Genomic DNA, 105,862 nt, shown 5'->3' on the forward strand with positions numbered 1-105,862 from the left:
ATTGCTGAAGCAAAAGCGAACTAACAAAAGAAAAGTCTGCGTGCGGTGCAGGAACTACCCTTCCATTTAATTCGTTTTCTAAGGTCTTCTATTGTATAAGTTCATTGGGTACAGGTTGCCGCCGCTAGAAGTTAAGCAACGAGAAATAACCTATTCACTTGGAGTTAAACTTGAACGTACTGTGGATCATTGATTCATGACTGCAATGAATGAAGGAATTAATAAATCCAGCGATACCTTAACGGGACACTGACCTACCGACTTTCTGTAACTGACCGTCGATTTAACACGAGACGCACTTGAGAGCTCCAGGCAGCAGTTTTGTCTGGGACGTTCTACCTTAGGAGCCATTTACAATTTAAATTTCCGGCTGGTGAAAGGTCAACTGTGATGGCTCTCGCGACGTGGCAGCCTAATGCCGCCCCGAGAGAGCAGTAAAATCTCTAGGTTAAAGAGCCCGGGTGACAGATTTCGATGCGCTGCTATAAACTGTAAGGCGTGGTGATGCAGTGGATGATATTATGAGGTCTGGATGAGATCTGATACGAATATGCATAGATGCTTTGAGTATGGGTGCGCGCTGAGACGCAAGCTATCGACTACAGTCATCGACTTTGCAGTCGTAAAACACCCTGATTCTTATTCCCTTTGCTCACTATCTGATTGAAATATGATTGCAAATTAGTTTAAGTTCTTTTCATGTAGCCTGCTGATAGCTCGTAGAGTGTTGCACAATGTTTTTATATAATGTTATAGTGATGTTCTGGGGTAAAGTACGTTGGTGACGAATGAATTTCCCCGTCAGGAGCTGAACGTAACTGGCCAGTTCGCGCTCGTGGACAACTTGACCGCCAGTCAGCTGTACGGATTCACCGTGGTGGCTGTCAACGAGTACGGTACTTCTTTGCCCAGCTCTATCATCACTATCAACGTCACCGACCAGCACGGTAAGTACCAAGTACCGGGTACTTCGCTCTACCAACCATCGACATAATAGTGAAACTCATAGCTCTTCCGCTAATGCATAATTCTAGCGTGGTAAATTGCTGTGGAATTGCAATTAGTTATGTTTGTTTCGAAAGTTGTGGAGTATGGCTACTGCCTCTAGAATTTCAGAACAGTTTTTGCCTTATTGTCCATTATGATTGCCATCCCAGCTCGCTATAATGAGCAGAAACTTTAAAAAATGAACACCACCCTCGAATATTGACTCCCACTCTCCAAACTCCGCGTTGAAAGCCTTCCTTACTGACTCTCAACTGCAATCTGACCGCATCTCTGCCAGAGAACCCCGTATCATATTGTTCCTCAATCGTCTCTGGCCGTCCCTCGATGACACGACCGGCGGATCCAAGCAACCATCAGTCACGTTTTTACGGAGTCGCCAGCCATTCTGGCGTGGTCAGCAGCCTTCGACGACTCTCCCGAGCTCTTTCTTAACCTCCTACTCTCTCTGTCGATGGTCTGAGTTATGTTGCTACTTCTAGGGTTTGATATATGCAATTTTTTCTTATGATGAAATACATATACAATTTCTCGTCTGCCCGTCTTTGCTCATCTATCTGACGTTCTCCCTACTCTTCTGTATCTGTATCTTTATCTGTATATGTATCTGTATCTGTATCTGTATCTGTATCTGTATCTGTACCTGTACCTGTACCTGTACCTGTACATGTATCTGTATCTGTATCTCTCTCTCTCTCTCTCTCTCTCTCTCTCTCTCTCTCTCTCTCTCTCTCTCTCTCTCTCTCTCTCTCTCTCTCTCTCTCTCTCTCTCTCTCTCTCTCTCTCTCTCTCTCTCTCTCTCTCTCTCTCTCTCTCTCTCTCTCTCTCTCTCTCTCTCTCTCTCTCTCTCTCTCTCTCTCTCTCTCTCTCTCTCTCTCCCTCTGTCTCCCCCTCTCTCTCTCAGGTCGATTATTTCTCCATCCTCCTCTCTTCATTATACCGCGCCCCTCTCTTTGTCTTCCCGCTCCTTCCCATTATATTCTCATTTCTTGCATCTAGTTAGATGCTAATCACCTGCATTTCTCCTTCTCCCGCTCATCCCATTCCTTTTCAGCATGATTACACCCAACACTAATGCGTCACCCTTGGCAAAGGCAAATTAGCTGTCTGGGTGGAGTGCCAGCACAGAAACACAAAAATCCTATTCCATCCCGTTCATTCACTGTGGCTCGTTTCTCACTGGTTTCGCTCCTCAACCCTCGTGCTTGCAAAATGTTTGTTATGAAGCCTGGTTGAGTGGTAGGTATTCCTTTATTCTGCAATTGTAAATATGGTGCCGTGATAAAAACGCGGAAATGTTAAGCGCTAAAATTGCTGCTTTTTTGTCAATTTATTACTTTTGCTTATCTACGTTCTGAAAGGCAGTAGGGAATGTGCTGATGTCAACCTCTTCAAAGGTCAAATCTCTTCCACGTATTTTTAATAAATACGTCTGTTCTTGGCAATTTATTTGTTATGGACGAAAAGCTTGTGTTTTTTCTAACAAAATGCATGCAGCATGATGTCATTAACACACGTTCTGTCCTTCCCTCAGGTGACGTCATGCAGAAGGCGGTGACGTCACACCCTCACAGTCTGAGTGTATCTGAGCTGTCGGCGACTCAACTCACTGTCAGCTGGGCGCCGCCCGTCATCTCACACCCCACCGAGCGACTCAGATACAGGTGAGATGCAGTGAGATACAATTAGATACAGTGGGATTCAGCTTAAATGTAGGTAAGATACAGTGAGATACAGTAAGATATTACTCAGATAGAGGTGAAATATGACTCAGGTATAGGTGAGATACAGTGAGATACAGCGAGATAAGGCTCAGGTATACAAGTGTGTTAGATACATCATTTTTCGGTGACATTGTTCGTTATGTTTAAAATGCGCTGAGATAAAAAGCATATTAGAAGATAACTTCCTGACTTTCAGTCTACTGCTCGCGAGAGGCTCCTTTTTCATCGTCTATGTCTTGCTACTTGTTACCCGCAGCTATTCTATATTTTCATAGGCCTAGTATAATCTCGTCTTCTCAGAAACGCCTAAGAAAGCCTAAGAAACGTCTCTTTGTCTTTCGCAGCCAAGCCTTATCAAGCTGACGAAAGTTTGCGAAAAGATTTGCCACGTACTAAAGCCGCGTAATTGTCCTATAACTTTTGTTAATTACGTGCCAAAACCATGGCTGAACGCAAATGACCTCATCTGGGCCAATTTGCTGGCCAGGGTAGCCACGTGGGGTGGCGGAAACTTTGGGACGGGAAAGGGTGGGTAAATCAAATTGGCAGCCACGCACACTTCCCTCGGGGATCGCTGGCTTCTGGAGCTCATGGTTCGTTAGCTGGAAATGAGATCGTTGGTAAGGCGTAGAGGGATCTGGTGTTGGCCTGGTATAGTGTAACACGAAAGGAAGCCCTACGCTGCAGGATTTTTTTTGCCATCATTGCCGTCTCTTTTTATTTCTTCCTCCATATCTACCTTCTACAAACTGAACGGTTTCAATGATGCGATGCTACATTGGAAGCACCCTTGCGCACCTACTTAGCAAGCATTGTGGTGGACGGTACCTGCTACATTTCTACTCTACAGGGTGTCCTACCGGCATAGGCGTAGGAACGTTTTCGAAAGTGGGGGGGCCAGGGTCCCAGAGGTCCAAAACCTAACCTACCCCCAAAATCCGATTTCTCCTCGGATTTCGGCCACTTTGTTTTCGCAAACATGCTCAGAGGTAAAAAAAAAAATCGAGACAAAAAAAAAGAAAAAAAAATGGTTGAAATTTCAGGGAGTCTCCCGTCCATAAACTCAAACTGATGGACACGTTCCCCTGTCCTCCGCAGCCGTCGGCACCCATGCAAATTCCAGAGGCATCCAGCAACTTTTTCATTACGAGCAAGCGTGAAACGTGCAAAGCGAGTCTTTTCAATATACCTATAAAAATCAGCATGAACGGCCCAGCTAGGCTCAGCCAGGCCTATAACGTTTTTAAGAGGTTTTATATCAGCGACCACCTGCAACTGGGCTGATTGACTATCACTTATCAGAGGCCGGTGTGGGACTTTTAGACGGTCTGGGCCTTCAGAGGCCAGTTTAACCCTCCACGGCCCGGTCCTATAGGTTTTCTACATACGCGCTGGCCGAGGGGGCGGGGGGCGGGTACGACCCCCCTCGCCGTTTCGCCCCAGGTGGAGCTAGCGCGTCGCGGTAAAACGAGCGTGTGCGCCGTTACGAGACGCAGAGATCGATACCCGATTTTATGGTCCTAGGTCAACCGGTGACCTCTGACACCGTTCCGTGCTTATCCTCAGGATACTGAAATCCTTCTCCTCCACACCGCAACCCCCTCCGGGCTGGACAGGCAACTTTATCTCATGCGGGCTGCTCCCTTGGAGCGGCACCGCTGCTCCCGAGGGAGCGCACCCCGTAGCCGGGTGCAGTGAGTGCCTTGGGGCTGGGTGGCCTGTCCTCTGGACGGGCTCAGCCCCGGCGACTCACTAGGGTGCCTGCCCAGACCAATGTCTCCCCCTATATCCTATCATCCTTCCGGCTCTGAAATGGTCTCATTGGACCGAAAGGGCCTAACCCAACAAAACAAACAAAAACCGGTGACCTCTGAGGTCAGGTCAAGTGCGTCAAGGCACGGTTCCGTTTTTGGTGAATAACTTCGCAAAAAATGGCCGCAGAGCCGCGATTTGGCCAGCATCGTGTTCGCCTCTCTCAGGCGCGTCGAATGATATACTTTTTGTTTGGGTGAGGTAAACTTAGGGTGTTGATCTCGGGTCACGGTCAGGTCGGCGTCCCCAGGTCACGAAATTGGTCGAAGGAGGTCATGTCGCATATCATTCGATTCGGCAGGTCTTCTTGAGTCCATAGGTGGCTTTCCCGACTCGCTAGCTCAATTTGATCGGTACCTAGTTATTGACGAAAAACTAATAAGACCCTTATAACTTCATAAATGACGTCGCGCAAGGTCAACATTGCAAAAGTGACGCATCGAACCTTGCAAGGAGTGCATGAAATCACGATTCGGTGTGCTTGAGATAGTTGGAGTTCGATCGTTCCCGGCGCCAGAAAAAGTTTTCAGTTTATCCTCATTGACTTATACCTAATGGTGAGGTCACGAAAATGACCTGACCTCATATGAACTTTAGGAAAAATCCGAGATATACATTATACAAGTTGAGAGACTCCTATTGGATACTAGGTCCTCCAAGGTTCATTTCCCTGTGAAATCTCCTCTGGCAGTGAGGGCGTTGCGAAGTTGCGACATCTGAAGACCGTGCAGAGGTTCACTTATGACCACATGGGTCAGTGACCTGATCTGACTCGAAAATGCGGTTGGTGTCAAAAGATCCCGTTTGATTCAAAGGTCAGGTATGCCAAGCTTCAGCTCTCTATCGCCGGCGTGTTCGGAGCTATCGCGAAAAAAACTAAGGAGGGGCGGCACCCGCCCCCCCCCCCGGCCGGCGAGGGTTAAGGCCCTCAGAGACCAATACAGGGCCTTCAAAGGGCAGGATGAGACCTTAAGATGCCGACTTGGACCATCAGAGGCTAATGTGGGTCCTTACAGGCCAGTATGGGCCCTCAGAGGTCAGTGTGGGACCCTAAAATGCCGGCATGGGCCTGTGTTGGACCCCAGAGGCCAGCAGAAGACCCTCAAAAACCAAGATGGGCCTCAGAGGCCAGCATCGGGTCTTCAGAATCCAGTGCAAGGCCCTCAGAGACTAATGCGTGTCCTTACAGGCCAGCATGGGCCCTTAGAGGTCAGTGTGGGGCCGTAACAGACCGGCATGGGCGGGACTTGGAACCTAGAGACCAGCGGAGGGCCCTCATAGGCCAAGGTGGGCCCTCAGAGGCCGATGCGGACCCTTGGAGACCGGCATCGGAACTCCGGAATCCAGTGCGGGGCCCTTAGAGGTCAATGTGGGACCCTAAAATTCCGGCATGGGCCGGTGTTGGAACCCAGAGACCAGCAGAAGGCCCTCAAAAACCAAGATGGGCCTCAGAGGCCGGCATCAGGTCTTCAGAATCCCGTGCAAAACCTCATAGGCTAATGTGGGTCCTTACAGGTCAGCATGGGCCCTTAGAGGTCAGTGTGGGGCCCTAAAAGACCGGCATAGGCCGGCGTTGGACCCCTCAGGCCAAGGTGGACCCTCAGAGGCCGATGCGGACCCTTAGAGGCCGGCATCGGGTCTTCAGAATTCAGTGCGAGGCCCTCAAAGGCACCTAAAGGCTAGTCTTGGGACCCCAGAGACAGAAATGAGGCCACCAGAGGCCGGTGTGAGGCCCTCAGACGCCGGCTGGGCCCTTGAGGCCGGTTTAGGGGCCCTCAAATGAGGTCAATGTGGGTTCTCAGCGGTCAATGTGGTCGCTTGACCGCCACTGAAGGGCCCTCCGAGATCAGTGTAGGACCCTCAAAGACTGATTTGGGAGCTGTTAATAGCTAGCGTGGGATTCTTGAGTCTCGTGACAATCGAATAAGGGCCAGAGCCCCATACGCCCATGGGGGCCCATTGGTTGTTGGGGGGGGGGGGCAAATGATATGATGGCCCCTGATTAGCCTTTGGAGGGGGAAGGGCATGGCCCTGATCCCCTCTGCGACCGCCACTGCACTGAAAGTGGAAGGGGGAGGGGCAGAAACAGACATTGCTGGCCCCCAGCCTGTTTGAACCGAGGCTGAGGCACGGTCACCCTGGCCCCCAGCTAGAACGCCTTTGACGAACTATGCCGACCCCAAGCAGATAAGGTCAAGCGTTGGTCGTTTGTAAACGCATTCTCCTGCACCGTGCTAGTATTGTCTTAGTATTGCCTATACCTTTTTAGTGCTCGCTGTCCCGCGCCTCGTATTCAACAAAATGCTGTCACCAGGACTCACAGTCTTGTCTCTGATATGGTTTCCTTCATTGAGTGAAGGAAATTGCGGTCAATAACGCTGTAGAAACAAAAAGGAATCCTCATTAAAGGGCAAGCTGAATAGTTGTCAAGTTACCGGGTGGTAGGTTAGGTACAGACAGACACTTAAGTCAGCAAAAAGTGGGGGGGCCAGTTAACATTGCTGGCCCCCCCACCTCCGAAAGTGGGGGGGCCATGGCCCCCCCGGCCCCCCCTGTTCCTACGCCTATGCCTACCGGGGTCCGAGGCGGGCTAAGACCGTGTCTAGTGTAGTGTTGAGTTGTCTAAGTGAAGGTAGCTTCGCAAACTGACCCCGTCTACCCTACAGGGTGTCCTACCGCCATCCGAAGCGCGTTATAGCAATGTGTAGTCTCTGAGACCGATCCCCTTCCACCCCACAGGGTGTCCTACCGCGGTCCGAACGCCACAGAGTACACCAACGTCACCACGGCGGCGCTGCTGCTCAAGCTGGTCAAACTGACGCCCAACTCTCAGTACAGGTGAGATAGATGGAGGATCAGCTGAGGAACGTGATGTACTTGAAACATTATAGAGTTCAGTGACTTGAAATAAAGGTCCAACCTGTGGATTATATGACGCGTACAGAAATGGAGGGTAGATAACTTCTTCATAGTACTTGATACGGTGCCGTAACGTAAAAATGTACATATGTGCGGACAATATAAAAATTAACGTATCGATGACATTGGTTCAGATGTTTTAGCTGTTCATTCGGTTATATTTCATTGTCTTTGTTGGGTACACAATGAAACTTCTGTGACATTTTCAGAATGTTGACGTGCACTTTTCAGTATGTAACTATGTTCCTCGATCCGTTTCAGTGTGTTTTGTCCGGTATGCTTCAGACTGTTTGTCCTGCCCGTCTGAGAATGTTTCACCGATGCGTTTCAGTGTTTTTGTGACTGCGCTGAGCGGATTGGGTGAGAGCCGACCGTCAGAAACTCTACAGATGTGGACCAGCCCTGCATATCCTGCCTACGTCGAGGTATGAGTCACCTGACTAAGCTGTCTACATGGAGATGAGGAAGCTTGTTCATTACTAGGTTAAATGGGATAAAGTTCGTAAGCCTCATTTTCGTGAAGAAACAGCTCTTTGGCTAAATAGCCATTCCTGAATTGAAAATATTCACTACAATTCTTCTTACCAGACTGCTCCACATGCTTCTTGTTACATGCCCGGTTTTTCGGTCTATTTGCGATGCATTTTCCATACCAATATGTCCCATACCATTAGCGTTTTTCCTTGAGCACACATCCCTGTGAGTATAACAGAAACATTTATTCCGATAAAACTCTCTCATGAGCTACGTTACCTAAGCTGGGTAAAATCCCGGTATAGTATACCTCCATCGTCCAAGTCGAGATATGAGCTGCTTTGACCCAGAAGTCGCTTTGATGTGCTCTTAGTCGATTCCCTATTTATAACCAAAACGGTCAATCCCCTGTCGTACTCCGGCTTTGTTCTTAGCCTATACCCCTAGCCCTGTCCAAAGCCTCAGCCTGCCTGTTTAACACTCCCCGTGTAATTTGTGGCCAAATAAGCCGCTCTGGCTGGCTCAGACGGGTCATGAACAACTAATGAGTGTTGTAGTCAGGCGCGGCACGCGTCAGAAACTTGAGAATAGACTGTGGTCTGGGGTCGGGAGAGCGGGTTAAAATGAGGTGCAAATTGTCGATGAACTGCGCGAGTATGGTCATGAAGGGTCTGTAATTGGTTTCCGAGGGACGGATTCAGCGTTTGTCTTGGTTTATTTGAGATAAAAATGCTCGTGTAATGATCCGATTTAAAGCTAAGGGGTGAGTTGTCCGCTCTAAGGGGCGGACAGCCGTGCTGGAATGGTAACATAGATAATTATTATAAGCCACGCTTCGAAGTCGATCGATCGCTGTGTATTCGTTTACGATCGCTCAACTACGAAGTGTGGCTTATGCTAATTATTAATGCGAATTTATTAGTGCATTTTTTTCAAAGATATCATAATGTTCTCACCCCTTGCATAAATGAGTGATCTTCATATAGCGCAATTAACCCGGCAGTTGCTGGGGTATTTCGCCACCCACCGTTTGCTGGGGGGGGGGGCGTTAAACGCCCCCAGCCGATAACTCGAGAACCAATAGGCGCAGCGAAACGCACGAGGCGGCAAACGAAAGAACGCGACGAGACGCTTCAGATGAGTACTTTAAAGTTGAATTTCGAGGTCACAGGTCGGGTCAAGGTCAGGTCAAATACCTGAAATCGGGCTTTCAGTAGCATGGATTTCAGGACTTCGCAATGGGCGGTTCTCGTGATAAACTCTGTCAAAACGGTGCACAATCCATCATATAAGGTCTACAAGAGTGTCAGCTCCATGTAGGGGTCAGTCAGGCATAGGTCAGGGTCAAGGTCAGGTCAACCGGGTAGGCACATATCCCCGAAAATCAAAACTGATATTCGCAGCCTGTGACACATGTTTTATGGGTAATTTGGGGCGTAGAACACGATGGTGACATTCATTTTGTCATATGTGTACGTGTTTGGCTCAAAAAGTTCAATTTAAGAAATGTATGTATCATGGTCGTGAAGTAGTCACGAGAAATCGCCAAGATTCAGTTCAAGATTTTGGAAAATTCGGATCGATAATCAATAATCGAAGATAGCCATTTGATTGTTCATGGTATTGGCAGTCTAATGGCGTTTACGGCATGTCTGTATGTCTATTCTGTGATTTTATATCATTTTTTGAACACATGCCGTTTTTGGTCGAAAACTCAGAAATCATGACGTCACTAAAACTTCGATATCTCAAAAATTTTCCGACGGATTTTTTTGAAACTTTGTCACAATACACTTCAATCAATTCCCTACAGGTACCCAAAATTTGGCGCGCCTGCGGCGCGCCGTTTTTATGCTATGGCCCGGCGAAAAAAGTGGGGGCGTTTAACGCCCCCCCCCAGCAACTCGCGGGTTAAAGGCAGAATAGTTACATTAATATGAAACCTTTGACGGTTCACAAGGCAATGGCAATCTATCCTACAGAAATGATCTCAAACAATGTAGTAGGACTTCCATTATGGAAAACATGCCCCAACCTCAAACTGCTGCGGTTGTTTTTTCAATAAAAAACACAATTCTAACGAATAGTGTTTGTCTATTTCAAACAATCTGCGGTTGCAAGTTCAATCAGACATTTTCGGTCCGCTACTTTTGACACTATTTTGGTGTATTCGCGTCTATTTGTGTCACAATTCGTGTCCGATTTTCGTGTATTTCGTGTCACATATTCGTATATTTCGACTGTCGCCACCTGACCCCATGTGATGTCTTCCCCCAGCTGCCTACGATCCACCCCACGGACATGGTGAAGGAGGGAGGCAGTATGACCGTACTGTGTATCGCCATGGCGGCCCCCGAGCCCACGGTGGCTCTCTACATCAACGGGAGGCACGTGACTGAGGTGAGACTAGTGGAGAGAGGAGAGAGGGAGGGGTGAGTGCGTGAGTGAGTGAGTGAGTGAGTGAGTGAGTGAGTGAGTGAGTGAGTGAGTGATTGATTGAGTGAGTGAGTGAGTGAGTGAGTGAGTGAGTGAGTGAGTGAGTGAGTGAGTGAGTGAGTGAGTGAGTGAGTGAGAAAGAGAGAGAGAGAGAGAGAGAGAGAGAGAGAGAGAGAGAGAGAGAGAGAGAGAGAGAGAGAGAGAGAGAGAGAGAGAGAGAGAGAGAGAGAGAGAGAGAGCAGCGAGGCTCTCCAGCATTGCGAATTATTAGAATTATGATCTCAGCTCAAACAATGCCTTTGTTTTCAACTTTCCAATAACACTGTTATTGCCTTACACTGCATTGTAAACAACTCGGCTTATAACCCCTCTCAGAACATTAATTCATCGTCTTTCTACTCGGTTATAAATCCCCAACTACTTTGTTACCCCATTTGCTCCAAGTTAGTGAGTTGTTGTGTCGAATTGGACCAGGCCTCGCTAATCTAGCGGTCTGGTATCATGTTTATTCACATCTCGGTTGGGTTGTTTTCCGTGTGTTACAAAGTTCCCGGCTCATAATTTGGACTGAGTAGTAGCGAAATTGTGTGAATATGAAGCGAAGTTGGACGAGATAAATTAACAGCTGTTTGTAACGATATGAATAATCCAAATGTCTCGAATTGACTGAATAATGAATTTAGTGATAATCTCAGCCATAAATAACATTAATCATGCTATCATAGATAACGTGAATCAGTGAATTCATGTTATCTACATATGATGCTAACTATGCCTCGCTCTTTCTTGATGTGTTATTCATCACTTATCGAAACATCACTTCTCTCAATATCATCACATCAACCCCCCCTCCCCCGTCTGTCCAACAGGGTCGCACGCGGCACCTCGTGACGACAATTCGTAACGTGACCCGTGACATGAGCCAGGTGACGTGTTATGCCGATAACGGGTACGGCACTCCGATGCAGTCGACTCGACACATTATCATCAGCCGTGAGTAATCGCTGTAGAAATGTGAATACCGTAAATTACACGTGTTAAACCGTTACTGGTTATTGGCTACTGGTTTTTCGTGAGCTAATTCAAAAGTGTAATTGATATGCATTGCAATGAGATACAAGCTTACAACTAAGGGACTTTGGAGGAAATCTGTTGCAATATTTTCGTCATTTTGGCGTTGGCCGATAAGCTTCATGGAAAAAAGAACACTTTCAGTTCTTCTGACCTCGGTTATGACCGTTTTCAGGTCGTCCGATGATCCGCTCCCGTCCCACCTACGTGGCCAAGGAGGGCAGCAGTGTGACCCTGCGCTGTAAGGTGGACGCCAGTCCCGAGCCACAGATGGTGTTCTTCAGGGATCCATCTCAGCGCCAGGCAGTCATTGACGGAGGAAACTATGTCATCACTCTCAGCTCGGGACAGACGGTACGAGGAGTTAAGAGGTGTTAGCTAGGTCAAGACTCAAGTGTGTAAGATTGATTGTAAGACGGATTTATGTGGTTACTGGTCATTGACGGAGGAAACTATATCATCACTCTCAGCTCGGGACAGACGGTACGGAGGAGTTAGGAGGTGTTAGCTAAGTCAAAAGTGCAGAAAGGACAGATGAGGAGCTTAGGCTTCCAGGGAACGGTTTGTGTAGTAAGACTATATGGGTCACTCTCTGCAGAGAGACTATACACTAGTAGCCGGTGATCCAATTACATATATTAACTACTTTGTTTAGTACTATTCCTAAGTGAAGACATCTAAACTCATCAGACTCCCAGTGATATTTCTTCCCACAAAAGCCATTGTTTCTGTTGATCATTGTTTGAATGGCCTATCCGTCCATTGATTTATAGGGCAAGAGTTTTGCTTAATAATTCCACTCGATACTTAATGGTTTAGTATGGCGACACCCCAAAGACCCCGGCTTAACCCTCGCCCTGGCAGGGCATTTTTCATAACACGGCCTGGCAGGGGGGGGTCGATGCGACCCCCCCCTCGCGATTGGCTCCTATGGCACCTAGAAACACCAAATATGGTAGGTAGGTGGGCCCCCTGGAGTTCTCGCCCCTGTGCAAATTTCGTTGCTCTAGGTCAATATTTAGGGGGGTTTTGGGGGGTATAAATGTAAAAATTTCGCGAAAAACAGGTCAAAAGTTTTTCGCTTATAACTTTTGGTCTAATTAAGATAGAGCAAAAAGAAAAGCACCAGTGAACTCAGCACGTCAAGGCGCGTCGAATGATATACTTTTTAGCTTGCTTAAGTGCACCTTAAGTTTTTCTTAAATTTTAAGTAAACTTAAATTTATAAATTAAGTTCAAGTTAACCAAATTGCATCATATCGCATATCATTCGATTTGGCTGATCACCAGGAACACAATGATACCATTTTTTTAAGCTCTAGCATCATTATGTGCCAAGTTATTGGCAAAAGCGTCATTTGACCTCAGTTGACCTCATTTGACCTGACCCATGGATAAGTACACCAAACAAAGAAGCACCAAGTGACCTGCTGTTAAGTACTGTGGTTTCAAAGCACAAAAGTGATAGAACGAAGCGGATATCTCCAGTATTTTCCGAATTTAGTATTTTCCTATAGGCTTAACCCTCGCATGTGTAGGGGGGGGGGGGTCGGATGGACCCCCCCATGGTTTTTCGCGAATAACTCGCGTAAAAAGCGGCCGATCGCGACGAAACTTTCAGTACCCTCGCATTGATCAATTTTACACCTACCCTGAAAATTTCATGACCCTGACCCAAATGACCTTTGACCTGTGACCTCTTTTCCGAGACCATGTTTGGCCGGAATCGCGATTTCGCGTATGTCGGCTCGCACTAGCCGCGTGTTTGCAAGCTTTTCGTGGTTTCAAACGTTCAAACATGTGATTTGATGTTACTCCCGTGTGTGTCAAGGTCACCTGAAGGTCAGGTCAGGTCATTGACCTTTGGTGACCTCGGGTGACCTCGGGTCACTTTTTCGAGTTTTACATGTTTCTAGGCTAGTTTTTGGAGCTGAATTCGAATTTAGCAACCATTTGAACATTTACGAAGTAGTTTTGGTGACTTCGTAACATGTTACGAAGCTGTCAGAGGCGGTTGACACGTACTACGAATACCCGTCACGACGCCTACTGGTTGACCTGACCTGACCTGACCCGACCTGGTCTAAATGCTTCAAGACATCATCTGTGATCAAAACTAACACGATATTCGAGATCAGCACCCCGAAAAACCCCTTAGCAGCCACACTTTACGACTTTCTAACAGGTCCCGATTTTCCCGACTTTGGGTCATTGACCTGACCTGGAAGGTCAACCAATGACCTAGGACCTTAAAATTGGGTATCATCGGCTTCCTCTCGTCACGGGCAACACGCTCGTTTTTTCCGCGAAGCTCTAGCTCGATCAGGGGCCAAACGGCAAGGGGGGGGGGTCCAACCGACCCCCCCCCTACACATTAGAAGCTGGCAAACGCCGCACACATGCGAGGGTTAACATTACGACGTAATGACCTCTAACTGACCTCAGGTCAGTGACCTCAAAAAGCCCGAACTATATGTTATACAAATCGGTGAACTTAGCACATCCTGAAAGTTTGAAGGAAATCAGTGCAAAACTGTGAGTTGGACAGGTGGAAAAAGAAAATTGAAATTTGACCATGACCTTGTACTGGTTTTTCTGACCTGGTGACCTGACCCAAGGTCACCCGGACCTGAAATTTTCAGGTCATATGTAAAAAGGTTGCCCCATAGGCTGTGCCAAATTTGGCGGCGCTGCGCGCCGCCGTTTTTACGCTATCTTCGAAAAACCTTAGGGGGGGTCGCATCGACCCCCCCCTGCCAGGGCGAGGGTTAAGCCCACCCTTTGCGACGCGGCGGAGGCCTTCCTTATTCCAGCCTTACGTAAGCCTCCTTTCCAACGCCACCGTAATAGGATGACTTCGGAAGTGATTTCGAGACCCTTCAAAGACAAGATGTCTGCAGGGCTCGTTTTATACGAGACTTTGACGGGTTGCGAGACTCATATGCGGCCCCGTGTGTTGAAACTTTGGTACTGCCTAGCAAACAAAGCTCTTTGAGGAAGTGCGCGTCAAAGAACGTAATGTGAGAAGTTGGCGACCACTTTGTTTGAGAGTCGGGACCAACAGCTTTTTGATGATGACCTAGATTTCATCCAGTCCAGCGATGTGTGGAAGGCTTAGTGCACTAATAAATGTACTGAATGATGCACACTACTATGTTACTCATAAATCAAAGGCAAGTCTTATGTGATAAACGTGTGATAGCCAAGGATTTCAACTATTGTAATGTGCATCTAATGTATCCAACCATTTCATTCTATGTATCTGAGAGTATAAACTCTGAACGGCAAGTAACCTAGTCGAGTCTGCTCTTGGTTGTCGAAGTCCGTCCTGACGCTGTTGACGCTATCAACAGGAGGGAGACCACACCATGGAGTTGATGATCAAGCAGGTGACGGCGGAGGACTTCGGCAACTTCTACTGCCACGCCGAGAACGTGTTTGGTGGTATGACCAAGCTGGTCACGCTCACCCAACAGAAGGTAAGAAGTTTTGGAGTGGAGTTTGGGGTCGTGATTGTGAATAGGTAACGCTTTATATGAATGCTATGGACACTGGATATGCATACCCGAAACAAGTTACATGTTTCAGCTGTCTTCCGTTGTCGATGTTTGACGGAAGTTTGACTCAAAGAGGAACGGTGTTTGAGTGCTCAAAGACGTTTTTATTGTTACAGACGTGTAATAATTTAGTCACAGGCGTGATGCTGGTTACATATTTGTAGGTAGAAATATAGTCGTTGAGGCAGTGTTGAAGTGATCTTTTCTCAACTAACCCCTACATCTCGCCACCCCCAGGAGGCGCCCAAACTGTACAACCTCGGCGTCACCGAATGCTGTCGCCGACTCAACGTCAGCACGCAGTGTCAGCGCGCATGCGCATTTGACGTCGATCTGGACGCGGTGCTGGCCATGCCAGAGTGTGCCAGAGAGATGGGAAAACTGATGACGTGTGCGGCAGGTGAGTGACGTCATAAGTAACGTTTTTGAGAGGCGTTGCTTTGGTTAGTCATTATACTTATGAGCAATTTGCTGTACGCCGTGCAACCGTTACGAACATCAACAGGCAGTCTGGTTACAATACAGTCCTTAAATACGCAACAGTTGAAATGAAAATAGTTGCGTCCACGACTGAAAAAGATGCGATCAGCTTTTAAATTAAAATTTAATCAGCTTATGCGGTGTTTTTGGCAACTTTGGGATAAGGCTAGTGAACTCAATAGGGAAATCGCCCGCAGAAAGTACATTGATCGAATAAAAATTGATGCAAACGTCTTTAGATTCCCGCGACCACCCATGCCCAGCTCTGATCACATTCTGTGTCCCCTCCCACCCACAGATGGCTCTGATCACCGGCGCTGCTGTGCCAATAAGATCGTGCCTACTCGGTGTCTGGACTGGTGTCGGGGCGAGCCGGTGGCCGCTGTTCAGGAGTGCTCAATAGGATACGCCAAGGAGATCGTCGACTGCTTCGAGGAGGGAAAAGGTACGGGTTGGCGTCAATGAGTTTATGGGATTTGAGCGGTTATGTTTTAAACTCATGGTCTGCAGTAATCCTGATGGGAAGATATGAAACGACAAACGTATGAGATTGTCACTTGGTCACATGATCAGACTGAAAGGGCCTAACCCAACCCAATAAACAAATTGTTACTTGTATCCATTGATGACTATTGGCAATGTTTTAAGTGGAGTTTTGTGCCTAAAACATTTTTTTTTTCATCTGCTTGCGTCGACAAGTTATTTCAATGCAAGTGAAGCAGCCATGATTTTGTTGATCGTTTCGTGGATTATGTACAAAGCTCTGTGGACTAGGAAATGTGAATGACCTTACTTGTATGAGACGTTTAAGGAAAAGAGCTGATAGTCTCCGCCTTCACGTGCCGCCATTCTTTACTCCAATGACGTCATAATAACGTCTCGTGACGTGTGTTTCAGCCGTGCTGCCGGGCCCTCCTCTCAATGTCCGTGTGGAATCGGTCAGCAGTAACGCCGTCCGTGTCCGCTGGGACGAGCCCGACAAGAACGCAGACAAAGTCGAGGTCTACAGGTGAGGCTGGGCAGGATATGAACCAAGAATGGGAGTTTGCCTGATATGTGTTTCATAGGGTCTGTTCCAGTCGCACTTCCTAACACCTCTAAACTCCTCCAAGAGGAAGATAGAGGAGGTTGGAGCAGGGCCCTCCTTGGCTTTGTAGGGGCTAGAGCTGCCATTGGAACAGGGAAGCAATCTTGGAGGAGTTTAGAGGTGTTAGGAAGTGCGACTGGAAGAGACCCATAGTTTTCACAGATTTCGATGATGCGTAGGCCTAAATGACAACAACGATCTGCGCTTTTTTTGGTGGGCTATTTTAAGAACGCTTTTTCGCTGTGATTTTTATGCCTCAGGGCTGATCTAAACTATGAACCTGTCAAATTGTGGCTGCTTTTGAGGAACGATAAAATGGAACCGTTGTTAAAAGTAATAGAAGCTGCCCTGTCGCTCTACCCTACAGGCTACACCTCCGGCCTCGTTTTCCCTACCGTTTACCCTACACCTCCCCCGTTTGCCCTACCGTAGGGTATACTGGCGCGCCCCGGATGACAAGATCTCGTCGCGCAACGACACGCGCTCGACATCGCTGCGAATCAGCGGCCTGCGAGCCGGTGTGGAGTACGAGTGCGCGGTGAAGTCGGGAAACCACTACGGATCGAGTCAACTCACCACGCCGATCATGTTTGTCCCCGGCAGGATATTTGTGTCCTCGGAGAGCACCGATGAAAGTGAGTAGGGGATGCATGTGTACCTATGGCAGATTTTTACCCCTATGTATGTTTTTAATACCCTATAGCGGGAGGCTTAATCGTGCGAGGAAGATAATTTCTGCCTTACGTGCAATCAGTCTTGAAAGTACCTTGCATCATTGCGGTGGATCCAATAAGCCCAACTGAGGAGGGCTTGATGGATCCACCGCACTGATGCCCAGTACTTTCAAGACTGACTGTACTGGCCGATTACAGTATATGGTACTAAATCACTGGATGTACAAATCCAATACTTCTTGACTTATAGGTATGTAATTGCGCATTAGCATAGAACATACAGGACATTTTATTCCACTTAGTGGTGCTTCACTTTTTCTGCTCCAAAATCATTCTATAAAGCATTTATTGGTTAAATAGCCTAGTTCAAGTTAAAGGCTCATCCATCCTCCAGTAAATAAATTACTATCACAAATCGATTCATTCGTATTTGATTGTCTGACTTTTCCCATTCACCTTTCACCACCCCATCTATTTACCCCCCACGCCGTGGTGCATAACCCGCCGATTTTTCCCCTACAGACTACTACATCGGCACTGGCACCGTGCTGGCGGTGGTGATAATCCTCGTCCTGGTGCTGGCCGTGATGATGGTCGGAGCCGTACTCTATCGTAGAAAGAGGAGGAAGGCCGGAGCCGCCGACCGCGTCAGCTTCGAAAACCCCAGCTACCTCCGGGAAATGAACCTGGAGAACCTTCAGGTGAGGTATTAAGAACCCTAGCTAGAGTCGCGGCTTCGAGAACCCCAGCTACCCCCGGGAAATGAACCTGGAGAACCTCCAGAGTCCAGTTAGGAATCACAGCTAGAGATTTCAGGGTCCCAGCTTCATACGGGAGATGAACCTGAAGAACCTTCAAGACGGAGCACTTCGTTCAATCCGTTGTAAATTGAAATGCATACATTTTTTTCAGGTAACTGTAAATTTGTGTAGGTACATCGAATCCAGTTTTCTTCTCATTCTAACCCACTTCCACTTTTCTTTTACAGAACACATCGGAATCGTCATTCTCGGGCGGCCTGAACGGAACACACGGCTTCCACTCTAACGGCGACCCGGTAACTCTTAGTGTCAACAGTCACCGCCAGACGCCGCCACAGTCGAACGGCGGCAGCCAATCAGCGTCGCCGGCGCGATTTGTCGCCCTCCGCAACGGGCTGGGATTGGTGGCCAAAAAGGCGGGATTCAAACAGTTCGAGAACGAGCAGTGATTGGTGGACGAGTGATGACGCTCGGTGGTTTGACGAGGACAGCTCCACAAATGCCTGTGATTGGCTGCCACGTTTTGGGGAGGACGCTGATTGGTGGGCGAGGACACGCTGGGCGTGGCTTGATAAAAACGGTGGTGCGTTGACAATAGAAACAGTGAGTGTGATGAGCGTTGTCATATCTATGAAATGCGAGTACGTTTGTGTGACATACTGATGAAGTTTTGAATGGTGTCTTTACGAACAATATTGGTGACTGCGTCGAAGAACGATATACTCAATAGTTAACCATACATCACCATCAGGTAAATGTCAATGAGCGCTTAAATAGCTCTGTCTTATTAAGATGGGTGCCGCGTTAGGAAGAGGTTAATGGTCACGTGCATACTAATATGGTGTCGAAAATAACATCGAAAGGTGACTTAGCATCACAAAAGTTGACTCAATTACCGTTTATTCTGATCTGTGACCAGAACGAATATGAAAGTAAGGATCTAAAGAAACTGTAACATATGGTGACAGTTGAATCTGCTTCTGGGCCTCCTTAGCTCTTATTACTCAAAAATTCCGTGTTTTCCTTAAATGCATGTGATTTAGGGGTCATTTGGCGCATTCAGCTTTCACTATCATGTTTAAATGAGTGACACATGGGATTTGTCATTGATTTTTCATGCTGCATGACTAGGATTTGATGCATTTAACTATAAGGCCTCAGTATTGCTTGTTGCAAACATGTTCTGTGATTTGAATACGTTATTCTCAATGTCAAAACATGATAATTCCGATAATCGGTATTCTACCATGTTGGGGGCATCATATCTTCGGTGGCTGGAAGGAGCAGCCGAAACTCGAAGTCCGTTGTTTTTGGTTGTCAAAGTCGTTTATAGTTGGTTGTCCATTGACAGTCCATGCCTCAGACTCTAGCCTTTCTTGTGCTCGCTTCCTGCCACTTACCGTGACCCCTAGTTGTTGAACTCCTTAATTTATCGGCGAATGTTGCACGTTGTTACCGTGCCTCGCCAGGGATGTACCACATAGATGGTACAAGGGCATTATAGGGCAATTACACATAGACTGGTGAACACATCACACCGATGATATTCGCAGTAGCACAATTCACTCGAGTATGAATGACGTATAAGTGCTAAGTGGTGTTTATAAGGTACTTGACTGATATGCGAAGTGTGTTGTATTCGAGTACTTTGTATTCGAGTGTTCTATAAACCTGTCTGATATGGGTTGAGAGGTCGCATGTGAGTAAATTGATAGTGATTGTTACAATTAGATTTAGTGAAATGAGCGAACACAACTTCTTGATTTTCCTTGGCATTCGAATCTCCGTACACTGCCATTTCCAGTGAAGGACCTAGGAGCCCAATAGATTGGCAGATGAACAAAGTTTGGTTTCACACAGCGTTTTTATAACCCTATGAACAACTAGTTACAATTGCTAAAATGGACCCATGACACACACAAAAAAGCAACTCGACATCCACTTTTATAACACGATAGACTACCATGTTAGACGGCTAGATTCGTGCGTGCGAACTGCGAATGTTTGTAAGTTGTGTATGAATGTCGAAGTGTTTGCACACAGTTGTTACACGGACGATGTTTGAGTGCTCACTGGCGTGTATTTAGTCACATGTAACGTGCCCTCATCGTGTAATATACGTCATGGGGCACCCGAGTCGCTGTTTCAATTCAGAAAAGAACAGATCAGAAGTGATGTTGTCGTGTGATTTGTACGCGTCGGAGGACTGGAAAACTGTTATTATTATTGAACAGAAGTTTGAGAGTGATTTGAAAGTAACCGAGAAAGCCGAACAAATTTTGCACAAATTGTGAAAGATATTGATGTAGAAGAGCTTTAGCATGAGCGGGCGCTAAGTTAAAAAAAAAAAAACGTGGCGTTGCGTATAGCACACTAAAACCAACGGTAATATTTATTGCATAGTAATATCGAGCGCGTAGACAAAACTATAAGGCACTTATTCACTAATGGTCGTACCCCTAGGCAACGACCAGGCATCGACTAGGCACTGACTAGGCACCGACTATGTACTGACTAGGCACTGAGCATCAACTTATCGGGCATGTCACATGACACTGTTTTTACTGCAGTATAGCTGTGACAATGCAGCGCATTCGAGTCCAATAGTAGGTCAACCAAATAATGGATTTGACACCATTTGAGTTCTTTTCTTCAAACCAGATGTTGTGTAGATACCTTCCTTGCTCTTCTCTCAAATTTAGCGTTTTAAAGTAGCTTTCTTGTTCTCGAACGTATTGGTAACGCTCCAGTTCAGAAAGAATACTGCTGACTGCTAAGTTGGCTTTTGGGCTGTTGCTTATGGGAATAAACGCTCAACCAAATCACTTTCATCCATTTGTCACGAAGAAAAAAAGAACCAAGTGATTGCAGTGACCAGCGAAATACAGTCTTTCGTAGACGGTATTGAATTTATCCGTCGGATAGCAAGCACAAGAGCCTGAGCGCGTTGAAGATGTCTTCGTTATCTGTTTTTAAACACAGTCCTATCTACCCCCGGGCGGTGTGGGTGACCTGAACAGCTTCCTGGCCCTCCACCCAGGCCTCTGGCGCGCCTCTGACCGAGAGGCTCTCTCCGTTACCGGAGTGGAGGGACAACTTCTGACCGGCGCTGGTGGTGCAGCTGCGGCTGCTCCGGCGACCTCGGCTTCATGGCCAACCGCCCCCGTCTCCGCTTGTGACCCTACCGCCGCTGGCACCACCGCCGCGGCCGCCCCACCCTCCTCCGCCCCCGGCATCACCTGTCCCGCATTCACTGCCATACTCTGTCTGATTAACGCCCCAATCGCTGAACCCTTCCTCTTCTTTGCGTGCCTCAGCCGCAGGAAATGTGCGACTCGTGATCCTGCTGACTTTGATGTTGAAGGAGGTGCTACCGGGGCTGGTGAGATCGGTGGTATCGATGCAGCTGAGCCAGAAGGTGCTTCCACTCGAGCTGATGGAGGTGCGTCCAGTCTTGCCTCTTCAACGCTAACATCACTGAAGTCACTCCCACAGCTAATGTCGCTGTGGCGGACGGAGGCCTCGTTAATTGTTCCTGTGCTCTTACTGTGAGCCAGACCTGCAGCTCTGCTTCCTGTTCTTCGTCGAGGAGGTCGCTGAGGGCTTTCAGCACCGAAAGGAAAAGGACCTCCAGCAGAGTCGGCGTCTGCTTCACCTCCAGAAGCTGAAGGGCGCGATGACCAGGTGGCGCCAAAGAACTGATCTCTGGCTCGACGGAGTCTCTCGGCTCGAGCGGTTGGAGTGGGACTTCGTCCCTCGGAACCAAACCGAGCGGCCTCGAACGCCGAGTCGAATGAAGAGTCGAGAGAGGAGTCGACACCGGTGGGCGTGGTCACACTCAGCGACGTCACAGATGACGTCACGCAGTGTGAGAATGGTGGGAACGGCGACGTGGCTCCTGGAGAGATTGGCGCTGAAGAAGGGGTGGATGGCGTGACTGGGTGACCTCCGGAGCTCACCCTAGTTCTCAGAGACACCGGAGAGCTAGTCAAATGCGGCACTTGACTAGAAATCGGCGGCAGAGGACTCCATCGCGGGGGACGTCCCGCAAGGCCACGCGGTTCCGCGCCTCTGACGGCGAGTGAAGGACTCAAACCACCAGGACTTCCGCTAGGAGGTTCCGGTTGCAACACGGCACCTCCGCTCGCCGAGCGCGCCTGCGCTATGAGATTTGAATCGTGGTGTGCTTCGTCCTCGTCATTATCATCTCTTGAAGACAGCATGACAAGACCGTCTGACAGGCTCTTCTGCAACTGCAAAGCAACGTTGCTTGTGTCCGCGTGAGGACGATGGATGTCCCTTCGTGGTAGGACTGGTGTTGAGGTTTCCGGAGAGTCTGAGATGTTGTTGAACTTCTCAATCATTCCCCGGATGTTCTGTGAGGATCCTGCAAGAGTCAGAACGCTGCGTTTTGATTGCTCGGAAGGTTGCGGGGTGTAATGATGATGATGTTCTTCGGTCGCTGTTGTTGTTTTGGCTTCGACGTCGGGAACATGAAGCTCGGTGGTAGATTTGATGACAGGATGCAAAGCTTTACTGTCGTCCTTCTTCAAAGGGTCTTCGCTTTTTAGTTGAGTGGCGACACTCTCTGAAGGTGATATGTCTTGAGGCGTGTTTGGGCCTTTTACAGACTCTGAGCGATATATTTCAGGCTCAGTCTTCAGCATACGATTCGCTTCACTTTGTGCTACATCAACGTCATGCGAAGACTGGACATGAACCTTGACTTTGTCACATTCTGCCTCTTCGGTTGTTTTTGCCTCTTGCTCGACTTGATCAGGTTCTGGTCTAATGGTGCCTCCTTGTGATGCCATGTTCACCCTTCCAGGGATCTGGCTTTCCACATAACCACTCCCATTGTCAACCTTCTGGATAGTGGTGACATTATGCGTACTCGCTTCATCACGATCACTCAGAATCTTGCTAGGACCCGTCTTTGCTTCGCTGTCATTATGAGTCGCAGCTTCGTCACCAGCTGCACCAGCTTTCCTTTCGCCACCATCACCAGCATCACCAGTAGCACGAGCTGCAACAGCAGCCGCGACTGGTTCAAGCACCAGTGGAACCTCAGCACCTCCCTTCGCGACGTCCTCTTCACTGCCTTCCACGCTAGGTGTTGACTCTTGTGATGTCACCGAAAGACTAGCCTGCAATGGTGGTCGTTCATTCGACGTCACCTCCAGCCTCAGGGGAAGTGGACTTGCGGTAGGAGTAGGAGTTGTGCTGGACAGACGATCAGCTACCTCATCTACTGGGTGAAGTGAGAGACTCATCCCTTCTCGAGAAGTCACATGAGCACCTTCTCGTTGTACTGTCAACTGCGGTGGTGCATTTTCTGACTCACGTGATGACAAATTGACGCCTTCGCGTTGTGTTGGAGACCGTGATGGTTCGTTTGCAGACTCACGTGACGTTACATTGACGCCACGTGGTGTTGAAGTCGATGGTGTATCCACCTGATCCCGAACATGAACCTGAAGTTTCCCGTGATCCACAGAATACACAGTTCTCTGCGCAGAAACAATCACAGGAGCTGAGGTGGCGGGCGGCAGGCTAGAGAGATACCTCGTATCCACAGTGGGAATTTCAAAAGTTCTTGTGGCGCCGGCGGTGAACAGACGGTCCTCCGAAGCAGAAGACAGCGCCTGGGAGACCCGCGGACCCTGGGAGTCTGTGGAGTCCCACTCAGCCCCGTGCTCGGATCGAGAGTCGGTGGCGTTACCGTCGTCCTCTTCCTCCTCGATGAAGTGTTCGGGGTGCTCAGCCATCTGGGGACATTGAACATCAGTTCAGTAAAGTGTCGCAAAATTCTGTGGACTGTAGAAGTTCGAATCATTTTCTAACTTTAACCCGCGCCCCGTTGGGCTCTGCCGAGCAACGCGCCCGGTTGGGGGGGGGGGCCATTTTGGCCCCCCCCTAAGATCTCGAGAACCACGCAACATAGCGACAAGCGGTAAACGGCGTTGGATAGCCCCAACGGGGAACTACCTTGTGACCCAATTTTATTGACCTAGGTCAAACCGATGACGTCACAGGTCAGGTCAAAGGTCCAATTTTCACCGTTTACAGGCACTTCAAGAAATGCGTTGTAAAATCGAGTAAAATGCATTTCATTGAAAATCATCGATGGGGAAATGTTCTTCAAACACATATTTTGCAATTTGAGGTCACTGATACCAGGTCAGGTCACAGAGGTCAGGTCACGGGGGGGTCACAATATGAAAGTGTCGTGTGATACACGTTTTATGGTCCATTTTACATGACAAATGCGATTATATGGGTCAGGCAGCCTTTGGGGCCAGCTTAGATCACGTTTTGGTCAGGGTCAGGTCAAGGTCAGGTCAAGGTCAGGTCAAATTAGGTCAAATTTCAAAGTTAATATTTTTGCATAAAATGGGTATCGAATCGATGCAGCTCGTCACGGGGAGTTCAATGGTGGTCTTTGTTTTGCCGTACGAGGTCTAGAATTGCTAAAAATTGAGTTCAAAAATTTGACGTCATCATTTTTGAACAGTTTTTTCGCTATAACTTGGCCAAAAAACGAGATATCGATCTGAAATTTGGTATGTATATAGAAGAGCGCTGGGACTATCACATATATTCCGGTTTTTTTCGAAATTCGGAAAATTTTTGGATTTTTTCAAAGTTTTTCTAAAAAAATCAATTTTTTGATTTTTTTGGGTCAAAAACCAAAAATTTTGAAAATCCGAGATAGCAGTTTTGTAGCGCCGACTTTTGTCTACTAGACCATATAAAGAACTTTGAAATTGCTTGATAACTGTAGATTTGGTGAGCGTTTCAAGATTGCATGTTTTTTGCTCATTTTTGCTCGAACATGACCTCAGTTTGACCTCAATAACTCCTGACCTAAGGTGACCTAAGACTTGAAATTTGGTGTGAAGGTGTCAAATTGATGCCCGGGAAGGTACTGAAAATTTGGCGGCGCTGCGCGCCGCCGTTTTCTTGCTATTCAGGAAAAACCACAGGGGGGGGGCCAAAATGGCCCCCCCCCCAACGGGGCGAGGGTTAAACCTAAAGCCCACAGAACTACATTTCATTCGGGGCTGAGTGGGCATAATTGAGCCAAAGCAAAATAAGATTATCATTACAAAACCCTACAAAACAGCCAAAATACAAGCAAGACAGCGTAGTAGCGAAATAGCCTACATTCCGATCACAGATCACAATCGATGAAAATGAAGGTCGTCATATTTTCAATGCTAAAAATATACCTTTATTTCTTTTAGCATAATAAGTACCTACATCTAGTAAAGACAACAACTTCCTCACCTGAAACAGTTTGGGCTCATCGACGTCCTCGGAGGAGGGTATACTCGAGGACCGACTCCGGTACGAGGACGGTGTGGAAATGACGTCATCGGAACTCTTTCGCCGCCGGTCCAGGGCGTACTGCGCCTCCACAGACTCCAGTTCACGCTGCATCTCCTGCAGGACAGATAATGACGTCATGAGATCAATAAACCACATTGTGCGCAAATAATGGTGAATTTGATCGCTTGCATGGTTGCTTTCCCTACTGGGTTGGGCCTCGGTTACCCAAGAGGGTAGAGGGACAAACAGCTGGCTGGCTGCCACCGATTGTCTGGTGGGTTGGATAGCTGTCAGCGCGGAACAGAGATTATGATTCTTGATGATGGTATGGTTCTAATCATACGAAGGTGTCGTTGTGCAGAGGCTACGGTCAATGTGCCTTTTAACGACACGACTGACGGTTACCACTGACACAGTTTTGATTACTGCTGATAGATGGCGATAGGAGTAAACGCCTGTAGGTAGACTGTACCGCAAAGCATCTTATCGCCGGTATTGAGCGCTACATATACGATATATGGATTATAATGCCGGAACGCTGCCCATCTGAATAATTTTGAGCATATATCGTGCTTTAACATATGCTCAGACATTTTACAAACCTTGAGCGTTTGATCGTAGGACGTGTAGAGATCGCGTTTGTTCCTCCATTTAGCCACAGCTCCGAGATCTTCAACAGAAGATCGCGAGGAAGAACATTGCGACGCCAGCATCTCCTCGTCTGAAAAAAAAATATTCCGCTAGATATAAGCATTGACGTACTTGATCACGTATTGAGAAGCTACTAACTTCCTAATTATACGCAGGTTTGAAGGCCTCGAGGGCGAGGGCGACACGACAACATTTAGGAGACTACTGTTTGCTGAAATTGGTCAGCGCTTGTTCACAAATGACAAATTCAGTAATAACTGTTCAAAAGAAATTTGCATCGAATACAACGACGTTACCAATAACATAAAATGGTTACAAAAAGAAAACAACGCAGGATTTGTTTACATGTCCCTTCAAAACGCCAATGAAACTGTTCAGGTCCACTAGCGGTCCTGCGATCCGTCTAACCAGTAGGTATGCTCAGTAGTCAGTACTGACCGGGACTGGTGGGGCAGAGATCATCAGCAGTAGATGTGGGCTCGCTGACTCCGCACTCGTGACTCAGCTGGTCACGGTCTTCGTCTGTCTCCTGAAACTGGCCCGAGATCGTGAAATGTACACACAATCGTGAGTCGTGAGTCATACTCGTGAATCAGCTGATCACTGCCATCTTCCGTCTTCTAAAACTTAGCCGCGCTCGTGTAATTTTCAAACTCAACGCGTATTTATAAAAACGATTAAGTCTGAGCTGCTTCACGATGAAGTTGTCGCATAAAGTAGTAGCTCTTACAGCAGTGGAGTAAGGATCACGGAAGAGGTTGCCGCATCTTTTCTGGCAAAACGGCAATTTGTATGGTTTTGGCATTACGTTCAACGATCCGGTCACAAAATGACTACCCGCCAGCTTTACTTAGCCGCCAGCTTAGCTTAGTGATTACAAAAACAAACCGGTCTGGACGTTAGATCGATTGCATTTAAATCGTTGCGGTAAACCGATACCGTACGAATCGGGAACCGCTGTGTTAGACCATTCTCACCTGCCGGTTTTTCTGCTGAGACGGCAGATGGAAGGTGAAACTGATGGGTTCCTCTGGATTGAAGTCGTCCCCTTCACCCAGCTCCTCCATTGGAGGACTCATACTCAGCGGAGGACTGTGAGGGGACGCTGGAAAACAAGAAAAACAAGTCATCTATCTGATTATGAGGCACGCCTCTAAAAAGATGTCGCCGAGTGAAAGTTGGTGTGGTTCGTAATTGGTACACGTAGCCTTGATCGTGAGTCGTGACAAAAATCAGCAAGCTTTGAAAGAACGTTGTTGTCACCATCATGGCTCTTGCAACGATTTTTTCGTTATTTATCATCGCTACGAACTTCCATTGCAGGTTTTTATTTGTATCGTCAGAGGTTTCATATCTGATTGGTAAAATTTAAATTAGCCTGTACCTCGAGCGGTGCAGAGAAGCAGCATCTCCCTCTGCAGCTCCTCCACTTTCTTGCTCAGCTGACTGGGCAGTGTCGACCAATCAGCGGCCTGCCAGGCCGGCTTGTCGTCACCTCTCAGCCAATCAGGAGGCGTCTCCGTGTTCCGTGACCAACTTCTGCTGTGGTGACCTTGAGAATAGGACCGCGTTGGTCGTTTGCCCTGTCGTGGCCCGAGAGCCTTCTCAAGTCGCTTGGCCTGGAAGTGGACAGCACAATCAATGAGGGATAGTAAATAGCATGTAAAGATGCGTGGGCTCTTTCAGTCAAATGCTACAATTCGATGGACCTTTCATAAAAATGCAACCACTTGGCTATAAGAAAGTAGAAACCGCACAACGACAGTGTAAATCTGTCTTTTTCTACAGCCATGATAATTCTTCAAAAATAAATGCATAAAAGTCCCCACCTGCGATAGGAGATCGGTGCTGATAGCTTGTAGCTTGTCCACCGTTTTCTTATCGATCTGTTTTCTGCGAGCACCAGGAGAAGGCAGGAGAAGCCCCTCCGCTGCGTCCACCTGAAGCGCTTCTGTGGTGGCAGAGGCTTCTTCTGGAGCATCTGCAAATAATGATGGATAAGTCAAACGCGTTCCTGGCATAAACACCCAATTATCGCACCTTGAGGTCACATGGTTTCGGGATCTATGTCTTCGTGGGTGAGTTGGGCAAATTAACACACTTCGAGGCTAGCGAAATGCATTTTCGTGTTCGAAGAACTAGCATAGCGCTCATTCACCGATCAATTATACCATAGACTTGTCTAGATACTATATAAGATACCGTAATCACTAGTCTGATTATTGGATATGACCAAGAGTATCAGCTCTTACCTTTGGTGTCGTGCGCCTGTTCGCTAGCGACGTCTATGGAGGATCCAGCGGCGTGTAGTTTCCTCATATTGCCCACCAGATGTCGGGCCAGGTCCGCCTGCTGGTCGCTGTGGTGCTGAAGCGAAGCCTGAAAGAACGCCGCCAATAAGTACACTTATCTCCAATTATTATACTCAACAAATGCTGAAAGACTGTACGACGCTCTTAGCTGAACTTTTACAAATACACTTCCCTAAAACATTCCAAAGGCAACATTCTGAAGCGCTTTGACTCTGTCCTACCGGGACAAGCCTGTTCCAACGGGATGCATTCTACCATTGTCACACACCTACGATTGGTCCCACTAGAATAATGTATGTCCATTACTCTTAACCCATTATCCATTCCGTATCCGTGAAATAATCTAAACAGACCGGACAGTCATCACCCAACAACACGGAGCTTTTCGTTTACCTGAATCTGTTCCCGCTCCTCCTGAAGTCGAGCCCCGGTGCCCTGGAGCTCATTACACCGCTGCTGTAGATTCTCCAGCATCTGGAGGTTGTTTTCTACTAGTTCTTCCTCCGCCTTCAGTCCGTCACCTGCAGGAAACATTGAAGCAAGCAAACAAACAAATATTTAGTAAGCTTGCACCAATGAGACGAAAGAAAGCGCAACAGCCGTCCGTGGTCAATTGTGAGTTGCAAAAACGTCCGATTTGCGATTTTTTAGCGCTCTCATCTCTCAACAGAGTGAATGGGATTCGCGTTTGATTGAATTTTTCCGTCCGCTTCAGATGACTCGATGCGTGGGAAATGTAGCGGGGTCCTTACATCACATAAACAGCATTTATCTGTTACCGTAGCGTGCATGTCTGGGATCAGCAAACAACCAATTCGAAACGCGTACAAGAGTTGATAAACATGCATCGTTTTACATTGTTATTGGAAGGGATAATCGAGTTCCTCGATGCAGATCATAATGCAATTGAAGCAGTGACGTACTTTACCACTGTTAGCACTGATAAATGGTGTAAACGCACCTTCTTTGGTCTGAGTCTTCTTTGTTTTCTCGTTCCGAAGTTTCTCTGAAAAGGATTTAAAATATGTAAAACGGCAGACATTGATAAGACATTAAACAATCGTAACTGTTGAGTTTTTTTCTTAACGTCGCTGTATCACTCGACAGGCCTCGCCTCACTAGGTAATCGTATCCGACCTTTCAGCGATAGTTATAAATAATATTTTAAAGAAAAATGACACGACAACGGCAAAACAACAAAAAGGAGTCATTACGCCCATAAACGAAGATTGACCCTCGATGTAGGCCATTAAAACAGATGTAATATTTATGTTTGTTACCTAGTTCCTGGCGGTGTTCCTCCTGAATCTGAATCATGTTCTGGCCAATTTCTTCCAGCTTCTCCTCCAGGCAGCTGGAACACAGTTCGCCAGCTTAAAAGTGTGCACTGAAGAGTGGCCCGACAGGCGACAAAACTACATTTATTGTTCAAATATACCGCAAAATTACTACTGTCAAAATTACTAAAGCAACGATTCACGCCCTGTGTCTTTTAGACGATTTTCCCATAAAATCGAACAGCATAATACTACCGAAACCAAAAGATTAACCAACAATTAATCAGCCTCACCGGCAAACGTCCTCCTTCTGCTTCAGCTTGTCCAGGATGGAGATGTTGACATCCAACAGGCCCGAGTAGGAGCCCCCGGCCTGCTGCGGGTCGTGCCCCGCGGCTATCTCAGGCACCTCGTATGTCACCAGAAGGTCCTCTCGGGGCCGGTACCGGCCAGGAAGCTCACTGTCACTGTGGAAGTATGTTTTTTAGGAAACAGCTTAGTCATGTGCTCTTATCTACTGAAAATAACTGGTGATGGAGGCAGTCCTATTCACGAAAAAGTGTTGCGAAGATTATACCTATTCAAGAATGGGAAGATGAAATGATAGCAATTTTCTTATGATCAGAGGTAAAGTTCATTCCATTCCATAGCTTTGTGAAACACGGTCGGTGCGAACTGGCGCAATTAGGTTTAAAAAGACATAAATTCAAATCACTGGCAAAAACATAGTCCAATTATATTTTCTTAGCGCTTTTTCGAATTTTCTCACTTCCTGATCATGTGTGCCAAAATTCACCCACCTGCCGCTGGAGTCAATCAGTCTCGTCACTTCGTCGGGGGCGTAGCTGTAGACGGGTTCCTGGGCCTGCACCGGTGGAATGTCCTCCAGAGGAGCAGCTACCACCTCCTCCACGTCCACCAGCACTGCGCATGCGCCGCAGTCAGCTGAGCGGTCAGTTGGCGGCCGGTCCGCCGCGTCCGAACGCAGGTCCGGCTCCGAACACGCCTTCGTAGAATCTGACAGAAAACAAATCATGGATTGGGTGAGCTTTGTGTAAGTAAGGCCAAGATTTTCAGCAATTAGAATCATAAGACCTTTTAACTTAACCAAATTAAAACAAATTTATGCTAAGTGGACCAATGTCAGTAACTAGGATGGTCAAAACAAAGAGGAAAATTCACAAGAAGACAAGACAAAAAAAAACATATCCTATTATCCCGCACCTGCATAATCCTGACATCGCTACCAAGACCTAACAACGAAGGTATTACGAGATCGCCTCGTAATCATTTGCTTTAACCCTATTCCTGGCGGGCTCCGCCGGGACAAGAAACTGGCGGGGGGGGGGCGATTCGGCCCCCCTTCAGATCTCAAAAACTACACATCGCAGCGACAAACGGTAAACGGCATCGGATACGCACGGTCAAGATCTACAATTTTTACTAAGGTCATTTTCAGGTCAGGTCAAAGATGACGTCACAGGGGTCGAAAAAGTCAAAATGGCGGCGCTAGATATGGAGAGAGTTTTTCTCGAATAACTTTCGAATTAGTCAAGATAGGAACAAACTAAGGGCATCATCGTGATCCTCTCGTCAATCCGCATCGAATGATATATATATATATATATATATATATATATATATATATATATATATATATATATATATATATATATATATATATATATATATATATATATATATATATATATATATATATATATATATATATATATATATATATATATATATATATATATATATATATATATATATATGAGAATCAGCAGGTCTGCATTATATATATATATATGTATATATATATATACATATATATATGTATATATATATATACATATATATATCCATCCATCCCAGCCAGACCGCGTTTCTGAGTAGTGTCGACCTACACACTCAGTTCAGCTACCAGCAACTCCTGCCAGAAGCAGTGGCAGTAGTCTGTGCCCCCTCGTACGGGGCCAATAAGTGGCTCCGTCTGACTGGAGACGGAATGAAAATCGTGGCGGACTGTCCGTTCCGGGGCTTCCACAGCCACGTCAGCAGAGGCAAGTTATTCGGTCCAGCCCTCAGCATCATCTTTGTGGACACCAGTGTAACCACCATCGACATGAGGAGTTCTGGCGACCTACCGTCCCCGCTGATGCCGCCAGCAGATGGGATCCAGCTGGATCATGCTACACCCGGCCAGGAACCAAACCAGACCGCGCCCCCAGCAGCTGCGCCAGTATCCGAAACGGGCCAACGGGACGCCAAGGGAGTTGGAACGTGTGATATCACCGCGACCGAGCAAGATGCCATGCGACCCCGGTATGACGCGGCTCCTGCTGGGACGGTTAACTCCTTCAGCCGGCTACGCCGCCTGGCAGTGAAACTTGAAAAATACAAGTCACACAGAGACTTTTTGGAGACCTGTACGGCTGACGGGTTAATACCTCGTGGCTTCCGTTTGACCTGGAAATGCCACTTTGACGACCAGAACGAGGAGGTGGAAAGAACATTGGAGAAGGCGTCACAAGAACTGGTGAGGATCAGCGCGGAAGTGGCTGCAGCCAGGGTCACCCATCTCGAAGGCGAGTACCAGACTCTGTCTGAGCAGGTGGGTGCCAACGCAACAAGAGATGAGCAGGCCCATAGTGCGGTCATAGTGCAGAAGGACGTCCAGCGGACCAAGGACTTCACCACCAGGACGAAGAAACGGAAGCTGGACAGGCTGCGTCCAAACCAGCGGTCCCGGACGGCAGGGGATGGGCCAGGGCAGACACCTAGACCGCCTGAACCCGTGGGAGTCGTCAACCTCTCCTCCAGACAACTGACGCCGACGGAGCTGGCCCTACTGACGCGCGGCCTGTCATTCGTGCCCTCACGGAAGCAGACGGTCGCTCAGCTGACTGCCGAACTCAAGGAATGGGAACGGCTGATGCGACTGCGTGAGTTCTGGCACAACAGCAATGACAACCAGCCGAGGGAAGCAAACGACACGGAGGACGCGGCGTACAAAAAGGCGAAGTGGGTCCCGCCAAAGGGCAGGGATCCATGGCTGGACTTATACTTGGAAGAAGTGACGACCAGCGTATTAAGGGAGACAAGATCACGTGGCATCGGGAACCTATCAGCTGACGAAGAGGAAGCCCTCTCCGGCCTGATCAAGGACGACGACATCGTTATCCGGCCAGCGGATAAGGGCTCGAGCGTCACCATCATGAACACTGCTGATTATATCGATAAGCTCAATCGCGAGATGGCTGACGCTAGCACGTACAGGCCCGTCAATGAAGACAACACGACCGCCATCAACAAGAAGGTCATGAAGCTGGCATCGGAGCTCTATCAGCAGGGCTACATCGGACGGCACCAGAAGGCCTACTTGGCCCCACCGAACCCGCGACCCGGCCGACTCCAGGGGAATCCCAAACTGCATAAGCCCGGCGCCCCGCTGAGGGTTATCGTCAGCGGGGTAGGCCACGCCACCGAGCGGGTCGCGGAGGCGGCAGAGGAGCAACTGCGCACGCACGTGGAGAACCAACCGTCGTTCATCAAGGACACCAGCGATTTTATCAACAAGCTACAGAAGGTGCCGCAGCCGGTGACTGATCAGTACGGTCACATCCCTCTCCTCTTCTGCATGGACGTGAAAAAACTATACCCCAGTGTTCCCAGAGGTGAGGGGATCGAGGCCTGCAGGCGCGCGTTGCGGGACAGGTGTGACCCCGCCATACCGAGTGAAAAGGTGATTGAAATGATCGAACTGGTGCTGGACAACAACAACTTTAACCTCTCCTCGGACAAACATTTCGTCCAGACTGACGGCACGGCCATAGGCTCCAGATTGGGTAAAAACTATGCGTGCACCTATATGGGCGTATGGGAGGAGACATTACTAAGGGATGCGACGTTTAAACCCTCTGTGTACTTCCGCTTCATAGATGATATATTTGGAGTATGGTTACACGGTGAGGAGGAGTTGTATGAGTTCCACCGCCGCGCCAACAACATCCACCCCAAAATTGATGTTGACCTGCGTGTCTCGCGATCCGAGATAGAATTCCTAGACGTGATGGTTAAGTTAGGCACAGATGGCTACATTGAAACAGACATGTTTGAGAAACCCACTGATTCCAAATCCTACCTGCACTTTAGCTCGGATCACCCCTCCCACATGAAAAAGGAAATACCCTACGGCTTGGGTCTTCGCATGAAGAGGATCTGTACCAGGGAGGATGATTACAGGAAGCACAGGGGTAATCTAAAGGGGAGACTTCTGGAGAGAGGCTACCCGGGTTCTCTAGTCGAAAAGGAGCTTAGTAAGGTCGATAAGGTCAAAAGGGACACAATTCTAACCAGTAGAAAGAACAGAGATGTACAACAGAGAGTACCACTAGCCCTCACTTACTCCCGCTACCTTCCCAACATGACAGCCATTCTTAAAAGCAAGCGGCATCTCCTGCACCGCTCTGAGAGGATGGCTAGCATTTTTCCCTCTGACCCAATGGTAGCGTACAAACGAGGCAAAAATCTAGAAGACATACTGGTGCATGGTAAGACTAGGCGGGTGATATCTGGCGAAGGCGAGCGCAAAGTCCAAAACTGTGGTAAGAGTTGTGTCATTTGTAAGCGGACATATGCGAATGGGGAGTTAGTGCAGGGACCGAGACATGGGTGTGTCACCACTTATGACCGAACGATTGGGTGTAGGAGTGTAAATGTGATATATGGGATATGGTGCAATGTGTGTCGATGTGTGTGCTATGTGGGTGAGACGGGCGGCTGTCTGTACACTCGCATCCAGAACCACCTGTCGTCGATAAGGGCCAGTAATCCTGCTGTGTCCCTCCCGGTTCGGCTCCACTTTCTTGCCCCGGGACATAGTATAGATGATGTGTGGGTCGTCGGGCTAGAAAGAGTGTGGAGCCAAGATGTCGAGTACAGGCGGTCAAGAGAGAAGCGGTGGATGAATCTGCTGGGAACGCAAGGCGGAAAGGAGGGAATGAACAAGCGCTACGGATGAACGGGTGTCGGCTGGCGACGAGTTAGACTGACCCGCAGGGCACAGCCGTCAGGCGGCACAGCCTACCACAAAATCTTAAATTAAAATGTCTTCACAAAATTTGGAACAGCAACGCGGCCGGAGGGATCTGGTGATTATGGAATAGGCGTGTATGTCATCGTGTGTAAATTTGAGTCGTTTTCGTTTGGTAGGAGACCGCGTAGTACGTATATTGTCTGAATTTCCTGTTCTGTTTTAATGCGTACATTTTATTGGACGTGCACGAATATGTTTATCACGCTCATGTTGATATGTGCGCCACGTATGTGTTGTGTTGTGCGGCGAAACGATGAGGCCATTTATTCTGACGAAGATAATAATACTTATCGAAACGTCTGAAGCTTTTTCTTATATATATATATATATATGTTGACCTCGAAAGGTCAAGGTCAAAGGTTGACCTCAGGTCACGTGACCTCGAGGTCATCATGTATATCATTCGATGCGTCTTGACAAGCTGAACACAATGAGACCATCCACGTGTCTGTATCTTGTTCCTGTACGGAGTTATTGGCCAAAAACCTTTGGTGACCTTTGATGACGTCACATGACCTCACAGCTGCCCAACAGCAAAACAGACCTCAAGGTAGTGAAGGTTGATCGTATATGAAGTCATGTATGGTATATGGGGCCATTCCGACCCGTTTTAGTGGTAAAAACAGGGAGTTGATTTTTCCCCCATTGACTTATAATGGGGAGGTCGCGAAACTGACCTGACCTTAGGTCACCGATATCAAAATTCCGAAATATACAAATTGCACATACTGGTACCCTAACTAAAGCCTGAAGAGAAGAAATTGATCGGTCAAAAACTCTAGCTCTGGCGTGATTGCAAACTTTTCTGAGGTAGGGTCACCAAACCGCCTCTGGTGACCTGACCTGAGGTCAGATCAACTCAAAATTTTCAGACATGTTGCGTAGAAGTCTTTTAGGAAAAGTCAGAAAATTTGAGCTTCCTAGCTCAACGCGTTTGGGAGAAATAACCAAAAAACCTCAGGGGGGGCTCCTGAGGCCCCCCCCCCCGCCAGGAATAGGGTTAACCCGCGCCCCACTGGGGTCTGTGTATAACACGCCCTACTGGGGGGGGGGGGGGCTATTCATAGCCCCCCCTCCTAACTCCGAAACTACTGGGCCGATCGTCAAAATTCAAACGGCGTCTGATAGCCCCGGAAAAAACTGTCGAGCGAAACCTAATTTCATTGACCTCAAGGTCACCGATGACGTCACAGGTCAGGTCAAAGTAAAAATTATCAGCATTTTGGCTTGTTCACATTTTGGGCTCTGGCCGCCGTCTTACAAGTCAGATCATGCTCATTTTTGGTTTCCACACTCGTGAACAGATGCTTTAGATACCTTGAGGGTACCAAACTTGTACTTTGATTTTCAGGTCAGGGTCAGGTCATCACAGGTCACGGAAATATTATATCATGCGTCGGTCACGTGACACATGTTTTATGGTCCATTTAGGCCATAGATTTCGAATTTGATGTCGTCTGTGTCATTTGAGGTCATTTTGAGTCGAATTTAGCTTAGGTCAGGTCACTTTCAGGTCAAAAAAGGTCAAATTTTGAAGTTAAAATTTTTCAACAAAAAAGGTGTCTATTGGATGCAGTTTGAGCTCAGGAACACGATGGTGCCATTTATATTGGTGTACGATGTCAAATACGTACTGAAAAATTGATTTGAAAAATTAATAATTGTGAATTTTTTGCAATAATGCGTATAACTTGGCCATTTTTGAAGATATTTAGCTAAAACTTGCTAGAGTTAGTCATTATCATGCGTTCTGTCACATATATTCCGGTTTTTTTCGAAAAGTCAAAAACTTTTGGAAAAAAATATAAAAATATAAATTTTGAATATTATTATATAAAATTTTCAAAATTTTCAAAATTTTGAAAATCCGAGATAGCAGTTTGATAGCGCGGTCAATTCTGAGTCCTTTCATGCAAAGAAATTGGATCTAGCTTAAAAACTGAGCTCTTGGGAGCGATTGCCGTGCTTCAATGTTTTGCGTCGAAATCGGACGAACATGACGTCACTCTGACGTCATTTCCGGCCGACCTTTGGTAGCTACGAAGTTCAAATTTTGACACAAGGTGTCAAATTGATGCAGCCGAAGGTACTGAAAGTTTGGCGTCGATTCGTCAAGCGGTTTGGAAGTTATTGCGGAAAAACGGGAGGGGGGGCTATAAATAGCCCCCCCCCCAGTGGGGCGCGGGTTAAGATAGAATTGTCAGGCTGCTGCAATTTATAAAAAAAAAAGAACAGATGCAAATTTCTTCAACTGCTATTCAAATTTTACTAAAATCGCCGGTATGCAAAACACTGCTTTGAAGTTTGAACGAACCACGGTATACACGGTGTAGCGCCGTGCGTTGCTAAGAGCGGGAGGTAGGTAGGCTGCACCGCAGCGCACTAGAGCGCGCGGCACAGCCTAACTTTCAGTGAAAGGAAAGAAATACCGCAGAGGCACGTGTAAGAAGTAATCTTGCGTGTAAGTACCAAGTCTGCGCTCAACTGAAGCACCTGAATGCTTTCACACTTCCCCAGTTACCTTGTCCTGATAAACATCTTATCACCTACGGTTAAACACGTGTAAACAAAGTTAAACAGTCAAACGGAGTTAGGCTAAACAGCCCACCAAGTGCCTCGATTTAGCTGTGAGCGCTAACCTTGACCCTGAGAACTGCCCCTCGCACTGCCAAGAGGGTACAACACCTGACCTTCGTCAGTTCGTCAGTGTCAGTTAGTTATCCGTGCTACCCTGAATTACAATAGAACTGCACTGACCTAACATATGCCTCATACACCTCTGATTGTGCCACGACAATCCGCAAATTTGACCTCAAAAGCACCACCAAACCCTCCAATATATTAGCATAGCCGTCTAAGGATCGAATCCCGATCTTCATAAGCGGCACTTTGTGTTCAGAGAGTGTCTCCCTGACCTCAGACTTCAAAGAAGAGAGTTCCCTGACCTCCGACTCAAAGTTTCAAGAGTTCCAGCCTGTGACTTCTGAGTCCCTCCCTGACCTCTGTAGCCCCTCTCTAACCTCCAAGGGTACCGTCGAGTCCTCCAGCCGTTTTGTCCTCTGATGATTGTCGGCTGTGTTGACCCAGAGCTGATGACGTCAGCTCGGCGAGACTCCCCTCCGACTTACACCTGTGGTCATGAAAGCATAGCAAATGCAGAGTGAACAAAAAAAAAAAAATAAGAAGAAAAATCGAGAACATGAATTATGATATAAAAACGTGCCTCTTTCACACTTGCGAATGCACGCCAACAAGTAACTAACAAGACTGGATTGCACTTCACGGGCTGGGTTGTTCAGTGATCTGCTCTTCTATTTACTTTTACCTAGGTATTTATCGGTATTTCTTCTATTTTAAGTTTCGACGGACGCATATTTCTTTTTTTTAAGGACACATTCATTTTGTGACTTTACCTGACCATGCGCCCTGCGTCCTGTTCAGCCAGCTCATGGGGACGGTAGTTGGGAGCCAGAAGAGCAATCGTTGATGACTCCGAATCGGGTGGGATTCCTGGCAACGAAACGTCAAAGATCGTCGGTGATTTTGAATTATTAGTGCATCAATTTATTCATAATGTGGTTGACATGCTCACCACAAACCGGCCTGCTGACTGTTTTGCTCATGCGTTGTAACTTTCGGTCGTTTTATAACGCTGCTCTTATATTTATCACGGAGCTATCGTTTACTTGGTAGAATAATCACAGTCACTCCATTTTGTTCTGCGTATAACGGTTATTTATAGTTATTTTCTCTTACCACGCCTCTCTTCCCACTCGTAGAGTTTCTTGGTAAAGTTTTTGTTGATGCCCTCGAATCGAAACTCGCCCTCGGCGGTTTTGATCGTGACTTTGTCCTCCTTGTCCTCTTTAGGTCTTCTCATCGCGTCACGAACACGCTCCAGTCTGAAACGAAGAGCGTAGGTGAGGCAGGAAACACACTTAGAAATGCATCCGCTACGGACTGTCTTTGAGAAAAGAAGTATCATGCTGATAGAGATAATCAGGTAAACTAGCATAAAACTTGGAAGGTCTAAAAACAGTACATAACACCGGAGATGAACAGCTACGAGGCATAAAAAAGACATTTCAACAGACGACACAAACTCAAATATATGCTGTATTTAAAACCAGTAAAACGCCTTTTGGGCGAAGAACGAGCGAGCGAGATAGTGAGCCCTGCAGGCTGCACGTGCAGAAGGGCGAGAGGGTACTTCCAACGGGCTTGTGCAAAGCACCCTCCTAACCGGTCGCTAGCGGTGTACCAAATTTGAACGCAATCGGCCCAGCCGTTCCTGAGATCTGGAAGCGACATTCTGCACGTGCGCACGTGCAAACGGGGTCCAAAATGACCTTTGCACGGCACCCTACTAACCGGTCCCTAACCGTGTACCAAATTTGAGCGCAATCGGCCCAGCCGTTCTCGAGATCTGGAAACGCCCCCTGCACGTGCGCACGTGCAGTAGCACCCTAACCGCAACACATGGGAATGCATTGCCTGGTGGGTGCCTACCTGTATGTCAAGTTTCAGCGAAATCGCCCTAGTAATTACCGAGTTACTGAAATGGGAACAAATTTGGCACCTCTTATTGTTGTATTTTGCACGTGCAGTGGGGGTCACTCACATAGATGAAGAGTATCCGACCTTTGGTAGAAGGGATGCAGCTACCCTATAAAAATGACCGCAAGACAATCGCTCAAGCCGCTGCTGAGATATGGGCCTCTCAAAATCATTACTTTTGCAAAACTGCTTGAACACCCTTGGCTTTTCACGTGGCACGTGCCACGGCGGTCACTTAGATGTATCAAAAGTAGTCAATTACGGGGTACAAGGGATGGGGCTACCCAGCAAAAAAGACCGCAGGCCATTCGGTCCAGCGGTTGCTGAGATATAAGCCTCTCAAAAGCGTTACAGGCCGGGCCGGGCCGGGCCGGGCCGGGCCGGGCCGCTCATACTGAGATTTTTCCGTTATATTGAAAAGACTTCGCTTCGCTCGCTGCGCTCGCTCGCTCGTAAAAAGCAGTTATATCCTCACCTGGCCTCCCGATCCAAATATTTCTCCCGCTCTCTTTCTAGCCGTGTTTTCTCTCTTTCAACCTGAAAAGAAAAGAAAACACAAATTCACAACGACGTTAACATCACATAAGAATGATCAATTGTTGCTCATGGACCGATCGGTTGTTGGCGGTAATGGTACGCTGTTACTGCGTTGTGCAACTCACACAACAAAAACCATCGCTTGTATTTGTGATTGCCATCGACAGGTGGTAGTATTGGTAATTTTATTTGTACTTATATTTGTAATTGTCATCGATAATCATGAGCGTCATCTAATGACTATGCAAGTTGACGCATTGAGTAGCGACTCGATGCCGTAGCTGACCTTCTGTAGCTCCCGCTCCAGCCACTGGAGGTCCTTGGTCCTGGTTTGACGGCGCAGTTCTGCCGCCCTCCGCTTCTGACTGCCCGGACTGACCTGCGACACATTGGGAAAGACTCAGCGGTTCGGCTTCGGAAAAGGGGCTTTCAGTGCAACTGGATTGAAAAAGACCTTGCTCATCTTGGGTATCATCATGTTGGGTAAATCATAGTGGACAGACCTCTATACAACTGACAGAAAAGATCGTCGGTGCACAACGTTTAAAAAAAAACTAGAATACCGACGATGAATGAGACAGTCTTCCGCCCATGCTAACTCTGCCGTGCAAAGGAAAAAAAGGGTGAGGTGATTTTAATACATTTTTTGATATTTATATCAAATGAAAGCTCTTTTCGAGGCGAATTCAATGGTGTAGTTCATAAGCATTATTGAATAAAAATTTATGCCGAAAATCTAAATTTGAAAGTTGGCATTAAGCCGTGAGTTGGAATGCCACACAAAATTGGGTTTTGGTCGTGTGGAAAAAAGCCGTGAAATCTCACCCTTTTTTTCCATGATCTAGAGTGCTGGCGATGCAATGGAAAAAAAGGGTGAGATAAAGCGTGCTCCGGGACTGAGAGTGCCTGTGGTGAAGAGCATTTGGCGAGTTTTAATTGACTGACAGTTTTTAAGGGCATATTTGGATATTCAGACAATGAAATAGCACTACAGTTTGTGAGCACGATTGCACAAGCATTTTTCATAATGTTAGGTCGCAAAAGCTTACTGACAATTAGCCCGCCAATTTAAAAACCCACCAAATCCTCCTTACACATCGCCGTACTACGCGTAGTAAACAGCACGCGCGGGCGGCTGGCAGACGTCTGGCGCGCTAATCAAACGTAAAGCGAAGCAATTCTCCCCGAGTTGGTGCCTTTATCCCTGCCTTTTTACAAATATGGGTAAAAAACGCAAATCAATCTCATCCGCTGAGTGTGATAAAAAACGCAAGAAGATTTCGGAAGCGCCGACTGGCTCCGATTTCATCCGAAGGAGAGGAGTCGTACACGTTCGAGTGATTTGGGAAGATAAGACCGCTGGTGAGTCACATTACTCGCCATTGAATGCACTGAAGTGTGAGGAAGAAATCGCTGTTGGGTCGCGGGTGCGAATGAGGCACGGAGGCCGGGAGTGGTTTGGAGCGGTGGCCAAGAGCTCCAAGACTCGCCAGAGCCTTGTGGAAGGTAAGGGACATTGACCCGATATGAAAGGCATGCCAAATCCTCAAATTTTAGCTGATATGGGTTACAGGAGTAGCCAATTCAATTGTGTAGAGCACCATGGAATGTATAAAAATAATGCAGAGCTGCAGCGCCTTTGAGAAGGTTACGTGTGAAAAAATGATATGTCGCTTATGCTATGCTAATGACAAAATGGCAATGCGTAGTGGTTCAGGAGACTGACAAAAAAAAATGTGTTCGGTGCAGAAATTCCGGATGATGATATGCCGCTGGCGATTGTACGTGAACGGCAAAGGTCATCTAATCCCGTGTCCGACAACCTCACCGATCCTGCCGGAAGCAGTTCCTGTCCCGTCCTTGATTCAGCAGCCCTGAGTCAGGTGAGAGAGCTAATTGTTCGTGACATTATCAACCTGTAACTTGTAAGCTGCATGAAGGCTCGCAGCAAAAGCGGTCAAAGATACTGATGTAAAATGGCATTGGAGATTTACCCATTAAAGCTTAATAAAGCGATAAATCGCATCAAATTTTGATTCTTATGCTGTTCATTACATCAACACAATCTACGAGTAATATTCCACTAAGTGTTTGGGCATATTTTTGGCAACTCAAGACACTACGGTAGAAAAATAATAGCAAATTAAGACCCGCTCCTTCAGTTGGTTATGGGAGTGTCGGATTTTTCGTTTCCTTCATAATGCTTGCAGATATTTCGTACAATCAATGATTTGACTTGTCATGGATATCGATTAAAAAATACTTTTTTTTGTACAGGTGCTCTCCCCGGCGGGCAGCTGCGACCCGGCCGCGGAGCAGGGCGTGACCCCGTCCGGTGGCCAGGGGACCTCTGCCGCCGAGCAGGGGACCTCTGCTGGAGAGCGGGCCGTGGAGCAGGGCGTGACCCCGTCCGGTGGCCAGGGGACCTCTGCCGCGGAGCAGGGGACCTCTGCTGGAGAGCGGGCCACGGAGCAGGGCGTGACCCCGTCCAGTGGCCAGGGGACCTCTGCCGCGGAGCACGGGACCTCTGCTGGAGAGCGGGCCGTGGAGCAGGGCGTGACCCCGTCCGGTGGCCAGGGGACCTCTGCCGCGGAGCAGGGGACCTCTGCTGGAGAGCGGGCCGCGGAGCAGGGCGTGACCCCGTCCGGTGGCCAGGGGACCTCTGCCGCGGAGCACGGGACCTCTGCTGGAGAGCGGGCCGCGGAGCAGGGCGTGACCCCGTCCGGTGGCCAGGGGACCTCTGCCGCGGAGCACGGGACCTTTGCTGGGGAGCGGGCCGCGGAGCAGGGCGTGACCCCGTCCGGTGGCCAGGGGACCTCTGCCGCGGAGCAGGGGACCTCTGCTGGAGAGCGGGCCGCGGAGCAGGGCGTGACCCCGTCCGGTGGCCAGGGGACCTCTGCCGCGGAGCAGGGGACCTCTGCTGGAGAGCGGGCCGCGGAGCAGGGCGTGACCCCGTCCGGTGGCCAGGGGACCTCTGCCGCGGAGCAGGGGACCTTTGCTGGAGAGCGGGCCGCGGAGCAGGGCGTGACCCCGTCCGGTGGCCAGGGGACCTCTGCCGCGGAGCAGGGGACCTTTGCTGGAGAGCGGGCCGCGGAGCAGGGCGTGACCCCGTCCGGTGGCCAGGGGACCTCTTCCGCGGAGCACGGGACCTCTGCTGGAGAGCGGGCCGCGGAGCAGGGCGTGACCCCGTCCGGTGGCCAGGGGACCTCTGCCGCGGAGCAGGGCGTGACCCCGTCCGGTGGCCAGGGGACCTCTGCCGCGGAGCAGTGGACCCCGACCGCGGAACAGGGGACTTTTGCAGTGGAGCAGGGCGAGACTCCAGCCGCGGAGCAGGGTACCTCAGCCGCGGAGCAGGGCGGGACCCCAGCCGCAGAGCAGGGGACCTTCGTCGGGGAGCAAGACCCCTGGGCTGTGTCGACAGAGGTCGCGACTCATGACGTGATTGGTCTGACTGACATAAATGACCTAGTTGATCCGGGACCTTTTGATTTCCTGCGACTCCTGGATACGTCCGGCAGTGACATGTCGTCATTCAACGATGTACCCCTCGCTGACCTATCGATTGCTTCCTCTGGTCCCTCTGGTACCGGCGCAGCAGGTGATAGTGACATGGCCCCTATGGCCCCGCCCCACCCACGTAGCGCCGCTCATGCGTCTAGCTGGGGAGGCTTTCCGACAGCACACACCGCAAATGTCGATCCAGACGACCCGAACCCACGGTCCATGGACTGCGGTGGAGATGGACTTGACGCTGCCTCGATTAGCACCCACGGGGCTTCTTCCTCAGTAGATGGGGCATCCGATGCTCCTCGTCCGACAACGGTGGGCAGTCACACGGGCGCAAAAAAACGAGCTCGTACTCAGGAACACCAAATTCTGGGCTTTAAACAGAAGCATGCAGTCCGTCCCATGCCTCCTGCCTGCAGCAATCGCACGTGCTCATTCGGTTGTGCCACTCACTTCAGTGAAGAACAACGCCAGGCCATCAACGAGGCCGTCAATTCACTTTCAAGGGAGGCTAGGATGCAGTGGTACGCCACTCACGTGCGAGACATTACTCCCATTGTCACTGACAGCCCACCACTCACCAACACCGCATCTGCCAAGCGGCGCATCATCGCCTACCGTCTCCCTGTAGCTGGAGAACAGGTCGATCGAAGGGTGTGCAAGGAGTTCTGTCTCACAACCCTCGGCTTCGCAGCGAACAATGACGGTCCGATCATATCTGCCGTGGGACGACTCATCCCAAAGCAGGACAGGCGGGGGCGCGCGGCAAACCCGGTGGCAGCCAGACTCGAGGACGAGCTGCAGCGGCACATTGAGCGGTACCGTCCGATGGCACCGCACTACCGCTACCTGCACGCCCCCAGACGCCGATATCTCGCACCGGACCTCAACGCAGCTGTGATGTACCAGCAGCTTGTGGAGGAAAAGGGCAAGATCTGCTCTTACGAGCGGTTTCGCAAAGCGCTGCGAAGTGCCAACGTGTCGTTCGCTCGCTTAGGCCAAGAAGAGTGCGAGATATGTACTGCATTTGACCACCACGTGAAAACTTGCTTTGAACATGAGTCGTGCAGCACGTGCCAGGAACACGCCGCCCACCACGATCGCGCCGAACAGGCTAGGGCAGAGTACGCCCGAGACCGCGAAACCACAGCGTCAGCAGAGTCGCACCTGATTGTGTCCGTGGACATGATGAGGGTCGCTCTCCTTCCCATCCTCCCTCACAAAGTGTGCGTATTCACCCCGCGACTTGTAACTTACAACGAGACTTTCGCGCCGTTGGGAGGAAAGGGGGCTGTGTCCGTCTTGTGGCACGAGGGCGTGTCTGGCCGAGATGCACCAGACGTCGCTTCAACATTCATAAAGTTCGTGGAGCTGAACCACAACACGAAACAGTTCACCTTCTGGGCAGATAACTGCTCTGCCCAAAACAAAAACTGGACCTTGCTCTCGGCTCTTCAAAATTGTGTCAACAGGAGCGATCTTGCAGTCAAAACCATCACAGTCAAGTTTTTAGAGAAGGGACATACTAGTATGTCTGCTGATGCGGTGCACCAGGTGGTGAGCAAAAAACTTTCAAAATCTAGTGTGCGTGTGCAAGACTTTCGGGACTACGTTGTGGCATGTGAGATGGCGGGCTCAGTGCATGTGATGGCGCCGGGAGATTTTTTCGATGTCAGCAGTGGGGTGAGCGCTACGAAGCTGAAGCGTCTCGCTGATGAGGAGAAGCGACCGCTCCTGCGGGAAATAAAGGTCGTTCAGGTGCGGCGGGACGACGACCGACTGTACGTGAAGGTTGTCCATGGGCACCCAAAGTGGTCGGCTTACGACCTTTTCAAAACAACTTTTATTCCATGTGAGCAGCCAGAGAGGCGAACGACTCCCAGGGGGGTTAACAAGGAAAAGTTGGCCAAAATCATCAACAACCTAACACCTCTTATGGATGGTCATAAGACCGCCTTCTGGCTATCCCTCAACGGGACAAACGTCCGTGACCTGATGGGATAGGCTGCTGCCTAGCCGTCAATAACACGAAAGATGGCTGAGCTGACCAGTGAAATGTTTGAAGTGGTGTTCAGTTTGTAGTCGTATCGACTGTTTTGATGTTTTATAGCCGTCAATACTACGGAAAATGGCTGAAATGTTTGAATGTTTGTATTCGTGTCGACTGTTTGTATCGACTGTTTTCATGTTTGTAGCCGTCAATACTACGGAAAATGGCTGAAATGTTTGAATGTTTGTAGGTATTCGTGTCGACTGTTTGTATCGACTGTTTTGATGTTTTATAGCCGTCAATACTACGGAAAATGGCTGAAATGTTTGAATGTTTGTATTCGTGTCGACTGTTTGATGTTTTAGCAGGATTCCGTAATACAGGAATGACGAACTATTTTGTTTAATTCTGTATAAGGTTTAATGTGGTTAATGTTTAAGACATGTAATAGGTAGGTAATTACGGACTATCAGCTATGATAAAATGGCATTTTCCCAAACCTAGGATGCAATATGCAGCCATCTAGGCATGCAGACTAATTGCGTATTATTCGTCGGACGAATATGATGTCTACCACGTCCGCGTCCTACCAGTATCAACTTAATGAGACCAACCGCCCGCCCTTAAGCTAGGTCAAACACTAGTTAAACCCAGACATTCATTCATTCATTCATTCATTTACGCGTCTACCCTTTTCTTCCACACCGCCAAATGTTTAATAGTTCGTGGCAAAAAGCCGTGAAATCGCTTGATCACCTGACGGCTTTTTTCCACACCGCTTGTTGGAAATTTCGCAAGCCAGTTACAAAGGAAAAAAAAGATAGGCATTTTAAGCTTATCTAAGAAAACATTACACGATTATATTAGTATCAGAAGAAACATTGAAACATGACGTTTTGTTTGGTACCAAAATCGTCATTCTGACGTGTGGCACTTTAAAGTTATAACTCATTTTTGGTCGCGACAACCTTTTCGTCCCTCCTGTGAAATCAATTTTTGGCCAGACAGGATCTCACCCTTTTTTTCCTTTGCACGGCAGAACTACATTCCACTCTGCACTCGGACATGTAGCATTTCTTACCTGAAAACAATGAGGTTCCACTATTCCGCCTACCTGTCCCTGTGATGGTGCCCCATGACCGGCCTTCACCTCTGCCATCTTCATCTTGAGCCTCCACTCCTCGTACTTCTTGTTGAACTCTGACGGCAGGTGCTTCTGCAGCTGCTCCACGTTCTGCTGGGACTTGCCGGCCAGTGCCTTGGCGATCTCCCACTCGGTGAGACGCTTACGGAACTCGGCTGGAAGGTGATCCTCCTCCACCGCCTGCGGAAGATGAAACAACAGTGGAAGGACTCACCTGATATCTTGTTAGTAAAGTTAGTACCCGCAACAGGTAACAACTGAAAAATAGATCTCTGGGAAACGATTATTGTTTTATATAATTTATCGATTTATAAAAGGGGAAATGTTCATTCGTTGTTAGCTAATAAGTCGAATAGACCATTTTTTCTCCAAAAGAAAACTCGATTCATCTAACAGATTTCCAAATACCGAACCGCCTTTAGTGGTATGCACTAAGGTTTTGTTCCATTTTCCCCATAATTTTCCCATTCTTTCCTTACCTGGGGTGTTGTAGCGTGTTGCCTCCCGTGTTCCCTACTCTCATGTTTCCCGCGGCGTCGCTCTCCATCCGTGCACTTCCGGCGGACATCCGGCTGGTCAGTGCACTTCCGGCGGACTTCCGGCTGGTCGGTGAGCTTCCGCCGGACTTCCGGATGGCCACCATCTTCGGTTCGTTTCCGGCGACCGCTACCCTCGCGCTGTTTGCGTTCCCACTCGTGAAGACGGCGTCGGAATTCCGCAGGAAGTTGCTCTTCATGTTGTACCTGCGGCATGATCAGGGTAGGCGCATCTTCAAGGTCACAGGTCATGGCCTAGGGTGCCTGAGGGGTCACATCATATCCTTGCGTCATGGCGTCTCGAGAAGCGTAAGGCACGACAGATCTGGATGATGATTTATTGACATTTCGCGATTATTCAATCCAAAAACCGCAAGCACAACTCACATAGCCAAGGATGTCATATTGTAATGTGGAGACATTCCGGGTGTTATGTTAACTAGACTGACCTGAGTGACCTTCCGCTGGCGCTCGACCTCCTCCTTACGGCTCCTTCGCTCTGGGCGTGCCTCATGCTCCTCGGCGACCCGACACGGGCCGCCGCTCCTTTTCCGCTCCCATTCCTGTGGGTGATTTTAGGAGATCAACGATGATAGAGCACGCATTTACGACTGCTTCTTTGCGAGGCACACTCGCCAAAATGTATTTCTTAATAAAAAAAAAACTGGACAGATGCCGCCTCCTAAGTGTTCTGTGCAATTTATCTCTTTTTTTGTTAGATCACTCCGCATTTTTTTTCGTTGTAAAAGCAAGACAATTTTTTAATGAAATTAGGCAGCAATGTAAGGAAAATATATATCAAATGCATGTCCACCCTCTTACACTATTAGTATCTTGAGCTATGCTTTAGATATTTAAATTCATTAATTTCACGAGTCTCCTCTCCGGACTGGCAGGGGCCGTCGGACTGAGTCAGCTATAAACACACAAGACCGCCAAATGACATGGCATCATATCTGGGTCGCCTATGACCTCCGGACACTCAAATGCTCCCGATCCATCTTACTCGACTACGCATTTGTTCTGCCCGCATGCCTTGTCACATGTTGGGCACCTGCGAGTCTGCGGTCAAACTCATCACACACACGCCATAGTGCGCACTTCCGTCTATCCAAGACAGGTTATGGCAGAGATGAAACACCACATCGTGAGACTAAATATATACCTTGAATGGTTTCCCACTCGCAGCAGTGCGGTATATTTAGACTCACTGGGAGCCGCGGAGCCAGGCGGGTTTATTTTCATTGAGACCGGGGGCCAGAGCGCTCTCTACGGACCGTTGGGATTCGTAGTGATGCATTGCCTCACCTGCATTTTCTTACTGAAATCTTCGCTGAGATTCTTTTGCAGTTCGGTGACATGGTCGGCGACGGTGGCGCCACCAGTGACACCGTGGTCGGTGGGAGAACTAGGTGAGTCGGGTGACGCGGACAGCCGGGCAGGCGCCTCGCGCGACCGGCCCGCTTCCGACTCGGAAGCGGGGCAGTCTATTTCTGTTGGAGGGGAGGGCACAGTCAACGGAAGAGTCTATTTATGTTGGGAGGGGAGGTTGGCCTACGATCAGCTGCTACGCAAGCGGCATTAGGGCGTGGCTCAGAAATTCCAGTGTAGAAGGCGGAAGTAGTGGGTGTAATGAAGCGGAGAAACAAATCATCAAAAGTCTCCAGACTGTATTTTTCATCCTTAGTTCGAGCCAAGTGTCTCAACACCACACCACCGCATCAACAATATCCCTCGCTGGCCTCTCGTCGTGCTGGCACGTGACCTTCCGCCTGATGCAAGTTATGTGTTGCCTCTAAACAAGATCAAAAGCCCCGCTGTCCAAAAGGCCACATGATCAGCTGGCTCACCGCTAGACCCATGAACTTCCGATGCCTCCGTGGCGACTGCCAAGTCCCTCCCATGCCCCCTCCCTGTCTTCCGAGCCTCCCAAGACGAGCTACAAGCCGCCACAGGCTAAAACATACCTCTCTGTTGGTGAGGATGCTCAGACGGTTGTGCAATGGGAAGCTATTGAGTTACGTTGCTCCTAAGGTCAGTGTGAGGTCAGGTCATACCGGGCAGAGAAGCACGCTGCAAGAACCATATCTTATGTGAAATGCCGCCTCAATACCTATTTTTAATTTTTTTATTGCGACTGCATCTTCCATCAAACATAGCGGCTATATTATGACATCAATGACGATCAAAATGTAATAAAAAAATAGGTCCCCTATATCTGTTATCCAGGGCGAATATGATCCTTATTCAGGGCGACTACATTCGTCATCGACGACGACTATATTTGTCTTTTGTTTTCTTTTGTTATTTAGACGCTTCTGACCTTCCAGACTACTCCGCTCAGGTTCGTACCAGGTTCGTACGTTTCTCAATGGCGACTATATCTGTCAACTGACGGTGTCTGGACCCGTCATCCAGCTCAAACTGGACCGTGTCGGGCCGTCATGCACCCTGTCCGGACGTCATTCTGGATGGTCCTTCAGCCAAATCAACGGGCGACTCACGCCGCAGCATTTGGCACAGTGCCAACAGTTGTTTAACACGTTCTCTTGGCACCTCGGGCAGTCGGAAATTAATCGCAAGGTGACCTCTTTTCAAACGATTCCGCTTGGCAGAGCAAGACCGCACTTCGTTCATAAAAACTCCGTGGGGTCATAAATTACATAACCGACTCAGGGAAGTTGTTACGATGGAACAACACAGGTAGCTATAAAATGCGTTGGATAAATATACGTTACGATTTCTAAAATCAAGTGCCTGTGCACCTGGGTGACGTTAACCATTTACCTTGCTCTTATCCTATTTTTTTATTTTAATAACGCTATGTGATCTGAGCCCCGTTCCAATCTCACAGCAGACCTGTTCAAAGAGACCACCAAGGTGCAAACAACGTCTCCTTTCAGTCATTCCTGGAACCAATGACGTCATTTTCTTCTAGCTGCCCATTGGCTAGTCATTAGCCTGCGAAAACAAACATGGCGGCGGCGGAGCGTTCAACGAACACGCCTCGTCTGCTGCCTGTCCGTCCCTGAAGGCGGCTCTTTTGATCTCAGCGCGTCTGCACGTGCGGCGTCTGAGGTGTGTGTGTGTGGGGGGGGGGGGGGGGTCATGACCCGTGTCTTGTACTACACAGTGGGAGGCATTCTGGGGCCTATGTGAACTCGCACCCCTTTGAAGAATCTGGTTTGGAGGGCATGGCATCAGGGGCGTAACCACTCCTTACAAAATGGGCTGGAAATAACGCCCTCCGGGGGCGGCATTAAATGCCAAGGGAAGGGCGGCACTTATGTTTTGGGAGTCATGGAGGTGAGTGCTTGAGGGCCTTTACCGTGTTACTGTTGTGTATCAAGTACTTCCGCTTTGGGAAAGAAGAACAATACTCAACATTCATCAGCTGACTACACGTTGTACATAAGGGGCACACGCAGAGAACACGCCACAACCTGGTCTTTGAGATTTGGTACTTCATGCGGTAGCTATGCATACGTAAGATGGGTGGTCAGCCCGTTGCTAGCAGTTTGACTTTGCTACTACGCACGTCGCACCAGATTGATAAATGACAGGCACACTCAATAGTTCACTTCATTCAGGTGACTTCAATTGCAATGGGATCTGAGTCTGACCATGGGCGTCGAAAGCGAGGGGGCCTCAACGGTCTCTAAGGGCCATTATTGGCCTCACGGCCCTTACCGGCCTCAGGGTCCTTACCGGCCAGAGCGCCCTAACCAGCCTGAGGGGCCTTACCAGCCCATTAGGGGCCACCTCTAGGGGCCCCACATCCGTCTGTGATGTTCCCATTCCAATTTCTCTGAGGGCCCCGTCATGGCAACTGATAGCCCTCACCTGCGCCTCTGAGGGCCCAAACCGGTCTCGAAGGTCCCCCACACGGGCACGAGGGGCCCTGTGGCGCCAATGGGCCGCTGGGGTTTAACTGGCCATATTTCTGGTCATATTTCGACTCAGAAGTGCCCCCACAGGGCTCGTAAGGACATCTCATGGGCCCCTAAGTGGCCACAAAGTTCCCCATAAAAGCCCTACGCCGGCTTCTTAGTGCCCCTTGCTGGTCTCTGAGGGACCTTACCGGCCTATTACAGCCACCTCTAGTGGCCTCAAACCGTCTGTGATAGCCCCACACAAGTTTCTCTGAGGGTCCCCATAACGGCGACTCTGAGGGCCCACACGGGCGCCTACGAGGTCCCAAACCGGCGTATCTGAGGGTCACACGCCACCCAACTCTGAGTACCTACACCAGTATCTCTAAAGGCCCTGTATCGGCGGTCCTGAGGGCCCCACATCAGTGCCTCGGACGACCCCACGCTGGTGACTCTGAGGGTCCCAGCGGCGTCTGAGAAAACCACGCCGGTGTTTAAGGACCCCAAAGGGCTCCTCAACGCACCATCGACTTCTGAGATCCCCTTGTCGGCTTATGAGGAGTCCACAACAGCAGCTCTAAGGGCCCCATGCGCGCCTCTGATAGCCCTGTGTCTCTGAGGAACTCCATATTGGCGTCTGTGAAGGGCCTCACCGGCGACTGTGCAGGTCCCACACCGGCGCCTCTGAGTGCCCCACACTGCCACCTCTGAGGGCCCCATACCAGTGCTTCTGAGGGCCCCACACTGGCACCCCTGAGGGCCCCACACCAGTGCCTCATAAGGACCTAAATCAGCGGCTCTGAGGGCCCAACATCGGCGCCTCTGAGGGCCCCACACCAGCGCATCTGGCGGCCACCCACCGGTGACTTTTGATTGCCCTACATCGGCGACTCTCGAGTAGCCCAACGGCGTCTGAAAGTATTATACCGGTCTCTAAGGACCCCACAGGGCTTCTGAAGGTAGCGCCGGCCTATGAGGACCCTTTGCTGGTCTGAGGACCCCTTGCTGGTCTCTGAGAGCCCCCTGCTGGCTTGTAAAGGGTTCAGACCAGCAGCTCAAGCCTCTAAGGGCCCCACATTCGTCTGTGACGGCCCCACACCAGTGTCTCTGAGGGCCCACAACGGCGCCTTTGAGGACCCTCACTAGCGTCTCTCAGGGCCTCACACTAGCACTTCTGAGGGTATACACCGGCACCTCTTTGGCCTCAGTCAGCAATAATACCTCTGAGGGCCCCACACCAATGCTTCCAAAGGCTCCTTGCCGGTGGCTCTGAAGGTCCTACACCGGTACTTCTGAGGGTCCTACCGAGGGCACCACACAAGTCCTTTATCACCTCGCTAAGCTTTTATCCCATACCGGCCTTCTGAGGGCGCCACGCCAGTGCACCCATTGCATCACACGGGCAACTGTAAAGGCTTCACACTGACGTCTCTTAGAGTCTCACACCGGTGCCTTCCTCTGACGGTCCCATACCGGCTCATTGCCCACGGTCCGGCCACTTACCGGTGACGCTGAGAGTTCTCACCGGTGACTCTGAGGGTCCTACGCTGAAGACTCTGGACGCCCCCACCAGCTTCTAACAGCACCACACCGGCCTCTGAGGGTATCACGCCAAAACCTCAACGGATCACACACTCGCCTGTGAGAGCCCCACACCGACGCCTCTGAGAACCTCAAAGGGCTTGACCGGTGCATCTCTGAGGGCGTGACACTGGCATTCTAAGGCACCACGCTGGTCTTTGGGTGCCCAACGCACAGGCCTTCTGAAAGCAGTACGCAACTTTTAAGCAGCCACGCTTAACTCTCAGAGCCCCACACCGGCCTCTGATGGCCCCTAAGCTTTCGAGCCTGCTTAAATAGGACCCATTCCAGGCGTGAGCCTGCAGGACGGGATCCAGCCAAAGACCTCTCACCCACTCAAGGGCCCACAGTAGACCGAGGACTCTTCCAAGTGCTCAGCTTCAGATGACTCTGAGTCTCGCTGCGCGCTCAGGACACTACTCGTTGGCCCGGAAGGCTCACATCAAGCGATCACACAGGGCCATTTCGCGGCTTCGATGGTTGTTTGCGATCAGAGCGTCTCACCTGACGCTCTCATGGGCTGAATTCGCTAGGCGAGTCCCTTTGAGTTATCGAGCCCAAAATGTGACACTTTGTGTTGGGCAGCATACAGAGCCCGCCAAAACGTGCGCACGTCCTGCACTTGCGCATGTTCAGAGGAGGAGCAACCAAACTGTGATACCTAGCCATGGAATTATGAATCCCCCGGTCCGCACGATGTTCACCTATATCGGACACGTTTCATCGCAATTCGCCAAGTCAATGCGTAGTTAGTATATGTTAACAGCAGCAAGTTAAGCACCCCTGACTGAGCTATCGCAAATATTTGCCAGGGGGAGGCGTGACCCCCCCCCCCCGGGCCAAGAGCGGCACAGATGTCGATGGAGCGTTATAGGAAGGGGCGAATCATCAAACGTTTCGACGCATTCTGAGAAGGGGAGGCACGTAAGGGCAGAGAGGCGTCTGGGGAGGGGCGGCAAAGTGCCTTGGGAGGGCGGCGCTACTGCGATGGAACATTTTGGAGAGGGGCGGTGGGTTGTTGTGGCGAGGGGCGTCGCATAGTGGGTGCCGAGGTACTGTGGGGAGGGCGGCAAGGCGTCTATGGAGGGCGGCACAGACGGTGGTAAAGCGTAGTGGGGAGGGGCGACGCATTGAGAGCGGCGGGGTTTTGTGGTGAGGGGCGGCACATAGAGGGCGCCGAGGCACTTCGGGGGGGGGGGGGCACATATCGCGATAGAGCATTGTGGGGAGGGGCGGCTTATTGAGGGCGGCGGGAAGTTGTGGCGAGGGCAGCACATAGAGAGCGCCGAGGTATACTCTGGGGAGGGGCGGCAAGTCATCTGGGGAGGGCGGCACAGCGGCGATAGAGCATTATGCGGAGGGGCGGCACATTGAGGGCGACGGGGTTCTGTGAGGGGCGGCACATAGAGAGCTCCGAGGAACTTGAGGGGGAGTCGGTGCGGGGGGCGGAAGGACATCTGGGAGGGGCGGCGTGTAAAGGGCACGAGTAGTGACGAGCGGTACGTTGAGGTCAGGCGTATAGTGGACCGAGCAGTGCCGTTTTTTTTTTTTTGCTTCGTTTTGAAGTCCGCGAGTCCCGCAATTGTAGACTTTCTCTACCGGGGGCGGCATTTCAGCATCCCAAAAATGGGCTGGAATTTCCAGCGTTCCAGCCCGGTGGTTACGCCCATGCATGGCATGCTGTTGAAAACTGCAGGAATGATGAATGGCGCCTGGGAGGTATTTTGCTGGTATTTTGTAGACAAGTACCTAGGTAGACCTAGACATAAACAATACATTGCCAAATACATAGTACCGTAGAGATCTCATTATATGCATATATCAGATCTGCATGTAAGATAAGATTTCTATGATAGTACGACTTTTCCACAAGCTTCCTTGGGTCAAAGTCGTTTTCTTCGAAAAAAGAACTAAAAAGTATTTTGCTCAACTAAAATTCCTTTCTCTTGAGAGAGAGAGGGAGAGAGAGAGAGAGAGAGAGAGAGAGAGAGAGAGAGAGAGAGAGAGAGAGAGAGAGAGAGAGAGAGAGAGAGAGAAAGAGAGAGAGAGAGAGAGGGAGAGGGAGAGAGAGAGAGAGAGAGAGAGAGAGAGAGAGAGGGAGAGAGAGAGAGAGAGAGAGAGAGAGAGAGAGAGAGAGAGAGAGAGAGAGAGAGAGAGAGAGAGAGAGAGAGAGAGAGAGAGAGAGAGAGAGAGAGAGAGAGAGAGAGAGAGAGAAATAATAGAGAAAGAATGGGGTAAAGTGCACTGAACCGTAAGGCACACTGCTCTCCACAGTTTGCCCCCAGACACATGCCGTAATCTACGCCCCACTTAGGTACGGGCTATGTTGAAATACTGCCCGCCTTGGGTCCCCCGGCATGCCACTATGCCACGTATTCCACAGCTGTCATTCGTGCCACCGAGGCACCAGCTGCCCGAAATAGCAGAACGCAACGGACTGCCACGTCTCCTCGCTCGCCATGCTTGTGAGGTGACCTGCCGAAAGCTCTATCTTCTCAGCCTGCTGTTCTGGAAGTGGGATATTGGGAAATGCTGAAATTGAATTTAGGACTTATCTTTACAGAGAAGCTTCTCTGATGAAGATTGTATGAAAGTGCGCATGACAGTTGACACAGAAATACAAAATATATTTTACAGCTTTGGTCGTTCGAAAAATTCCAGCTATTCCATTCCATGAACCCAAAAAGCTTGAGCAAGCACTAATGGAGGAATGAAAGGGTAAAATGATATAAAATGACAAAAGGAAGAAAGATGGAAAGACGAAGGATGTATTTCGGAATATGGCAGAAGGGAAGAATGAAACGATACTGAAAAGGAATAAAAAGATGGAAACGAATGCTAGCGAGGAAGCTATATTCAGGGCTGTTGGGGGTTGAAACTAGTAGTTTTTTTTTTTTTGTTGGTATGGGCAGCTCCAAGATCAAAACAGGACGGGCTGAACGGTTGAAGAGGCGATTGTCACATGACAGGCATGGCCTGATGCATGGGTGGAGAACCTACCCCGGCCACCCCGGCCGTGGCCGGGGTAACTTTCAGCCAACCCCGGCGCGGCCGGGGTAACCTTTTCACTCTTGTAATTCCTTAAAACTGTCTCCAAACGAGAAAAAGCTGAGTTCTACCTACAAAAGTGTCTCTCTTTACTCTTTTCTACCTCTTTTAAGTTTTTGAAGATCTATTTATTTTGATTTTGGAACTTTTTGACTAAATATTTTCATCGCAGAGCGCGACAAGTTTGATCAAACATGCAAAATAAAACGATATTCAAGGGTCGTTATCGTAAGATCACGTTACAATAACATCACACAAGAAAACAGGTCTAGGGACGGGTCATATCAATGAGACAAAATGGGTAGCATTGAAGAAGTAGAAGAGCTGCGGGAGCTCAAGGCTTGAAACTTGAACCACGCCAGAGTGGTGCCCCTATCGAAAACGCTGAGGCGAGATGTAGAGTAGGCGTTATACGCCCTTTCAAACTCGGCTGCTGGGCTGCGTGGCGAGGAGTGGCAGCGCCGTTTGAAAGAACGCTAAACATAATAAGAAAAATTTCGTCATATTTTAGGCCAGCACAAAATAAATCACCACAGGACATTAAAAGTCAAATTTTCCCTTTCATAGCGTGCTTTCACAACTTTTCTCATAGCTCGTGATCTAGAGGAGCTAGAACACTGCAAACAAAACATTTGATAGCTATTCGCGAGCGACATTTCAGGTGCAAGTGAAATTACCAATCGCTTGGCTTCAAGAGGGCCACAACGGTCAAATTTAACATTTTTGTGTGAAAAAGGAAACTTTCGTCTTTTTAGGAAATACCCAAGCTCTGCAAATGATCCATGAACACAGACTGTTAAAACATGGTTATTAAGCAAAATCGACCTGATGGCCTGACCCTAGGTGACTTGGGAGCGAAATTCAGAACCACGATGCGAAACTGATTTATTATAGCTGAATCTATAATTTATAACTGCCTTAACTGAGTTTCACGCAAATGCTTGCCGCGGTTTCACCTACAAACGTAAAAGCAACTGGGGACTAAGGCTAGAAACGCCCCCGGCCCCCGACACCATTATGAAACTTGAGGCGAGGTCACTTGATGTGACCTGTTGGCCTGACCTTGAATAACTGAGAAATAACTGAGAGTTTAAGTGTTCATCATTCAGCAATCACAACGTCCATTATTTCAATCAACAGAAAAGGGGTTTGTTGATAACCGTTTACAAATGTTATTTGAGCATGCCGTCTTTTCCATGACTATCGTTCGCCGGCCGGGGTAACTTTTTCAAACATTCTCCACCCATGGCCTGATGGCTGACATTTGACAGACTAAGGCCAGCCAATGCCAGAATTGTCAAACGGATGTGTCTGGCTTCTATCCGAAAAGATTCTTAGGCCAGACGTCAGAAAAAGAGAAGTAAATAATTCCTCAAAATTCTTGACTGGTCCACGGATTATTTAAGCTATATTTTAATGACCATGGCAGCTGATGACCATCAGGGTCCAACGATTCGACACACTCGCGAGGAAGGGGCAAAACGCCACGATAATTGAGAGCGATCACCACGGAGAGGCCGTCGCGATCATCTTAAGTTTGGCGTGGCGCCGGTCTGTGGTAAACGAACGTGGTCGAGGCGTCGGGCCGCGCGGGAGCTTCTCCGTCGGTTACCCCCCCCCCCGCGTCGTCGCCCCCCCCCCCTGTCGGCGGGGGTGGGAGGGGGCGGCGTTCAGCCTCCACCGACTATGTTTGCTTTGGCTGCTGAGCTCCGACGAACAACGGAATGGGACGGGCCCCCGGTCTGTGGCTGCCGGCGGATCATCCACCCGACCCCGCGACCTCCCCCTGGAGCAGGCACCCCGCGGACACCCCGCAGACACCCTGCAGACACCCGCGCGGACACCGTACAGACACCCCTTGACCCCAGCTGGAGCCCCTGGGCTAATGGGTGTTATGTCTAGCACTAGACCAGATCAAGGAAGTAAAACCAAAAATAATGATGGGGTGGTTCTCCTAGCCATAGTCACCGTTGCTTATGTATGGGATGCAGTGGAAATCTGCCGACATATTGGAAGCAATGGTCAGTGTACCTACCTAATGACTTATCGGAGAAAAGCACGAGATCTACTCATTTACTGCTTCATAAAAACTGTAATAAATCCAATATAATTCTTACAGGTACCTACTAAGCAACTTTGGTGATGACCGATTGGACGCAACACAATCTTCTTTTCTCTTGCGGCTGATAACATTTTTATATTCATAGTTTGTCGTATTTTTGTAGGCGTACAACTATTGTGGCGCTGCCCTCTGCTCTCCGGCCGACGCAAGGACGCAGTCAGCTGATCAACTTTGCCCCGGGCGGTGTCGTCAGTCTCACGCTGCCGTTGTTGTGGGGAGGGGAAAAGTGCACTCCTGCAGAAGTGCGTGCAAAGCTTTCGTGTACTCGCGTTTATATTTGTTTTTAGTGAGAATTTCTTGGAACAATCCATTGGAGAAACTTTTGAGCTTTACCCCGCGCCCCAGTGGCGGTCTCAGCCAACTTCGCCCTAGTGAGGGGGGGCATATGTTACCACCCACCTCTAACTCAAAAACTAAGATGGATAGAAAGACGCGGTAAAAAGCAGTCGATAGCTCTCAATGCGTACGTTTGAAAGTATTTCGGTCATTTTTCATCTTAAAGCAATATTGGGGTCACCAGAGGTCATCAAAGGTCAAAATTTGCCAATGGTCATTATATTTTTCAGAAAACATGCCGTTATCTCAGGAACTATGGTAGCTAGAAAAACGCATGGAACAGCAATCGATAGCTTTTGAACTCGTCTTTTGATAAGGTCATTATCAAAATTGACCTCAGGTCAACGGTTTAGCCTCCAGAGGGCAAAAACTCCAAAAATAGCTGTTTTTACAAAAAGTGTTTTTCGACAATAACTTTCGACTACAAAAAGCCACGACATTTCTATTGCCAGAATCGTGTTTCTCTCGCCAAGACGCGTCGAATGAACTATAATTTGACCTAGAAAGGTCAACTTGAAAATTTGACCTCAGGTCAAGGTCATGACCTGACCGGAAAAGGTCATGTTGCATATCCGTCGATGCGTCTCGGCAAGACAAACACAATGAGACCATCCCCAGTGTTCTATCTCTTTCCAATCTCGAGTTATTGGCAAAAAACTGTTTGTAGCCTCAAGTGACCTCGGATGACCTTTCTAGAGGCTATCAGCAAAAATGACACCTTGGTCATCACGGGTTGTCCAAATCATTATGATTCTGAAATATTTGGACTGTTCCTATGCGTACACACGGATCTAGAGGCATTTTCATTTTTCTCCATTGACTTGTAATGGAAAGGTCACGCCACTGACCTGACCTTAGGTCACGGATATAAAAAATCCGAGATATACAACTTGTAGGGGCCCATAACATCATGCAATTCACCAAGTTTAAAACCTTTCTGACAAACACTGCAGGCTGGACATGATTGCAAACTTTTTCTTAGGCTTGGTCAGTTAACTTGACCTGGTGACCTGACCTGACATGACCTGGGGTCAAAAATTTCACACATTGTCCAAAATTGATGTACCAAAAGCTACCCCAAGCGGCGCGGCGCTACGCGCCGCGGTTTTTTATTTACACGCAAAAAACGTGACAGGGTGGTAACATATGCCCCCCCCCCCCACTGGGGCGAAGGTTAAATGACATGTGAAAAACGGTTAGTGCCAGTGGTAATCAAATGTATGTGAAATTAAGCACAGTGAAAGGCAGAAACATCAGTGAATACCTACCGGTGCGTAAATAAGGAACCATTTGAAGGAAACTTTTTCATGCCAAAAACGACGGTTTCCTCGATGTGGTAAGTGTTGTTATTTGATTGTAGTGATGATGTTTTCGAGATAAAAAGTCTCATTTCAGTTATCCTGGGTGCCGTTTTATATCAGCCTCGAAAGATTCCATCGTTACTAAAAAATCGTTTTTTATGACTAATCGGCTAGCGAATGGCTGTCACCCGTGTTTCGCATTCTCAGGACGAACAACCCCCATCCATGTTCACTTCACACAGCAATGAATTCTGATCGACGGTCACCCCGCGTAGACACCGTGGAGGGAAAACCCGAAGGTGGCATACTATCCCGGAGTGTTCTTTTCAATTTGAGTGGCCGGTGGGCCGTCACGCTGAGGCACTATCGTTGCCGCCCAACAAAATGGGCTTAGCCACTGTAGCGATTGGTCATACTCAGCCCAATGTATCCGCATTACCCTTCTTTCAGACCATAGCCCTGAAATGGTATGGTGTAAATAGCCCGAAAGACTTACAAACTCACCCCCAAAAGAGATTGGCCTTGACCTACCGGGTAGCTCGTGGCCAGTCCGCTGGAGGTCCTTCCTTGTGGCTGGTCCCGTGAGGAAGGCCTTCTTCACCTTGGACCAGTTGCTCTCTCGCCCCAGACTGCTGGTTTGAGACTCGTAGGTCGGCCGGGTGCCTGCCGAGGCTGAACGCTGGTGCTGCGGGAAAAAATAAGCACCTAGACATTACATCAGTCTTTTTTTGTTTAAGAAGCTGTTGGGTATTGCTCGTTCAAATTTAGAGCTTCGAAGCTATTGAAATAACAGATAAATTTTCACATGGAGATATGCCCATTATAGATTTGTCACCATATACGACAGTCGACAAGCTAGACAAAAACATCTACATTCTGCGACAAACGGACACAAATTTGTCACAATAATGATATTAATATAGTTCACTCCCAGCTTTCTTGTTAGACTCCCCGCTCTCCCAAACTTAGGTCTCTCACCTGTCCTACCGATCCTTCGTGGCTCTCTTCCCTGGACGACTGTCGTGACGTCTCCTCCCTGGAAACCTGTCTAGACACGTCGGGAGGAGACAATCGTCCCTCCTCTCGCGACGTCTGCCGTGAAGCCTCCAACTGCGGATCCTCTCTGGTGCTTTGTGTCACCTCAGCTGGGCGCGATTCACGAGACTCGTCACGAGATACGTGTCTGGAGACTTCACCCGACGCTGGATGACTCTCGTCTCGTGAATGACGTCGTGACTGCTCCAGGGAAGCGTCCTGTGACCTTCGTCGCCAGCTGCCGGCGCGTCGCAAACGTCGCGATTCGTCTTCCTCGTCAGCGACGCTGGTGTAGCTTTCGTAACCCTCAAAGTCGCCACTAGGTGTCTCTAGTGTTGCCCCGTCCGATACTGCGCCGTCGGTCACATTGCCACTGGCGCCACCTATACCGCCGCCACGTCCCGATTTCTTTTTGGCGCTGTATTTGCGCGGCTGGACGATGGCGCGTACTCTGCCCCACGTGCTTCGGTCTTTCTTGTCTTTGGTTTTGTCGTGTACGCGAAGAAGTTCGCGATCGAGCGACTTGGTTTTGGAAGTTTCGTCTGGACGCCATGTTTCTAGAAGGGAGAGCGAAGCGTTTTTCGGCAATTCTGTGAGAGGAAAGAAAACGGATATTTGAAAAGTATATACCACATAGCATAAAAGAATGTCGCTGGGATAAAGATGAACCATAAGAAAATAACGAACAAAATACAACAGTCTGGGGATGTAAACTAGAGCCACTAAAAGCCCCTTGTTTGCAGATCTTATCATTGACACCTCACTTTGGCTGGATACCTTACTGAAGACAAGCTCATGAAACAAAAACACAGACTAAGTGGGGTTTGACAGGCCATTGAGACATCTCTTGCGTTTGCTGGAAAGTAAACAAGGGCGGAGGCCAAACTCAAGGACTTGGATGTTCTTCAAATGCGACAGGCGACTTTGAACCACCATAACTATTTCAGTTTATGCATGTTTTATGGCAGCCATGAAGAGAACTAGACTATGAAATTTACGACGGATAGGTACTGCCGGAAGTAAGTTCAGGATGGAGGTAACTTCATAAAAGATGAGTATATCATTAGGGTGACCGGTTTTGCAAAAAGTTTCGAAAAGTTTTGCTCCCCAGGTCTAATCTAACGTATTCGGGGGTGCTGATCACGAATCCGGCGGAAAAAATATAAAATTCGAATTTTTTTTTGACCGCCCCGGCTCTTTGAATATTTCCGGTTTTCTCAATTTTTGCATGTTTTTGAATAATATGATGAATGTAATGAAAAAATATTAACAATGTATCGCTAAATGCATGTACCAGTCGATTCGGCATACAGCGGCGTCGAAATCGGCAGGCGGCCTGCTTCACCGGCCTCGCAGGAAAGCATAAGGCTCGGAAGGTTTGCGTTAGGTACCCGATTCTCTCCATAGATGGCGCTGGCGTAGCCGCCCGCCGGCCGGTCGTTGCCGTGCCGTTCACAGCCCCGGCGGTCACTTGCGACCGTCGTGGTCGTTATGCTACGTCTATCAAAGCACGACAGAAATGTTCACTTCATTTTTGTGTTACTTCAGACATATTTTAGACCTAATGTTGAATTGGATAAATGACTATCGTGAATTGGCGAAATAGTGGAGTGCGCTCGGGAGCCATTTACAATAGCGAGGAACGTAGGTGGATTGATCTGAGTAATATATGACACTGCGTTCACTGTTGATATGAAGTTTATTCACACTATGTAGCATGTAGTCGGGTGACATGAGAACAAAGTGACTAACATACCTTGTGTACGACACATGGATGAAGCTAATGCTACTTTTTCATTTTGTTTCGGTAGGCCCGTTTATTCAGAGCGTAGCCGTCCTGTCGGTCTGCGCCTGTTACAGCTGTGACTGATTCGGTGGTCAGCTTTACAGCCCTTTCGGTGGATTGGGTATGGCAGGGGACCCCCGTTTTGGAGTCTGTAGAAAGTCGCGCAACTCATCCTCGCTCATGTGTCGTACACAAGGGGGCTCAATGTCTCGGCCCTCGTCAACCGCTCGCTGCACGTTAACCAGTTCCATATAGTTGTTCGCTTGAACGTTAATTTCCGGCAGCCGGAAGTGCCGAATGGGCTGCTGCTGTGGCGGTGGGGGTGGCAGCTTTGGCGGCGGTCGTGGCGGCGGTGCCGGCGGTGGTGGTGGTGATGGCCGCCGCCGTTGCAGACGCCGCTGCTGCTGTTGTGGCGGCGGCGGCGGCGTTGGTGGTGGTGGTGGTGGTGGTGGTGGTGGTGGTGGTGGTGGTGGCGATGGCCGCCGCCTCTGTCGCCGCTGCGCTTCTGCTGTGGCGGGGGCGGGAACGGCGGCTGCTCCTGTCGCTGCCTTTTTTGATGAATGCTCTGGATTATTAATCCAGAGCATTCGTCTTGGATTATTAATCCAGAGCATTCGTCAAAAAAGGCAGCGACAGGAGCAGCCGCCGTTCCCGCCCCCGCCACAGCAGAAGCGCAGCGGCGACAGAGGCGGCGGCCATCGCCACCACCACCACCGCCACCGCCGCCGCCGCCGCCGCCACAACAGCAGCAGCGTCGTCTGCAACGGCGGCGGCCATCACCACCACCACCACCACCACCACCGCCGGCACCGCCGCCACGACCGCCGCCAAAGCTGCCACCCCCACCGCCACAGCAGCAGCCCATTCGGCACTTCCGGCTGCCGGAAATTAACGTTCAAGCGAACAACTATATGGAACTGGTTAACGTGCAGCGAGCGGTTGACGAGGGCCGAGACATTGAGCCCCCTTGTGTACGACACATGAGCGAGGATGAGTTGCGCGACTTTCTACAGACTCCAAAACGGGGGTCCCCTGCCATACCCAATCCACCGAGAGGGCTGTAAAGCTGACCACCGAATCAATCACAGCTGTAACAGGCGCAGACCGACAGGACGGCTAGGCTCTGAACAAACGGGCCTACCGAAACAAAATGAAAAAGTAGCATTAGCTTCATCCATGTGTCGTACACAAGGTATGTTAGTCACTTTGTTCTCATGTCACCCGACTTCATGCTACATAGTGTGAATAAACTTCATATCAACAGTGAACGCAGTGTCATATGTTACTCAGATCAATCCACCTACGTTCCTCGCTATTGTAAATGGCTCCCGAGCGCACTCGACTATTTCGCCAATTCACGATAGTCATTTATCCAATTCAACATTAGGTCTAAAATATGTCTAAAGTAACATAAAAATGAAGTGAACATTTCTGTCGTGCTTTGATAGACGTAGCATAACGACCACGACGGTCGCAAGTGACCGCCGGGGCTGTAAACGGCACGGCAACGACCGGCCGGCGGGCGGCTACGCCAGCGCCATCTATGGAGAGAATCGGGTAACTAACGCAAACCTTCCGAGCCTTATGCTTTCCTGCGAGGCCGGTGAAGCAGGCCGCCTGCCGATTTCGACGCCGCTGTATGCCGAATCGACTGGTACATGCATTTAGCGATACATTGTTAATATTTTTTCATTACATTCATCATATTATTCAAAAACATGCAAAAATTGAGAAAACCGGAAACATTCAAAGAGCCGGGGCGGTCAAAAAAAATTCGAATTTTATATTTTTTCCGCCGGATTCGTGATCAGCACCCCCAAATACGTTAGATTAGACCTGGGGAGCAAAACTTTTCGAAACTTTTTGCAAAACCGGTCACCCTAGTATATCATGCACTATCCCACAGCAGTTTCCGCTCGGTCTACCACGTCTTGGTCCACCTACCCATGTCGTCCTGTTCTCGCGCCATGCGCACGAAGTCCGGTTCCGTGAGATCCTCCGAACTGGAGGCGGTCGAAGAGGACATCGAAGACACCGCCGTGTTGGGCGTCAGGCCCGTGGAGCCTCCTGGGAAGAGAGAAGCACAAGGGGCTAAGTGCGTAAAAAATGGAGAACGAGGGAATGCTCGCTGCTCGTCATTTTGACTTCCGCGTCGCCGCTTTTCCGGCATGTCTTTTTCTTTTTATAGATAACGCGAATGATGTTTGATTACTAAACATGAGAATAAGTACCATTCATATTATTTACTGTAAAAATCATTTAGATAGCATTACATGATTATCACATAAATGTTATGATTAGATGGTATGATAGCATTGCCTTTCAAATAAATAATGTCATCAATAAATTATAAAGCATAAATAATCCATGTAGTTGGCATAACTCTCCCCCCACAAAAAAAAAAAACTAGATACTACGGGTCAAAAATATATCAACAAACCCATCCACCCTATCTTACGACCCTGACCCAGTTCCCTCATCTTCCTTCAACACGTGCAGCGCATAGCGGGACGCTAAGTCAGCCTCTGAATCACATCACCTACCAGCGTGGCCTGTCACAAACTCCGGCTGAGATCCAGCGTCCCCCAACCATGCCCTGTGACCACTTAGCGGGCAACCACGTGGGTCACATCTCGGTGACGAGACTGTCTGTCTCCTCCCCCCTCCCTCCCCCCGCGGAGAGTCTCGAGCCAAGCATCACACGGGGTGGTCGCCTCCCCCCTGGGCCAACCTGCCACCTCCTCAGGTCAGCGGGGAGACGGATGGGTCGGGTCAGACGAGCGCCATTGAGACGAGAGGCGTGGTCAGCTGATGTAACTGGCGGTCATTTGTCTCTTGGGGGAGGGAGTGAGAGGGTAATGTTGCCAGAGAGAAATCCGATGACTCATAGAAGAACAGCTGGCTGAGGATATTATATGTATAGTCGCCTATCGGAGGACAGAATAATTAACTAGCATAGGACGACACCGTGACTGACTGAGAACAGAACATCTGACTAATGAATGAGGACAGAACAGCTGGCTGACTGAGAACAGAACAGCTGGCTGACTGACAAGTGACAACAGAACAGCTGGCTGGCTGAGGATAGAACAGCTGGCTGACTGAGGACAGAACAGCTTACTGAGGACAGAACAGCTGACTGACTGAACGGCACTAATTGGCTGACTGCTGAATGGCAAATGTAATAGCATGACATGAATTGTAGCAGCTCAGTGGCAGGGTCTTGTCAAAAGACGAAACGAGATTGACCAACCGATTGATAGAAAGTCGGACAAGAATGTACACCTGAGCCCCGTTCCAAAATCGAAATATCGTGCTTGGTAGCTACGAGCAAGCTTTGGACTGACATCCTGTAAATACGAGTATGTAATCCTTCCTCAATGTTTCTTCCAGTTATCTTATAGGAAATACCTTGCTTATAATATCCCGGTGATTAGCAAAATTATGTTCAAAGCAACTAGGATATTCCTAAAAATTGCAATGATCAATGTAAACTGCTTTACTTCACAACAAAGCATACTACATATAGCAGGCTTTGTTATATTGATGCAACGTAGCGCTGCAACGTTAGGTTACAGCTTGACGTCACGCTCTCCTGTTTCTGCCGCTACCGCTGCCAAACACCCATAGATCCCAGATCACAGGCGCGCGTCAGATCGCCCGGCCACTCACCTGACAGCATGGAATCCACGGGCGACGGACTCAGGTAGGAATCCCGCGACCTGGAGCCTCCAGGAATCTGCAGCAGGCGCGACCGGTCCACCTCGAGTCCCGAGTCCTGCGATTTGGACTCTGGCAGCGGTGCGACAGGCGCGGACTCCGCGTGTCGTGTCCGAGCTGCAGACTCCCCGGGGCCTGCACTGTCCTCGCGAATCTCCTGCGCCTTCTCCCATCGAAACGCCTCCTTCACCTTTGTCCACTTTGAGATCTTGGCTTTGCCGACGCCTAGCTCGTTGCCTCGCCGGGGCGGGATCGGTGGAGGCAGGCTTGCCACGGTTGTTCGAGCAGGTCTCGGGGGAGTCGGTTGAGGAATAGGGGCATCTGGAATGGCCTCCGGTGTGTCATGTCCCACTGATTTACTTCGTTCGCGCTGCTGTACATACAGTGCCCTCTTCAGTTTGAGATTACGTTTGCCTTTGGTGGGTGCGTCCCCGCCACGGCTTTTGAGAAGGCTTTCCTCAGAACCGTGCCGTTGACTTGGGGATACACCAGAGGGATTTGGGCCACTGCCCATGGTCCACTGAGCTTCCTGCAGGCCCTTCAGCTCTTCTAGGTACTGAATCCTTCTCTGGAGGAGTGAGTTCTGTTCCCTGAGGTCGCCGAGCTGCTCCATCAGCTTACATAGATGGTCGAGATGTTCCAGTCCCACCTTGGAAGAACCTCCCGCAGTGGCAGACTTGCGCAACTGTCCGCTACCACCCGGGGGCCGCAGTCGCTCCGAGCCGAGATCGGACGAGGGCAGCGACAGCACGTACTCGATAAAGTCCCTCTCGGACCGCAGCGCAGCCTGGGGATCATCATCCGGCTCGAAGAAGAAGCTCGCAGACACTGTATCCGGGCCTGGGGAAGGCCCTGGTGAAGGAGAAGCCACTCCACTCTGAGTATCGTCACCGAACTCGAACACGGACGCGCGCGAGTGAGACGCCCACGGTGGTGAACGCACTCCTGGAGACCGCGGACCTGCGGAGGTGCTTTCAGGCCGCTTCAGCGTCGCGCCAACAACTCTGGGAGCCGTGCCACCCAGGCGCTGCTGAAAGAAGGCGATGTCGGGGTCCGAGTCCGCCGATAGAGCTGCTGCTCCTGACGTTGATGCTGCGGAGGTGGTTGCTCGCGTCAGATCTAGAGGACCTGGACGGGAAGCCATGTCGAGTCGGCCACGACGTCGATGAACACCAGTCTTTCTACGTCGGACGGAGGCACGATGATCGCTCGCAGCTCCCACGCAAGAGATTCGAATCTCGGGACGGAGTTCGGATGGCGATCCCGATCCGGATTCTATCCGGATTGCAGGAGGTGACTCTGACTGCTCTGCACGTGAGTCAGAATGATCTGCGGATTTTGCTGCAGTCTGGCGCTCAGAGAAATTCGCAGGTTCTGAATTTAAGCTTGTCTGACTTTGATAGCCCAGACGATTTCCAGAATATGCATCCAATGAACTCGCTTTTCTTATCTCACACCGTGGAACAGCTCTCGCTTCAGATCTTGACTTAGTGGTTGACTTGGAGCTTACGTCACCTTTTGTCGATTTTCGCGAGACTCCGAGCTTTGTTTTCTCAGTCACCAACTCCTCTCCCCACTCCCCACTCTCCCTCGCCGTCTGACCTGTCCGTGGAGCCGCGCGGGGCTCGGACCTCGACTCGCGTCGCACTCCACGTCTCTCCTCAGGCGTCACCTCACTCCTCGATCCTCGCCGCAAACGTGACCTCACCACCGACGCAAGACTGGATCGTCGCGCGGGCGGGGCGGCGGAGCGGCTCTCGTCTCGGCTGGCCCTGTCGACACCACCACTGGAGGTGGAATCCAGCGCTCGACGGGCGGCAGACATGGCCCGCGCCGCTGGCTGGCAAGTTACCGCCGCAGGATATTATTAGCACGACCCGGGCGACGGCCGACGCGGGAGGCCGCGGGCAGTGCTGGCACCTGTCGGCGAGAAACAGAACTTGAAGTGCAAGGTTTGCCTTTGTGGATGGTACGGTTTTGGTCGTTCTGTCATTGCTAATTCGATAAATACAATTCGGCACCTATTTACTCGTCATCGTTTTTTATAGTTTAATTGAGTTAACGAGAAGCGAAAGGCGATAATAAGCTAAGAATGAGCCGCTGGATCGCATTATATGCAGTTACCTATACAGCATGATCTCCCTGCACCATCTTTGTGACCTAAAAGCGTTGACATGACTTTGACCTGTGTTTAACGTCAAAGTTGACCTTTCCCAAACGTAGGTAATGCATCATATTCGGCCAAAGCATTTGAGCATGAATTGAGCACGACGTTATGGTGCCAACTGCCAAGATATCATTACCTATTTTTCCGGCAATTTAAAATAATGCAACGTGATTATACTTTGATAAGCAATTGCCAAAAAGCAGACACTTTCCAAAGACTTTTTGTCTGACCTCAGAGGACAACGTTTGACCTCATATCCTCCTAAAATTGGGTACCAGCTGCTGCGTCTCGTGCCAGCGCTCACGCTCGTTTATCCGCGAAGCTGTTAGGTAGCCCACAGAATTTGCGAAACATTTCCAGCTATGTTGTAAAATTTAATAATTGTAATTTGACTCCTGTTTCCGAAGCGAGGAATCTTGGAGTTCATTTTGACTGTGCCCTTAGCTGGGACACTCATGTTTCTGTTGTTGTGCACCGTTGTTTCGGAATTCTTACCGGATTGTCGCAACTGAGGGGCCATTTACCGCCATCTACCATTTCTATTCTAGTGGATGCGCTAGTTTTATCTCATATCCGCTACTGTTTATCCGTTTATGGTAATACCACAAACAAAAATCTTCTTCGGATTCAGAAAGTGATCAATTATGCCGCCAAAGTCATTTTCCGTCGCAAGAAATTTGACCATGTGTCCGATCTGCTTCAACGTATGGGTTGGTTGAAAGCTAATGAGCTCGTCCAGTACCACACTATGTGCATGGTTCATAGAGTACGTCGCGCAGGCGAACCTGAAGCACTGGCTGAAAATCTCATTAAAAGCTCAGAGACCCGTGACCGCAATACTAGACAAAACAACACATTGTACGTACCAATGTCACATACAGAGATGGGACGAAGGCGTTTCTGCTGTCGTGCACCTCGCCAGTATAATGCGCTGCCACATGATCTGACGTTACGCTCGACGCCAGCTTTCCGGAGTCACTTAGTAAGCCACCTATGTGACAGTCGCACCGTGACTGGGCAAGAGTGACGTGGTCCGATGTCTGAACTATTAGAGCAATGACTATCGAGCGATTGTTGTTAAATGTGGATGATTCGTCTCGTGTGTGTATAAGATGTGCTATTTTTTTACAGCAACCTAGGCGTGGTTTATAATAGGGCAGGGAATGCTGTGTACATATGTTGCATGCTTTGTACTACATAACTGAGACTGTAACAGCCTCGAGTACATCGAGGATTGTCTCATTAAATACATTACATTACATTACAAGCTCTAGCTCAATAAGGGAAAGGAACTGGGAGGGATGAGGTCACATCCGACCCTGTTGGCCGAGGTGTAAACCGACAGGCCCTGCACTGGCGGATCATTGATCATCCAGAAGTTCAGGGGCAAACGCACCCACAGCCGCCGAAGTTGATGCAACATTTTCGTTCTTTCTTGAATAGGTACCTACAATGAAAACTACACTTCAAAGGAAACAATGATGAAATTAATTGCACCGTGCGCTCTTTCACGGATCATTTTTTAGTCAATAGTTTAATTTTGTATGACCTCGATAATTGTTTAAGTTGTAATACCAGGTTTATATTTTGTTCGGCAAATTCTCGAAAAAAAAAAACAGATCATTATCAAGCCACTTCAAAAATTGACAAAATAAGTTTTATAGCTGTCGCCAGGCTACATTTTTTATTCGCGTGGAGAGCTGGAGCCTGGACTTCGAGCTCGGATAGAACAAAGCCGATGCACCATTACAAAAGGCAGCTGCCTCTACCCTATTCTAAGGTCTCAACGCAACCGGTGACCTCTGAAATTAGTGTGATGTCTGCTATTGTAGGTCAGTGAAATGTGACACAGTTCATCGTTCAGTTTTTGATAAATGGTATGGTTTCATTAAAAAGGTCCAATAGCTACGATTTTGATGCCATCGTGTTTTCGCCCATGGCAACGCTCGTGTTCGTGCCTATTGTCACATTGAATGATGTCTCATGTCATTTTGTATGCGACGTGTCAACTTAGATGTTGAACTACATAGAGTCAAGATCATGACAAAAGTTCAGAAATCAGCATTAATGGTTACGTCATCGGATGAACAGACGACCAAACAGGTCATATTAGCCGTTTTCACGACGGGCTATCTGGTGAATGCACTTAATTTGACCAAATCTGCCCCAAATCAACTGCAATAAATATATTCGTATCATGAATTTATTTCAGCGTTTAGATCGAAAACAGTGTCTGATAATTTAAAAAATGAGGTATGTATTATATAAGCATATGTGGAGCCCAAACTGATAACTTATAAGAAGCACGCTGAACCTTATTTGACCAAAGCTGCACCAAATCTGCACCTAATGTGCACCAAATGTTAACCAAATCGCCGTCGTGAAAACGGCTATTGATGACCCCGAAAGGGGATTTTAGTTTTTTGTTTTTTAAATTACATAACTAAACAAAAGCTAATTTTGACCTTTACCTCGACCATTGTCGTAAATTGATAAGTTTTTTTTTATAATCGGTTCATTGCAAGCATTTCCCAGAGATATTTTGTTTAATACCACTTTTGCTTCAGTACCTAGCTTTTTTTTATTCAGGAAGTTAACCATGGGCAAAAGTGACCTTTGAGTCCTAATGATCACCCTCACTCCCCGGCTCCTTATCCCTACAACACCATTCGATTCATGTCAGGTTATTTTAATCGCAAGGTTCTCCACACACAATACACATTCCTCTTACCTCTTTTACGCCTTGCCTCATATCCTCATCCGCTTCACGTTGCACCATTCACCAGTCACTCTCATATTCCCATTCCCCACACAAACTCTCCATTACGATCTAACCACTCTCACTCATACTCGCACACTCTCACACTCACTCTCGCACTCTCTCGTCAGCCGTCGAGGCGTTCTGCCGGTCCCACCAGCTGTGTCGACTCCGACGATCCCTGCCGTCGGCTCCGACGGCCCAGGAACGTCGTGGTGGACGCGAGCGCGACGGCCGAAATCTCCAAATAATTTGGAGCGGGCATACACAGGACGCTGGGGGAGCCGCGGCTGGCACTGTGCCAAGTAGCCGAGACGAGAGGCGGTAATGTCGATTGGTGAGTGACACGACGAGCAGGGCACTCTCAGGTGACAAAAAAATGGAAACCAACTGGGTGGCGAGTGTGAGCACTAGCCAGACTGTTTTGAAGCATATTGAGAATTGAAGATTACTGAGGCCTCTTGCACCAAAATCCTCTTGCACCAATGCTTGGATTATTTTGCATCGTATACCCACTCCAAGTCTCAAATGTAACAATTTGCGTGCAAAATTTAGCAAGCACATGCAGGATTATGTATTGGGCTATTGCAAACAAATTTACCACCGTTAGATAAGCTTATTCTGAAACCGGTTTTTCGATTTTACCTAGCTAGGTAGTTTGGTGTAAGAGGCCTATGGTGTCTATAAACTGTTCGTTTTTCAGTGAGAGGTCTTATATTTGGCTTAACGGATCTTTCCTGAAACCCTACCATTTCATGTCTGATGATCCGAATACGATCTGTCGCTTGTTTTGTCCGTGTCCGCGTATGTCATCAGCCCCGTGGTCTCTTTTAGAAATATTCCACAACGCTGGGATATTTTGACATGTAGGTATGCTATAGTTACTCATTCCCGATGATTGTGCCCGTAGATGATATCATCGCTGCCCGTAGGTGGACCATTTTGTCTGAGCCCAAAAAATGACCGAAGAGTGTTTTCGTCCTTATTTTAGACGTTCTTTCGATTGCCGCTTACCGCGTGTCGCTACGTGGCCCAGGAGCCGAGTTAGATGGGGGGGGGGGGGTGTTCAGACACCCCCCCCCCCCCGGCCCGGCGCGGAATCTCAGAGCACCGGCCCGGCGCGGGTTAAAATATCAACATCATTCATTCTCTACACGTCTTCAAAGTAGCTCTTAGCATTGATAAACCACATACATATTTCGATTATGATAAAGATGTTTGAGTTTAAGGAGCACTCTGACTGAGCTTGTCACTGCAGGCACAAATAGTGGCTTATGTGAAGTGTTTACCTTGATTGTGCTATCAGGGTGCATGAATGATATCTACCACTGCCATCGCCATCGTGTCCATCGCTGCCACCAAGTCCACCATTATATGGTGCTTCATCGCTGCCACCATCACTGTCTCGCATTTATTTTAAGCTTGACGCATTTTTCGGAGTCTAATCAGGGTCAAAGGTGGACTAAAAATGCGGCGCTGATGCGCATAATATGGGGACAGGGACGCCTACGTCAGACTCGGAGTCGCTTCCGGAATAATGGTTTTGAACACGATTTGTTGAGAAAAAAATCAGAAATATTTAAAAGTTCAAATGCTTAATATTGATAGCACTATTGCCATAGTGCTATGGCACACGCCACAGCAAAATTGATGCTCATTGCTCATGTAGCGTCCAAGCGTCGGTGTACAGGTGATACGGTGACTCCGAATCCCGCTGCACGCGATAGGCTAACAAAATTGTGCCTACGTGGAATACACCGCTAGTCACATACCCCTTCGCCTGTGTACTATTTCTCCGAGCTTTTTATGATCGTTGCATGCATTACTTGATGCTGAAAGAAAATAAGAGATGACTAGTGAAGAAACCGCTGTTTATGGCTTGTGTCAAATATTGGCCATTGTGTCCGGACTCCGGATGTCTCTAAAATAAATTCATTTTTCTTTAGACATGCTTATTCTTTCGGCGATTGGTCGGCTGCGGGCCCAGTCGTTTTACTGCTAACCCAATGGGATCAGCACAGTATTTGCATAATTTTTATATATTTAATAATTTCAGAGTTCTTGACAACACACTAACCACCATGGTAGACGCCATATACGGTTTTGTGAAGTGCTTGGTAAAGTATTGATGTGTATGTCAAACAAAATGACATCTACTGTCCATTCTAAGTTCAATCACACCCTGTTCGTGCATTCATAAGCTATGACAGAACTACATAATACAAATTCGTTGTTTGCGCTTTGCGCTCGATGTCCATATGAAATAATAAAATGCGTTGTTTTATCTGTCCGATAACAGAAAATTACTGTTTTGTGAATACAATTTCAGTACAATCTACAGTCAAGGAGAGAAGGGAATGGAAGTCAGGTGTTCATGTCTGACAGTACACAGCACGAGTACGTCATCTACGCAGAATTGGTATACAACTGCGTATATTGATTTCGTACTTCGATACCACAGCGCGGCAAGATAACCGAAAGTAGTGATTGCATTATACACATACACACATCGAACACGGTAAAACAAATCATCCTACAATGGCTGAACCACCATTATTTTTCCGCTGACCATATGACCTAGTCTGCCAGTACGAACCCAATCTCACACTGTGTGCCAGCAATAGTAGTCGTCTTACACTAGAGATGTCAACCGGATACCAACTTTTTGGTTTGCCGATACCAAACCGATACAAACTTGGTATTTGGTATTTCAAGGCTTTGTTTGGTATTTTGTTGGTGTTATGGTTCCAGATTAATGTAAAAGAGGCTGTTAATTCGGTAAAAAGTTGCCATTTTTCTCATTTACAAAGCCGGTTCGGTTCCGGTATTTTGTCATGGTCATTGTGGAATGTTGGTATTTGGTTTCGTATTAGTATCACGTTTTTTCGTAATTGACATCACCACGCTAATCTACACGCTATAGATACCGGCGTAGAAAGTTGCATTTATACCGACAGAACAGGTGCCTAGATCCCTCAGCCCCTCTCTCTGATCAATAGAGTAGGTTCCTGCCGAGTAAGGTTGCTATTGTGAATTAATGCGATCATGTTGCAACAGTGTAATACTGTTGCAGATGTGAAGAAGGATCGAGTTTCTGGTCTTCTTAACCTGTCTGCTAGCAATGATGAAGAGAAAGGCGACGACAACACTCTGGCATGGCATTTAAAACAATGCGTGCGATGTGTGTGCATGAATATTTGGGGAGAAGATTGAAAAAAAATAGTACTTAAAAGAAAAAGGAGGAGTGATTACGGTCGTCCGCTCTGTTTTTAACTCCTCATAGGGCCTCAGCCTCTACCTTCGCAGGCGATAGTAGGAAACTTGCGGATCATACGATCATCCTCTTTCGATCATAGGAATTCCTATGATCGTTGAGGGAACCGGAGTGCGTTCTAGACACACTCCGGTGTGAGGCAGTTTCTGATCTGGCAGATGGACGATATGTTGAACGAACAGAGCGTGTCATCCCAGGCGTTACTCCAGATCTGAACGCAGTCAAATTCGCCTGTGGCGTCACTGGGTTCACCAGTGCCCCAGAAGGGACTGCTGAGGAGGATCGGGTCCCCGCCGTCCTCTGCTGCGTACACGCCCTCCACGGCTCTGTCCGACACCCCGAGCCAAGTGTCAACCCCTACTGCCATGGACAGAGCGCACTGGTTCTCGGCTGTCGAGCGGGGCACGGCCAGGTGGGCGCCCAGTGAGCCGCAGGCCTCCTGAGCTTCGGTGAAGTTGAGCTGGTCCTGGGGTAGTTTCATCAGACAGCGGCCGGCACAGCGGCTGAAGCCGGCCGGACACGCGCAGGGATCAGTGGAAGTGCCTGTGAAAGCACGATCATCAGTCGTTAATTCGCTTATTAGTCAAAACGTGAATCGAAATGATAAAAGCACATTCAATAAAACAATATCTGGAAACAGACTTCTCAACAAAGTTCCAAAATGCTATGCTATGGGTAACATGTATGATTAAATTTATTAGGTCCACATGAGCTGCAGTTGGCATGCAAATTTAGGCATCATTTAGCCATTGTAGTCTGTAGATGCAACTATATGGAGAACATATTATTATAGATTCTGTTGTTGCGGTGCATAACTTATTATATGTATGGTAGAATTTCATGCCTTATATTCACCGGTGATTATACACGATTATACAATATACAGTAGTTATACACCGGTGATATTTACATGCGTAATCGCGACATTGAGACTGATGACAATAACTGAAAAATGTTTGGTATTTGGTGCTATCTTCGAAACGGTATCCGATTCGGAGCTCCCCCAGACTTCATGCTTACCTGGACATGTTGCAGTTTGTTTCCTTCGGTAGCTGAACACTTCAAACGTGGATTCTGGAGGAATCGCTGGCACAGGCACGGAGCAATCGGGACAAACCAGAGTTCCAGTGAGGTCAAACAGATAGCAGTCACCATTGTGATACGAAAAACTGTCGCACACCCACGGCGGAATAGCATTGCAGATACTAGCACACTCCACAACAGATTTAGCCGAGACAATAGCATTTGGGGTTTCGACGTAGGTGTTATTTGTTCGTTGGAAGTTTTCTATGGTGACCGCCCAGACAGCTATCCCGCTGACCAGGAGTGAGAGACTCAGGACGGGTGTGGGACCTGTCATGACCTCAGGACTGAGCTCGCAGGGCTGTTGCGCAGGTCACGGATGGCGAGTGAGTGACGGTTATGGTCGACAGGCGGTGGTCCAACACCGACGACGCTGTGCAGTGCCCACCGATCAAACCGTGAGGGGACGCCGGTCAATAGACCAAAATCACACCAAGTTTGCTTTGTTTGGTTCGATGGGTTAGGCCCTTTCGGTCTGATAAGACAATTTCAAAGCCGGAAGGATAAAAGGGGAGACATTGGCCTGGACGGGCACCGTGGTGCTCCGCCGGAGCTGAGCCCATCACGTGGACAGTGCTCCCAGGCCCCAGCCCTGCTAATGGTCACCGCATTCGGCTACGACCCCATGCTCCTGGGTTGGAGCTATCTGCATGAGATAAAGGTGACCGTACCGGCGTCCAGCTCGGATCAGTCCTCCGTTCTGTCGTTTCCATCCTCAGGGTATTAAAATCCTTCTCTACACATCCCCAACCCCTGTTCCGGGCTAAGCGGACAACTTTATCCCATGCGGGCACTGGGTAGTTCCTCCCCAGAGAGGGCCAGTAGCTGGGTGCAGTGACTGTCAGAGGGGGATGGGGGCCTGTCCACGCGACGGGTTCTCTGCTCAGCCACGGCGGAGCACCAGGGTGCTCACTCAGGTCAATGTCTCATTGTCTCAACCTAATTCCTAGCATCCTTCCGGCTCTGCAATGGTCTCATCAGGCCGAAAGGGCCTAACCCAACTAAAAAACAAAAAACAAAAAAAAACAACAAAACAAAACAAACAAACAAACAAACAAACAAACAAACAAACAAACAAACAAACAAACAAACAAACAAACAAACAAACCGGATCAGGGTTTTTTGAAAGCTGTACTTTTATTGTGTGACAAGTTATTGTCACAAACGTCATTTGACCTCAGTTGACCTCATTTGACCTGACCCATGGATAAGTACACCAAACAAAAAAGCACCAAGTGACATAATGTTAAGTACTGAGGTTTTAAAGCACAAAAGTGATAGAACGAAGCGGATATCACCAATATTTTTCCGAATTGAATATTTTCCCATAGGCTTAACATTACGACGTAATGACCTCTAACTGACCTCTGGTCAGTGGCATACAAAAACTTTGCACATCCTGAAAGTTTGAAGGAAATCAGTACAAAACAGTGAGTTGGACAGGTGCATAAAGAAAATTGAAATTTGACCATGACCTTGTACCGGTTTTTTTCTGACCTGGTGACCTGACTCAAGTTCACCCGGACCTGAAATTGTCAGGTCATGTGTAAAAAGGTTGCCCCATAGGCCGTTCCAAATTTGGCGGCGCTGCGCGCCGCCGTTTTTTACGCTATCTTCGAAACCCCTGGGGGGGGGGGGCGCATCGACCCCCCCTGCCAGGGCCAGGGTTAATAAGAGCGGTCAGGGATGCAATTTCCCCATTTATTGTGTCATGTTTGCTTTTTACCCCATGTTTGAGTGTTTATTAGGTGAATTTTGTTTAAAACAAGCGCAGCTCAGTTTTTCCCATTGGGCTAGAATGAAAATGTTGCCAAACCAACCTGACCTTAGGTCACCGATAGCAAAATTTCGAGAAAGCGTTTATCAATGCTGATATTCTTCAAAATCGCTGATATTCTTCAAAAAGTTTCAAAGCAATCGTTCGGGCGGTGTACCTATGATCAGCATTATACCTAATGTTTTTTCTGGGGTACGATCACATGACGTGACCTGGTCACCTGACCTGGAACGGCCTTGAACTGGAATTTGCAAATGTGCATAAGGACGTATGATAAGGTGTGCCAAAAACGAATCTGGTTGAAACCCCTATTTCCTACCTGACCGCAGGTTATCAATATCACTTGCAGTGGGTTTAGATAATCGTTTTAAAGCATTTCACTTAACAACTCTATTGACACAAAGAGAGATAAGGTGGGATTCACTATCAGATTGGGTTGATTAGTACAAGTGGTATCGATATCATCGGATTAAATCCCCAAGGATGTGGAAGTGCGCTGTTGGTGAATCATATGTTTCAGTCGCAGTTCAGCGGTGCCTCACACAGGATCGCTATGCGGCATTTGAAACGGGAACATCGATTCAGAAAATGTTTATAGAGCGATCAACAAATTTACACATTGCCTCAGGTGCGATCAAGGCGGACATTGACACGCTTGCGCTAAAAAATGTCAGAATGGCAACATGTCACGAACACACATTTGGCAGCACGATCAAATCGCTGTCACTGACTGTCTCGTCCATCAACAAGACACAGGCCAACTGTATATCAGCGACTCGGAAGTCGATGAAACTGCTAGTAGACACTTCAACTATCGGTCACATCGCCCCATTGGCAATCCATGGGGACATCGAACAACTGGAAATCATCGACAGCGACCTTGGGACTGTGGCTGAAGGAGGTGTCACAGTGAATGTAGCCAACTTCTCAGTTGTAAAAAGTACCTTTGGGGAAGTGTCCGGCAGAGCGCTGAACGTGCATGCTACTGAACAAATCAATTTAAAAAACTGCACCACCAACATTCTGAAAACGGATGCCTTCGTCCTTCTTGACTTAGACGGCAAAGCCGAAGACCGAATCAGAGTAGAAGACCTGGTGGTTGTGGCACCTGAGAACGGCTCAATGCAATTTGATCACCGACAAAACATTCTGATGTTGCGACTTGAGGTTGGTATTCCTTGTACTTGCTCTTCGTCGGATATGACGAAGGCTCTAGGCCTCACTGACGTAGAAAACGCGAATGGTGCTCGCATAAGACGAAGCATATCACCTCCTCATGTCCGTTGTGAAAATAACGGCACCTGGCCCAATTTGGGGGAGTATCAGCTCGAGTTCTGTTCAGACCCGTCAACGACCATTATGTTGACCAGTACCACCCCTGATATTAGCGTTACCATCAGTTCCACCACGGGGACCCCAGGTGAGTATTACGCAGAAGCAGGTTTTGACCAAACACAAGTTCACATCTCCTCTGCTTGGGTCGCCTTGCTAATGGTCACCCTTACACTTCTACTCCTCGTTTTGGTACAACTAGTCATAACTATTCCTTTCCTTCGGCAACACGGTAAGCATTGGCTATCAGCAGTGAAAAAACTGAGCAGCACGCACAGCGACGACTCCTGTCAACGTGAACGACACACCCCTGATGACCACGAAGACCCTGGCGCTGGAGTCATGGCCTGCGACCTGCCCCACGAGGCACCACTTCAGGGTGTCAGAAACGGCGCCGGGCCCGCCGAGTCAGAAAGTCCTGGGACGGAAGACTCGGGGGTTGGCTCGCAGGGCTTGCTCCAAGAAATGGAGCCCCTGTTAGAAGCTGTGGGATGCCACCTTGCGCCAGCTCAGAGCGTCAGGGATAGCCATGCTAGTGCTGAGCCTTCTGAGTCACACGGAAGACGGAAGAGTGGAACAAAAGATTCTGGGGTTGGGTCTCAGGACCTGCTCCAAGAAATGGAATCTGCGGGATGCCACCTTGCGCCAGCTCAAGGCGTCAGGGATCGCCATGTTAGTGCCGGACCTTCTGAGTCACACATCAGTAGTGGGACGGACGACTCGGGGGTTGGCTCGCAGGGCTCACTCCAAGAAATGGAGCCCCGTTCAGAAGCGGAGTCGTACCCTGCTACAGTTCAGAGTGTCTTGGGTAGGCAAACTAGCTCTGAGCCTTCCAGTTCATTAGCTGGCCGTGGAACGGAAGACTCGGGGGCTAGCTCGCAGGACCATCTCCAACAGGAGCCCCCTTCCACCACCCGAGTATCCGCATCCCTGGCACAACACCCCGGGGGCTACATTGTGGTACAGAACCTCAGCACAAAGAGAGGATCCCTTCCGCAGAGGTCTGGCGGCCGGACTCCTTACAGGCGATCACAAAGCGAGAGCGAGGCCACCATTGTACCGGATAAGAGACTTGTTCTTCCTGGCCAGTCAATGGATCGACAGGACCTCCGGAATCAGCATCCGGAACGCGATCTGCGCGCTATGCAGGTGGCGCGCGAAATGCGCGCGTCACAAGTTGAGGTTCCGTTGGGCAGTGAGGTTTAGGGGCGCTAGATAACTATGGGATCTAGGAATAGATCAAACGGCTACATGTATAGATTTTATATCACGCACGTTTAAACTTGGAACGACCTTTTAGAAATTTAAGTGAAAATTGCATAATGCATATACACAGAATTGATTTTATGATAAATCACCACCACGAGAGTTGAAAGAGTTCAGCTCAGAGAATATGTTGTGACATCGCATAGACGTACGCTTCGCTTTAGGCCTACGACCGTCCAAATGTGCAAGTGATCCGCTTTAGAAGAACATAAACATTGTATCCAGTAGTGATAGCAGACTGGTCTCTTGATGTGAAGTTAGCTGTGACAGGACATGCAAGCGGAGTTGATAAGATTGGTGTCGCGCCTTGACTACCCTGATAAATTATATTTTTAGTAGTTGCGGCGTTTGTTCATCAAGCATTTATGATTCATATTTTTTATGCATTGGAGAATGCAGATGCTTATGTCGTTGTGTATAAATAAACATTCAGTTGTAGCTTACTATATTGGAAGATTATTGTGCTGGCGTCAATTATGTCTTTTTGGACTTCCGATTTTTGAAGGGCTGTATTGAGTGTATAACCGACGGTATTGATACGATCAGACATCAGTTTTGTTTAGCGATCCTGCTTTGTTTGATGCCTGCGTCTTGTGACCCAATGACAGTACGTGTGTATGTATCTAGGCTTAAGAATTCCGCCCGAGTATTGTCTGTATTGATATCATGAGTGACAAATGACATAGAGATACCGATATTTCTGTTGCTATCGCCTGGCACACTGTAGTGTCCTGCAAAGGACTCGTCGTAGGCAGCTGCTGACTTATGCGGTCGTTATTGCATGCTGAGCAAAATATGATGCTGTAAATGAAATATATAGCATGTATGTCACTTATGTGTTGAAAAAATGTGTTGTGCCCATTTGTAAATACATTGGCAGGCGCTCGAAGGAAGAGGCTCGACCCCGCTGACTGTTATGACCCGATGGAGCCCATGTATCGCCTGGGAAAGTGGCCGGCCAACACAGGGCAGTGACCCGACCGAACCCAGAATCGCCTGGGACAGCGAACGGCCATCAAGGGACAGGAAAAATCAGGTAGGCGGCTTCTGGACCGGTCTGAGTAGCCAATTCGTTTCGCACGAGGGCAAGGGGTAAGACACAAGCCAGCAATTTAAGACACTCCTAGCTCTCAAACCCCAAGCCAAATAGACATTGTTCTTATTATATTTTCAAATAATAGTCCTGAACAGCCCACTTGCAGTGGCGGCGGAACACCTTCAATTAAGGGGGGGAGGGCACTGCCGACTTTTTGTCCCATTCTTTCCATGCAACGCCCATAGGGCTAATTTCAAAATGCCAAAATCAAAAGGGGGCACCCCCGGTGCCCCCCGTTCCGCCGCCCGGGCGCCGCCTATGACCACTTGACTCTTGACCGTTATCTTTGTAAGATATGTCCTTTTTCGAAAGCCCCCGTAGGTCCGTGGGTTGCGTGTCAAGCAATCAGCAGTTCTCTAATCCGTGACCCGAATGAGGGGGTGTATCAGTCTATCTTGTAAAGACCTCGAGGAATATGTATCAATGTAAACACTCAATGCAGATAAGCAGCTAGAGAGCAGCACCATCGATTAATGTTTGAGCAGACAGACACCAGGTGGCAGTATAAAGCCGTTGTAGGTGCGTCAATGGCGCACCGTTCCGTCGTTTCCATTCTCAGGATGCTGAAATCATTCTCCTCCACACGGCAGCCCTCGCTCCGGGCTGGACAGGCGACTTTAGCTCATGCGGGCTGCTCCTTTGGAGCGGCACCGCTGTTCCCGAGGGCCGGGTGCAGTGAGTTAGAGTTCTGCACGGCTGCAATTTTCCACAGCCTAGCCGCCCCGCAGCCGTGGCTCCACAGCCACAGCCGCCCACAGCCGTGTCAAACTGTGGGCAGCCAGCCGTCAGCCGGCCGTGGATACTTTCAATGAAATGCAACCAAATAGTATATAATAAGTTGTTTTTAGTTCAAACATATAGCCAAAAGCGCATTGCAATGGGCTATAGTTTCTCAAGCTCATGAAGCATCATAGGTTAAGTGGTTGTGTATCTGGCTTTAGGCCGAAGGCCTGAAGCCTGATGCGCATCGCATGCCTACACAAGCCCTTGCAAGGGGTTAAGAAAGATGGGTAGGTAGGTACCTACATCAACAGAAAACATACACAACGAACCAGAATAGAAGCACTAGCAGTGTAGACATCTAATGCCAAATCCTGAAGCATGGTTGTGGGACAGAACAACAGACCCTGATGCTTTTCATTATCAATGTTAGGTATGGAAAATGAAACTGAAGTTGATGGACATTGGACTGTCAAACAGTGATAGTCTAGTCAAAACTCTTGCTTCTTTCTTACCTTGCATATTTTCTGGGGTGTGATATGCCAGGCTTGAAGCAGCCTTCTGAGCAAGTCTCAAACTATTTTGATATGCAAGGCATCAAAACACTACCGAGCATCCAAGAAAGAAAAACGTTCATCTATTTTGATTTTTCCAAATAATGATCTTCGCTCAAATCCCCAAGGACGTGCGAGCCACAATTGCCTCTTTCAATCAAGAATTTAATGGAGTTTTTAATGACGTCAATAGCAAAGAAGTGGCAATAAATTGTTTTTTGTCACTATAAACAGCCATAAAAATAATAATTATTAAATAATAATGCTATATAGTTAAAACATTGCTCTCAAACAACGGTTAGGCATCAAATTTAAACATTTTCAGAAGAAGACGTCATTTTTTTAGTAAAGTCAACAGCTCGTGTAAGAAATATTGTGTTCAGGGTTTTCACCGTCATGTGAATTACGTGTTCAAGGTTTTCACCATCATGTGAATTAACTGTAAGTAAGGTTCATGCTCACTTATAATCTAATTCCATTGGCTCCGTTGATCAGCATTTTCTGTTAGCGGTCACTCACACACCAGTTAGAACATAAAGCGCCAGTTTTATATTATGTAATCTTGCCGAAAATCCAGAATTACTTCTAAGAGTTATTTTAGATAATATTTTATGAAGCCTTTACCTGCCTTTACCTAGGTGTGATTTCTTTTTCTATTACCTGAAAGAATTATTGAACGCTCGTCTTCAATAGCTGTAAGTAAGGTGCTTTCCTAATGACCAGGTGAGATTGATTTGAGAGGGATGTGACAATGCAGCATGTTGCATTTTCTGAAACTGTCAAGCTCTTGATGATGAAGGAACAATTGGTACCTATAATTAGTATTCTGTACCAGAGTGCAAACTCCCCTACAGCAAATGGTAAAACCATTACAGGTTTTCAAAGGCTTCACCACTTTCAATGTTGCTGGGCATCCTTTGCATGATTTTTACAGGCTAGACTGCTTATTAGAATGTAAGATTAAGGATTTAAAATTTTATATTTTAGTACTTAAGATTGAGCTGGAAATCTCACAGCCGTGGCCACAGCCGTAGCCGTGTTCTTGGAGATATTTGCAGCCGCCCCGGCCCACAGCCGTGGGGCTGCAGCCAGCCACGGCTGCAGCCGGCCGGTGCAGACCTCTACAGTGAGTGCTTGGGGGGCTGGTCGGCCTGTCCATTCGGATGGGCTCAGCCCCGACGACTCGCCAGGGTGCCCGCCCAGACCAATATCTCCCCTAATTCCTATCATCCTTCCGGCTCTGAAATGGTCAGACTGAAAGGGCCTCCGGCCATAACGCAAAAAAAAATATGACTGGTTATCCTACAGTGAAGGACGATCTGTGGTATTGATGTCAATTACAGAAAATCGTGGTACGCTGGTACGTACCGATACCAAAGCAAATATCAACCACAGCCGGCGGCAATTTTCCCACGGCTGCAGCCGGCTGCAATTTTCCAACGGGTGCAGCCGTGGGAAAATACCGAAGTCGAACCAGCTTGGGAATATAGGGAAATACCAACTTTATACTAAATTCACAGCCTCTTACCTTCTTGTGAGGATTAATAATACCAATTTCCAACAAAATACCAATAACATTAGGATTGCAATACCAAATACCGAGACAGTAAGAGACGATCTGCTCTGTGGTATGTACACGTAACACTACTCACGGTTATCCCATGAAGAAGTCGCCTGTCGCCAGGAGTTACTTTGTATATTTTCTCTCCACTGTTAAGCCGCTAGCCGAGTGCCGATTTGTACTGTAGGTACTTACAAGTTACAACATGCTGCTTATGGCTGATATTTGGACAAGGGCTGCGATGTCAGAGTCGGAGTAGATTTTTCGAGGACGGGATTTGAGTCGGAGTCGGAGACAGAGTAGCCGGAAATTCATTGACTCTGCAGACCTGCCACGGCTGCGGAATCGTTGTCGAAGTCTGTCGGAGTCGGCATTTCTTTTTTGAGTCCGAGTCGGGGTTGATATTTGGAGGCCGGAGTCCAAGTCGGAGTCACTGAAAATCCATCGACTCCGCAACCTTGATTCAAACGATGATTATTGGTGGGTATAAACCTTGCATTGAATGAATGATTGCATTGGTGTCCGGGGGGATTGATTAGGGGTGGATTGACTCATCGCATTTATTTAAGCCTTAGTTTTCATCATACTCTCCGATTCGGATATCTACTGTACTCAAACTCATACTACCTATTCTAATCCAATGTCCGGGTTTAGTCGCCCCCCCCACACACACACACCAGACAACCGGTGCCCGGTGGTGAGGACTGAGGACAAGTCTTAGTTTGTCTACACCCTCTCTGGGGTGACCGTTTGAGCGGCAGGATGAGCTGTCCTAAAGGGTACCTACTGCCGCTCCACCGCGGACCGTCTCTCGTGCTGCCGCGCACCCTCAGTGGTCTGTTTAACTGTTATTGGATAAGCATTATAACATTTATCCAACCAGTATAACGCCTTTTGGGGCGACTAACGGAGCGAGCGAGAGGGTGGGCCTTGCACGTGCGAAATTGCGAGGGGGTACCTCCAACTGACTTGTGCATGGCACCCTACTAACCGGTCTCTAGCGATGTGCTAAATTTGGGCACAATCGGCCCAGTCGTTCTCGAGATCTGGAAGCGGCACCCCGCACGTGCGCACGTGCAAAATGGGTCCCAACTGACTTGTGCACGGCACCCTGATAACCGGTCCCTAACTGTGTACCAAATTTGAGGGTAATTGGTCGAGCCGTTCTCGAGATCTGGAAACGACCCCTGCACGTGCGCACGTGCAGCAGCGCCCCAACTCTGGCACATGGATATGCAGTGCCTACTGGGTGCCTACCTACATGCCAACTTTCAGCGCAATCGGCCAAGTAGTTACCGAGATATTGCAACAATTACAAAACGGACACCTCTTCGTTTTGCACGTGGCACATGCATAAGGGGTCACCCACATGCATCAGGAATAGTCCAATACTTGGTAGAAGGAATGAAGCTACCCTACAAAAATTACCGCGTGTAAATCGGTCAAGTGGTTGCTGAGATATAAACCTCGCATAAGCGTGACGACGGCCGGCCGGCCGGCCGGCCGCTCAATACTCAGCTTATTCAAATTACCGATCGCATCCATCGGGTCATGGATCAGGGTCATATCTGTCTTCTTGTCTTGTTAGACCTGAGTAAATGTTTTGATGTTGTGAATCACGCCAAATTGCTTCAAAAACTTGAACTTTATGGAGTGAACACTGAGTGGTTCCAAAGTTATCTTTCGGATCATTTTCAATACGTTCGAATGAGCTCGCCACAGAACGAACAGGTGACCTCCAAACCGATGAGAAACCCGATTGGAGTGTACCAAGGTACCTCGCTCGGACCTTTGTTTTACACCGTGTACTCGAACGACACCAGTTTGTACGTAGAGAGCGAGGTGACCATCGTTCAATACGCTGATGATACTCAGCTCCTCGTTACGGGCAGAAAAAGTGACATCGCATCACTGGTTCATCGCATGGAGTGTGCACTAAACACCCTGCATCGCTGGTTTATGCAAAATTCCTTGAAACTGAATTCCAGCAAGACGCAGCTTATAGTTTTGGGTACGCGCCAAATGTTACGAGGTGTTCCGCCTGTTACCCTTACCGTGAGCGGCAGTACCATCCACGAGAGTGATCGCGTCAAAAACTTGGGCGTGGTGATGGACCGCACGCTGTCTTACGAGTACCATATAGATCAGCTTGTCGGACGATGCACTGGTCTTCTTATAGGTCTTAGTCATGCCAGATATAGACTACCGAAAGAGACTCTCATCACTATTGTCAACGCATTGGTTCTGTCAACCGTGAGATATTGTATCAGTGTCTATGGTACTGCGGTCGCCAAAAACATGTCTCGTGTTCAAAAGGTGATTAACTTCGGTGCACGAGTTATCACGGGGCGGCGCAAGCATGACCGCGTGAGTGACGCACTTAGAACTCTCACCTGGCTCCCGGCTCGTGAACTGGTCACTTACCACACTCTGTGCCTACTCAAGCGCATGTTGGTGACCGGCGCTCCTCAGGATATCGCCGAGCAGCTCTCCACAGTAGGAGAGGGGAGAGAGCGCAACACACGGCAGGACGCAGACCTCGCTCTTCCACGGATAAGATCCGAGTCCGGCCGAAGGAGATTTTTGTACCGTGCTGTGTCGGCTTTCAATGCCCTGCCTCTCGCTGTCAGGGAGCAACCACCGGGCGCTTTTAAAAGGAATGTGAAACGGCGTCTGGGCCAATTTTAGAAAGTATGCGTGCTTGTGGGCTATGTATTTTTTTATGTGTGCTTGATTGCGTCACCATCCCCTTGTATTTACTTTTTCACCTCCTATGACACGAACTCAAGAATAGCCGTGTTGTATGGATGAGTTCTTAAGTGTTCAATAAACAATAATAATAAACTCAGAAATTTCCGTTAATCTAAGGAAAGCCTACGCTCGCTTCGCTCGCTCCGTAATCACCAGTATAACGCCTTTTGGGGCGACTAACGGAGCGAGCGAGAGGGTGACCCTTGCACGTGCGAAATTTCGAGGGGGTACCTCCACCTGACTTGTGCACGGCACCCTACTAACCGGTCTCTAGCGATGTGCCAAATTTGAGCACAATCAGCCCAGCCGTTCTCGAGATCTGGAAGCGGCACCCTGCACGTGCGCACGTGCAAAATGGGGCCCAACTGACTTTTGCACGGCACCCTGCTAACCGGTCCCTAACCATGTACCAAATTTGAGCGTCATCGGTCCAGCCGTTCTCGAGATCTGGAATCGACCCCTGCACGTGCGCACGTGCAGCAGCACCCCAACTCTGGCACATGGATGTGCATTGCCTAGTGGGTGCCTACCTACATGCCAACTTTCAGCGCAATCGGCCAAGTAGTTACCGAGATATTGCAACAATTACAAAAGTGACACCTCTTCGTTTTGCACGTGGCACGTGCATAAGGGGTCACCCACATGCATCGGGAATAGTCCAATACTTGGTAGAAGGAATGAAGCTACCCTACAAAAATTACCGCATGCAAATCGGTCAAGTGGTTGCTGAGATATAAGCGTCGCAGAATCGTGACCACGGCCGGCCGGCCGGCCGGCCGCTCATACTCAGAAATTTCCGTTATTCTACGTAAGACTCCGCTCGCTTCGCTCGCTCCGTAAAAACGAAAGGATAGAAATAGGACCAGGCACTTTATTTGGCAAGAGATGGGATTGATTGACGTAGAGATGGGTACAATATACCCTATACAGCATACATGATACAGCCTTACCCTTTTACAAAATATTTCTTTGAAAATTAGTCACCAAGATGCCTAAGAACCTCCCCACGCCTGTGACTAGGTACCGGTTTTGTGAAGGCATTGCTGTTGAATAGAATTATTAAGAACGCGTAAAATTTTAATTATCAATTTCGTGTAAAATTAGATGGGATTAATAGAAACTAGTCCCTGAACGACTCAAAATGAGGCACTGATGCTACGGAACCACATGTCAATCTTTCTCTTTCTTTCCTACTCTCTCTCTCTCTCTCTCTCTCTCTCTCTCTCTCTCTCTCTCTCTCTCTCTCTTTCTCTCACTCTTTCCCTCACTCCCTCTCCCCTCTTTCTCTCTCAGCTACTCTCCGCTCTCTCTCTCTCTCTCTCTCTCTCTCTCTCTCTCTCTCTCTCTCTCTCTCTCTCTCTCTCTCTCTCTCTCTTCTCTCTCTCTCTCTCTCTCTCTCTCTCTCTCTCTCTCTTCCTCTCCCTTCCTCTCCTCCCATTGACTTCCTTCTGTTGCTCTCTCCAAACTGGTCGATGGCTTCACCGACGGCAACAGGTGAGTCCGCGCTGCACTGAGGACCCGCCCACCGAGCCGCCGCTTAGTCTGCGCTGAATCCCGGCCCGACACGGGCGCGGCGTCGGTTATGCCCTGAGGCTATTCTCCACGCGAGCTTGCGGGCGTGGTGGTGTGGGGCTGCGTGACAGGCGTCAGGGAGCCGGGCAGAAGCTTTGTTTTCTGGGACGAGCTGTGATGTGAGCTACGATGGTAGTTTTGTAAAGATGATTGGTCGTTTTGGTACTTAGTTATGACACTGGATGGGGTAGGGTGTCACATGGAGAGAAGTTTTACGGAAGAAGAGCGGACTGTAACAGGTGGTTGAACTCAGTTCTTCGCAATGGTGAGTGTGGTGCTTGAACTGGCATCCTCCGGCCTCCTCTGATGCTACATCGAACTGACGCATGAAATACTTTGTACTTCTCCTTGAACATCGCTGCAGAGCCTAAATTTGTTGTTGTAGTCAACGTGCAAAATGGAGCAGCAATGACACTGTGTGTTACCTGAAAGTCATTCAAAATTAGGCATCAGCTTATAACCTACCTAACGTCGCGAATAGAGGACATAGGCTACCGGGAGAACCCGCGCCGTGCTGGGGGGGGGGGGGGAGTGACGCCCCCCTTCCTCAGGTTTTTCGCGAATATCTCAAAAACCGTTTTTGATACACCTGCTCCTTCATCTTTTCCGCACATGTGAATATTTCAGACCCCGGTCATTCAAGGCCAGGTCACGTTTAGTGACCTTACCTCAGAAAAAGTTTGAAAGCTTGCTGTAGCTACACCGACTGAGCGATCATTTGTTCAATGTTTCAAGTTCAAGTTCAATGTTGTTATTGCATAAACACATTTCAGACATTTTCACTAGATACTGCTCCTGAGTAACCTACGAACATGTCGGAACGAACTGATTTTTTTTTTTCTACGCCGCCACCCATGAACAGGTGACCAGGAGTGCCCCCTCCCTCTATCCCAGCGACACACAGAACCTTACGTTAACACCAGATAACTTAATATGATAAGTCGCGGCACTCCCAGCTAAGAGTAAGGAAAAAAACAAAAGAATGCAAATATCAGTGGAGTATGCATGCTGTTAATATAGTAGCTTAAGAGAAGCAAAGTAGTCACAACTGCAAACAGTTAGTGACTGCCCTCCTACGCCTGGTACGCCCACTGATGCACATTCACACAGGGTATTGTTAGTGGGAGGAAGGGATCAGAGGGGGAGCAGTCATACATACATGGTGGATGATCGTAGGTAATATTTCTGGTCAAATTCAAGCAGGGTCATTCACTGAGCCTCCGTAAAGCTGTCCAACTAAGCAGAGCTTGTTGTCAGACAGCCCACAGAGGCCAGTTCCGAGGTGGTTGGAGTAGAAATTAATGCACTTACAGCAACATAACATGACGAAAATGAGGGGTAACATCGAGAAAAATAAACGGAGAAGGAATACAGCTGAGAAGGAAAGACGGGCAAGAGAACTACCCGACAATTAAATGTCATTTTTACGTACAAAACACATACGTATTATTTCTTTGCTTGAAGCGTATATGGATGAAAGCAAGTGTCTTAAGTGAATCAATCATACTGACTAAGGAAGAAAGCTTTGGATAGCTTTTTAATAATGAATTTCGAATTTGGTACCGTAGATAGTCTGGGAAATAAAGGTACCATTATTCTGTTCCAAACTCTAGGCCCAGCCCATGATAAAGTGTGTGTTTTATAGACTTTATATGTAAATGATTCTTGGAAATGTTTAATGGAGCGAGTTGTTCTACTAGATTCAGAGGTTACAAATAACTCAGCAATAGCAGTAGGCAGGCTCCCATTGAGTTTTCTAAGCAGTAATAATAGCATTTGTTGTTGTCCGAGATCCCTAAGTTTAAGAAGTTTAAATTTCCTAAATATTGGCGAAGTATGTGCCAGTCTCGGCTGTCCATCGATAATTCTTACAGCACGTTTTTGAAGTTTTTCCAATTCGCTCAAATTAGTTGGGTATGTATTCGTGTAAATAAAACAACAGTAGTTAATATAACTCAAGAAAAGAGAATGATACAATAACAAAAGGTGTTTTGTGCTCAAGAGGTACTTTAACCTATTCATGATTCCAATATTTCTTGACAATTTGGTTTGAAGTTTGGCTATATGTGTTTTCCATTTCAGGTCTTCATCAATAAATACACCAAGGTATTTAACAGTATTTGCACGAATAATTGTAGCACCATCTATTTGAATATCTAATTCAAAATCTGTTCGTTTATTAGCATATATCTGATAAAAAGTTTTATCAGAGTTTAGAGACAACTGGTTAGAAGCAAACCATTCAGCGACCTTTGGCATCAATGTATCTAATCTAGCTTGTAGTACATTGTCACTTTCTCCTTGTATGAAAATGGCAGTGTCATCAGCATATAAAAGTGCAGATATGTGCTCATCACATATGGAAATAAAATCATTGATGTACAATATAAAAAGGAGTGGACCCAAAATGGACCCCTGAGGTACTCCGATATCTATCGGAAGCAATGATGACTCAATGTTATCAATTAGAACACATTGAGTGCGTTCATTCAGGTATGATTTTAGCAACATATGTGCTTCGTCACATATGCCATATTTATGCAGTTTACAAAGTAATATTTCGATATCGACTGTATCGAATGCCTTGCGGAGGTCGAGGTAAATTCCACATGTGTTTAAGTTATTTTCCAGAGCACTTGTAATTTTTTCTTGGAGAATTACGATAGGCATATATGTACTCATACCTTGCCTAAAACCAAATTGATTGTCGCAAATGATGTTATTTTGAGTGAAGTGTATATTTAAACGAGCATAAATGAGTTTTTCCAACAGCTTTGAGATAACTGGGAGCAAAGAAATTGGTCGATAATTATTAAATATTTGTTTATCTCCAGCTTTATAAATTGGCTTGACAACTGCTCTTTTTAATAAGGTGGGAAATACACCTTGCTGAAGGCAAAGATTCATTAAGTGAACAATTTCGTTTATTATGGATGAATAAGTTGACTTAAATATCTTTGTATTTATTTTGTCGTGACCACTTCCCACATTACGCATACTGTTAATGATATTTTTTACTTCATTTTCATCTGTAGGAGCAAATCGATGTAGGGGTGTTCCCACATAGTTAGGAATATAATCCAAGGGATTGTTTCCAGTATTTCTGATCTTACTTTTCAGCTCTTTTCCAATGTTAGTAAAGAAAGTATTAAACATATCTACTATTTCCTTAGTGTCATGGACTAAGCCTCTGTTGGTTTTGAATGCATCAGGTAATTTTACGTTTTCTGTGGAACCTGTGGACAACTCCCTGATCACATTCCACGTATCCTTAGAATCTGATGTTCTAAGTTTTGCTTGGATGTATGCTTTCTTTGCTTCCCTTATTATTTTCACCAACAAATTACGATATTTTCTATACTTGATTGTATTTTCAAGCACTGGCTCTTTATTTTTTGACAAAAATAGTTCATATTTCCTGCCTATTGAGGCCAGGATGCCAGGCGTGATCCAGGGTTTAATTGGAGTGTTTTTCCGCGACGGTACAAAAGTTACACTAAACTTTTGTATACCAACAGAGTAAGACCGAATTATTTTTTCACAAGCTAAGTTAGGATCAGTTAGATAAGTGAGATTTTGTAAATCATTCTGCAAGTGCATTTGCAGATCGGTGATTTTATTGTAATTAAATGATGTGATTTGTTTCTTCGGTCTCACATTTCTTGATTTATGTGTTTTTAAGGTCACATATATTGGGAAGTGATCGGACAAATCGTCGTAAATTACTCCAGTGTCCTTAGCAAGTGATATATTGTTACAATATACGTTGTCTAGAAGAGACAGTCTTGTTTCACTCTGTCTAGTGGGAAGGGATATAAAGGGAAGAAACCCAAAGGACAACATCATATTAAAGAACAACTCTGAGCCGTGATCATTTCTCATCGTGCAGAGGTCAAAGTTAAAATCACCAGTGACGATCACTGTGCTGGAAGATATATCCAGGGAGTCAAATATAGTCGATATCTGCTCACAGAAAAGAGCTGGGCAGGTATCAGGGGGTCTGTAAAACTGTGCGATAATTACCTTGGAACAAGGTAGACAGCACTGCAGAACTACTGATTCGGTACCAGTTGGACAGTCAATGGAGAGACGTGTGGCGGAAACTACACTGGCTGTACGTACGTATACAGCTACGCCACCGCCTATGCGATCGATGCGATTTTGAAAGAATGCTGTATAGCCAGGTAGGTCGCGATATTTGTCAACATCACTGTGTAACCATGTTTCGGATACACAGATCACGTCCCACTGTATACCAGTTGAATGTAGAAAAACATTCAAGGCTTCAAACTTCTCAACACTTAAAAGAGAACGAATATTTAGGTGTAATATAGAAAATCTCTCAGAGTCCTGAGAAAAGGAGGAGGTGTTATTTGTTGTAACTGTGTAATATTTACAGTTAGTTCTTATGAATTCAAATTCATTACTAATGGCATGATCACGATCAATATCGTTGTCTTGAAATGGATGAAATATCTTTCCATATAACAGTGGCAATTCATCATTTCTAACTCTGATAAGTGGCATACAAAACAGAGGTTACACCACAAAGAGCAAACAAGAGAGAAAAAAAAGTAAAAAAAACGACCAACTATCGTCCGTGTTCGGGATGAGTAGGTAAAATATCAGTGTACTAGCACAAGTATGCCGTACCACTATGTGAAAACGATCTAAATACATAGTTCTTACATTAACAGTGGTGTACATCATTGAATGTAAATTAATAATCAATATTGCATAAAGTATATGCAGAGCAATCACATAAATAACACTATTCAATATTCGCAACTCATAAGATGACATACGAGTGCCAGGCGCATTACGGGTAGCGGAGTCTGCACTATCGCCCTCTGTGGGTGTCTCGCAATGCCACCTGGCGACAGCCGTGTAAATTAAAGAGTCAGCCTGAGCACTGCCCAGTAGCGGTCCGGGAAACAGTCACGCGCGGCGACAGCACCGCGGCCGCCCCCGGTCCAGACGAAAAAAGAAAAACTCCCCGGGCACGCCAACCCCACCCGGCACGCAGCCCCCCGGGAGCCGCCCCCGGCCGGAGGCTCCCCCGCCGCGCGCCAGCACGGCGAGGGCCACCAGCCACGAGCGGGCCCGAAGGGCCCAGAACCAGACCGGGCAACGCACCCCAAGAAAAGACGACCGGCCCTGAGAGCAGCCACGACCCGAGCCGCGCCAGCAGCCATCTAGACGGCACCGCGGCCGCCAGCCAACGCCACCAGCCAATTGGCCGGCCGGCACCAGCCGGCCACCGCGGGATCCGCCGCGCGAACCCCATCGAGACAGGGCAAAGGCCGACCCGAAACATGTAATGGTGAGATGAATATGTTAATTTGAGTATCATACTCACGTCAGGACCCCCAGGGCTGGCTGGAAACTGGGATATTTGAAAAAAAAAAACAAGACCAAAAAGGACTGGAACTTCACATACACAATAGACAAGTTGGCATTGAGACAAAGTAGACACAGTCAGGAATAAATTCAGCATGCTGGACCAGAGACCAAATGAGAGTACTTAACTTGAAGTTGCAACTTCATTAGAAAAAATGTACTTTATAAGAGGGTATGCCAGATGCATATCCTAATGCTCATACTCAATAGTAAGGAGCATGTGCTCAGCCGTGCACAAAAGTCAGTCAGCAGCAGGAGGTCAACATTCCAGTCAGATATACACAGGGTGAACTACACCAAGACTCCGATGAACGACGATGTATCTTAGCCAACTCATCAAATCGTCTCAGCATGCCCCTAAATAGGTAGGCCACTGCTTTAATCAGCAAGTTCTCAGTAGCACTTGCACAGTCATCACATGCATTCTTCATCACAGCATTCGTAAAAAGACCATTCTGCCTGGCCTGGGCGCAAGCGCTCATCCATATCCCATACAGATTAAAAATATAAAATGACTTATCTGCCAAGCCAGGCACTGCAGTGTTCATTCATTCCTCAGTTCACTGCAGTGCTCAGACACTCCATTCAGGTTAAAAGTGGTAAAACAGCCACGAAGGCTAGGCACCAGGGGTGCTCATCCATCCATCCACACAAGGTTAAAAAGGAGTCCATTGCTGGTCCTGGTGCCAAGGCACTGGTTTATCATTCATACTAGTCACATCACGCCACCATCAGTTTGCTTCATTTTGAAGCACACCATGCATATGCAAAAAAGTGCTAGACCACTCCCTTGCGTTGCAGTCACAGGTGATGATGGATAAGTATATGAGAACAAATGAGAGTCAGCCATCAATACAGTCATCCATCAGAGCCAGTGTGAGAATCAATCTCTCACGCAAATGAAGCACAACGGTTCTTCTGATCATGGAATGGAGATTCCAGCAAGGAGACCAAGTGATGTCACAGCTGATACATAATTGACACATTTTATCATATAACAAATTATGATAATTTATTTGATGAAACTTCTCATGTATCTATGAGAGAATAATTATGATAATTTATTTGATGAAACTTCTCATGTATCTATGAGAGGTACCTAATTATTGGTACTAAAACCTAGAAACCTGAAACAGGTACCTGATGAATGAACAGGATACACAGTACACATGTAGTTGCATAAAGTGATATGATTAACATAGGAAAGAGATAAAACATTCCAGCCAGCCCAGAGGAACTCCTTTACTAATATAATATATGATCAGCTGAAAACTGAAAAAAGATACAGGCCAAGCAGCCGACTGAGCAGCCCATGTATTATCAATTTTTGTGAATCAGTACCTGCCAACTTTTCATGAATGTGTCTGCCCTTACTTCAAGCTTCTAAGCTTCCGCTTTCCTGTTATCAGGAAGCAAACAGAGGCAAGGCTTTCTTTTTCTCCCGTGTTCCAACAGACGAAAGGATTGGCAATTGGTATCTTTCTGGCTATACTTATGATACATGGCACATCTAAAGCCTCTGTTGTGTAATGCTATAGGTTAGATGTCTGGACTCTGGATGATCAAGCTTAGGAATGCAACCTTTTACGTTTAGTGATTTTGTCGTGTGACAGTACATATATTGCTGATATGCGAATAAGAGGCAATAGAATTACCCTTTGAAACTGATGCCTGCAATTGTGCGACCAGTGTCAAACCAAAACGTTCACAGTCAAAATCAAACATTTACAATTCACACTGGACGCACGCGCACACTAACCCGCGCCCGGCTGGGGGTCCTGGATTTCCACGCCCTGCTGGGGGGGGGGGGGTGTTTGAACACCCCCCCCCCTTCTAACTCGGCTCCTGGGCTACGTAGCGATACGCGGAAGGCGGCGTTCGAAAGAGCGTCAAAAATAATGACGAAATCACTTCGGTCAATTTTTTGGTCAGGTCAAAGGTCAGGTAACCAGAGGTCATTGAAGGCAAAATTTCGCCGATTTCCAGGTCGAATGTCGAAAATTTCCAAGAAGCCAACGCATAACTCGGGAACCAATAGAGCTACAGCGCCGCGGAAAAGCGCATTCGATAGCCCTATTAACGCCCTTTCTGAGTAATTCTCTCAGATTTGACCTAACGTCAACGGTTTTGCCTGCAGGGGGCAAAAACTGCAAAAATAGCCGATTTTTTCGGAAGCAGTTTTTCTGCAATAACTTTTGACCCAAGACCTGTACGAGCTTACTTTTACCGGCACCGTGTTCCTCTCGTCGAGACGCATCGAATGAACTATAACTTGACCTTGAAAGGTGAACTTGAAAATTTGACCTCAGGTCAAGGTCATGACCTGACCGGAAAGGGTCATGTTGCATATCAGTCGATCCGTATCGTCGAGCTGAACACATCTAAGGCGTTTTCATCGCTCTAGCATGCCTCTATCAAAAGTTATTTGCGAAAAACTGTTAGATACCATTCGTGACCTAAGATGACCTCAGGGCATAAACAAGGGTCACGGACACCATTTTCATGTTCAGTGTGTCTAAACCACTTGTAATTCGGTGTTTGGGAGTGTTTATAATGTCTTTCGTCCAAAAGAGGCGCATTTCAATTTTCTCCCATTGACTTATAATGGGGAGGTCGCAAAATTGACCTGACCTTAGGTCATCGATATCAAAATTATGAGATATACATTTTGTACATGCTATTGCTCTTAGCAATCGCTGAAAGTTTCAAAGCGATCGGTCACTCGGTGTAGCTATGACAGACATTGAAACTTTTTATGAGGTGAGGTCACTTCAAGTGACCTGGTGACCTGACCTTGAATGACCTTGGTCTGAAATTTTCACAACATGTGTAGAATTGATGTATGATAAGGTGTACCAAAAACGGCGGCGCTCCGCGCCGCCGTTTTTGAGATATTCGCGAAAAACCACAAGGGGGGGGGTGTTCAAACACCCCCCCCCCAGCAGGGCGCGGGCTAACACACAAACACACATTTCTTTGCTTCTCCGCGGTCGGGGCACACAGCTAAACTGGAAAACAAATGTTGTGCCTCGGTTGTCATGACAATCAGACCGAAACGACCATTGAAGACGTTTTTGATGTCGTGTAATGGCTTGCCTCGTCGGAGATCTCCGCTACCAGTAATCATATAACACTGATCAATACTCTAATCTCCGCTGACAACATACGACTATGACGGATGTGTAGGTAGGTATTGGAAATCGGACTGAATACCGGTTTTAGACTTTCACGGACTTTGGACATGAGGACCAAATCGTGTCCCAAACATCATTATTGATTGGCATGAATTGTTACCTACATACATATATCTAAACCTCGTTGTTGCAGAGAAGAACGTGGTTGGATGCAACCCACCTCAGGATTTTAGATTAAGTTGAACTATCTGAAATCACTTAGGTTGGCGTTCAATAGTAAAAAGCACTATTAGTTTGAACTGTGTTATTCATTAAAAAACAAAATCTGATGATGCTGTAAAGCGAAAGCTCATTCTCATATTTGGCCTATTTTACAATAAAAGGTTTACATTTCTGCCATGTTATTGATCATATTTGCATATTTATAAAAAAAAATCTTAGCTCTGCATAACCTTGCCTTTTGTAAACAAAAGATGAACCATCCGAACATCGAACCAATGTTTTAGGGCTCTTTGGTTATTCATTCGTATGTTATTTGCGCAAAAAAAAAAAAAAGAATCAAACAAATAAACTAACAATAAACAAATGAACAATAAACAAATAATGTTAGCCGGTCCCGTAGCTCAGTTGGTTAGAGCGTTGGACTCCGCGTGGTGAGAGCACGCGTTCCCGGTTAAGACAGTCCGGGTTCGAAGCGCGACGGGCGCTCGACATTTATGGGCCTCCTGACAGGTATGGCTGCGGTTGGTGGCAGGCCGTAGCCAGGCGAAGTCAGCGAGGGGACCGGCCGTGCGCGGCTTTGTGCGCACGTTAAACTTTGGACTCTAAATTCTGCCATAGAATCGGAATTGCGCGATCGGAGGGTAGAGGGCAGGGTCATCGCAACAAGCTTCGCTTAGCGGTGGCTCTGTCCTTGTGAATCCTTCCCATCAAAAGGTTCGGACTAAATTTAAAAAAAAAAATGAACAAACAATGAACGAAGAAACCTACAGACATCTGAACGTAAAATCAAACCAGCAAGCAAGCATGCGAACATGTATGTGAGCAACAACCAAACACACATTTCGTCTACTCCGTTGTCGTGTCGTCTGACTGTGTGGCGTCGGTGGTGTCTGTTGCAGGTACAGTCCAGTGTGTGCCCTCCCGGACCGGGCGTGGTGCGCATCGCCGTCATCTCCGCTCCTGAAGGTGGGTCAGAGGGTTTTTGGTTGGGTGGGTCAGAGGTCAGAGTTGGGTCACAGGGTTTTTGTCTTAGTCTGTTTTGGTCCTTCCAATCCAGGTTCGGTCATTGGGTGACAAGATAAGTGAGGGAAGTTGAGGTGTGGTGTACAACCAGTTGATGCACTTACTATAGGCTGATCTCCTCCTGAGAGGCAGGTTATTGGACCACGCTTAGGTTACCTCTTGGAAGTCGAATAGAGTGGAGATTTAGCTTGTTTTGTTTTGATTTTTATTCCGATTCTTTTATTCTTATGAGTGTGAGCAACGTCTTAGTAGTCATTTCAGTCCTAAAAGAAAGACGGGGATGCCTATTGTGGACGATCTTTCTTCTTTTGTAGATCGATAGATAGTGGGTGCAATCTACCAGCCTCTATTTGTGCGAAATAAATGAAAATCACTTGAGCCTTCTATTTAGTCCCCCACAAAATACGGTCTTCAGTCTGTCATTCCAGTGAATTCAGGCTCACCAATCCATCACTCTCTAAAGAGACGGGCTCTCTCACGAGTAAATGGGTTCAGGATGGCGGTCGTTGATTAAAGATAAGTGAGAAAAAGAGCGCTCTCAAAATAGTAAGCCTTTAGTTTACTTGCATAAGGCAGGTGTGGCGATGCTTTAAAGGCAAAGCTTTACATCAGGGTCGTCGAGTTTGGCGTCCAGACTAAAAGGCCTAAAGAGAAAAGTACCAAAGTAAAAATAAGATCATACTCGAAGTGAATAAAGAAGTTCCCTTGAGAGTTCGTGAATGGTTTCCTGTCAAACAAATGCCGCTACTACGACTTATGTAAATTAAGTGTTTTTTATCATTATTTGCTTCGGTTAGAACTGAATATTTGACACTTAGCAGTTAGCACCCTGATTCATGAAAGCAAGGGGACTCGGATCAAATATTCTCTTACTCTTTTATCTCCTCTTTTCTCTCTCTCTCTCTCTCTCTCTCTCTCTCTCTCTCTCTCTCTCTCTCTCTCTCTCTCTCTCTCTCTCTCTCTCTCTCTCTCTCTCTCTCTCTCTCTCTCGTCCTGCTCGTCTTTTTTCTTCTCTTTGCCGTCTACCGTCTCAAACACATTACTAAGACACTCCTTTTTTAACGCAAAACCTTTCCCCATTTTTTGTCACTGTCGCTCGGTGCACCTCGCTGGGTAAACCAGCCATCCCCAGCGGACGTGATGGCTGATTATGAACGATATCGATCATCGGGTACCTGCAAACAGCGTCAAACAGCCGGCGGCACCGTCACAGACTAATGCATCGGCAAGACCGAGGAGCGACAACTTCCGTCAACTTTGCATTCACGAGAGAAAAAGAACCAATGGTTGTGGTAGGGAGTCAGAGATTAGTAGCAGTGTCGAGTTTTTGGTGTCATTCTGCGATGGTATTTAGGTAAATATGTAACGTTTTGGTGCCTTAATTGGTCAGGTTTATTCAGCGCTGTTTCAGAAACTGAAAGTATAGCAGCCTTATCACCAAATTCCGTTGCTCTTCTCAGGTCCGGGCCTCACTCGCCTTTGTCGTCTGGTTTAGCCTCGATTCTCTCCTTTACTTCATCTACTCTAGTCTCTATTCGTCTCTCACGCCTGATCTTCCGTCATTCGTCTTTCGTCTCTGTTCTCTTGTCCTCTCGTCTCTCTCTCCTCTCTCTCCTCTCTCTCCTCTCTCTCCTCTCTCTCATCCCCTCTCTCTCTCTCTCTCTCTCTCTCCTCTCTCTCTCTCTCTCTCTCTCTCTTGCTCTCGTTGTTCTCCTTCTTCATGTCTTTCTCGTCTCTAATTGCTTCTCTGTCTTCTCTCATCTTAATAAGTTTCTCTTCCATAACCTATCTTCCTATCTTCTGTCGTCTCTCGCCTTCCCACCTCACTCAATTCACCCGTTCCCTCCTAGCGCTCGAGCCGCTTCGCAGACACGTAGCGGAGCAAAAAGAGCGGTCGACCTTTGACCTGAAGCACTCATTCACTGTCCAGTGCCCTCATTTGTGCCACCATCGGCGCAGTCAGCAGCAGCGTTCAGCTGCTGACGCTACGAATGGAGGCATTACCATTGCCATTACCTTTACCTTTACCATTACCATTACCGCGATCATGACTGCCAATGGTGGTGCTGACTGCTGAGAGTTAATGCTTTAAACAATTGGTAATGGACGTCGCTTCGATAGTGTGAACTTTGCAGCCTATAACGAGTGCTGTATGTAGGTTTTATTTTTACAGGGAGGAATTTATGATAAAGCAAGGTCCATTATTGCTTCAACCATAGGCCTCTATATACCTCGGTGTACAGAGGTCTGTGTTTCAGCCTATTTTGACTTGAATTGTATCCTTGTCACGTAAATGTCGCGAATTGAACGATCTAGAAATGAATTTTTTTTTTTTAGATCAAGCAAATCATGTCTTAGTTGGATACGAACTCTTTTGATGCCTTTCGTGTTTTATGTGAGATTCAAACTATTGCCAAATGGTCTACATAGTTTAAAGGGGACCTTTGAACTAGAAAAAAAACTATTGCCGTCATTAAATTTTACCGTTGTTTGAGGGTCTCTGTTCAAAGAAGAGACATCAGTCGCAAGTACGTTCGATTGAGTTCGAAATTGAAATAGCCGATTCGATGTCCTGTGGAAGCGATTTTTTGTACATCGACATAACAACTCATGTTTGTATCCAAAGCCGTGACATATGCAATGTCTAGATCGCAATACTTTTACAAATTTATTTGGAACATAGCACTCAAACTCAGGGGTAGCCAGTAACAGTTGGTAGCATTAGGCCAAATGGGCGCTCAAAAACTACTACCCCATAGGGTTTGCATGTTAAATCGACCTTTTTCAAGCGAGCCCCACGCGTAAGCTGAAAGATAAAGTGTCAATATTATTGTGGGGAAAGGTAGCCTCAAGCTTCCTCTACAACCTTTTTATCTAACGTTTTTCGATACGGAGGCCATAACAGGTCCAAAAAGCATTGGGCGCTGCCCGAGGTACCAAAAGCCCCTCCATGAGAGCACTAGTTCCTGCGCATGCGCACATTGCCTCAACCCTGTACTAGCGTAAGTTAGTGATACTGCTCACGGACTCGATCAGCCAATGAGCGTCCCCGATTACATTAATAGATGTCGCTAGCATCACGTAAACCCTGCTTGCGAACACACTTTAAGAATGAAACAGCTGCGCCATTTCCGCCTTCCATAGATTCCTTCCATCTTAGTATCAACTATAGGCTTTTCAACTAACTTTATGCTAAGTTTTAAACTATGGTTAGTATGTTATTTCTGGTTCATAAAATTTAAAAATAACTGCTTTATGAATTTGGCTTTACTCGTCAGAATGGAATACTCTATTTATTCCATATTCAAAAAATATATCACCTTCCATGTAACTCATCCAGGTAAAATGGGCGCTTTCCGCGTCGTTGGTGTACCCGTTGTTCTACATACCCTGCTCAAACTCGCCTTTAGGACAAACGATAACAATAGTTTGTAGTAATACCGCATTCGCATAATGTCATTTAGTGACTGTGACTCAGCTCCTCTCCCAAGTTTCTACCATGAAGCCATGGGTTCCCTGGAGCATATACACTAACGAGCGAGGCTGGAAAGCTTCCGGGTCGAATGGCTGATTGGCGGCTTAGGGGTGCCGCAGTAACCGGGAGAAACCAAGTCACGTGAGATGATGGCGGCGTATATGTGATGTGTCGTTGTCAATATATGGGGGAGTTAGTTACGGCTTCGGAAATAATTGGATGGTGGGAGGCGGTGGTTTTATGCATACGGATGTGTCACGCAAGTGCCATAGCATGGAGTAGAAGTCGCGTCAAACTGCTTTGAACGATTTCGACCAGTAATTCAATTTATATTGTGCGCTGCATGCTTCATAATTGTACTGCCACATGTTTTTCTTTTCTATTCAAGTCTCTTATTTGGTGTTTGTGATGTCCTTTGTGACGTCAGTTTATATCTTTCCACCAATGCGTGGTTCATATTGATCACTAGCAAAGCGATATGACTGAATGTGCATTAAATTTTCATCTACAGTCATAGTTCTCCGATGTGATTAACCCGCGCACCGACGGGGGTCTGCGCCAACTTAGTACCGACGGGGGGGGGGGCGGATGACCGCCCCCCCTGAGATCTCGAGAACGAAGCAAGATAGCGACAAGCGGTAAACGGCATCGGATACGCACGGTCAAGATCTACAATTTTTACAAAGGTCATTTTCAGGTCAGGTCAAAGATGGCGTCACAGGGGTCGAAAAAGTCAAAATGGCGGCGCTAAATATGGAGAGAGTTTTTCTCGAATAACTTTCGAATTAGTCAAGATAGGAGCAAACTAAGGGCATCATCGTGATCCTCTCGTCAATCCGCATCGAATGATATATATGTTGACCTCGAAAGGTCAAGGTCAAAGGTTGACCTCAGGTCACGTGACCTCGAGGTCATCATGTATATCATTCGATGCGTCTTGACGAGCTGAACACAATGAGACCATCCACGCGTCTGTATCTTGTTCTTGTACGGAGTTATTGGCCAAAAACCTTTGGTGACCTTTGATGACGTCACATGACCTCACAGCTGCCCAACAGCAAAACAGACCTCAAGGTAGTGAAGGTTGATCGTATATGAAGTCATGTATGGTATATGGGGCCATTCCGACCCGTTTTAGTGGTAAAAACAGGGAGTTGATTTTCCCCCATTGACTTATAATGGGGAGGTCGCGAAATTGACCTGACCTTAGGTCACCGATATCAAAATTCCGAGATATACAAATTGTAGCTACTAATGACCTAATAACATCCTGCGACTTTCAAAGGCCTCCGACATCTACTGTAGCTCTGGCACGGTGACAAATTTGCAAAAAAGTGACTTGAGGTTGGGTCATTCAAAGTGACCTGGTGACCTGACCTTGAAAGGTAGGAGGTTCAAACTTGCACACCATGTGTAAAATTGATAAGGGAATAGTCATACCAAATTTCGCGGCGCTACGCGCCGCGGTTTTCCCGCTATTCGCGAAAAACCTCAGGGGGGGCGGATATCCGCCCCCCCGTCGGTGCGCGGGTTAATTCTAGGAAAGTCGGGGCCACAATATGCATTACAATTATAAAAAAGACATTCCAACATGCATATTGTAAATGATCTACTGCGTGTAGCTAGCGATCAAAACGTGTGTCATTTGTTATTTTTCCGGCAGAGTTTGCAGCTGAGAGACGGCACTTGTTGGAATATGCACTGCCAGAGCTTCAGAGGCACTACATCCAGCGAGGTATTGAGGTTAGTAGTGGTAACAGACCGCAGAGACTATTGGCATCTAGTCATCGCTCAATATAGCCAGGCGAATAGTTGTGGCAATGATAAAAGTCAGTTGTGTGCGAGTGCAGCAAATGGGTCGTGAGGAAAATGTACTTACCAATGTTTTAATGGTTGATGTTGACTTACAAGCCATTATTGTATGCTAGACATTAGTCTTAACTCAATTATATCCCCCAGGGCCCAGTTGGATTTACCAACTGGGATATTTGTCTATATGTATACTGTATAGCTGGCTGGCCTCTGAACGCAAACGATTGGTTCTAAATGTCTAAAAAACGACTGAGGCACCTTAGTACCTTAGTCCTGGTGCCACCTAGGTAACAATTAGATGCATGGTACTTTTTAAAACCGAACAAATTATTGAATATTTCACGGCGGCGCTCGCTCTTTTATTTTGTTTTTGCTACGCCCCAGTGCCGGCGGGCCTATGTTTATTGTTTACATTTATTGAGCACTGTCACAGAAACCGAAACTTAAAAGCAATTGTATCGACATGGGTCTTGTCTGACCTTAGTATTACGCCAAGGCTTTTTGTCCACGCCCGAATGTAGGACATGCGGGTACTCGGTTTGCATTGTCAATTTGTGAAGGTAACTAACGTATGTCTTTCGTGTCGTAAGATAGTTGTGGGTATACTGTTGAACAGGCCACACTCATAACATGTCACGCTCTATATATGAATACCGGCATCATAATTTTATCGTTTGGGGTTTTAGTTTGTCTGTTAACCCTCGCACGACCAGGCCATTTCTCATAACACGAACGACCAGGGGGGGGGGGGTTGTTACGACCCCCCCTGGCGTTTCGAAACGGAAGGTCGTAGAGCTTAGCGGAAAAAACCAACGGATTGCTCTTAACGAGATCTCGCGATTGGTGGTATATTTTTTGGTCCTAGGTCAATATTTGACCTACTTTTGACCGGTCAAAGTTCAAATTTTCGGAAAATAGACTTTTTCAACTTTCGGCGGCGATTGCGGCAAAACGGTGGGAGATATCGACTTGAAACCTTCACTATCGTGTTCCTTGATCAATTCTCTATCGTTTGGTATGTATTTCGTTTCCCTAGCTCTAAAAATGGCGCGTTGGGAGCGCCGGAAGTTGGCAAGGTCACAGTCGGCGGCAGAAATTCGAAAAATCAAAATTTAAATTTTTGAAATATGATTGTATTTTTGGATTTCGGAGGTCCATTTGCTCCCTATAGAAGCTAATATTGCTGCATATTCCCATTGAGGTGACAAGAATTAGCAAAATAGTGGTTCGGGCGCTTTTCAAAAATAGTACCGGACAAATTTCTTATACCATATGATAGCCAATACTTGCCCCAACATGCATGGGAAGTTTCATCACGATCCATCAACCGATGTCCGTACCACCGGCAGGAAACCTCGGGCGTTGGCACTCAGTTTGTGAAAATCCGGCCGGAGGCTGTACCTCTTATGACGTCATAACTCCGTGACCTGACATGACCCGATCAATTTTTTTCGGCAAAAGATGCGCAAAGGTTGCCCCAGAGGGTATTGAAAATTTCAGCCCGCTACGACAAGCCGTTTAGCGTGCACTTCGAAAAAACCTCAGGGGGGGGGGGGTTGATACAACCCCCCCCCCCCTAGGCGTTCTAGGGTTAAAAGAAAAGTGGATAGCATATCCGTGGTTATGTGTGTTTTCACGGAGGTGTATGTTGGCGTTCAAACGTTTGTGTATCGTAATTACTGAACGGGTCTGGTCGTTGTCGATAACCTTTCTAGCAGCCATGTGCAAAGACGTAAACGTCGGTCACCGCACCGTCAACGGATAACTTTAGATTGTTTCATACACCGATGGCCAGATCACGTTCTCGTAAAACCCGTTATCATGGCTGCAGCCTGAACGATATGAAGCAAATACCTCAGGTAACGAACACAGCTATATGTATGTACACTGTACAGCCCTCTGCAGACTACGTGGTAAGTATTTTTTTTCTCGACAAAAACGGGAATGACGCAAATACTATGCTATCGGTCATTTAGAAATCGTAACAGCAAGACGCGCGAGACTCCACATCTTAGATTGGCATTATTGCTGTATTCACTTTCCATCTAGTTCGGCAACAAAACCCAAAAGTTTATATTTGCCCCAAAACAAACTTTTGCATCTTGTTGCCACACAAGGCGCATACTTCGTTAAGTTATATACCTAATCGAAGGAGTGGAGCATGGCGCATCTATTTGCAATGAGTTCCGACCGACTGATAGCATAGCCTTTGAGCTATTATCGGTTTTGTCGAAAAAAAAGAATACCTACCACGCGGTCTGCTGAGGGCTGTACATCGTGACCTTTGATGACATCTATGTATACGACCCAGTTATGTTACGAATACCATGAAAATATAGCAGCTTTAATAAAATGCTGCATAACGTCTGGAGACTTCAGCTTAAGTATCTTATTTATCACAGTCATCAACTCTTTATTTCGCTAGTATCAGGGGACAGCCTATAGGTGCTGTGCTTTGACATTCCAACAAAAAGGATCAGCTGCGTTGGTCAAAACATACACTGTAAACCAAATTGACAAGTCTTGTGTAATATAACCAATCATCTCTTGGTATGTTTACCAACTGATACTTTTCAAACAAGCCGTTGTCTGGTGCATTGCTTGTCAGGTGACAACTACGAGTCAATAGTTACTATGCACACCAACTTCTCAGTATCCAGACCAACTCTACATTTGTTTCAACGTTGTTTCTTAACCAGTTTTGGAAACTTGTTGCCGCATGGTTATTTAACCGGTGCCTAACTTGTACTGGTCAGCTGGTCAGCATACACATGGTCAGCTGCGCCCGTGACGTCAGACTTGGCGGACCAATCAGCGGTCGCCGTCCGGCCCCGGCGCGGCGGTTTCAAACCGTTCAAACCAGCAGTTGTCGCGCGGCCGCCGTGCAGCATGGATCAGCGACGAGGGCTGTTCCAGCATTTGTGCAGTAAAAAGTGAAATCTGTGAACTTGGTGTTCGTGCTGTGAGTGAGGCCCGCTCTGGCCTGCGGGACGCACTAATCGTGCCTATACCCGCGTCGAGACGCCTCCCTTCCCCTGCGCGCGCAATGTAAGTGGGCCAGACCTTTGCATGCACATGTGAGCAGATGTTTTGCGGTCGGTGTTTTTTATATATAAATACATTTGTTTGCCTTAATTCAA

At 47.8% G+C, this 105,862-nt stretch overlaps 3 protein-coding genes across 4 annotated transcripts; 1 reads left to right on the forward strand and 2 right to left on the reverse strand.

Annotated features, from left to right (window-relative positions):
- Positions 1–805: 805 nt before the first annotated feature.
- Positions 806–20,136, forward strand: LOC122375159 (Ig-like and fibronectin type-III domain-containing protein 1; the record flags this gene model as incomplete). The annotated part of the gene is made up of 14 exons (XM_043354388.1): positions 806–947; positions 2,540–2,669; positions 7,281–7,379; positions 7,792–7,885; positions 10,212–10,334; positions 11,240–11,363; positions 11,617–11,795; positions 14,795–14,920; positions 15,236–15,398; positions 15,777–15,923; positions 16,376–16,487; positions 16,998–17,200; positions 17,762–17,940; positions 18,228–20,136. Coding segments are annotated over 14 exons (2,043 nt in total), but the record flags the coding sequence as incomplete, so codon positions are not given.
- A 242-nt stretch (positions 20,137–20,378) lies between these two features.
- LOC122375160 lies at positions 20,379–67,764 on the reverse strand. 2 transcript variants are annotated; one of them, XM_043354390.1, is made up of 26 exons: positions 65,698–67,764; positions 63,970–64,092; positions 60,183–60,829; positions 59,736–59,889; positions 48,253–48,437; positions 47,394–47,507; positions 46,888–47,151; positions 46,379–46,588; positions 40,054–40,146; positions 39,706–39,767; positions 38,430–38,575; positions 38,087–38,183; positions 37,694–37,803; positions 30,373–30,589; positions 29,866–30,039; positions 29,576–29,649; positions 29,257–29,301; positions 28,689–28,816; positions 28,236–28,362; positions 27,813–27,964; positions 27,368–27,602; positions 26,961–27,088; positions 26,422–26,512; positions 25,935–26,053; positions 25,291–25,446; positions 20,379–23,768 (listed from the first exon to the last, which is right to left on the reverse strand). In XM_043354390.1, the coding sequence occupies exons 1-26, from the start codon at positions 67,568–67,570 to the stop codon at positions 20,985–20,987; spliced, it is 8,508 nt and encodes a 2,835-aa protein (XP_043210325.1). In that variant the 5' UTR covers positions 67,571–67,764; the 3' UTR covers positions 20,379–20,984. The 2 variants fall into 2 exon arrangements, with proteins under 2 accessions (XP_043210325.1, XP_043210324.1); XM_043354389.1 differs by having other exon boundaries at positions 26,422–26,518.
- Positions 67,765–74,062: 6,298 nt separating this feature from the next.
- LOC122375161 (pulmonary surfactant-associated protein D-like) lies at positions 74,063–74,972 on the reverse strand. Its single transcript, XM_043354392.1, has 2 exons — positions 74,965–74,972; positions 74,063–74,447 (listed from the first exon to the last, which is right to left on the reverse strand). The coding sequence occupies exons 1-2, from the start codon at positions 74,970–74,972 to the stop codon at positions 74,063–74,065; spliced, it is 393 nt and encodes a 130-aa protein (XP_043210327.1).
- Between the last annotated feature and the right edge of the window lie 30,890 nt (positions 74,973–105,862).

Source organism: Amphibalanus amphitrite, unplaced genomic scaffold, assembly GCF_019059575.1.
Source record: "Amphibalanus amphitrite isolate SeventyFive unplaced genomic scaffold, NRLGWU_Aamphi_draft 001786F_arrow, whole genome shotgun sequence".
NCBI lineage: Eukaryota > Metazoa > Arthropoda > Thecostraca > Balanomorpha > Balanidae > Amphibalanus > Amphibalanus amphitrite.

Bases quoted from the DNA above. Each gene is read 5' to 3' on its own strand.
- LOC122375160 (XM_043354389.1), bottom strand. From the start codon at position 67,570: ATGTCTGCCGCCCGTCGAGCGCTGGATTCCACCTCCAGTGGTGGTGTC. The intron at 47,152-47,393 runs GTCAGTCTAGTT...ATCATGCCGCAG, and splicing joins GCCAGCGGAAGGTCACTCAG to GTACAACATGAAGAGCAACT. The intron at 26,519-26,960 runs GTGAGAATGGTC...ATCTCGGGCCAG, and splicing joins CTCAGCAGAAAAACCGGCAG to TTTCAGGAGACAGACGAAGA.